The sequence below is a fragment of the Alnus glutinosa genome, chromosome 3 (genome assembly GCF_958979055.1).
Source record: "Alnus glutinosa chromosome 3, dhAlnGlut1.1, whole genome shotgun sequence".
Taxonomy (NCBI): domain Eukaryota; kingdom Viridiplantae; phylum Streptophyta; class Magnoliopsida; order Fagales; family Betulaceae; genus Alnus; species Alnus glutinosa.
The window spans coordinates 37,129,810-37,243,582 of NC_084888.1; the positions used below are offsets into that span (position 1 = coordinate 37,129,810).

A 113,773-nucleotide genomic window follows, 5' to 3' on the forward strand; every position below is an offset into this window, starting at 1 on the left:
TGTTTATGTAGTCCAGAATTCTCTCTTGACAGAATTGGGCACTTTATGGATGCTATTAAACAGAAAGTTTCTTGTTTTTCTGTTTGTAAATGAAGTCATTGTTGTAGAGAAGCAAATGAAGTGGCCCATATTCTAACTAGAAAGGCTTCCTTAAAATGCTTATCTCATGTTTGGGTTGAGGACTTGCCTTTTTTTATTTCTTCTACTTCTTGTAGAGACCTTTTGGCCTCTAGACTGTAATGATCATCTTTTTTAATGAGAAGATGTTTTTTGTTCCAAAAAAAAAAAAAAAATGAGTAATGCTGTGCATACATCATGTGTGTACGTACTTCAATAATAATAATTTTTTTTTTTTAAAAAAAAAAAAGAAAAAAAGAAAAGAAAAGAAAGTGTTATTCACGTAATTACGATTCGATCCTTTATGAATAATGTGCATCTATCAGGATCCTCTTGATTTCATTGAAAAATCCATGATCGATTTTATGGTCTACATTAAATTTCATAGACTTAATGTCATATATATTGCCAAATAGTGAATATATTGTTATGTTATTTTCAATTTTTAAATGATGTGGCTGTTTAAATGTGGCATAGGGACATATATGTAATTTTTTTTACAGTAATATCATACACACCATTAAATATAATAAAATAAAATTTAAACCATAAAATACATAATTTTCATTTCAAGTTAAATTGAGAAGGTCCTATTCCGCACATTAGTCATTAGGTATGTTAAGTTGAGCAAATTAATTTGAACAACATTTTCTCCCAAATTGAGTTTAAAGAATTTTTTCTAACCCAAATCTATTAAATTGACATTTGTTTGAAATGTATGTGAAAATCATAAATTTTAAATACATGTCGGTTGTTGATACAATGACTACACGCTAGGCACGAGAGTGAGGCTGCAGATAGAGTAAATTGTAAAAAAAGTCTACCGAAAGTCCGACAAAACCACATTTGATGATTAAGTCATAATGGGTAGATAGAAAGAAAGCAAACTGATAGAATGAGGGTGTAAGAAATAATTGTAGACATGATGAAGGGTCTTACCCTCTTTATATATGCAAGTCGTTCTGCCCTCCTTCGTTTAGGGTTTTTAGGACATCCAGCTGAAATTTCTTTATTGATTTTCTTTAATAAAGAAATTTTGTAGGGCATCCAGCTGAAATTCACTTTCACGAATATTGGGGAGGTTTCTAGCATGGGAGGCCGTTATTTGACCTTCCGGAAGAGGGGTTTAATTGCGGCGTGTTTTAGTGGGAAGTAAGCGCACCCTGGTGTTGGGCTCGGTCTGACTATTAGTCTAGGGTTATTTTGGTGGCCCATTGGTCCTTTAGCTGATAGGCTCCTCGATAAGTGAGTCCCATGATCTATTTGACTAACGAAAGGCCTTATAGGCAAGCTTAATAGGCTCGTCAGGATTGAATACATCAATAGCCAAGCTGACCCATGAAAATTATAAAAAGCGTTTAATGGTTTTTCGATACATTGGCTTTAAGGGCCCATCCCGCTGACATGTGACTCATTAGAGGTACCCAACGGGGATAGGTGGTACACCATCCATTTAATAAACCAAAGTGAAGGAACTTTCTTTAATCAAATTGAGAGGAAAACTTTGACCAATTAATTCATCCCTTCAGCAACATCTTGAATTGATCTTGAAGTCATGAAGATGACAACTATTTCCAACTGGACATACAAAGCACATTTGCTGACTACGTATAAAAGCATAATATTGTCTGTCGCGAAATGAGCTGTCCATTAATATTAGTTTAGATACAACAGTTAGCTCTCGTGATGTCTAATTTAACATAATTAACAGCCTTAACTTAAGCAACTCTCTGTTGCTTAAAAAGACCAAAAGAAACTTTTATTTATTTCTTGGGGTGCGCCGGAGCACCGAAGAACAAGAAGGACACCGGATCAGACCGTTCACATTGCAAACCGTGCAGCTCCTGAACCCGATTTTCTCTACGTACACCTTGTGGCTCCCATCACACCGTTCACATACAATGAATCTAAGCCCTCCACATAGATCACACGCATTCGGGTCCACCACCGGCAACCGCGCGATTAATTTTTTCAACTCCCCATTCTCATGCAGCTGTCTGATTTCCTCGGCCCCACCGATGTATCTCCCACCAATGAAAACTAAAGGTAGGCTAAACTTCTGATACCCTATGATCTCCTGCAGCTCGTCTAAGAACTGGGCGTCCATCGATACATCTCGCTCGTCGATCGGGAGGTGGAAGCCTTGGAGAATCGATCTAACGGTCCTGCAGTCCTCGAAGGTCTTGCGTACGACGCGGAGGCTCGTGAAGTAGAGCACGATGCGTTGATCAGCGCCGGGGAGTGTGATGGACGGTTGTGATGACTGGGCAGGGGATGGTGGTGGAGTTGCATTGCGGCGGGCCAAGGCGCGGAGGACTGAGGCGGAGACCCGGACCCGGTGGAAAATGGATGGCGACTTTGGGGATTTGGGTTCGGGATTGGATTTGGATTCTTCATCGCAGAGGGTTTGGATGTCTTTGAAGGATGAGCAAGAGAAATTTAGTGGGGATGGCTTTGATGTGGTACGGACCCTGCTTGGTGATCTTAACCATGGTGCCCACATGGGAGAGAGAGACAGAGAGAGAGAGAGGAGCCGGGGGAGATAGGGTTAGGAGAGAGACTAGAAGGGCAAGAAAAGAAGGGTGTGTTTATTAGTGGCTGGTTGGGGTTATAATAAATAGGGAGTGATTAAGGAAAGGATAAAGAGAGATCCTAATTAAGCAAGTGATGTCAAGTATTCTTCTAGGCGGGAACGAGATGTTTTAAATATGGTAAAAGACACGTGTATACAATAAATTTTCACATATATTTTGAAGAGCAATGTTGGGGTGTACACTCCTCTACATTCCTCTTCTTATTCTTACATGTGTTTATTTATTTTATTTGTTTGAAAAATAAAAATACATGTAAGGGTGAGATGATGAGTGTACCGGAGTGTATACCCCAACATTTTTCTCATTTTTGAATATATAAAAATTAAAAAATGTATCTAAGGCAGACACATATTTTTAAAATATACGTCAATTTAATATATTAAATTGATTTTTTTTTTTTTCTCTAATTCAATTTGGAGAAAAACTCTCCCATTTGCCATTGGCTTATAAAATTAGAGACATACTATATACATCATCCTCTTGTCATTCTCTCATATTCTCATTTTTCAAAATTACCATCGGTTAAAATTAGATCTACATGGACCCTACATATTCAATGTTTATTTCAAAAAATAGAAGAAAGAGAGAAGGGCTATGAAAGGAAACGAATTATTTCTCTCAAAATTATAACTTAATGCTACAACTTACCAAAGGTGGGCTGACTGGATCTAAATTCCTTATCAATCCGAGTAGCAAATGTGAGAGATGAGCTGTCTAAAATTTGATTGGACAAGTAAATTCCATATTAGCTCTACTATCCAAATTATTAACCATTGCAAAATTGATAGAGACGTGTATTAAGGCTGGAAAACTATTGTTCTGAATGTAGTGTTTATACTTACGGTCAAAGCACGTGCACGCACATAAGGTATGATAAATAAAATATCAGTTACATGTGGGATTGTGAGTTGTTCATCGACTCGCGAGTGCAAAACAAGGTGGCAAGCAGAACTTTTAATGTATCTCTAATGATTTCCACCACTTGTCCCCAGTTTTGCTCTTTTTTTTTTGTTCTTTTTTTTTTTCTTTATATATATATATATAAAACACCCTTTGGCTAAAAACAACATTCGTACAAAACTAAGAATCCTCAATTGAGTCAATGGGATCTTTCGTATCAGGTTTTCACTCAAGTGCCATGATCGGTCGTGTATTTGAATTAAAAAAAAAAAACCTGATTCAAAGTAGGAATAAGAAATCTCTGATTACCCAATAACATTCAGTACTACAAATAAACTGTTGGGAAGAACAGCGATCAGTGTCAAGGTTACAGTGCAAGAAAGATGATAGTACTAAAATTCAAACTGACCCATAAATCACGAAGGTGTATATATAAACCATATAGAAACAGGGGTGACCCCCCTTCCTTTAACCTACCTTTACTACTTCTTTGATCTACACAAAGTGCTTCAATTCCAGTGTTTGTTAGTGCTACATAATTAGCTGCAACAAGAAAAAAATGTCATAAACTTGTAAGGTAAAGGCAGAAATCAGAGAAGAAAACTCTGAATTTGGGGTGCTCACATATGTCACATCTTTGCTCCTCTTGAGATGAGAATGTCCCCATAAGGCACCGTTTGTTCAACTCTTAGCATATCGCGAGAAGCCAGAACTACATATATATCAAATACCCAGTTACCATTGTTTCTTGTTAGTTGAAGAATTTTGCAAGTTGTGATCTGATTTCGAACAGTCAAAATCACCACAGTCGGACTATAATATGCAGGGGAAGTAGCATGGATGGATGTGTACCACAAGTCTGATAAAAGAGCAGGGCTGATCCTTTTCTATTCATTCCAGCTGCTAGGTTGTTCAGGGATTCTATTTGAGGGGCTCCAGGTGTGTCAAAATGCGCTTTCATCTGCCTGTAGGCATTTTTAGTACAAGGAACATGCTTAAGTTAACCATAAACTCAAAAAGTGACTCTTGGATTGGGGAATTCAACAGATGTCAAAGAGAAATATACATTCGAATAGAATCAGTAATCTGGTCAACGGGATGGTTGATTTTTTCGTGTTGGGTTTGTGTGACTCCAGTTTCCACTAATAGTTCTGCAACAAAGTTCAACAAGGTCAGGTAAAATGTTCAAGTAGATGGAGAAACTACTCCGAAAGCTATAATTGATACAACAATTGAGAAGGTTGCTAGGTTATATACCTTGATCAGGTGTGAGGCCTTTTTCAGACAGCCTTGCTAACTTAAATTTTGGATCAGGGTGCTTCCATGTATGCTCCTCAGCTACTGGTTCAAGGCCACCACTGCTGTGTCTAGAGGAAGAATGGGGCCTTTTCCTATTGCCAATACTTCAACAATCAAAATCAATCACAAGGTTTTTGAATGTAGCAGAATACTCTTCTTGGCCCTTACATATGCAATATATGCACTACTTAAAAAGACTGAAGTAACAATTAATGAAACATTCTTTTTTCCTAACGGACTTGGTCAATATATATATATTTTGATAAGTAAATGAAGGATTTGGCCAAATATATTCTACTAACCTTCCGGAATTGACTTCTGAATTATGTGAGAACACACCTTGTCCAGATGCTGAGCTAGGGATGGATCTTACATCATCTACGATAATTTAAAGGACAAAAAATTGATGCAGAGTATCGTCATAATCATTTGATGACATCAAGATTTTTCCAGAAAAGTGAGAAATACTAACTGTTAAACAAAGATACATCATACCAGAATTTCCAGGTGTAACCAACAGATTCGCCTCAGCTACCCTCATACCATTGTTCATAAGGTTGGCTCTTAGTTCGTCCATTAGGATTTCAGTTGGAATGCCATTGTTGACAACATTTGTCCGTTGCTTCTCTATTGAAACTCCCAGTGACTGGGAGCCGACTCCGCTATGAAATTCTTCAAAAGGCTTCACATTATAATAAAATCTTCAGACATAGACGAGGCATTTTTCCTGGAAGATATTAGAGTAAACCAACAGATTGGTTGAGTGGCTTACAAATCCCATTGGGTCAGGGTAATGTACTCTCTCTGTCGGTGACGACAATGATGGTTCTGGGGGCAGGGGTGGAGAGGCCTTTTCTGCATTCAAAATTACTACTTATCTCTCTTTCCTATATTTCTTTCATGAGGAAATTCTCAAAAGAAAGATTGAGTAATACTGACCAGAAGGTGAGTCATGCGGAGGTTGGATGCTTTTCATCCATAGCTCCAAAAGAGGTGGTGGATAATAGACTACTCTACTTCCATTTACAAATAGATCACCTATTAGTACAATAGGTGGCAGGTCCATGAGGTTAACTATCTTCATGGTAGACATGATCTCTGTGTGCTGCAACAAAGAGCTTTAAAACTTGTATTCTATTGCTTGAACACTAAGATAATTGATATCTCTATATTATACACAATCTTTAATCTTTGTACACTATTCTTCAAAATATCCACGTTTCAGAATAACGTCCAAGATAATTCTTAAATACAAGACTAACTGTCTAAGATATGCTAAAACTCAAAACAATTAATTGGTAGTCAGTACATTCTAAAACCTACCCAATTCACATTGCATTTTAACTAGTAGCTAAGAAGTATGCTTTAAGCATGACATAACTTTAGCGGTCAAACTTGATCCATATCTGCACCATATGGAATGGAATAAATCTAAGGATTCAATTTAAAAATCAGGGACAAACCTTTCTCTTTCTTCCCCTTCTTGAGGCTATATCTGAAGCATTTTGAAGCCAAGACTGGTATACTTGACCAGGAATCATGGTTTGCTCATAATCCATGATAGAGGCTGCTGGTCTTCGTGTTTTCCTTTTTATTGGCCTCGACCTCTCTTGATCCTGCTTCATCAAACTTTCTTGGTTGGTTAAGTTTGTATTGTTTCTTTTGTTATATTTTTCACGCGATATTTCTGGGGTAACATAATTAATGTTAAATTATGTTACCTGTCTAGCTTCCTTGCATCCATCAGATTTTTGATTGACCTGGTGATATGGATGTTGGGATTGAAATTCATCAGCTGCAGAAGGGCTTGGAGGTTAGCAAGCACAGACAACTTTATAGATTTCTTTTTGGGGGGACAAATTAAGAGAAAACAGACCTACTTGTTCCAATAATAATCTAAGGCTTTTGCCAACATGCCTAGGTTCAATATTTCTCAGTTAATTTAAAAGTATAAGAAGAAAGAAGAACAAATTAAATGAGAGGCACTAATACACCCTGTCAATGGACCTGAGAAAAGCTTAGCAATTAGTTTAAAGTAAACATCCAAGGTAACATTCAAGAAAACTTGTCAGCTTTACCAAGTCAAAAGACCATCTCATGAAAACCTGGAATGCGCGCCTTTGTCTTTCTCTGCTATTGCATTCTAGAATGTCCGATACTTTTCACACGATCACATTCAAGAGAAGCATCTCAGGCTTCTCATTTCTGTGTGGGGTGGTAGTTATTGATGGGCTGCACGGAAAGCATTTTCACCATAACTTGTTTTTCTTACTTTCTTGTTTATGCTCTCAATGCTCGAAATGTTAACAGTTAAAAGTGAAAATTAATTAGTCTTATCCTAGCCAAGCATTTTATTTGATCAATTAATTCAACAAACAAAACCTGGAATAGATTGTAGCTATAGAGCAAGCAACACGAAAACATAACATATCTGGCTTAGCAATACGGACTCTAGTCACTCTATATGTGGATAATGGTTGAGACAAATTAATATCTGCAAATTATAGATTTAAGTTCACTTATGCCACCTCCCTCAACCAAAACCCAATGTTTTACTTCCATGACCTTAATTGTCACAAGTATAGGGAATATAGACGTGACTTGTGGAGCAAAAAAGTGAAGAGGAGTTGAAGTGAATGTTTATGTAGTGCTGGATTCCTATTTCTTAATCCTTGACATTCTACGAATGAAAACGAAAATTTTGCCTTATTTAAGCTGATTTGTAAGCATTAAAGGGGTCATGATGCCGACCTCTTTGAGGCTCATCTTGTAGAGGTGGGGAGGGTATAAGCGTAGTTGGGATTTGTGTATACTCTCCTGAAGTGAAGTTCAGCTGAGTCTCCTCATCCCCTTCAATATCAAATCTGCATATGATAAAAAATGGGTAGTGTATAAGAATATAATATAACACAGAGGATTATCAATATACATTGCAGATCTGATTAGAGCAATGAACGGGTATGGTTTTGTTTCATGCAAATTCTTTGAATGCTTATATAGAATAACAAAAAAAAATGTGCAACCTAAATTTATAATGCATCACAGTAATGGATTTAACCTTTCAAAGCGATTGTACTGATCTGCATTGGCTTGGTATGAATCAAAACGTTCAAATAAGGTGATATTGTCGGCAGTAGCTGAGCAAGAGAGTAACAGATATTAGCAGAAGGGAATATTAACATCCTTGATATAACATATATGGCCCAAATTAAAACTAGGAAGGAGGCAGATTAGAGGAATAAAACAAAACCTTGATGCAATTTGTGGTATTGATCTTCCACCCCAGCATTATCATTAACATAAGGTTCATCTACACTATCTAGTCGCTGCAAACATTGAAAGTCAACTCCATGAGTAATTTTGGAGGATATTTCATTAAGTCTGACTGTGAAGATGTCAGTACCATTACCACTTTACAGCCTATACATATGATTTGGTTCCTACTTGGTAACGTGTAGTGGCTTATGCAATCCTCTTCCTAATAGGAGACCTTTACTGTTACATGTGTACGTAACGTGGGATGAAATACTAACAAAAAGATAGATTTGTAGGAATTTCGAGGAATTCTAGACCTCGTATGCACAGTTAGAACTGCTTTCAACTCACAAACACAAAGTTTGATAATTTATTTTATTGATTACTTTTATTCAAAAACAAAACAGTATTTAAAATAACGGAATACAATAGAAAATAGAGTCACACATGAAATAGAACTTGCATTTGACTCATAACTCAACAACCTAACCTGCTGTCAACAAGACTCCTAAAAAAGATAAAAGAGATAAATTTAATCATACCTAAATAACAACATAAAAAGGTAAACATGAGACATACTTATACCCACCCAACAATAGTAACTAATAAAACAACTAATGAATTGACCAACTGGTAAAACAATAAAACACTAATGCACCGAACAACGGAACAACCCAATAGATAACACTTCCTAATAGACACATAACATTTACACTACGCCTTCAACAATTTTCATAAGAACATTTTTGCGTGAACATAACATAAAAAATACATCTCATGCACATGTTAATTGGAGGAAAGGGGTAGTAAATTGCTTGGCCAAGAAAGAGCGGAGATACTTCTCTCTACTGGGTGTTCTTCATATTGATTAGCATCTCAAGGTTTCCAAGTTATGGTTGATAAACAATGGTGAGAGATGACCTAAAAATTAAAATAATGTCCAAGTGACGCCAAACCATGCCACATCAATTTGAAGAGAAATTACCATATCACGTTATGACGACTAGCATAACTAGAAAAGCAGAGATTTTTTTATATTTTGTGAATTCTGCATTATTTTAATTACGACACCCTTTTTCTTCCCACGATTGTAGACCAGAAGAAGTCAGAAATTATAGGCAAGCTACCACAGCTCCAGGCAAAGCTGACCAGATACTCTTAATTACCACAACGGAGTAAGTCATATCACCAAGCTACAATGTTAGAGAAAAACATTGAGTTACAAACCTATAAAAGCATACTTGGTTGTTTGGTTTTGGGGCAACGATACATTAATCAACTTAGTGTGGAAGGAGGTGCAACTTCCACATCAATGCGTGCTCGGTGCCTGAATTACCTGAGGTCATTAGACCCATCTTCCAAATCGTAATCAAACAGTGGACATATGTTTATCTATTTGAAAATTGAAAAGACCTTCTATAGCTGCTGGGAGACTCGGTAAATTGGTCAAACATATCCCAGTCAGGGTGAAAATTCACAGTCGGATCCTTAACCTTAAGGCATGTAAAGGTGCAGAAGACACATTCATCCAAAAAAAAAAAAAGGCGCACAAGACACTATATAATTTCTCTCTTCTCATCACTCTAATTATTCGAAATGACATAACTAATAGCCCCTAATGGGGCTTCATAAAAGTTGATGATGATGAACGAATCAAAGATAAATAAAGGTGTTTTGTTACGTTTACCATGGCAAAATAGGCGGTTTGTTGGAAGCCCATGGTGGCAGTAGTGTTGGAAAAATGAAAGGAATTCTCAATGTCTCCAACATCTGTCTCTTGGTTCTCAGGCAGCGTCACAGCTTCTTTCCTGCCACACCAAACGACCATAATTAAATAAATCTACCTAAATTGACCTTCCTACCCTTCCCCCATGTCTCTCTCGTTTGCAAATACGGCGCCGTATTGAACTGCGCTAAAATCTAAAACAAATTCTTCCACTCTGCCCTGAGCTTGGAGGCACTGTCCCAGTGTACATATGCTTGTGAAGCTTCATCAAAGAGAGAAAAGAGTGAAAAAAAGAAAAGAAAAAGAGAAACACTATGACGGACTTGGCATGAGATTTTCCTTTGGGGAGGACAGTGGGATCTGGGGCAGCTTTCACCTTCCATGCTTCGTTTATTTCAACCTGAGAATACCATAATTTAAGCGAGAAAATAATTAAACAATTAAAGGAAGGGGGTGCATAGGAGACTTGGATGTCCATGTGAGTACCAGAAAACGGGAAACATCATCTGTGAAGCAAAACAGAGTACATGAAAACGCATTAGATATAATGGTTATTCAGGAATTGAGGTTTGAAATTGAAGTGAAATAAGAGTTTAAAGAAGAGTACCGTAGAGGAGCTTGACTTTTCGCTCGTAGACAATCACAACCCCACCTAAAAACCGCGTAGAGGAGAGGGTGTCTATGAGTGCACGGAAACAGGGACTGAAATTGAAGAAAAATCAGAGAGAGAGAGTGGACGATTACCCATGAGAATCCCGGAGAGCCTGAGAGCCATAGGAACTGATGGATTCAAAATCTCTTCACTGTAACAAAAGATTGAAGAATAATTGGCAAAATAAGCGTAGTAAATAGACGGACATTTAAAGTAGAAGAAAAAGTTACGAAAATAATACTAGTAAATAATAACCAGATCTTGATGATGTTGAGCTTATCGAGCTTTCTCCGGTTGATCTTGGCGTGCAAAGTTGCAGCCATCCTTCATAAGAGAGAGACACGCGCACACAACGTGAATACTATAGAAACTGTGCCACAATCACCTAAATCTAATTCATGTATTTGGATAAAAACGAAATTAATTCAGAGCTACAAGTTACAATCCATCTTCAAATTCAATTACCAGCTGAGAGCTTAAGTTTTCAGAAAGTAAAATCACAAAAACTACGAGCACTGAAAATCCACAACGCAGAGGCATAGTAAATTCGTCGAAATCACATCACGTTATCGAAGAGTGCTCATAGGAATTACAGTGAATACCAACACAAAGCGAAAATGAAACAGAGAGTGAATCAAAATGTTGAGTACCAAATCTGCCCCAGCGGGGCTTTGCGAGCCAGAAGCTGGTGTGAGTAGAACATTTTGTCAACGGCAAGTGTACAGAACTATAACCAGAGAGAGAGAAGAAGAAGTAGAAGAAGCAGAGTCGTCAATGTCGGTGATTGAAGAAGAAGAAGAAGAAGAAATCGCAGAGAGAGAGAGCTCAACAATGAGAGTGGTATGTTACTGCGTTTTTTATTCTCCGAAACCAACTAATTGCGCGCTATAACAGAGAGCGAGGTGTAGGGGATATAGTGACCTGAGGTGCTTGGAACTATTGGTGCTGCGAAAGGGAAGCGAGAGTTGGGGCCTGGGGGATGAAGCGGGTAATTGCTGGTAAGGGTAACGATAGCACACTCGTCGGCGTGACCGTTTGAGTCTTCGGGCCCCACAGAATCGCCGTTTATTACCTCCATTCTTGCTTTCATTCTATGACCATTAATTATAAAAGAATTATACTTTTTTGTCTTGGCTTTTGTTGTTTCAGGCAATGATTTGAACTTTCTTCTTCTTTTTGTTTAAAAAAAAAAAAAAATTGATTTGAACTTTGATTAATGTATAGTTAACGTATAATGCAACTTGTTCTGTGTTGAATAATCAATAATGAAGTCCGGTTGGATTTAATTTTAATATATACAATTTAAAAATATAGTTAATTGTTTGATAAAATTATAATTTAACCTTAAAATTGCAATTTAACTTTTAATGTCGTATATTTTTTAAAAACTTACCACTTATACCATTAAGATATCAACACTAAAATTATAGTAAAAACTATAATTATAGTAAAAATCATAGTAAAAACTATACTACTCACAACATTCAAAAGGAATTATAGGGACTTTTGTAACACGGATGAACCTCTATACGTACTTGGTCCAAAAGGACCACAATTAGGGGTTTCAGCCTTCCTCTTGTCAGACAGTAATTATTAACAAACAGTTCAATTGGCTCATTTGCCACATAACACAATCATACGTTTAATTTGTGGTAAAGCAAACGCTTGGTTTAATGTTCTAAAGTTTCTCTCATATGATTGTTTTATTTAAATTTTAATTGAGAGAGCAAGGGAGAAGAGCTAGAGGAATTTTTTATTTTTTTTCGTTATCAAATGATGAGGAAAAGAGAACTGAAAATGCGTTCTAAGAAACCACAAAAAGGAGAGAATTGAGTACTGATATGGATAATTACATTTTTATTATAAATTTCTTATAAAATAACATGATAGTTGATATAACACTTACCACATCAGCTTTTAAACTATTCAATTTAACAAATATGAGATAGCCTCTATATAGTTCAACTATACCCGAGTAGGGGACCTGTTCAGGCACATAGGCTCTATAAACTTTTTCATATTTACTACCAAAATTACTAATAATCTGGACAGTAAAATCACTTGTAAACTCTATCATGAGAAGGGTCATTACAAATTTGAGATTCATCATTCTATTGTGCTTTTCGTAAAGCATATTGTGTTTTTACGAAGCAAAAGTTGTTGAGAAATGTTATATATATTTTCAAGTGTTTACTTTTAAATATTATTTTTTGACGTGACAGTAAAAATTATCATGAAATATTATATGTATTTTAATTTATTATTTTATCTCATAATAATTTTTACTGTTATGTTAATAAAGAAATGAAAAATTAAGAGGGAATACTCATCGAGAGTATGTACACCATACTAAACTCACGGTCTACAAACGGCACACGACGATCGAAAAGGACGATCGTGATTAGTCGCAGTGACCCCACAGAATCACGTGCTTTCCTAAAAGCAAAAGGCAAAGCGTACGATAACCATCTCTGACACAAACTCCCCCTCTTCCCTCTTCTCTCTCTCTCTCTCTCTCTCGGCAATGGAGAGACTAGTGGAAGTGTCGGACCAAGAGGTGCGCATAGACTTCTCGCTTAACTGCAAATGCCGGGCTAAGGTGCGCCTGAGGTCACTTTGCACCACCACCCCCATAGCCTTCAAGGTCCAAACCTCTTCGCCCTACAAGTTCCTGGTTAACCCACCCACTGGACTCATTCCTCCCTTATCCTACGCCACGCTCCAAATCATCCTCAAACCCCAGACCCAACTCCCACCCACCTTCCCCCGCTCGCCGTCCGATCGTTTCCTCATCAAGACCGCCGAGTTCTTTCCTAACACTCCCGAATCAGCTCACCAGGACTCTATCAACACCTGGTTTTCGACCAGGCCCCACGGGTCAACTCAGGACCTCAAACTCAAGGTCGCCTTTGTGGGTCCCGTACTTCTCCTCCACGCCGTTAGCTGTGGAGACTTGGAAGCCGTCAGGAGCTTAATCAAGCGGCAGAGACCTATCCTCGCCGAGTTTTCACCCGGGGAAGCCCAGTCACTCCTACACGTCGCCGCTGGGCTGGACAACTCGGAGGAGATGGTGAACCTGCTTGTTGAAGCTGGGCTGAAGATAGACGCACGTGTGAAGTTGGATAGTGCGAGTCATCCGGTGGATTCATCGAAGGTGTGGCACCAACTGCACGTAGCGGTGGCGTTTGATCGGACGGACGAGATGTTGGATTTGATAAACACGAGGGGATATGGGTCGTTGGATTGGAGGGATAAAGAGGGTCGTACACTTTTGCATTTGGCTGCGAGTAAGGGAAGTGTCGGGTGTGCAAAGGTGTTGCTAGAATCGGGTGCGGATAAGAACGCGAAGAGTAAGGACGGCCGCACCGCGCTGTATAGGGCGTCGGCTAATGGAGACCGTCGGATGGTGGAGTCGTTGATCGAGTTCGGCGCGGACCCCACAATCACCAATGATCGAGGACGATCGCCGCTTGACGCTGCTCGTGACAAGGAACACGTAAGTATTGTAAATCTCACCCCACGTGTTAAATAGCTCAGGCCGGTTGGGCTTAATGGGCTAATTGGCTCTTGATGTTTCTCGTTGAAGAAAAAGCTAAACCTCAATTGTGTCATGGCCCATGGTGATTTAAATGTTAAGGATAATTGCACCACTAGTCTTTGGGATTGGCCTAAATTATGAATCACTCCTTATAATACAAAAATTCATAGAAGGTCTTTGTAGTAAACTATAATTACGAATCACTTTCTAAATCCGTTTTCCTTCCACTCAGTTAACAAAATTCGTTAGTTTGACACGTCATATAAATAGTGAGACAACCTCTCAATATCATTTATATTGTAATTCACTAACGGACTCTGTTAACTTGGTGAACGGAAAACGAATTTAGGGAGTAATTTGTAATTATAATTTATTACAAGGATCCTTCGTAAAGTATTTGTATCACAGAGAATGATTCGTAATTTAGGCCAATACCAAGGGGCAATGGTGTAATTATCCCAAAATCTTATATATAAAATTTGGCTAATGAATTCATAAATAAAAATGATTGAGATATTACAACTATATTCCCTTATAAATAGACATGACATGTCATGTGTTAGCGTCATATAAGTCATAATTAAATTTAATATTTTAGTAATTAATATTATAAATATATGTAGACAGTCACGTTGAGTTGCACAAAATTTATAATAAAAGTAGAAATAATGTTAAAAAATATATGGTCACCCTTTTCTTTCACCAACAAGCCAACACCAGAGTATATTTTTTGTATGCAATTACAAATATAGTTGTATCCATTACTTTTATTTTTGACTCAAATAATGCCAAGGGAAAGGCTTTTCATTACGCAGCCCTTCAATCGGCACTCCTCCAACATGGGTTGGAATTTCATTTTTTTTTCTTTCTTCGGTCTGTAAAACTGATATATGTTTAAAGTTAAAAATGCATATGAGAATAAGAATTACAACTCTATTAAAAGACGAATGCAGTTTAATAAATTGTGTTTAAAGAATTTTCTCAAACGTACTCAATTTAAAGAAAAATTATGTAATAAGTGAATATCTATTATATATATATATTGTACTACACCGATGACCAAAAGAGTGTATGACCATGCAGAAAGAGGTTGTGGAGATTTTGGAACAAGGAAAAGCAGTGCTAATGGCTGCAATTCGCGGAAAGTCGGAGCACCTTGAGTGGTTGTTGCAGAAAGGCGCGAGGACGGACTACCGCGACCAATACGGCTTGACAGCCCTCCATGCAGCGGCTATCAAGGGGCACAGCGATGCAGTGTTGATGCTTGTTGAATACGGGGGAGACTTGGAATGCCAGGACAATGAAGGCCACACACCACTACATTTAGCTGTGGAGGGTGGCAGCCTGGAGACAGTTGAGGCATTGGTCGAGAAGGGTGCCGATGTTGATGCCAAGAGCATGAAGGATGCTACCCCACTCTTCATGGCTAGAGTCATGGGTTATGATGATATCTCGCAGTTTCTCATAAGCAGGGGAGCCGACTCTGCTCTAATTACATCTCTTTCATCTCCTAGTTAGATCTGTATGCCGCCACTAACTTTGACGCTTGTACTTTTACAAACTTTATATACTTTATAATTGGGTGTCCGAATTAGATTGCAATATATTCGCTAGTCACGGAGAGGAAGCTGTAGTACCAACCTCTTCTTGGCAGGTAGATCTTATAAAAGCTATCACAATCTGAGCAACAAAATTGCTGTATATCTATCCATCACAAATATCTCAGCTAGCAAAGGTCCGACCTATTCTATTCACTCTTCAATTGTACAAATCACAAGCCCATCACCATCCAGTCCCATTTTTTGGGAAATTGCAGCACAATTATACGACAGCTGCAGAGACCGCAAGCACACGCTTCAAATCCTGGAAGCTTCCTAAAATGCTTTCGATGAGTTAAAAAAAAAAAACAGCGAATTGGAAAAAATGTTTGTCTTCCTCTTTTTCTTCCTCCTCTTCACCGTTCCGGTCTCACCCTCCTCCTCCCCAGACCGCTACACAAAATCCGTCCTCCAACCACTCCAAGTCAAACACCGAGAATACTTGGAGCTCGCCCATCCCCTGCCGTCCGATTACCTGGTCCCATCATGCACCCACCGGATCCTCCGCCACTCCTTCGCCAACACCATCAACTCTCCTCCCTTCTCTACCCGCTACTACCCGCCGTTAGATTGCCCCTCCCCCTGGTCCCACGTGGCCCTCGATTTCCGCGCCGAGTGCAGAGGCGAGCAGTACGACCGCATCGCCGGCTTGTGGCTCGGCGGGGCAGAGCTTCTCCGCACCAGCACAGCCGAGCCGACGAAGTGCGGAATCTTCTGGAAGGTTCGAAAGGACATCACCAGGTACTCCTCTCTCCTCTCACGCTACGACCTCAACCTCACCATGATGCTCGAGAACATCGTCAACAACATCTATACCGGCGTTTACCACATCACCGTCAGTTTCCTCTACTACAAGGATAACGCCGTCAGGGTTCCGTCACAGATCTCGGATCCAAATTTTGGGTTTCTTGGGGATAAACAACGCGGTGGTGGGGTTCGTATGTGGCAAGGCCTCGGGGGCTTGTATGAACCACCGGCCGATTTTATAATCCCGATATCGGATCGGGGCGATAAGGGCTTTTGGTTCAGAATCGAGAGCGAATTGGACTCCCGCTCCAAGGGAATTCGGATCCCGCGGAATACATACCGAGCCGTTTTGGAACTGTACGTGTCGTTTCACGGGAACGACGAGTTTTGGTACTCGAACCCGCCAAATTCGTACATCAAAACGAACAACTTAACGACCGAACGCGGCAACGGAGCTTACAGAGAGGTTTACGTGACGATAGACGGGAAGTTCGTCGGGTCGGAGGCTCCGTTCCCGGTGGTGTTCACGGGTGGGGTGAACCCGTTGTTCTGGGAACCGGTTGTGGGAATCGGAGCGTTTAACCTTCCAAGCTACGACTTCGATTTGACACCGTTTTTAGGTGTTCTTTTGGACGGGAAAATTCACAGGTTTGGATTTGGAGTGACCGAAGGCATTGCGTATTGGCTTGTGAACGCGAATTTGCACCTTTGGGTGGATCACAAATCGCCCAAGGTCCATGCAAGGTCTGTTGTTTACAACAGTCCTCGATTGAAGATCAAGCGTCGATCAGATTTCAAGCTTCTCGATGGGTCATTCAAGGTGGAGGCAGAGAGGAAAGCTCTGTTTGTGGGGTGGGTTAAGTCGAGCTTCGGCAACTTGACCACGGTTTTCTCGCAAGACTACAGGTTGAAGAACGTGGTGAGCTTCGAGAACAATGGAGCATATAAATTGGTGAAGCAGAAGGTGAAGGCAAAGCGAGAGGTGATCGTGGCGAATGATAGAGATCAGTCAGTCGCTCGTGTGAGCGTTAGGAGGAAATACCCTCTTAATCTCATCACTTCAACTCAGCCGGGACGGAAGAAGAAGAAGAAGAACACGTATTTGCTTGTCACGAACGTTTCTCATGCATTGAGCGAGAGGTATTCGCAGGGGGACTCTGCGAGCGTTGTTTACAATATGCAGGATTCTCGAGGGTGGATGGAGGTGGAGGATCATTCGGTTCTCTCTGGTGCGGCGATGACTCGACAAAGCTTTAGTTATAGGAATGCGTTTGGTTGCTACTCGCGGACTGTACAAGCAAGCAATGGCAGGCTAATCAGAGACAATACCACCTCTGGTTGCCTTTCTTCATTCTAGTTCTCCACCGCACGAATTCTCGTTTCAAGATATTTACCTATAATTAATGGTTTGCAATCTGCATGAAATTGGGTCAACTCTTTATCAGTGTGTACTTGTCTATATATGTGATTTTTAGAATAATTAATGTAAAGAATTTGAAACTACTGGTGTGTGTTGTGTGTGCATTTATTTTTTCGGTGCTTGAATTTTGCACCCTTTTGTGTCCACAAATAGGGTCGGAATAAAGATGTCTAATATCAGGTTAAATTATCAGTTATCATCGATAGAAATTTGTGAATTTAATTAATATTGAAAAAATCTTACTTAACCCTATGAACTGTCATAACTTTTGCAATGTCTCCCAAAGTTGAAAAGTTTACAATGTAAATGTTCGACTTTCAATCACCATTCTCCCATTAAGGTTTTTTACTAATTCAAACGGTAACAAGTAAATGTCCCTTATACCCATTGTAAAATTGATAAAACTACACATTTACTCTTATTTAGAAAAAAAAAAAAAAAAAAAATGACCCACCGAACCCATGTCATGACCGTGTGTCGGTCTGGGCTGAAATAAGCTGATGACCGTGTGTCGGTTTGGACTGAAATAAGCTGATACATCGACCATTCACGTTGCAAACTTTTGAACTTTAGCATGACAATTCGGAGGATAAATGAAGTTTTTCCATTAATATTTCAACACATATCTATAGAATTCACAGTTCGACAAAAATAGAGAACAAGAATTTGGATCTTGCGATTAAGAACCTTTGTAATAAGAGTAGGAAGGAATGCTTTCTTTCTTTCAATTTCTATCTATTTTTCTTTCTTATATTTGTCAATAGAACATATAAAACTAGGTAAATGATTGTAGAGTGGTAAATGATCAGCTCCAACCATGATTAAGTTTATCCAGCCGTTGGACGCCAGAAACCCTTCTTACCAACAAGAAACTGACCTTCAAAAAGGGCTACGGACCAATGAAGCGAACGCAAGATTGGAGTAAGCATGTTTATCATTTCCATGGTGTCCTGAATCACAACATATCCGCCTGGTCTCAATATGCGATCCATCTCAGCGATTACATCTACGGCATCACATCTGACAAAATCCAAAATTCTCAAAGTCACCATTGGTAAAGCCAAAATGAAAATATTAATTTAGGCTTGTTTTCAAATTTTTGGTAAAAAAAATTGTAGTAGGATGTAAGGGAAACTATGTTTATCCCCCTCTAACTACCACGCTAATTGCAATGTCCCTACCAATCTACCGAAGTTACAATGCCCCCTCCCCCCTCCTCTCCCTTCTGCGCCCAAAATGGGAAAAAAAAAAAAAAAAAAAAAAAAAATTATCCTTTTTAGCTTCTTTTTTCAAAAAAAATTCGGCTTTTTTTTATTTTTTTTTTTATTTTTTTTTATTTTTGTTTTTCTAAAAAATATAATAAAAAAAATCTCGTTTTTTCGATTTTTTTTTTTCTTATGAAAGTTATTTTTGTTATTTTGGATCCAGTAATGGGACATTGCAACTCCAATCCCAATGGTAGATTGGGAGAACATTGCAAAAATTGAAACATAGAGATAAACTTTGCAAATAGGGTGATAGTTAGAGGGAGTAAATGTAGTTTTTTCTCGTATATATGCAAGAATTACATTTACATATCCGTTCTTAAAAAATGTTCCAAATGAGTCAGCTGTTAGCAATATAAGAGGGTAGCGAGTAAAATAGTTGATGTACCTTTGTGTACGATCTCTGAAGAGAAAGCTAGAATGCAGTAGATCATATGTTCGAGGATAGGTATTAAGAGACTCGCACCAGTCATGATAGATTCCAATCAACCCTCTGTCAAATATAACGGACAGAGTATCTGGTGCATCAATGGGGATCACATTCATTACCCAGACAGGAAGATCACTAAGTGCTGCGGCAAATCTGAAATAAGCAGAAACTCAAATTCAGTTTAGAGAGTAGATGAAGGGTGATCCTGCAATATATGTGCTATTGATGGAACCAAAGACAACATTAGAAAAGAACCCATCAAGACAGAAGCATGGACTGCTGTCAACACAGAAGTGGCAAAGAGGAAAAGAAAGGGCGAGATCAAATAAAGCTAATGAGTAAATTATAGATATGAATCTCAGCCCTCTATTTGCATGTTCACCTTTAGAGAGAGAGAGAAAACCAAGAGCAATGGAGAACCAGAGATTAGTGGGTAACTACTAAAATAACAAAAATGAAGAAATGGTAGTAACATAGCGCTAGGTCGTTTAATTTACCCTCCATAATGAGCATTCATATCCATCACATTCCTCACACTCGACCAGTTTATGGTCAGGTTGTTCAAGTAAACATCGGATGCAAGTGCAGACCAATGTTTTGTGTCCTCATAAAACATTTCTTCAGCACCTGGTTCGGTTGATAGGCTTGCAGGTTTACTGCTCAGCCTCTTGGGCCAGGGCATGGGCCAGCTGAACAAGTTACTCATACGATCTAGTGGAGGCAGAGAAAGACAACTACTGAGAGGCACGTACCTACCACAGAAATATGGAAATGATTAGCATATTCAGAATAGTATTCTGACGAAAGTGGTATAAGCATGTCACATGTGCCACCACTAGCACTAATAAGTACTAACAGTAGCTGCAGCAGCAATATTTGTTTGATGGAGATCACAGCTACGTTTTAGGAGAATACCATGAGCTGTTTTTCGTATCTTTCTGTTCACATAAAGGTGGATTATTTTCTTTGCGTTTTCCATAGCAGGATGGTGAGACAGGCTTCTGGTATATTACGAGCCCAATTCCAGATGAATCAACAGTCTTAGCCACAACTTTCCAGCACATTGATTTTGTCAGAGCCACCATAGCTGCAAGAAATATTAAATGCAAATGTCCAACTTTGATTAACTACACACCTATTCAAGCTTGTCTGGATCTCATATTGCTAAATGTGATGAAATGATGAATTCAAAAAAAAAGAATTAACTACAACATGTAAGAAATCATGAGTGACTAGAGTGACACAATCAAGAGAATGAGATCAGAACACAAACCCTTCCATACACTCTTATCTCTTTCATCGTCCCGATAAACTGGCGTAGCAGACCATACAAAAAAACCACCAGGCCTAAGAATTCTGTTGAGTTCGATCAAGGGTTTCCCACCTAAGATTTACAACCAAAACGACAGAACACAGTGAAAATGATTTAAAGATAGATCTTCGGACTTAATAGTGAAAAGCGGTTACACAAAGTACCATCTGCATCCCAGTGAACCCTGCATCGTGCACAGTGAATCAAATCATATGCATTGTCTGGAAAGGTCAGCTTCTGTGTTCCAATGACTGAAAGGGTAGCCGGAATCCCTCGTTCAAGAGCAAACTGTATCTGAGCTTCGTGCTCATCCTTTGGAGCAAATGACATGGTAATCACATTTTTGTCCAGCAAATAGCCACCGAAGCTTGCAACTCCACAACCAACATCTAATATAACCCTGACATGCCTCCCCCACCCAATAGTTTGTAAAGTCTAAAAAGTAACACAAGAAAAACAAGGTTCATCACATGTTTATCAAGAACAATACTGTTAATCCCAAACACAACAGACATGGAGATGAAATAAATACACACAGTTTAATTACTAATTATCCCAAAAGCTTAAGTTGATAGAAAATGATGAATTTAATTATTACTTTAACACTTCTTCTCACGTGTATGCTCAAACAAGTAGACCCGGTACGTGAAATATTCAATTGAAATTGAAATAAACTATAGAGTCAAGGTTTGAACTCAATACCCACAAAAAACAAAAAAAAAAACAAAAACAAAAACAAAAAAACAAAAAAAGAAGAAGAAGGAAAAGAAGTTCGGACTCAATGACTGCTTATCCCAAACACTTAAACTGATAAAAAAATGTTGAATTTAATTATTTAATTAATACTTTTAACGCACTCTGCTTTAGCTGGTAAGATTCTAAGGCTGGTAAAGCCACCAAAAAAATGGTATACCTTTTCTATAAATTCAATGTAACTGGTAACTCCTTCCTTGAATTGGGTGCCACCTCCAGGAAAAACAAGATAATTTCCAGACTTACGCACCCAGTTTTGGTCCTTCTTATACTCAACAAGCTTTGGATGAGGAACATTATCATACCAAATCTGGAAAACAGATAAACATCTCGATTCAGAAAATACAAAAGAAGTACCCCATGAATCAAACTTCAGAGTTACCTAGAAAACCTGGAGGATAAAACAAACATAGTTTTCGTAAACGACAGAAACAAATCTTACCAAAGAAGCAATCTCACCATGTCCCTGCTCTTAGGCCAGGGAAGCGGGGCCTTGTATCCACTGGGAAGCGGGACCAAGCACCGTGGGCTCGGATCCGGGCAATGCCGCTCACGATGCTCCATATGCCTCCTGGACTTCAACGCCTTGATCGCCTTAAAGTTATCCAAACACGGTATGTAATCGACGGCCACGGAACCTTTACAGAGCTTCCAATCAAGGTCAAAATCCAAATTCCCATTGAGAACCGGAGCGGTGTCGTTTTGGGGGGGCGGGGGCGGGGGTGAGCGGGTGCTAGGGTTTGAGGGATGGATGGGGGTGTCGGAGGAGGAAGAGGAGTAGAGGAAGAGAGGATAGCGGGTGGTGTTGGTGAAGAGGAGGATTGTGAAGCAGATTAGTAGGACTGAGAGGGTTACGATGAATGGGAATTTTCTGTCTCTGATGAATGTGATGGCCATTTTTAGAGAGAGAGAGAGAGAGAATTGTAGAGCTAAAAAGGAGCTGATCAATCAAGATCTGACTGAAACTGGGGAGGGAGACAGAGAGACACGGTGATTGAACGAGTGGGGATTCGAAATGTCGTTACCTGGTGCGGGGAAAGTAGTAGTATAAAAAGAAGCGTGACTTTTGAATAACAGTTTAATAATTTACACCACTTTCCAATTCCCAGGCACTTTAGGCGGTTTTCAGCTAACTAAAACTGTACCTGTGTCGGCTGGACTTAATTTAGTTTGGGCTCGGGTCGGTAATTAATTTGAGCCCCGACTTGGCTCTAAGCCTCCAACTAGTAGAGTTTGCAACAAAGTTGTTTATTTTTTCTTTTTTTCTTTTTTCAAATCATATCGGACGAAATTTGTCTCTTAAATCTACTCTGTGTTTGCTATGAAACATTTTTTTTTTATCCTTTTAAAGCTTTTTTTTTCGAAAATTTATCATTTTAAAGTTGATGTGACTTTTAAAATTACTATTAATTTTGAAATGGATCATTATTAAATTTTGATCAAATTTTAATTTTAAAAAGTCACATTAACTTTAAAAGAATAAAAAAATGACATAAAAAATAGTTCTTAACATGTCTTTTTAGTATATGAATTCCATATATATTTAAAATAAAAAAACATAAGAATCATGCACTACTAAAAAATCATTCCCTCTATTATTTATATGATTTAAAAATATATGCCAATTTAATAGACTCCAAAAAAATTGTTTGTGGTGAAAGTTCGGGCTACGCAAACCTTAAGCCATGATCTCACTTTGTCTCGAGTTATTTAAGTGAAAAAGTATTTTACTAGTACATATTAGACATCTATTTCCTAACCATCTTCTACTAATTTTTTAAAAATACTAATAGAACCTTACTAATTAATATATAACTTATTCATTAAAGATGATTAAAACAATTAATAAAAAAAAAAAATACTACAAGTATCAATGAATAAGCTCAACATCATCTTAATAAGACTACATTTGTAAAAGCTTAAGTACATGCAGTATCTATCCAAATTTTTATACAACCAAATTTCAAATCTACCATAGACTTTGTGAGACCCAATGTAAGTCATACGAATCCAACGGCAATTTTGAAAATGAAATAAGTAAAAATTAGATTTCTATCCAAAAAAATGTCCCTGACACTCCAAATCAATTATTGATTTTTTTTTATTTAATAAGAATTAGTTGAAAGTGTCGAGTTAGTTTTGTTAGATAAATATTAAATATAATTATAGTATCTAGCCTTTCTAACTAAAAGTATCTCACTTGGCAAGCTAGAACGACGATCTCTTCTGGCCGCATTAACAAAGCTCAGTGAAGCTTGGGCCCCGTTGTGATCCCATTACAGGAGACGCTCTCGCTGTACTTGTAGCAGCCTGCTTGGTAGTGTCGCTCAAGCTGCAGTCCTTTATTTTGGAAAGAAACTCTCAGGCTGTTGTCCTTGCTATCAACAACCCGCACATCACCCTTGATTGGCAGGTCTATCCAATCTTCTCGGACCTCATCTCCTATCTTCTCTCCTCTTGTAGGAAAGAGCCTAGGAAAATTCACATAAATACAAACTTCTACACCCACTGTGTGTCCCGCGCACAAACACAAAAAGTTTACACTGAATTAGTGAGGTATAATGTTCCGTGCTTGGAAAACTGCCCAATCACTTGGTTGTATACAACCACAAAATAACTCGTTAAAAACAGAAAAAAAAAAAAAATTAGTCATTCTATGTGCTGCTTCAGTCTGCAATGACAACACCTGCATTTTCCACATCGACTTCTCCCATTCCCGTGTCTTCCTCTTCTTCACTATGCTCATCACCACTAATCTCTTCATTATCCTGACGTAGCTTAGCCATGTGCTCAGCAAGTAGTTTATCATCTCGTTCACTCACCTAAATGAACGCATCATATCAGACCCGAAAAGAAAAATAGCAAGTTGCTATGATAAGTAAAAACCTATTTAGACAAAAATATTGCTTTCTGAGGCTTTTCTATAAGACGATGTCAGCTGAATTCAAAGTCCACTGAATGTCAAACAAATCGCAAAATCAACATTAAAGTTAAAAGTGAGAGTGACACTCACTGCTCTGGCTGCCTCCTTCACAACGAGTTTCCCCTTCTGCTCTTCTATTGCTTCAGTGCAAGCTGTAATTGCTTTGCTAAGAACCGCTATTCCTTGCTCCTGGCCCATCCAAGAAAGAAGTCAGTTTCATTAAAAGAGAAAAAAAAAAGTTTCCGACCAGAGGACTACAATTCAACTGCCTCCAAAGAAGCTAAAAGGATTGACAGCATGTTGTAATTTATAGAATTTCCATTGGCGTATGGGGGAAAACTTCAACAAAACAAAATAACCAGGGAAAAGATAGTATCTTCCACTGTTAGGCTGATTATTCCCATCAGTCTCCCAAAGCATAATATTCGACCACAAAATTGAAACAGAAACATGAAGTGACATATAATTTTGTTCTTTTTTTGGTAGTATGAAGTGAGACATTTCATTGCCTCAAGTAAAGCTTACACATATTCACATTGCATTGAATTAGCTGACTAGTTTAAATACAACCATGTTTCGCTTATTTGTATAAAGGGTTAAAAGTAAATCATCAAATAAATATTATGGGAGGGTTTGCACAAACCTTGTCAAGAGTCTGAGTGGTGAGAACATAAAGTGGAGGAGCAACCAATTTAATTTTCACTGGACAGTCATCATTGCCAGCAGCTTCAGCTTTCCGCATGGCATCCTACAAGGTCAAAGATTAAAACGTGTGTAAACAGGATAGCCCTTTGCAACTTAAATAAGCACCCATCCAAGAAAGAAAGAAAAAAAATGAGACCTTGATGTGAAGAACACCATCAAACTGGAAGCATTTCATTTCAATGTCGGCCCGAATCTTCAAAGGTTGTGGAGTCATTCTTCTCCTAATATTTCTTACCAAAGATTCTTTCACATCTTCCGTGATAGCAGGAGCCACCTGGGTCACCTGGCAAACAAGATAGGAAGCGGCTTTAGCCGTCAATAGGAAGAATGTGCAACAAAACCTTACAGAGAGAAAACTTACCTCCTGTCCATCAGGGCCAATTTCTTTGACTTCGCGGGTAAGAGAATTAAAAACAGAATCAGGATCAGTCACGACTATTTTGAATGCCTGCAAATGAAACATTTTAGATCCCCAACTGCAAATTCAGAAGATAAAAATACCTCCAAAAAGTAGCAAGCGTTCTCACCTCAAAAGCATGACCATATTTCCTGTATAAAGGCCAGCCAACATGTATATACAGATCCTGAAACAAGTAACTTCCATTTAGAAATAACTGACGAAAAGAAAAGATAACAATATGTAAGCACAACCATCAGTCAATAGTTTGGTTATACGTGCAATGTTGAAAGGACTTACGAGTACCAAACCAGAAAAAGATCCAAGGCTTTGTGGAGCTGAAAGGAACTTGGCAACAACTAAGGATATTAAAAAAGAACCACAAGGTGTGGATGAAAGAATTGAAAAAAGAAAAGGACATAAAAAGATCTCATGCTTGTTAATAAAAATGCTATTTGTTAGGTAAAGGGTTCAAATATCACCTAGTAAATTAGTCCAAGGTTTGTTCTCTGATTTCTAACTGAGGGTTGGGGGTTCGAAATTTGCTCCTCTTCAATTGTGCTCTCTTGGAGAAGTGTTTGTGACGCTATATGCATGAGAGAGAGGCATTGTAGAGAATTGTAGTGAATTCTAAATATGGTAGCTCATTGGGTGGGTGGTGCTCTAATGAGATTCATGGGTTGTTTGGGGTGGGGTTATGGAAAAATATTAGGAGGGTCTGAGGGAAGTTTGCTAGTTATACCAGATTTGAGGTGGGAGATGGCTTAAGATTAGATTTTGGAATGACAAGTGGTGTGGAAATCAGGCCCTCAAGGAAGCTTTTCCTGTTTTGTATAGTATAGCTCACGTCAAGGATGCCTATGCGGTGGATCATTTGGAGATTTTTAGTGGCTCCTATCAGTAGAACGTAAGCTTTATCAGAGCGTCTCATGATTGAGAGATGGAAGTTTATGCTTCACTCTTCAATTTGTTTTATTCCTCTAGAACGGGCCGGGGAGGTGAGGATAAACTTTGTTGGGTCCCTTCCAAGAGAGAGTTGTTTGACGTTAGATTGTTCTATAACCTCCTTGTCCCCAATGATGGTGCTCCTTTCCCTTAGAAGTGTATATGGCAGAATAAGGTCCCCTTGAGAGCGGTGTTCTTTGCTTGGTCAGCTGCCCAAAAAAAAAATCCTTACCATAGATAACATTAGGCAGCGGCATGTCATTGTGGTGGACTGATGTTGTATGTGTAAGAGAAGCGGGGAGTCTATGGATCATCTTTTTCTACATTGAGATTGCTAGTGCCTTATGAAGTGCCATCTTTAGTCGTGCTAGTCTCACTTGGGTAATGCCTAGGAGAGTGGTTGACATATTAGCTTGTTGGGGAGAGTTGAGTGGCATTCCCTAGAGTGCAACAATGTGGAAGATGATTATGTCTTGTCTTTTGTAGTGTATTTGGAATAAAAGAAATTATACGAGTTCTGAATACCACAAAAGGACGATAGTGGATTTAAAGTCCTTTTTCAATACTCTTTTCCACTAGGCAGCTGTTTTAGACTTTCCTTATGTGCTTTATTTTCATGATTTTTTTAACTGTCTTTTCTTTCTAATTAGATGTTCCTCCTGCATATTTCTTGTGTACCTGAGTACACCTTTTGTACATTTTAATGATATTTCGATTACTTTATCAAAATAAAATAAAAATGCTATTTGTTATATCCCAAATAAACCTAGTCTTATTCACAAACACACATACAAATAGGAAATCCGAAAGCAAATTTACAACTTAAACCCAAACTGGAGAACTTATATACAAATAATGGCAGGTTGGCTCCAACAGGTCAACCAGAAATTAATTCAGTGCCATATGGCAATGCATCATCCAATGGAGAACTGCCTAAAATAACCACTAGAATGATTCGCCTGCTAAAATAATTCTAATTCCTACTAAGTGTCAACCTCCCAATGCACTATTGATGCCCTATCTTATTACATTAACAATTTTGTTGCCTCACTCTTAGTTAAACATCCCTCGAATGCCTGCACTCCCCAAAAATAAGTTATACCAATAGCACCCGTTCTCCCAATAATTGCTAATATCACATCCAGACCCAATACAAGTATTTTGCTTAGTTGATGGAAACTCATCATTTTTGAAAACTCAGGCAGCATAGGAAACATCATACACAAATTCTATTCTTTCTCAGCACTCAAACTGTTAAACAAGCGAAAATTCAAGCAGAAACAAAAAATTAACCCCAAATATTTGCAATATCCAGATCATTTAAATACAGGTCCTATTAGACATCTTTGTAGGGAGTTTTTCATTTCTTACTTATTTAAAAAGAAAAAAAAAAAAAAGAAAAAAAAAAGGAGTTTTTCATTTGTCTTAAAACCAAATCGGGCATAAGACTCAATGCTGGAGATTCTTTCTTTTCCCTCTTTTCTCACAGCAGCCAAAGAGTGTGTAGAGCTTTATTTCTAGAAACAAAACTCCGAGCTATAGCTATATGGTCACTTCATTGACATCACTCAGAAAAGTTTAAAAAATAAATTAATAAATAAGGACCATATTTAGAACTAGAAACATCAAAAATAAAATCAAATAAACAAATCCCAATCAATCAGATTGTTTATACTAATTTATCCAAATTTTGCAAACTGAAAGCAACAGCAAAACACTCGGAATTTTCAAATCAATAACTTCCCTCAATTTTAAAACAATACCTGATTCAACCCCCCCCCCCCCCCCCAAACACACACACACAACACAATCAGAAACCAAAACAACAGCAAAACGTAAAACCCTAGCAAGCAAAATTCAGGGCTAAACAACAAAACCAACAGAACAGGCAAAACGGACATCGAAAACAAATCAAACCATTAATCTCGCAATATAATTCTATCAAACAACGATTGTCTACACCTCCAAATCGCTACCCATTGTCTCGGCCACGTGGCGCATAATGGAGTGGACAAGCTTGCTCTTGTTGTACCTCTCCTCACAGGCTTGGATGTCCTCTTCGGAGACCCTCCGCTTACTGAGGTCGATGTACCCTTTCTCCTTGTCGACCCGGAGCACCATCACGGGCTCTATCCGACCTACTTTGATTAAGCTACTCACACTGCGAATCCGCCGGCGGGAGAGCTCCGAGAACAGGATCATCCCCTCAATGTTGTTGTACTCGAGCAAGGACACGTACGCGCCCATGTCGGCGATGTTCTTCACCTGTATCATCACCGCCATATCCACCTCTGGATACTTGGCCTCGTACATTCTGCACTCGAGGTTCGGAGTGTGCGTTGCCATGACGGGCGAACTCAATCAAAGAAAGCAAATCGAAAGACGAGGGTTTTTGGTGAGAGGACGAGGATTTCTCCTCTCGGAAATTAGTAGCAGAGAGTGTTACAGCGAGAGTGCTGTGGTTTTGTTCCTCTTGAAAAACGTTTCACGGACAACCCTACTCCGATTAATGATTCGGATTTCGGACTTCAAACCACCGTCCGATTCGAATCCGCGATTGAAACCGTTAAGCTACTGCTAGTTTTAGCTTGCAAACTACGCTTCGGATTCAGATTCAAGAGGGTGTAATAGATTTTAGGGTTAACTTTAAGGACAAAGATTTCCTTCGGATTAGGAGGATTTTTTCTAACCCAATTATAAAGATGGTATGTATTTATTTATTTATTTTAATGTATTTATTTGCATGTAATAAGAAGTACATACTTTTTTAAATAGTAAGGGTAAAGTTGTAAGATTTTTGATATGAACTCCACCAACAAATGTGATGAAACCCGATAGTAATGATGGTTTGAAACCCCAAGATCGTGTAGACAATAATTGTTGAGGCTTGACCCGTTCCCATTTGTATGATCAGCATGTCCAGCTCCTTGGTTTCCATCAATTTTTTTTTTTAACTTTGTCCTTACTATTTTAAAAACATGTGAGAATCATAGAAGCAAAACATTTTTATAGACCGGTTTGAAAAAACTTTCTTTGACATAATTTGGAGGAAAATTCTGTCCAAACTTTAGTTCTCTTAAGTATCAGCGGTTTTGTAATTATAATATCTAATTATTAATTTTTATAATATTGGTATTTTATGTTTTGGCCCGTTTTAATTTCACCCCTATCGTTAGGGTTTAGGGTCAAAATCAACTAGTAAATAAGTGAAATTTCTCTTATACCCTATCAAATATATAAAATACAAATTTGACCTTAATTTAAAAAAGTAAAATAGAACAAAAAAAAAAAAAAAAAAAAATCAATGAAGGGCTGAAATTTAAAGAGGCTAAATCTTGGGATACCAACATTACCAAAATTGATAATTTGACATTATAATCGTAAAACCATTGATACTTCAATGGGTAAGTAAGGTTAACCCTATATTTTTTTTTTATTTTTTTTATTTTAGAAGTTCATTTTAATTAAATGGTACAAATGGTGACAACACATAAGAAAAAGAACGGGTGGCTTACATTATAAGAGTGATTATTAGGATAGTCGAACTACTCTCAACCCAATCACATGCTATTGGAAGTGGCTACATCACCCATTTTTCGCTATAGGGACGATTGAACCACCTCCTATTTTATTCATGAAGGAAATTTGCCCATCCACTTTGGTTATTGGGGTTGCCGAACCAATCCCTTTGACTAATAGGATGGTTTGGACACTCCAAATTGACTTTTTGGAGGTAACCAAACCACCTTGTGATCATGGAGTGGTTTGGACACCTTTGTGGCGGTGCAAGCCACTTTTTTTTGCATATTTCCTAAATGATGTGATATGTGACATTAAATGAATGGTCTAAATTAAAGAGATTAGACCATGTGCAAAACCTTAAGTATTGCACGTGATTTCGATCCTTACACTTCCTTGCCTTTTAGTGTAAGTTTTTTCTTATTAATAGTTAACTATTTACAGGATGGAAATATCGTATCTCCACTAAAATAATATTCTGACTCTGTCCTTATAAACGATGTTATGATGCAGTAGTGACCTTGTTTTGTAACGGATTTCTTTTTCTTTTTTTTCTTTTTTTTTTAAAAAAAAAACACTTTTCTCTAAACCATTAACAAATAATTTACAACATAAAACATATTTCAAAAACACAAAAACAATTTTCAAATGTAGATTCCACCAAAAAAAAAACAAAAAACACTTCCCACTTCATATCACATCAAAATACTTTTTACAAACCAATAAAAAATACTTTTCAAAACTATTATGAAACATTACCCTTAAGAGGTTACACGTACCGTATGATTAAAGTTGAAAGAGCACATAACAAATTAATAAACAATGAAAATATAGGGTATGTTTGTTAGTGTAATTTAGGAGTTATTTTTTGTTTTTTATTTGAAAAAAGTGCAAAAATATGTCATTAATTAGATAGATGTGAAGATAATTTTGAGTATTTTGTATTATAGGTTGTTTGGTATTATTTTTGTTTTGGCAACAAAAAAAAAACACAAGGACATAGAACAAAAATTTTAACAAAAATAACAAATCCAAAAATGAGAATTTCTCTGCCACAACTTTAGAGAATTTTTTTTGTTATTTTAGTTACACTATTCTCATGGTAATTAACTTTCCTCCTTCGTTGCCCTTCCAAAGCAAAGCCAAAAAAAGAGAAAGCATTCAATTCATAACATAACAAATTAAAGCAAAAGGAAGAGGAAAAAGAACAAAAAGCAAAAAGCAACCAAAAACAAAAAAAAAAAAAACTGAAAATAAGACAATTAAGAAACCTCTTCAAGTCACTTCCTACACGAACATTTTCTCTGGAGCCATCGCTTGGAGTGCACCAGAGCGCGCGCGCGAGCAGCATGGCGAGCTATGCACAGGCGGCACCATCAGATTCAGGGGTGGACGCGTTAAGCCTAGCCAAAATGATCGTATCGTCAGCCGGAAACGCCACGACACACCGCAAGAACTGCGAGCAACTAGCGGAGCACGTGAGGCTGATAGGGAACCTGTTGGAGAAGCTGAGATCGACGGACCTGATGAACTTGCCGGACACGAAGGAGCCGTTGGATGGTTTAGAAGAGGCGCTGAGGGAAGCGCTTGAGCTGGTGGAGAGCTGCAAAGAGAAGAGCTGTCTGTACATGCTTGCCAAGGGGTGGAACGCGGTGTATCAGTTCCGCCAACTCCAGACTGAGATCGATCGTCATCTTCGTCTCGTGCCGTTGATTTCATTGGCACACAAGTTCCGGATGCAGGTACATCTAACTAAAATATTTTCCCACTGTAATCTGTTTCCTGTATTTTGCTTAGAAAAAAAAAAAAATAATAAATAAAAAAAAAAAAATATATATATATATATATATATATATATATATATATATATATATATATATATATATATATATATTTTTCAAAGCCTGCTTTCTCTCTTTCTTTTTCTTTTTTCTCTCTTTTTTTTTGTCTTTATTTTATGTCATTTTCTTTTATAGAAAAAGAAGAAAAAAATTGCCAATTTTAATAAATCCTAAATATTACTTTGAATTCTTATATATTCGTGTACAGTAATATTGATCTGTATATTAATGGCTTTTTTCTTGAATGAATCAGAATTTTAGGAGACCAAGGAGCCGTGCCTCCGTTTGTTAAATTATTGTTTTATCTTTTTAAAATAAAAATATTAATAAATAATCACAATACAAAAATGATTGAAAAAAAAACTTACAATTTTAAAGACTGAATTACGACTTTAAAATGGACATTTTGGAACTACTAAATCAAATGGACATTAAAATAGGGCATATTCTTTATCTAGCATTTGATACAATATTCTATGTGGATCAATTATCAGAGGCTAACCAACTGTAGTATTGTAACAAGAGTAATGCTACACATTCCAAAATTTTTTTTCCAAAATTTGGTTCTCAAATGATGTGTTACAATTTCATGTGATTTATTATTTTGAAAAATGTGTCACCATCTCGTGGAATTGTAACACATCATTTGGGAACCAAATTTTGGAGAAAAATTTTGGGAAGTGTAGCATTTCTCCTGTAACAATGAACCCATAATTTAAAGGAAGGATTAATATTACAGGAGATTGAAGAGGATGAAAGGGAATACACCCTTGAAGAAGAGGATATGGAGACTCAAGACGTTATACTCAAACCTGATCGGACGAATAAAGATTTGGAGATCTTGGAGAAATCGCTCTCTCGTGTGTATCCTAACTTGGAATTACATGAAGCCCTCCAAGAGGAGAAAGGCAAATTAAACTTTGAATTGCTCCGGTCACGAACAAATAATGACACCGATCAATGCCGGTTGATCGAACATCTTATCGATGTAACGGAAAATGTTGTAAATGTGCTTCCTGGTAAGAAGATTAGGAAACTTCTTGTCAATGAACCGACTTATGTGATATCTGGGTAAGTGAGTGAGTGGTAAGACTTGCTATGATAGTCTATTACCCAAATTATCAAGAGGATTCATGAAATTATGCCCACAGGTACATCTCCAATGTAAAAGCCAGTTATGAGGAGTACCCCGGGTTAAAGCCAGGAGATCAAAATCAATCACTATCACAATGGCAGGCTGACCTTTTTTATTGTTGCAAAGATCCTTGTTTGAGTGAGTACAAAAACTCTATTTTTTGCACTCATTATTTTAGATTTAAATATCATGCAATATGACTGCACTGCTATAAGGCAGTCCATGTAAGAGTCTGCAAAGACTTTATTAGAACTGTTAATTTTTTACACGAATCGTAAATCTAACATAAAATTTACGAGTTAGGGTTGAGGGGCTTGATTTGTTTATTTAAACGGGTCGAGTTAAAGTTGACTCATATAGTCTTATATATATAACTAGACATGACTCGAAACCAACATAAGGGTTGACAAATTTTGACCAAACTTACAAATTCGACACAAACCCAACACGAAATTAGCGAATTAAGATTGAAGGGTTTAAACCTGACATACGAACACGAATTGCTACCCCTTCACTTGCTCGGCAAGTGGTCGAGCAGTCTGAATCTTAAGATACGTCTGGGGTTGGTTTATTGCAGTGCAGTAATTAAGATTGTTGTATTGCACCAAATCCCATCTCCAATATTTTAGTGGGCATGGCCTAATTAGACGCATGAATATGTTATGTGAGGTCATTTCTGTCTATATATTCAACTGCTTAAAAATAAGAGTGAACTTATATAATCTGATCTTATTATGTGGGTTTGGATTTCTAGCAGATCGGATTGCTATGAAATGTTCAATCGCTAAAAAGGTTTTCTTATCTTACTACAGGCTTGAAGACCTGCGTGTATCCTTGCGGAACATTTTCACGAATAGCTAACCTGTTGTCAAAAAGACAAATATGTAAGCTTGTCAAACAGTGAACGAGATTCTAAAAACCATTTTATGGTTTAGATTATATTTTACAACATCTAACGGTGTCTATATTATCGATGTTGCTACGTCATTTAAAATTTGACAGTATATAGTATATGATGTGGCACTATTTACACCGTTAGATTCTATAAAACCTAATCTGAACTATAAAATGGTTGCTCTCCATTTCAAAGTCTTATTCTGTCAAACAGTGTGATGGGATTATCATTACTAACCTGCTAGTAGTTAACATAAATTGCACATGTTCCATTTCTGAGGTACAGCTCGTGAAAGCGCAATCAATGATCTAGTTGCATACTCCCTCTGCTGTGGTTGTTGCTGCTACACTGGTTGCGTGAGAACCAAACTGCGGGAACATTATAACATAGAGGTAGGTACCAGGTACTTCCCTTGGCCATGATCGAAGTACTTCTTCAGTGTGAAGATGACGGTTTACTTGGCTCATCTTATATTATTGTCTGGTCTTGTTTCGTAGGGAAGTTCAATAGATGACTTCTTAACTCATCTCATGTGTTGCTGCTGCGCGCTGGTTCAAGAGTGGCGTGAGCTCGAAATCAGGGGTTTTGATGGTAGGTGTACCACAGCAGTCGACTTCATCTTCTCAACTGTCTCATTCTCAGCTTATATATTACGGACATTTGTTCTTAAAGCACATAATTCTCACATGCATTTTCATGTGCTCTAAAGACAAATGTTACATGCTCTATTAAATCTATTAAAAATGCATGTGAAAATCATATGGTCTAAAGACAAATATCAAATAAAACTGTTGGAGAAAACTGTCCATATACCACTAATGCAAAATTTTGCCAAAAAATAGGTTTTCAGTCAACTCAAAAGATATTCCTATTTCCCATCGTCCTCGACCAAATCATTGGTTTAATCCATTCACTTTCCCATGAAAAATGGTAAATCAGGCTAAATCAGTTTCTTACTCCCAATAAACCGAGCTATTTGGCTCGTCACATAGCTTAAGCATCCTACTAAACTTGTTAGCCAAGTTATACTAAAGGTATCAGGATTCTCTCCAGTTCAAGAAAAACGGAGAATATCCAGTCTCTTATAATGCTGGGGCATTTTTGTTAAAAAAAAAATGTAAAAAGACAAAAATACCCCTGCATTATAAGGGCTCCAGTTCCCTTGAACTGGAGAGGATCCGTTTCCATGCTAAAGGGGGTTCCATACCTTTTTAACTGCAAATTCAACTCTGCAGGTTGCCAAGGAAGAAAGATGATTCCTCCACCATATCAATTCATGAAGCCTTGAATCCCATGTAAATTCAACTTGTGTACCAGATGCAGGAATGCAAATACAGCCATATGCATAGAGGGTGTAATATCTGTAAAGGATCTAGGAAAAGGTAGTTTAAAAGACATGCGTCGACTCATCGGGGCTATATGAAAATGGCAAGGCAAAATACAAATGTCATTGCTGGAGCTTATACCGTGACGGTACTCGTTACATGAATATGCTGATGTATAATCAAATGGAGATTGAAGATGATCGAGTGAGATGAACCCTTATTGGAGATGGGATATTAATAGTGTCTATGACACATCTTGGTTTTACTTGAAAGCAAACCCTCTCAAATTCTCTCTTAGGTGTCACAAGTGCTTCATAAAATTATATATATTATAGAGTTCAATGAAATTGAGAGATCGATATATATATATATATATATATATATATATATATATATATATATATATATATATATATATATATATATATTATTCTTTCTCCTCTGAAAACAAACACTCGAAGCTAAACTGCAAAATGACACCTACTTCCCAAAAGTACTTAAATCAGGCAAAACCTGGACCCAAGGAGTCGCTAATTTGTGTTCGGATTGCAACCTGGAAAAGAATTAAACAACATGACGCTCCTTACCTCCAATACTCCAGATTTAAAACTTCTGGATTAGGATTAGTGTTCGAACCAGAAAACTCAAGTCATGAGAAACATGTTTTTGTATTAACAGTGGAAGCCCCCCCCCCCCAAAATCGACCTCTGCTACTAGGAGGCTGTGGCTGAAATTCATGTTAACAAGGCAGCGCCAACAAGGAAAAAGAAACCAAGAATATTTCTTTCCTTTCTTGAAGAATTAACTACAAATCATCTTTGCGAGACTGTTTATCATCATTCCCCAGCAGGAAGGGCCAACGGAACAGCAGTGATAACTTACTGGTTATAGAAGGGTTCTGCTCTGGTTTTTCCAGCTTTACAGTGCAGACTGTATTATAATCGATCTTTAGATGAGGAGCAACTATTCTTTCCTGAAGGGGGAAAAAAAAAGAAAGAAGAAGAAGAAGAAGAGTTCTACAATCAGCATATAATAAATGATCCTCTCCTTGAGTATTAAAGTTGGAGTGTACTAGTACCTTAAAAACTTGGAGCGGACAGAAGTCAGAACCATCACAACCCTATTCAATGAAATACAAAACATTAATGTCTTAAAAATTAAATTAGCATACATCAAAGAGGCATACAAGGACTTGCGACAATATAGTGGGATGTGCTACAGCTTGACGACAGTGGACACCCGTAATTGGACAAACAGAGAGACGGCACAACAAGTTGGACATTAAGATTTACTTTAGAATACATATTTTAGCGTAGTTCTCATGTTAAATTTTAAAAAGTGAATCTAAGATCCCAAATATAGTAGTCATAACTAAAAATTAACGTGTGTGGGGTGGGGGGAGATGAAGCAAAAAATGCTCACCGGCATTGGAATGGGATATTCATTGTGCAGTACTTGCACAAAGTACTTGCTTGAAGAGTTAGCTGGACAGCTGTACAGAACCAGCATGTTATTCCCAGCAAAAGGTGCCACAGTGCTGCCCCTCCAATTTCTCTTTTGGGGTGGCTTTGGAGGAAGTTCCAAGGGCTGCTCCCTTTGTATTTGTTCATATCCTGTAATTATAAAGATAGAACCTGCTAAGAAGAGAGCCTATAGCAGAATCCACGTGCAAGCACATATAGTTATGCTTAAAATGCTGCACACACATATACTCATACACGTACAAACACATCATAGCCAAATACAGAACGTTAAGCACGCACCAGATCCTTCATGAAAAAGTCCAAGCAGACATGAGAACGGAACCACAGTTTCCGCATGTGCAAACCGAAGTCTTGCCTTTTCATAGCTTCCGCAAGCATGTTTTTCTACGAAGAAAGGAGTGGCAAAAGAATTTAGGCTGGAGAGATGCATGAAAGCTTTTGAAAACAAATTTAATAAGGTCAAGCAACCACTTTTAATTCAAATGAGGTTCTTTCTTTTTTCAAAAAATAATTGCAGTAAATATACACAATATTTCATCAGAAATTAAAAGACAAACCACGTCTAATTTAAAATATATAAAGATGCAAGGTGGATTTCAGTCCGACCTACATGACATATGTTTTTCAATTGGTGGACAAGTGACCCACAGATCTAATTGAGGCATGAATACAGAAAGAAACATCATTAACAGAGAGCGCAGCACTACGGGAAAATCAAATAGGTGTTGACAGTTGCCTGTCAGACCATATTATCGGTACCCATCCCAGGCCCAGCCTGCTAATCTAGAACTTCCCCACTTTGAGCTACCACAAAATAGCATACTTATAAAAAAAAAAAAAATCAACATAACAAAATAAACAACTGATAATACAAAAGTAAACTATCATGGATTGATAAAAGTGAAAAAGTATGCCATCACCGAATTTGAAGTCAGAAAAAAAGTTAACAGAATCAACAATTGATCAAAGTGAAAAAGTAACCAATCATCGAATTTGAAGTCAGAGAAGGACATGGCTGTTTATATGAACACTGTTAGAGTGAAAATCAGAAAATCTAAATACCTTCTTGGGCCTTGATAGCTTGTTCCATGGCTTGCAAAACATCTTGAAGTAATGGTACTCCCATTTGATAGTTCAAGGAATTACCATAACCCTTCAATATAAACAGCTCCAGGTCATCTGTCCACTCCAACAAAGCAATCTAAACACAAAAATAAGTTTCGCATATTAATAAGCATATAAAGAAGACACAAGACTTATTTCCTAACTTATATTACTGAAAAAACAATATAAAGTTAACCAGAAAATATGTCAATTATCAGGGCTGAAGAAAATATTCGTTTCTTACAATTGTCAAATCAACCACAACATACTTTCTTACTTTTTCAGCCCAAGAACAATGACATCAACAACCTAAAAATAAAAACTATTTATTAAAGATGAACTTTGACATAGTATTTACTCTTCTTTATACAGTTGGTGATGTTGCAGATCAAAATTTTATTTTCAAATATGACTAGGAGTAGACAAGAAGCTGCACAAGGCTTATCAGGGAATCAATCATGCAAACACAAGAACAGACGATTAAATCACATAATATTATATAAGTATAAATCTCATGTACCTCGAAAGGGCTGAAAAGACTACAACCTTGATCAGTAATGTCCAGCAAGGATGCTTCCTGCCAAATTGGAAACCAGTGGGACAATCGTGTCTCAATTGATCAGCAACAAATTAATTCTAGACTCATGTGATAACCATAATTAGGTTGGTCACAAAAATTTAAAATAAAAAATAAAAAAACTGAAAGAAAAGAAATTAATCACCTGTTTGCACAGAAACCATAGAGAAGAGGTATCCTGCCTCGTAAAATTCAACCCATAGCGACTCACTAATGCAGAGGTAATTTCACCAAAGATAGGTTCCTTAAGCTTATCAACAGCAGGCTCCTGCCTTTTCCTGAAATCCTGCATCGGATCATGTAAATTGACATGTGAAGCACTGTAACACAGCTACTCCATGCAAAAATCCATGAACCAGGCTTTTTTTTCTTTCTTTTTGTGATAGGTAAATACAATTCACACGTCTGTATATATTGAACCCAACCCTCCAAAGTTATGAGGAGAGGAAGAAGTGCCAATTGGCCCATATACTATAGGTAATCCACCACCTAATCATGCAAATATTATCTTCCCCCTTCGCTTGCTTTCAGTGATCTAAATGCTCTTTAAAGTTCCTTGAAGTTTTCAGTGTCTACATCATAAAGTACTAGGTTTTAATGAATTTTTGTTGACAGTGACAGTACCTATACCTTTTTTAATAAGTAAAAAACTTTATTAAGGAACAAAATCCTATAAAATTATTGATGACATGCTCATGATCACACACACACACAAAATAAAAAAATTAAAAAATATATAAAAAAAAAAATTAAAAAAAGAAGAAGAAGATATTTTAATTTTAATGTTCAAATCTATGGTGACCAGAATTTTACACATATAATATGTTCTAAAGCATAACATCAGGGTTAAGCCTATAAATTAATCTAACAATTTCCAGTTTTGACAAAAGCTAAAACTTTAGCCAACAAATTTTTATAATGAGATGGGTAAAAGGTCTATCTAATATGGGTTCAAGAAATATGACTTAAGGGTGAGTCAAGAACAGGCAGTGAAGGAAAATATTCTACCACCAACAAGGAGTATATTGTCAGTTAAATCAGATAAATGTGGCCTTTCTGTGCACTTACTCTACTTTTTCTTCACACTAAAATGGGTGGTTCACACAAGAATGCTCGTACTATAACACAAGCTAACATGGTTTTGAATTCAGAAAGAAATGAGAGCCTAAACCATCACGAATGACAAATTTAATGAATCCTGTGCATTTCTCTCTACATCACATTAAGTTTGAGCAGTCTTAATGTATTCTGCAATAGAAATTTTTAAAACTGAATATCACGCTATATTGTTGAACATGTATGGCTGTCTTTGAAATCCCCAAAAAAAAAAATGTCCTACATAAAATACCTTGTAGTTTTCACAAGAATCGAAAAACCTTAGCAATATATCACTTGCACGGCTTTCACTAGTGACAGCAAAAGCTCGATGACGTCCTGGTCCAAGACTTCCTTTCCCACTGAAGAGCCCCATTCCAAATGCCACAGCACTAGCTGACGCCCGAGGAACCTATCTCATTAGAAGACAAAGATACGTAAGTTTATAGGTTCTAGAGGGAGGAAAGCTGAAGTATCTTAGACCATAATCACAGACAAAATAATGCAATCAACCAAGACCAGTTTGGCACCTCAACCCAACAAAGTAATTAGTAGAGCACAGCTCCAAAATGAGAAATGACAACAAAGCATCAGATAGAATAACTTGCCACCAATTTCTGACATTGAGTCTCATAGGAAATGCCTGGGGAAACATTTCAATAGAAAGCAATTTTACAAGATTGAAAGAAAGAAAACTTAAAGTACAGCTCACCTGAGTTGCCCTTATTGCATGCACGTCAGGGTGGTATTCCTCATTAAACATATCTGGGAATTTTTCTCTAATCCTGATACCAAGATCATACAGTTCATCCTCCCCTTTGATAATTAGTTCTCCACCCCTTGACTTTCCTTTCCAAGGAGATTCCCATCCTCGTAACCAGGGAGGAACTTTTTCCAAAGACAATTTCTGTTCTGCAGCACCTCTTAGAAGTACTTTTAGACGAGCTTCCAAAGTGTCCAACTCTCTTATCCGTTTCTTTGTAGGAGCACGAGTTCCATGCCTTGCCTGACAATAAAAGTTGCATTAGGTGTTTTTTTGGTATATGAAAACAAAAATTAACTTCGACTGTGACCCTAACTCTTTGAGGCACTGAAAGAGTATCATGTCATTACAACATGATCAAAGCGAGTAACAGAATCATGTTAAACAGCACATACATCAAAAATTTTACGAGGTGCCTTGATATAAAAATGTGCAAGCAAATTATATTATACACTATAGTGGGCTAATCTGAACTGCAATACCTCGCTCATATGGAGTTTTCTTTGAAGAGCTCTCTCTTATTTATTTTTCAATATTTCATCCTACTCCGTCTTTTATTTTTATCTCTTCCCCTCTCCATCTTGTCCTCTGTTCAAAAGTCACCTTAGAGGTGCCTTCAAATTTGACATTATATCTAATGCCATAATCTATAAAACGAGTGTCTATTCAACATGAAAGATGCGCAAACTACTAAATAAATAACAAAATCAACTATTGAGAAGGTACAAAGGAAACTACCACGAGATTTAAGTGGATGGGATTACATCCATCAGGAACATTGGAAGGTACAAAGGAATTCTCAGCAACTTCTTTTACGACACCATATCTGCACGGAAAATAAAGAAACATAGTTATTAATTAGATGAAACCACCAAATCTTTTCCTCCGGTCGTCTACGAAACTACATGCACTGTACACGCATAGGGTCATAGGGATGCAAGCTGAATCTCCAAACACTAGATTACAAATTCTTCTATAAAGACTCGAAAAATTCTAGGATTATAGGAAAATAAGGGAAAACTATCTCAAGAGTTGTGTTAATTGTTAATTGTTATTCAGTTTTATCGATGAGAAACACTCTTGAGAGAGTTTTTTTCTTATTTTCCTATAATCCTAAAATTTTTCTAGGTTTTATAGAAGAGTTGGTAATCTAGTATTCGCAGATTCAGCTCCCCACATGCTACTCGGGACAAATACAGAACTTACTTCACTTGAGACTATTTCATTCCCGATTCTGATTTTCTTATACGTTTATTGCACAACAATACAGCATATTAAAAACAAGAACTCCACTTTCTATTCGTTTCCTCAAATCTCTCTGCGGCCAAACAGAATAGTAAGATCTTTTGATCTTTCTTCATGTACCACTACAAATCAAAATTCTACCACCGAACCAGTAGTTTTATGCGCATGATAAGATCAATTATGAACCAATGCGAAACAGAAAGCTAGAACATCAAAATCGATTAATTTATAATCTGTTTTCTTTGTGATTAGTATGTGATTTAGTGGAGGCGAGAGAAAGGGGGGACCTGGTCACGGTAGAAAGATGTTGCCGAACATCGAAAGCTTCATCGGCATTCGAGCAAGTTAAATGAGATAAAAACAGTAGCAGCAGAAAAGCCATAGCCTTCTCCATTCTCTCTCTGCAATTTCTGTGTCGCTTGCTCTTGAAAGAACGAATAAACGGTAAAGAAGCGTAGAGGTGAGAAATGAGAATGTCTCCGTTCGGTTTATAAAGGGAAAGCAAAATAACACGTGTTGCCAACTGATGCGTTTTCTTTCATTCTCGAAGTTGACGCCATTTGCCCCATCAAAGAACGCCACGTCGCCTTTTCGAAGGAGATGGAGAATCGATTATTCTACGTCTTTCGTATACCTTTTTTACTCATCCTACTTTGCATCATTTTTCATTTTAAATATATGACACTAAAATTTGGTGAGAAATAATATTTTTTCATTTTACATACATCTTATTTTTAAATTTATCTTAAAATTTATGAGATTAACATTAAACCTCACAAATTCAATAGTAAATTTAAAACTTAAATATATGTAAATATCAAAATATAAGTTGGTTGGTAAAAAAAAATAAATGAAAAAAAGACACCATGTAGGATGAGGTGTGTGAGAGGTGTATGAAAGATTTAAAATCATATCTTTTTGAACAATTCTGAATGGGCATACGGTGGATCAAGATCATTTATAATTATTTGCTTAAATTTCTTAAATTTAGACAGATAATTATGAGAGACCATTTATAAAATCCACCTGACTGGATAAGTAGTTGAGTAGCTCGAATTTTATTTGGTTAAGTAGATCCCATAATTAGTCTCTCACAATCACTAGTTTAAATTTTCTCAAATTCGAACAAATTATTATAGACGATCTTAATCTGCATATGATAACCTTTACCTGATGGGCCGACAACGCTCCACTGTCTGTATAGATTTCCATCCATTCAATAAAATTTCTCCTTTATTTTTAACTTAAAATTTATTTCTTTTAAAAGAAAATTAGTTATCTACCTTTTTAAACATTAAATCTTTTTCTTAGTTATTCATTTTTATTATTTCATTAATTTTTTTTTTCAAATTATCTATATTGCAAAGTCATTTGATATCTTATCATGACTAAAAAAATAATATATATATATATATAATTGATAATTCCTAAGATACATATGATGATATTAAATTATAACCGATAAAATTATTACTGACAGGAGTTATTTTTAGCACAAAATTATGTTAGATAAGAATCATTTTCAGTCGACGCTAGAAGAGAAATTGGCGTGCATTGGTCAACTGCAATTGTCTTTAGCCGATGCATCTCGACGAACTACTTTCGACAAGTATTATTGGTTACAAAATAATTTTTATATTTATATATTAACATTAAATGAGATACACTCCTCACCAAATTTGGTGAAAAGCATGTTAACAGCTCAACAATTTTTGAGGAAGAGTAGCTAATTGAATACAACTATATTTTTTAACCAAATTTGCATATGAATAGTTAGAATAACCTTTAGTCAGCTGGATGTAAATGCCGTAAATCTTATGATATTCTATGGAAACATAATTTCATTGTATTTTTTATTTATTTTTTTCATTTTCATTTTTGTCTGCAAGGATGTTGCCCTCATAGTCAAGCTTAAGGCTGTGATTGATTCAGTGTAAAATGTTTTTTTTTTTTTTTTTTCGTATTTTTCAATATTTAATGCCAGCAAAAACATAAAATAGGTGTCGAAACTACTAGAGACTCACTACCTGACCATAGAGCATCGACATGCATATGTTTGTTCTCTATTTTCACATCGAAGTTGTGTCAAACGAGGAGGAGACAAGACTAACGATTTCTCAAAAAAAAAAAAGGAAAAAGAAAAAGAGAAAAAGAAAAGAAAAAGAAAAAAAAAAAAGAAAAGAAAAAGAAGAAAGACTAACGAGTGTGCAGGACGGAAGAGGTGGGATTTAGCGGTAGAATAGAAATTCTTATATGAGAGCTTTTATACATCCTCCCCTCATCTCCCTTATCATTCTTTTATAATAAAAAAATTGATTTTTATTAAAAAGTTGTCTCTGATGTGACATCGAAGACAACTTTTTAATAAAAATCAATTTTTTTAAAGAAAAGAGGGTGATAAGGGAGGATGAGGGGAGGATCTTTAGCATTCCCTTCTTATATCACGTGAAATGTGGCTCACGTAACATATGACATGTATACAATAAATCCGTTTGAAAATAGAGTTGAATTTTGATTATTCTATATTTTTTAAAAAATTAAAATAAATTTTTTTAAAATTTTTTAAATTTTATCTCACAAAATTAAACTTCAAAATTCACATAAAAAATTAAAATTAAATTCTCATTTCAAAAAATACAATACCCAAGCGGACCATTCCGGTCTTGAATTTAGCCTCAAGAGACCCGCTTGTAAAAAATAGCTGTACGTTTTTTTTTTCCGGCCCAAAATTGTGTGCGTCTTCAGATCCGAAACATCATGGAGAAATGCAATTGGGCTCCTGTTGGCAGTGTAGGCCCACGCAAGGTCTATTTCCGCCCAGCCCAAGTGTAACCTCCAATATATACGATATTAGGGTTTAAGGCCACCCTCACTACTCGAGGCTCTCACTTCTCAGAGCGCTAGAGGAAGCAGCAGAGGAGGCGCAGCCCCTTCCCAAGAGATCTTCAAGCGCACAAAACCAAAATGGTTCGTCCCCATTTCTTTACCTTCTACGCTCCTTGACCGATCATCGTGAACTTTTTGAAGTTGATTCTTCTTCATTTCATTGCTGTATTCCTAGGAGAATATGTTTAACTTTGTACAAGATGTGAAGGCTGGCTTTGTTACCACCCAAAAGTTTTGGGTTTTCTTTTTTCTTTTGTTGAGTGGTGGTAATGGTAACACGCCCATCACATTCAAATGTGTTTTCTTTTTAACATCCAGATTTAGGTTCAAATCTGATATGGGTAGTCGCTTTAAAGCTCCTGTTTGATGGTAAACAGGAGATGGGGTTTCGCTTCTCTGTGTTTTAAAGCTTTTAAGGCTTGTTAGGCGTTGTCCCATTGATAGTTGAATTGCATGTTTCAATATTGTTTATAGCATCTAATGCGCGTATCTACCCGTCATGAGTGTGAGCGATAGAACAAGTAACAAAAGAATTTGGATCCATCACATAATGATATGATTGAGGGAGTCATTTTTACGACTTTATATGCGCTCAAAACAATTTTATTATTATTATTTTTTTATTTTTTTATTTTTTTTTTTTTTATGAATGGTTGCCATTCTTGAATTTTTTTCCACTCACAAGTACATATTAAACTTTTTAAAAAGAAGGAATGGCTAGAAACTCTCTTAGTTTTTATTTGTACTCATTTCTCTGTGGAATAGGGCAGCAGTGATTTTAGTAAGGTCTCAATAAATTGTGCGGAAATGATCTGATCAGATGGTATTCGTAGATACCACCATGCTATATTCCTAAATCAATGATACATTTAAAGTGTAAAACCTTGATTCAGAATTCTGCACCTGTGGAGGATTTAGTTTTCTTGATCATAATCTTGGGTATTTAGGGTGCTATTATCCTTTAGGAAGCAAAACAACGCAATTGCATGTTGATTAAATGTTTATTTGCATACTCGTTTGTGAAATAACCTACAAGAAACTTGTTAATTCTTACTTTGCTTAGTATGTTTAAAGATGCATGGAAAAATAAAAAGAGTTTGTGTGGTGTATTTTTTATAAATATGTGTGTGTTTTCATGTTCTTGTATTTTTACATTTGGACAAGAATCTAAATTTGTTGTCTTCAAGATGGATTCTTTGGTTTGTTAAACTTTTTTTATATGGCTATAACAGGCTAGAGGATTGAAGAAGCATTTGAAGAGGCTCAATGCCCCGAAGCATTGGATGCTAGACAAACTTGGTGGTGCATTTGTAAGTCAAATTTGAGTGTTTCTTGTCCCTACATAATGGCGTTTTCCACCTGTTTTGATGTACTCTGACTTTTTTATTGTTTTTTATTTTCTCTGTGTAGGCCCCCAAGCCTTCATCCGGACCTCACAAATCCAGGGAATGCCTGCCCTTGATCCTTATCTTACGAAACAGGTTGAAGTATGCTCTCACGTACCGTGAGGTCATTGCCATTTTGATGCAACGCCATGTTCTGGTTGATGGGAAGGTCAGGACTGATAAAACATATCCTGCAGGTTTCATGGGTACGAACATCAAACTCTTCTTGATTTTATATATTTTTAATAAAAAAAAAATTTCTGATATTTGGTTGTGTTTGTATTCTTGTGTTGCGTTGTATTTTCATGAAAAGCTGTCACGTGGAAGTGGGAATGCAATTGAGGACACTATAAAGAAAAGTTGGCAATTAATAGGTGTTAAAGGGGAATGCCAAGCAGAAGCTTGCTCAAATATATGATTTGGATAGTTGAACCCACATATATAGGATGTTACAACTACTGTAGGATAAAATAGTGCAGGGCAATTAGCCATACTCTTTCCTGAATTACATATTCTATGGCTTGATGCAGGCAATAGGATAGTTGGTTTGATCAATTTTTGACTCGTAGGATGATGCCTGCTTCATTTTAGCTGCTTTGTATTTATTGGTCCTAACATTTGTTTCTTTGATCTTATTGCTTATCCGAAAAAAAAAAAATTGTTTCTTTGATCTTATTGGTTGGGAATGTACTCTTCTATTAAATTATGGTTGGTTCTGACAGATGTTGTATCAATCCCTAAAACAAATGAGAACTTCCGTCTCCTTTATGACACCAAGGGTCGGTTCCGCCTCCACTCAATAAGGGATGAAGAAGCAAAGGTAATGATTTAAATCCTCTCAAGTATGTGTTTAGTTTCTTACTGTAGCAAGGATATGATTTAAATCTTAAGAGTGAACGTAGTTTTTACTATTTTTGAATGATTTGATATAAGTGAGTTTTCTGCATATGGAAGTGTGTGCCCCATATTGCCATATGTGAAGAGAGATAATTTCATTGCATATGCTAGGTTATGTAAAGTTTGACAAATTTTAGGATTTCTTCTACATTTCAATCTGTCAAGCTTTGCTTTTCTTTCTAACTATTTGTCTATGTAAAGTTTGTAAACACATTGGGTTCCGGATGTTTATTAGTGACTTGTCCTAAGTCCTAAAATTTTAGTAGATATTAATAAAATATATTACTCTGGTGTATTTAATGATTCATTTTTGTATCATGGATCCCTTAATCGTGTTATTCTGACATTTTAAGTGTGTGCTTTTGCAGTTTAAGCTCTGCAAAGTCCGCTCTGTGCAGTTTGGCCAAAAAGGTATACCATACCTGAACACCTATGATGGACGAACCATCCGCTACCCAGACCCTGTAATTAAGGCCAACGACACAATCAAGCTAGACCTGGAGAGCAACAAGATCACAGACTTCATCAAGTTTGATGTTGGGAATGTAGTCATGGTGACGGGTGGAAGGAACAGGGGACGTGTTGGAGTCATCAAAAGCAGGGAGAAGCATAAGGGGACCTTTGAGACCATCCATGTTCAGGATGCCAGTGGGCATGAATTTGCAACTCGATTAGGCAATGTGTTCATCATTGGCAAGGGGACAAAACCATGGGTATCCCTTCCTAAGGGTAAGGGTATTAAGCTGACAATCATTGAAGAGGCCAGGAAGAGGCATGGAGCAGAAGTAGCTGCAGCTACAGCATAAAGAATTTTGGTAAAAACATTCTTCAAAGTTGACAGTTATTTTGTAGTTTGTTCCCGGATTAATGCTCCATCTTTTGTCCTTTTCATTATGCTTCAAAGTTTGAAAAGCTTATCTTAAACTATTGTTATTTTGACTTGAAAATTTTGCTTGACTACTTTAACATTTGGTTCTCGTGGTATTTTTCTTTCTCTGGATGGATTTCTTCGTTTTCCTGGCCATAGCTTGGCAAGTTAGTTATTGTATACTTTGAGTCTTTGAGAACATCTGTAGGTTATGAGCTCATAATTCTACATGACGTCAGGAGACATGCAAGTTACTGGATTTTCATGGATTAGGATTCCCTACAATTGTGGTTCCTTTCTTTGTGGGCTTTCCGAATGGCGTTGCGATTGAAGCGCCCAATTGTAGGGAATCCTAGTTCCCGGGAATTTCATACAAGCATTGTCACTGTGTCGATGTTCCACTGACGTGGGGAGGGTTCAAAATAGTTGAAAGTTTTGAGGAGTTTTTGAAATAGTGAATTTTTTTCTCCTTAATAAACATTCAAGGGTAAAAAGAAAAAGAGTGGGGCTTTATAAGATTGTTGTAGCTGTTTCCTTAATTTGTTTATAAAAAAGGATCGAGTATATAAAGAATTAAATGGAAAAAAAGCTCTCCCAAAAAATCGTCCATCTTACTCAAGTGTTATAAGAACACTGGATACTAGCTAGTCATGTGCCATGAAAGAGTCGGAAGTGCCCAAAGTTTGAGCTTTCTAGTATTTGCTGCGTACTTTTTGAAGATCTGGAATGCGCCAATAGTTCAACCTGCCATGGGGGAATCTTGGTTTTGAACCAATAATAACTTTGAGCCTATTCTAATAAGAAATATTTGGTTTTCATCTCTTGTCCATCCCATACAAGAAATGAGCAGTTTTATTATTGAAATTGTGAGACTATATGAAACCATTTAATGATGGATTTACAAAAAAGATGAGTAAAAGATGGACAAGAGATGAATGAGGTATCATTTTTCGTTTGTAGTTGGATAGACATCTCAGCAATTTTGTTGCCAAGATTAAAAGAGGATTGTTACAAGCATAAATAGACGAGAGTTCTATCTTGTCGGTGCAACTCTTTCTCTCTTTGCAACTCCCTCCATTAAAACTGCCATGGGAGAGCAGCTCCAAGCTTTTGGAGCTTCTCTCCCCCCCTCTTTTCTTCCCCTCTCTTCTTCTTTCCATCCTGTTTAGCCTGCGCACGCCTCCTTTGAGGTCCTTATCTTCCTTTGTGATACTTTTCTTGCTAGATTTCTTGTTAGCCACTCCTAAGGCTTGTTGCTTTAGCATCGTTGGTGGGTTTTCCTCCACCAAATCGGACTAGTGTGCCTCCTCCCGTTCATGGCCGTGGATCCCCCGGTATTTTGAAGTTCTTAGATCTGAGGTTTTTCACCCTAGATCTACTAACTTCAGAAGGCCTCTCCGCCAAGCGACCCACTCCATTGGAAGCACGACTCTTCCCCCTTCAATCCACTGTCAGCCGTTTCATCGCCCTGCCCTCTGGCGTTGGAGCGTGCAGCCCACGTGCCAGATCTGGACACGGAGCGCGCTGATTCACATCGCTATCTGCTGCCAAGATCGACTTCCAGCAAGGTTTCTTCACCTCCGACGCTTTGTGATAAGTTCCTGCTTTATCTTTTTCTTTATCTGTACATTTCTTTGCTGGGTTATGTTCTCTTTTGGAGATCTGTTCACTGGAAGTTTTGTTCTGTTATTTGTGGTGTCAATACTCTTCTATATCCAGTTTAGTGGCCACCCAACCCTCTCAAAGGGGTTGTTTTGGACCGGGTTTAAGTCCTCTGCATGGGTCATGCCCATGTTCACCACTGATTTGGTCTTTAATCCGTCTTGTGCGGACCAAGCCTTGGCTTTGTTCAAGGTAAATAGGGTCGGAACATTTTCAATTCCTCTGGGAACTGAAAACTCACAATTTCCTCTTGGTTACTTTGTTACTTTTCACGTTGGTACTACTTTTTTCAGATTTAGGTTATTGTTGGGGAATCCACTTCTCTGTTTTAATGTTTGTATCATTTCTGGTTAAATGAGAATACGTACTTACATAAATAAATAAATTAAAAAAAAAAAAAAAAAAAAAAAAAAAAAAAAAAGTAGAGAGAATTGTAATGTGGGAGAAAGCGAGGCACAGAGATCAATGAAATTTGTATAGTTTTGATGCCAAAAACATGCTTCAAGAAAAGAAACAACCATTTGCTGCTTTTCTTTTCCTTTGATGTTCATTTTTATGGAGCTTTGAATGCAAATTTTATGGGACACCATTCAAAACATGGGCCCCCTTAAAACCCAAGAATCCAGCAGTGAATACGATTAATAAAACATCTTCAGCCCTTAAATTTCGAACTTTGAAAGGGCCAAACTACAAGACAATGTAAGGCAGGGAATGTCCATTCTGTCTCATCCTAATGCAATTCAAATGCCATTTCGGGACAGACGTATAATACGTCCAATTTGAAAGGCAACGGCTGATTGAGATTCGGTGTAATAACTTTGATTTGAATTGTTAATTTAAATAAGCCATCTAATTGGTTGCAGTGGCCGAATAACTTTATTTGGTTTAAATAAAACTGTTCAAATACATTCTCTGATTCACCTCTATTATTGAGAAAATGAGTATATAAATTTACAGCAAAATAAATTCTCTAATTCCCCTCTTTATTCCAAACGGCGAGATCTTGAAACAAATATTTTTTGTAAATTTAATGGAGTGAAATCTCTCTATCTCAGCATTGATCACGCCACAAAAGCAGCCTCACCCTATCGCTATTATATGAGGAATTTGATAGAGACATCTTCTAAGAAATCGGCAAATTCTTATCACAAAGGAATACGATGTAAACCATCTGTCCCATTTACAAACCAACGCACTATATCGGACACTCATTTATCATGGTCCTAAAAATGAGGAGCCAAGAGCCATGGACTAGATGTGACTAATACAACGTTTTCAGCCCCTCAACCCGTAGGCTTTCTTTTCCAAGGAGTCAAAATAACAAGTGCAGTTTTAGGATTGTACGAGCATTTATATCCCCCTTTTTTCTTTTTAAAAATACCTACATTCCAAAATAAGATGATCATCCCGTTCTCATCGTATTCTTATTGGTCACACTGGGACCAAGCCAGTGATATATTGAACTTTTCAAATCAATTCAAGCAAAGGAAATATTCATAAGTTTTCTTGTTGCATTAGAATCCCAACTGAGGAGATGAACATCAAGTCCATAAGCATTTTACCTTCTACATCAACCTCAAAATTCTAACCAGTAACCACAATCAGCATCTCTAAACAAAGAACTACCAAATGAAAGACTGCATAGAACCCTCTCCAGTTTCCACAGCACTAAACATGAAAGAGACAAAACAAAACATCATCAAGCAATTGCTTGCTGCTCACGGAGCAACATCTGATCGAAGTGCCAGACCCCTGAAAATCCACAACACCAACCAGTTTAGGGACCAGGAAAAAGGGCTTAAGCAACCAGTAAAGAGAAAAGGGTTAAAAAAGAAAATGCAATTCGATGAAGCACATGAGAATGCCTATGCAATAAGTTAGTGAAATATGTGACAAGGAAGTGGGCTTGGGGATCCCTACCATGTCCTGTCCCCAATCTTCTCAGCTGTGCAACATATTCTGACATTTTCTTGATGGCTTCCACCTAGAAAACAAACACCCATCAGGCCAAAATCATATTAATGCAACATCAATTCCCCTATATATTGAGATTCCCTACAATTCCCTACCAAAGAAGACGGGCAGGAGAAATCGAAATCACATGCCCTACGAGAGGGGGCTCCCTGCCTGATTACAGGGGCAGGGGGAATTTCGGGGATCCCAATTGTAGGGGATCCCGGTCTTCCGTAGAGTCTTTCTTATTCAAACATAGGAAAGCAGAGAGAACATTTTGATTACCTGATCAGTTAGAAACTCGCTTTCAATAAAATCTGACAACTGCACATCATGGTTTCGCTCGGCAACCTGTTGATCAATGTCAAGAGCACGAATCAAAAAATTGCACTTGCGTTGGCTTAAAACAAAATAAAGTGACGTACATAATAACTGAAACTAAGCAAACAACAAGGAGTAAGGAGAGATGCATTACGCCGTGCAAGATGAGGAGTTTTTCATTTGTTAGCTTCTCCAAAGACAGTCCCAGCTCCATGGCTGAATCAAAAAAATAGATAACATTATGTTAAAACATCATTCTCTATTAGTTTAAGTTTTTAAAATAAGTCGTGATTTGCTACGAATTACAAAATTACAAGTGTTGTCCCGTCCCACACGCGAGGGACAGCACTAAAGTATTAATTAATTCAGCACTCACTACCAACTACCAAGTTAACAATATCATGTAAAAACTATATCAGTCCATGGTGCTATAATCAAGTCATTTGTCCACCATACTTAAATAGACCATTAAAATACATCTTCCTAAAAACGATATCACAGGATCCACATCTGCATGCACATTGTTAAAGATGTAAGATACATTGAGAACATTCAGTAATTTTCAAATCCGTTAGTAATTGTAAAAACAAAAGAGTAATGTTAGAAACCACATTTCTATCTCACTGCTATTCCATTTTGCTAAAAAAAATCTAATAATTGATTGGCACTATTACATTAGTAAAGTGGCTGAAAGTATTAGGATAAAAGTGTAGTTTCTAGCATTACTCTTTTGTTTTTACAAGTATGTGAAAATTTAGAACATTATTGAAGGCTGGAAACCACACTTTTATCTCACTCACTACTACCATACTCTGCTAAAAAAATCTAAGGAATGATCGACATTATCCCCCTTAGCAGAGTGGGTAGTAGTAGGATAAAAGTGTTATTTCTAGTGTTACTCTTTTGTTTTTACAAGACAACACAAGAAGCCCCCAATGATTCACAACTTAAGCTAGGCTGATCAAACAAACAGCTGCTTAGATAGGCATACAATGCCTATTACGCCACAGTAATGCTACATACCACACAAACATCTCACAAATATTTCACAAAGCTAACGTGGCAAAGTTAATAGCCCTTGGATTAAATATATATATTTTTTAACAAGAGTTGATCCAAAGGCTACTAAATCTTACCACATCAACTTAAGGTGAGTCAACTTTGTAAAATATTTGTAGCATGATTATGTGGTATGTAGCATTCCTCTTCCTTCACGCCACATGTATACCTATCTATTACAGGCATATGGAAGCTTAGGGTAAAAAATTTCAATTATCAAAACAACATCCATTTTTCTAAACAAGCCATATACACTACCACGTATTGAATTGCATAATTAGAAGAATAGGGATCAATTTATAGGAGGGTCCAGTGAAAACTCACCATATAACGCATCTCCCTTCTCCGCATGATCGAATTCAGAGACAGGCATCAGAATAGATTGCAGCTTCACTCTTCCACCTCGTTTGTTCTGAGCATTTCCCAAAACAAACAAAACCACAAGTCATAGTTAACCCAAAAAACAAAAAAGAAGACAAAAGTATTAAACAATTAAGATGCAGATGCAAAATATCAAACACCTGATATTGCATCAAAAGCTCCGCATGATGCCTTTCTTCTTCACTCGATTCTTTAAAAAACCTATTTACAACAAAATCTCGTAACTCAGATTTAACAAAAAAAACTTCAAGAGAATACATAAATAAAAATGAGATGTCAAATTAAAAAGAAAAAAAGAAAAATTACTTGGCAAGACCCTTCATCGCAACGTTGTCTCTATCAAAGTAGGCAAACATGGCATGGTAAACGTACGAGACATTGTATTCGACACTGTCATTCCAACAAACAAAAGACCCAAAATCGTAATGAGCAAACAAACGAATCACAATAAACAAAACCACCCAATGAATTCACAAACATGTAAAATATTCAAAGCGATGAAAACCAAACAAAAATCCCACTTGATCTGCTCGTTAATCGCGGCCTCGGCCTCGTTACAGTACTTTTGGCGAGCGAGAGAGTCCTGAGGGACGGTGGGGACGAGATCGAGCTCCTTCTTGACCTCCTCGAAGGGCTCGAACACGACGCCGGTGAGCGGTCGGCTATTCGCACCCTTCGAAGCCGCGCAGATAACAGAGCCGCTATCTTTCTTGGCCGAAGAAAATCGGAGAGTCGAAGCCAAAGAAGCCGAAGAGTTCAGAGGAGAAACTGAACACGAAGACGGTGAAACAGAGAAACACAGAGGACCCAGAGTCTCTCCGCGAGGTGGGTTCAAAAGAGAGAAAGCTGGGGCGGCCTTAAGAAGCATGGTGTTAAAGAAACAGAGAAAAACAGAGCAAATTCAGAGAGTTCCAAGAACCAGAGGAAATGAGAAGTGTGTGGGCGTGTGGTGAGGAGGTGACGGAGGAAGATGGCGATATATATGGGCAGTTGAGCGTTGGTGTGGGCCATTTGGATGGGAGACACGTGGGCGGTGGAGATTGAAGGGTGGAGGTGGGCGCGTGGCGTACTCGTGCTTCGTCTAGCTGTATGTTCTGGAATCCAGGAAATATCTGGAAATTTGGGTCCAGATTCAGAGTGGCGGGATAAATTGATAATTGTTGGCCATAAATTTTTATAGGCTTTCTTTTTGGTGGCTTTTCGAAGTCGTGTGCCATTCATGCATCATGCATGCTCAAAGAAGACGAAAGGTTGAGAATCTTTAGGGTTTTTGATTAATGGTGGCCAAGATGCTGAGTGAAATTATATACCTAGTATTTTTAAGGTTGTTATTATTATTATTATTATTTTCTAAAATAAGAGATTAACCCAATTTGTTTTCTTTCTTTTTTTTAAAAAAAAATAAATAGAAACAACTTATTACTTAAAAAAAATTAAAAATTAAAAATGCATCCCGCATGGCGTGATCGCCCAACAAGGGAACACAAGCATTGCGTGGCCTCTCTAACGAAATACTATAGAGGCACCCACAATAGGAGAGAGAGAGAGGTTGTACGACCATATTTTATTTATTTATGTTATTTTTAGAATATACTTCTCATAATTTTATCAAATAATTTCTTTGGAATGATTATCCGATAATTTTATGTGCAAGTGGGATGGGATACTTGGTACAACTTTTTCAGTGGGACAAGAAGGATTGAAGATAAGACGGAAAAGATCAACGATGCTTCAATAATCAATAATGTTAAAATATTAAAATTTTAAATGATTGAAAACTGACCCAAATCCGTGACAAGATTTTGGTTGCTATCTTTTTTACAGGTGTCCTTTCATTACCATAAAACGCCAAACAGATCAAGGTAAGAATATAGAGGGGACACCCGGACACACTTATATATTATATATAATATGACCGACAAACCTCTCCTCTTCTTCTTCTTCAATTATTTTTTTTTTAAATAATATTATTGATCAAATTAAATTGAGGGGAAAGAAAATTTTCAAATTTAATTTATTAAATTGATATTTATTTTAGATATATGTGATTATTAATTTTATATGCATTTTTAATTAATAGAGAGTTTGATTCTAAATGATAGTCTTCCTTAAATTGGGTTAAGGAAAATTCTCTTAATCTATTCTATTAAATTAAGGACATAAATTTTCTCCAACCTGAGTTGGAGGTCTCCATCCCAGTTTGAAAAAAAATTTCTGTCTATTTAATATTTGTTCTTAAAGTATGTGAAATTCACAAGTTCTAAAGATAAATGTCGGTTTAATGAATAATGTTACTCTTCACTCATTATCACATCGACCAACATGACTTTTTTTTTTTTTTCAATTGTATAGAAATCTTTTTGTGTCAATACAGGCAGGGACACAAAGATTGAGTTGGAATGGGCTTGAGCTGATTCCAGGTTCCTTGGTTTGGTCTGCTCAGGATGGGTTCAATTCATTGGATTGTAGTGCGTCATCAAGGCAGGCTCAGCTCTCTGGCCCATGAGAACTACTGCACAAAAGGATAGAGGCTTTGCTTACTCTAACATTCTTCTTGGGCTCAGGCTCCCACAGAAAAAGGAAGTTTTATGGAACCTCGACCAGAATTTTGCAACTACTTGGGCAAAAGTTGCTGACACCAAACCTAGCCCACCAATTCCAATGCGTTGGCTCCCCTAAATTGATTAGTATCTAAAAAATTGTGCTAAATAAAAATGTGATTTGTTTGGTCAAAAACTACAAAAGTACTTCTTTTAACTTTTTTATTCTTAAAAAAAAAAAAAAAAAAAAAGAAGACTAAAATGTACTTTTGAGAAAAGGTTAAAAATGAGATTTTGTTTTTTCTCTTTTCTAAAAAGTTATTTTTGGCTTTAAAAACTCAATTTTTCAATGTAATTCCAAACAGACTCAGTCATAATCCATTTTATGATTCATACGTCATTCAAAATTTCAAATAGCATGACATCATATATACTCTTAAATGTAACAAAATAAAATATTAATTGTATTATTTTGCCTAGTTGGTTCTCCTAAATTTAAAAGGCCTTTTTCTTAACCTATATAGGTGTCTTTCTTGGGCTTTAGAAAGATCGCATCCCATATTGGGTCTAGTGGAATTTGATAAGCGGATTGGGCTTTTGAGCAAAAAACAGAGGAGGTAACTTTTAAGACTAAGAAAGAAACTTAAAATAAAAATAAAAGCCATTGATATTAGTTAAGTCATCAACATGCAATGGACCCGGGAGATAATTAAAAAGTTAAAAGGGAAATTAGGTCACAATTTTCTTTGTGCTTTTCGTCATTTTGATTTTAATACTTTGGTTTTTAATTTAATAAATTTAAAATTTGAGTTTAAGAGCGGATTGTGTTGAAAAAATATCGCTTTTAAAGTTAAAAAGAGTTTTTTCTTTTAGAAAAAGCTTTGTATTTTAAACAAAAAATAGGTGCGTTTTGACAATTTTTATGGTACGTTTGACATTGAGATTTCGTAAGCAAAAAATGTGATTTTAAATAAAATCGCATAAAATGAATAATTTGGAATTGTATTTTTTTTTTTTTTTTAATTATGATTTGAAAAATGCAGAAAATGTACATTTTCAAATCAAAAGCAAGATTTTTTTTTTTTTTTTTTTTTGAAAATGCACAATTTTAAATACTAAATTGTGATTTTAAAGGTCAAACCATAATTTTGCCAAATATTTAATTGTATTTTTGAAAATAAAAGGGTCAAAAAAAGACTTAGAATTTTTTTTTTACCAAACAGACAAACTTTTTTGATTGGCACAAACTTTTTAGGTACCACAAGTAATTTTTAAGCCTTCTAATACAATCTCAAACACGCTGTAAGTTCATTATAAATTCAAGATATTTGTTAGAATTTTTGGCAGAAAATACTGTAAAAATACAATTATGCATAATTTTTTTTTTTTTTTTTAAAAAAGAGAGAGAGAGAGAAAAGAAAGTCAGAATAATGATAGAAAACCATATGCTTCTCGAAAATGAATCTTCATCCCACGATGCACATTTAATGTCCGCGTTGGAGGGCCTCATGTTTTTTCCTTCCAAAGTGGTGAAGATGTCTGTTTTTTCCCCTTAATTTATTCACAGAAACCAAACAAAAAACATGGTTCTTACCCCTACTTTAATTACACCGTCTCACAATCCTAAGTTAGCTTTCAAAACGGAATATCTTGACAAAGCCCATTGCTCGGGCCACTCCAATACTAATCAGAGGCACTAATAATCTTACTATTAGCATTTTTTATTTTTAAATAAAATAAAAACCAAACTATTTTTTCTTCCTTTTTAAAATAAATTCTACAATAATTGTTAGTGCTCTAAACAAAGGCGAAAATCCAAATTGGATCCTCTCATTTTTAAGTGAAATAAAGATCATTTATTTTATAGTCAAAATTTTGTTTTATTATGTATAACGTTATTGTACGGGAATAGGATCTCTTTTATTAAATCATTTTATGGTTTAGATTTTGTTTTGTTATATTTAACGGTGTACATGGTGCCACGTCATTTAACATATACATCATTAAATCTGTAAAATTTAATATGAATCGTGAAATGATAAGACCAACGCCATTGTGGAATAGGACCTCTCAATTTCAAGTAAAATAGGTACAATAAACTAAAATGCTGACCACAATATAATTCATGTTGATCTCATTTGAAAATAGAAAAGATGGGGGATCAATTGATAGAAGAAATTAATTAAGGAGTGCCCAAATCACTCCTTAATAAACACCAATCATAGAACTTCGAATCGTGAGACCAACCTACAAGAAAAAGAGAGCTGTTCTATTTTGAAAGAAGGAAAAGAAGCTTGGAATCATGTGATGGGCAATTAATGCAGGAGAGACTCCTATAAATCTCAATACTAATCTCCCTCGAAATGGGTTTCATTTTTAACAACCTCTACATCTTATGGTGTGTTTGGTTCGAATATTTTGGTGTATTCGAACCGGGTTTTTATTCAAAAACCCGACACCCGCATCCATGTTGAATAAAACCCGAATGCTTTATTGAAATCGGTTTGTATTTCGAGGTATCAGATGATCAGAGGCGTGAATATTTTGGTGTGAAAGCATTTATTGCTACAATCCAATCCAGCTGCATTTGTTTAATGTTGTGGGACCCGCGTCTTCAGACTCATAATACAGAAGACAATTGGGTGTATTTCACTTTAACATTCAGCATTAATGTGAGCTTCTAAGGACCATTGACTAAATCATGAAGTCACTAGAATAAATCTTGTCCGTCAGATTTTTTGTACATATCCGAGTGCAGCCAACCACTCCCGCATTGTAACGTAATTCGACCTTGTTTCAGTTTTTTTTGTTTAAACAAAATATCAAGCTTTCATCTTGTTACGAGATCTGCTCAGGCGCAGTCAGACGCAGTGGAATTCGGCTGGGTGTAAAACGTTTACACCGTTTTCCAGAATTTATGTGATAACAACCGTTAGATTATAAGACCAGTAGAGTTCCTATTTTTTTCCAGAATTTATCTGTTTCTTTTTCCTTTCCATAGATTTTTTGTTTGCTTTTAGTTTCTTTATTTTATGTTAGATATATCTTGCTCAAATTAATTTGTGGTAAATGAATATGTCGATAATTACGGTTTATAATTTTGAATTAAAACAGATAAGTAATTTAATTTTAACGAGAATGAAATAGGCATTTTTCACGAGAAATGAGAAGGAAATAATTTATATTAAACTCGAAAAAATATTCGTTACTAAATAAAATTAACTAAAATTAATCATAAAATTAAAACAAAAAAACGTGTTTATCTTAGATTTAATAAAGCAAAATAAATTAAAATCATTAGTCCATAAAATTTAATACTCAATTTTTAATTAGTATACAATGAATATTTCAATTATTATCAAGATTAAAGAAAAATTACAGTTTAGTCCCCCAAATTACCACCCGTATTGTATCTAGCCCCAAAAATTGCTAACACTCCGACTTCGGTCTCTCAAAGGCTCAAACTACCAAAACCTTTGAAAAAATGCCACATTGGGCGAGATATGTCCATATTACTCATGCCGCATGTCATTATAGAATTTTTTAAAAAAAAAAATTGAAAAAAATAACTAAAATCCAAAAGCAAATATATATATATATATATATATATAAATTTCAAAGAAAAATAGGAAAATGGGGGTGGCTCGTAGGCCACCCCCCTCCCAAAGGGATGGCTGCCACCTATATTTTCTTCTTCTTTTTTTCTCTTTTTTTTATTTTTATTTTTTTTATTATTATTATTAAAAAAAAGAATAAAAATAAAAATAAAAATAAAAATATAATTTTACTTTTTTTAGTTTTTAGTTTTAATTTTTAATTTTTTTGTAATTTTTTTTTATTATTAGTTTTATTATTTTTTACCATACCAATCATTATGCACAATTTTTCATACAAACCAATCATCTTCAATCATTTCCTACTATTAAAAAATATTTTTTTTTCAATTTTTAAAAATTAACACTTATTTTCATAACACCAATCATTATACACAACTTTTCATACAATCCAATCATTTCCAACTACTTTCTACCATTATAAAACACTTTTTTTCAATCTTCCAAATTCAACACCCAAACACATATTCGAAAAGAATCTGAATTATATTCAACATCCAAACACATTTTAATTGCCTCAAAATTCGTGATCAGATTCAGAATATTATTCATATTCGAAATATTCGATACCCAAACGCACCATTAACATGTCAGGATCTCATTAATTTCTTGGTGGGGGTTGTTTTCTTTGTCTCTAATTAACATCATTTAATAAATTTTTGTTGAATTAGCATTTAACAATTTCTTATTGTCTATCCATCGATCCAAGGACACGGGTGAAATTGAGGAAACTCCCATCAATTTATAGTTTAAATTATTAGTAATTCGAGCACTAAATATAAGAATTTTTTTTATGTAATCAATATGGACCGCAAAAAAAATATGTGCTTCTCATGAGTACACAAGTTCCTATAGCATCATAAGAAGGATTTTGCTGTCACTATCCATTAAGATTTTGAAGCACTTCTATCTTTAAACATTATTGCGACAAATTGAGACAATGAACTATTTCTTAGCTGACCAGCACAAATTCTCTAGCTATCTGATAACAATATATTGGAACTCACGGGATCACTTTCCGTTCAACTGCTCACGACCATGCAATAGAACATAATACAGGAATAAAATCTAAAAATTGCTGATCCTTTATTAGCTTAGAATTTATTTGATATGGAAGATCTATAAGTGTTAGAATAGTAAATGAATAATTAATTAATTAATTATTATTATTGTTATTATTTTTAGCTTGATTTTTTTTAAAATGAGTGGTATTAGAGTTCAAATTTCTAATTGCAACCAATTCCGATCTCAAAGCATGGGTGGCCTCTAAAAGTTTAGAATAGATGAGAGATATTAAAGTCTGATCACATAATTTAGAGTCAATAAGAAATCAGCCAACTATTTTGAGGCCTCATGCCTGTGCCAGCACCACCGGATTAGACAATATCTAAGTTCCAATTCTATAATATTATTGTTTTATTATATATTAATGCATATATAATGACCCTTGCTTCATCTATTTAATGATTTGGGTCAACCGAGAGAAAGGAAGAGAGATTGTGTTTGTGTGTATTTCACGTGAATGTTTGTGGGTCTAATTCTAAACAAACCTCCAAGTTGAGCCCCCTTTTTTGGTACCCGCTAGGGCTTTGTCTTTTTTTATAGAAATTTTTAACAATTTTGATGTTCAAATTTTTAGCAAAGTCATTGCTTATTTGTCTGAACATATCGACAATCAACATAAGATTTATTTAGACAAATGAGTCTCACAAAAACTTGTTGCCATATTTATTGTCTGAATTGCTAACAATTCAAAATTCTCATTTCTCACGGCTTGAATACAACAAATTACCGAAAATACGAATTCTCCGCCTCCCTTTAGGACCATTAGCACACGGTTGTACCATGTTAACATGTAGAAGCCTAAAAGGGTCAAAGGAGAACGTGGAAGCCATAAAAAAAATAATGATGGCGCTTTGCGGCGTGTAAACCACAACAGTGGTTGTGGTCGTTGTTTTTGTTTTTTTCTCTAACATTGATCCGATCCTAAACTATTCAGAAATGGGTTTACTCGTAACAATAGAAAATATGATGCATCAGAAATTAAGAACATCATCGTCATATATAAGAGAACATCCTCAGTTGATCTCTAAATGTTAGAGGGAGATCGAAGACAACATTAACATTTATTTAGAACTCTAATTAATCCTAATTCTAATATAAACCAAAAATATTAGACGAGGAGCCCAATTTATATTTTCTGCATGCCAACACATATATAACATTATGTCCACATGTAACATTTTCTAGAATTATTAATAAATTTAGGGAGTGGCTGGGATCCATTTCTGGACCCACCCATATTTGGAGCGGACCCCAAGATACAAGAAAGAGTGGAAAAATGTCCAATTTTTATTTGAACACAGTTAGCAAAATAAATAAAAAATAATAATATAAACGTTAACAATAAGACAAAAAGCAAGTAAGCAACCATGATGCCTGGAGAATTACTTGGGTGCCCTAAAGAATCCTTTGGAATTACCTCCTGTCTCTCTGCTTATTTGGAGCTGTAGTGTGCCCATTTGTTTGATCTAGCTATAACGTTCTTGAGGAGTCGAGAAAAAACCCTTGTTCAAAAGAAAAACTCCATGATACTGGAGTGTACTAGTTTCTCATTTTTTTAATGCTTAGTTATTAATGTTCTTCAACAGTTAAGTGTGTTTGATCTAGAGCACACGTTCTCAGCGATTATAAATATACACACTCCAATCCCATTCTCTCCAAGCTCTGTTCGATCTACTCACCTTCCCAATCATATTTTCCTCTTTCCTCCTCGCTTTTCCCTTCTCCACATACCAGCTGTACTTCTTCTCACAGCTCATTCACAAACATTAATGGGTGGGAATTCCCCATGCGCTTCCTGCAAGTTGCTCAGGCGTCGATGCGCCAAAGACTGCATTTTCTCCCCTTACTTCCCTTCTGATGACCCCCACAAGTTTGCCATTGTTCACAAGGTCTTTGGCGCTAGCAACGTTAGCAAAATGTTGCAGGTCTGTCTCTCTCTTTCTCTCTCTCTCTCTCTCTCTCTTGCACACACACAGTCATTGATCTGAAACTTATGCCCACTTTTGCTTCTCCCGAAAGTACCATGAAACTTTTTTTTAGAAAGTTTTAATAATGGGGTATCCGGGGTGAACGGACCGGGATCCTAAGACACCGTCTAAAGCGCCTCTTTCACACGGGTCGTGTAAAACTTAAGCTTTTGCCTGTGGGCCACACCCGAGAAATGGTTTGCACTCAAAAGGGTTGAAGTGTCGAGCCTTAGACATAATGCTTTATGAGGCACAAGAGGCAAGTGACTTACTACTTGAGCCAACTCTTTTAAGATTTAAAGTACCGTGAAACTTTCCCATGGTTTAATATGGGAATTACCTCCTGTTCTTCTAAACCTTCTTGTCCTTAATTTCCCTTGTTCCTTCTCAAAAACCAAGCCAATTGTTTATGATTACTAATTTACTATGATGTGGTACAGGAGCTCCCGGTTCACCAGAGGGCAGACGCAGTGAGCAGTCTAGTTTACGAGGCAAACGCAAGAGTGAGAGACCCTGTTTATGGGTGTGTTGGAGCCATATCTTACCTACAAAACCAGGTCTCACAGCTACAAATGCAGCTAGCAGTGGCTCAAGCAGAGATACTGTGCATCCAGATGCAGCAGGAGCCAGCCATGCCAACCACACAGATGGACCCAGATGACAAATCATACTTTCACCACGATAGCCTCCCTCAGTACCTTAATTTTGCCTCCTCTAGCAATGTAATTCATGACTCTCTCAAGAGAGAGAGCATTTTTGGACAAGACATGGTTTCTTAATAAAATCGTTTCCACCTTTTGAGCCTTCAGCATATTCTTTTCTTACGCGCACAGATATAATGGAATGAAATTTTATAATGTGAAAGAGGTAGAGTTGTTTGTACTCTCTTTCTGGTTAAACAAATGATCGGAATTTTAATAATGAGAGACATCGGAGGGTAACTTGAAACAAGGGTAAGATGATGGAGTCAACTCTAGCATGTGAAAGTACTGAAGTAGAGATTTCTTAGTAACTAGCTTGTTAAACAAATCATGGTGCTCTTAGTTTATTTGTCTTGTGTCGGTGGATTTTCAGAAAAATATCAAACATAAATTCTTTTAGCTAATTATATAGTGATCATCAACTGTGTGTAGAAGGATAATAAGCCAAAACATGAGAAATTTTCCTAGACCTCAATCCCTATTCCTACAGGACAAGCGCACCCTCACCCAAAATAAAAGGCAGGCCGGCCGGCCTCCATGTTTGGGAACATGAGTTGGAATTGGACAACTCACTCTATGATTTTCTAATCTGGGTTTATATTCCTAGAAATGGCAGAACATACCGTTGTCTTAGGTAAGGTAGCAACATCTCCCATTTTCATTTCAGAGATCGAGCTAGGTCCTCAATTCATTCATGAAGGAAAGGAGCATCCTCCTCTTTGGACACGGTGTGTGAGAAGGGCCGGGGCTCGCCTGTACGAGGAAGAAAGTCTTGCCCAAGTAGGGCCCCCAATTGAGCAAGGTTCATTGAATTCGAATCTCCAATGAATTGCTACACGGGTTAGCGAGAAAGTTAGCGAGAAAATTCTTATGGGGCCTATCTGTTCAAACATCGGTAGGTTCTTTGAGACCTGTTTGGATAGATGAGTCATTACTACAAAAAAACATGCAATTAGTCATGTGATTGCAGTAGCCGTTACTGTAGCCACGTGGCCAATTAGCCATGTGTAATAAATAGACGTGGCTAGATGACAGTTAGCCATGTGTATTTATTACACGTGGCTAATTGGCCACGTGTAATTAATACGCGTGTCTAATTGGCCACTTGTAATAAATACGCGTGGCTAAAATATTTATATTTTTTTATAATTTTTTATATTTATATTTGTAATTGGCCACGTGTATTAATTACACGTGCCCAATTAGCCACGTGTATTAATATGCGTGGCCAAGTAGCCACGTGTAATAAATACGCGTGGCTAAAATATTTATATTTTTTTTTTAATAATTTTTTATGTTTATATTTGCAATTGGCCACATATATTAATTACACGTGGCCAATTAGCCACGTGTAATAAATACGCGTGGCTAAAATATTTATATTTTTTTATAATTATATTTGCAATTGGCCACGTATATTAAATACACGTGACCAACTGTTTTTGAAAATTTGTACACTATATATATATATATAAAATAAAAATATATTTAAAATATAAATCAAGAATTTGGCCACGTGGCCAAAATTGGTGCAGGTAGGCGCGCGGGACAATTCCCGCGCACCCACCTGCCATTACTTTGAAATATATAATATATATATGTATATAAATTATATTCTCTCAGGCTCTCAGTGTTCTCTCTCTCTCTTTCTCTCTCTCTCTCTCTCTCTCTCTCTCCCTCTCGCTCGCTCTCTCTCTCTCTCAGTGTTCTCTCTCTCTCCCTCTCGCTCGCTCTCTCTCTCTCTCTCTCTCTCTCTCTCTCTCCGTCAGACGCGCACCACCGGCCAGCTCTCCGTCAAGCGTGCACCACCGGCCAGCTCCCCGACCACCGCGTGGCCGGCCTTCCTGACGGCGATGTCTCTCTCTCTCTCTCCGTCAGTACCCTCTCACTCTCTTTCTCTAATACCTCTCTCTCTCTGTCTCTCTCACTCTCTGTATCTCTCTCGGTATTGCCGGCTAGTGACGAGACGAGAGTTGGACGGAGATCGTATAGATAAAACGTTTTATCTATACGTTAACGTATACGTGCACTCCAATATATTAGGAAGGAAAAAAACAAAAAAAAAAAAAAAAAAAGAAGAAGAAAAGATAATATAATTGTTGGCAACATGCATTAAGTATACCTGTCCAAAAAAAAAAAATTTAGCCACGTGTATTTTAATACATGTGGCCAAGTGGCCGCGTGTATTTTAGCCAAGTGTATTTTAATACACGCGGCCAACTGTGCAGTTAGTGCCACCCGGATCCACCACGTGTATTTACGTGGCCACTTGCATGTGACTAACAGTTCGCCACGTGTACAGTGACCGTACACGTGGCGAACTGCAAGTGGTAAAAAACAATTTTTTTTGTAGTGCCTATGCGAGTTCTCTCACTTTTGTTGTTCGGATACTTTTTTGAAAACACATAATTTCAAATGGTAAACTGCGATTTTAAATGTAAAAATGCGATTTTGCCAAATGTTTATTAGTTTATCTATGTTTTTAAATTGCAAATCCAAACAGACTATAAATGATTAAAGTTACTTATTCTTATTAGTTTAAGCTTTTGAGATATGCAAATGATGATTTAATATGATTTAAAAGCAAAACTCCTGACTTCAAACTATATCTCTGTCATTCACTTTTTATTTCAATTAAGAGATAATTGTATCACTGGTCCTTGGGATTGGCCTAAATTACAAATTACTCCCTATGGTATAAAAAGTTTATGGAGGATCCCTGTGGTAAATTATAATTACGAATCACTCCCTGAACCCGTGTTCCGTCCACTAAGTTAAAAGATTGCATTCGTTTGTCACGTCATACTTAATAGGAAATTGACATGTGGCCACCCCAGGCATAGGGGAGGCCGTGCGCCACCCCCAACAACCACCACCCCTTTGCTATTTTCTATTTTTTTTTAAAGAATAAAATAATTTTTAAGTTTTATTTATTTATATATTTTTTATTGTAATAGATACGTGTCGATTTCTTATTGGGTATAACATGACAAACTAATGGAATATGTTAATCTGGTGGATGAAAAACGGGTTCAATGAGTGATTCGTAATTATAGTTTACCATAGGGATCGCCCATGAACTTTTTGTATCACAGTGAGTGATTTGTAATTTAGGCTACCCTCAGGGACTAGTGATGTAAATAAACCAGTCCGTCGGACAACTTGCTCTATACTCGCACGGTTAAACTCGACCCGAACTTGAGCTCGACACTGTACAAACCCACTTGATTAGTAAGTGATACATACCCGACTCGCTCGACAAAACTCGATAAGGGCTCGCGAGCCTAACTCGTTTAAAGCTCGACCCAACCCGTTCAGCCGACTCGTTTAAGGGTTTGCGAGCTTAGCTAGCTCGTTTAATGTAAACCTCTCTCTCTCTCTCTCTCTCTCTCTCTATATATATATATATATATATATATATATATATATACTTAATCATACTATTCATAAAATATAATAGGATTATAGGACTATATGATTGTGTAATATATAACATTGTGCCATATGACATGTAATCATTTTATTATATGTTATAAAGTATTATTATTAGATATTTAATAATTATTACATCATTTATTTATTATTGTAAGTTATATAGTTTATTTAACATACAATATATATATAACGTAATATTAATTTTTAAATGAGCTCACCAATTTTTTTGTATGTTAAATAAACTATATAACTTACAACAAACTCAGTCGAACTGAACTTAATTTTTAAAATTCGTCATGAGCTCGAGTTCGACTCGAGTTCATTTAGCTAGCTTGAACTTAATTTTTAAAACTCGTCATGAGCTCGAACTCGACTCGAGCTCGTGTTGAATAAGCTCGAGATTTGCTCGGGTTCGTGATGAATGAGCTTGAGCTCGTGATGAATGAACTCGATTTGGCTCCAGCCCCTCCCCTGTGAGCATGATTTTCACCAGGAGGGGGTGGCCTCACGCCTCCCCCTCCTGGTGGTAATTTCCCTCTGGCTCCTCGTGAGTCAGGGTGTTTTTTGTTCCCCCAGGGTTGGACCAGTTGAGGTTAGTTTTTCTCCTAACCTCTAGGATTGTGGAGCTTTTGTTCCCCCGGCTAGATTCGGTGGTGGCTGACTTTCCCTTAGCCTTTTTGGACTATGGTGCCTTGTTATTTGCGTTTTTTTGTTTTGTCTTTTGTTTTGGCAGGACTATTCATCTCAAGATGTCTTCTTTGGAGAAGTGGTCGAGCCAACGTGTCGTCGGCGGGGTGATTTTTGGCCCTTTTTTTTTTTTTTTTTTTTTTTTTTTTTTTTTCCACTTTTTTCTTTGATTTTGGAAGCTAGATCTACACTTCTTCGCTGACTTCTGACTGACACGCACCCCCTAGCCACGTTCCCCGTCGTCTTCCGCCGCAAGCTCTGGTCGTGTCGGTCGTCGGTGATCGGGGCGTGGCTCCCACGCGCCTGGGAGCTCTCTGCTCTGTGTTTCAGACCATGCTCGGCGGCAACCGGTTATACGGCGTCGGATCTCCTTCTGGGTGGTCCCGGTGACGGCACGTGTTCTTCACGCGTCGCCGTCCGGCATCTTTGGCTTTTTCCCCCACTCCCGGCAGCTTGTTTGGATGTTTTTTTGCTTATGTGTATTTTTGTGTTTTTATCTTGTTTCTCTAGTCTCAGCTTGCTTGTGTTTGAATCAAATTTTATGGGAATATCTGTTGGCTAATTATTAGATCATCCCTCTTTCTTTAGAGAATGAGCGTTATTGTAAGAGAGGTTCAAGTGTCATTCTTGTAAAATTTGTATTTCTGCTTAGACAACTATTTTACTAAGCCAGATCTTTCTAGCTTAGAGAGTTGAGGGTTCTATCCCTTACTTTCAAATTGTAAGCCTATGGGCTGTTTACAGTATTAATGCTAACACATGTTATTTTGTTAAAATAAAATAAAATAAAATAAGTCTTCTAAAAATAAATAAATAAATAAACTCAAAGGTAAATGGAGTTCAAACGCAGCCGTCGTCCTCTATCAACTTATGCTTTATATGGAATGAAATTTTTTCACGCGGAAAAGACATGGATAATATCATTATGAGAATTTGATAAGACAAGACCCTTCTTTTCCAAAATGATTTGTGAAATGATCCGTTGCAATACTCTTATTGGGCTACAGTTACTGCTTTCACTTCCCACGTCCCACGTCCCACGTCCCACTCACTTAATTATATATAATTATTCTACTAACAATGCTCTACTCTTGAAAAAGAGGAAAATTACAAAATTCGTCTACAACACATTAATCATAAACGGATCTCGATGCCCAAACGTGTGGACGACAGTCTAAAATTTGTTTGGACTTATATTAATTCTTTTTTATTTGTTGTCTAATTATACGTTTGTTTTGAGTAAAATAATTTTTAAAAAATAATTTTAGTATTTTTTGATGTTTGGTGAGGGTAAAAATAGTAGCCAACGAAAAAATGATTTCTGTTTGATTAAAAGTGCTTAGTAAATTTTGAAAAATAATTTACGCGTTTTAAAAATATAACTTATTTTATTTTTATTTTATTTTATTTTATTTTATTATTATTATTTTTTTTTTCAGACGGTAGACACATTCGACCATCTTTTAAACGACGCAGTTGACCTTCACGTTCAAGCAGTCGACTACCACTGAAATCTGGTTGGTGCCAGAATCAGACAACTTTCGGTCACTGTCGCCAGAACCTGGTCAGCCCAGATTTTGGCGACCAGAATGGTCGGATTCCGGTCAGTTGGCGTAGATCCAACCCTTCTATGCCGAATTCCAGCCGTTTTGGAACGATTCCGGTCAAAGCGGTCGGCTTCCGGCCACTTTTTGCCGAAATCTGGCCAACCCTGATTTTGACAAAACTGTCCAAATTCCGGTCTTTATTCCGGATTCTGACAACAGTAGCCGAAATCTGGTGAAAGTGGCAGGAATCCTGCCGGTCAGTGACGGAATTTTGTCACCAACGATTTTTATATTATTTTACTTTAATATTTATATGTTGTAAATAAAAATTGATTTTTATAGGTTAATATGATTGAATGAAAATATAAAAATTATTTGTGATTTTTTGTAACGCACCAAACACCGACGAAAAATATTTTTTAAAAATTAATTTTCTTTAAATTATTTTATACCGAAATAAACGGAGTATAGATTACAAACGACCTGAACAATAAAATTATCAAATATCCGTGTCCATGACAGAATCAACTTGTTCTAGGTCGTTCACGTGGGGGTTGGTGCAAGAAACTGCTCAGCTCATGGGAAGTAATATTTTATTTTGAAGTATAATATGTACACCTTTTCCTCGATCCATTTCTCAATACAATTATATGTCGAATCAAAGTAATATTTTAGATGGTAAAGAAACAAAAACAAAAGGCAACAACTGATTTAAAGATTCCTAATTTGCTTTGTTTAACGTGGAAGCATTTCCCAAGTCAAACTTGAGAGCTTTTCTTCTTCTATCCCCATATCAAATCCTCTCTTTTTGTGTCTGTATCTACCATCTACCTGTATGGTCATCCAATCATTTCATCATCATAACCCAATGAATGCTAGCTTGTTAGATAATTTGATTGTCAAACTTTCATATTAGATGTTTATTTGAAGTACTTCCACTGAGATTTTGTTTTTTTTTTTCAATGGTATTATATATATATATATATATATATATATGAGAGTACCATGATATTCAGACGAGTAATGCTAAAACATTAAAACCTTCTTTTGATGAAAATTAATGATGTTTATTATTGGTGGTTATTGATGTAGTAGTTGCAGCCAATGCACGTCATTACAAATTAATGCAAAGTGCAAGTTGACATGTTGAGACATTATGTACCATCTACCCGATTCTTATGGACGAGAATTCTCTACAATTTTATGTCCAAAAAACAAAGAAAATTGTAAGAATTCATGTTCGAGCACAAGAAAGCCTCGCAAACACTTAACGCCTCACATCTCCTGTTTAAAAGTAGAGGCCGGGCAGAAGAAGTATTTTGAAATCTCCAATTATAGGGAATCCCGACCCGTTGCAGTGCTATAGTTAATTGTTGCAAATGAGATTTTCAGCTAGAAACTTGACCCATGTACACGAAAGTTGTATGTTGGTTGAAATTAGAGAGAGAAATTACTAGTCAAATGTTGAAAATACATACCAAGAGAGAAGATTAATATTAAGTTAACATAATATCTATCAACCTCGATTTTTGCCTCCTTTTGGAGACAAGAGTGAGAATCGTGAGATAGTGGGAGCCTTGTTTTTCTCTTTGAGGGCTCGAGGATAATGCTTCCAAACAAAGGTGGTTTGGATTTCAAATATCATTCCGTCCTTTTAGTTTTCTTCATCTTTCTTCTTTTGCCCAAGTGATTGGGGGATCTGATCTTCTGGGGCCAACCTAGCTTGCTTCAATGCCAAAAATTTCAAAGTGATTGATGGGGTTAATCATCGATCACTTGCTTAATCTCTTCATTCCATATCTAATTAGTCTCGTGTTTGTTAACGATTTTGCTTTCTGTCCGTTCGTATACAAAAAAATTCACATTTACGTCACCGCGTTAAAATATTTTCTCAAAATAAAAATAGAAAAGACTTCTCAAATCGTATTAGCAAACATTTAGCTATTCAATATTTATTTATTTTATTTTTCTAAGAACTATGATGTGGTGGAGTCATCAAGGAGCATCATTAGGTCTTAATCAACAGGATTAGATAATAATGCTCCTCTTAACCTTGAGTTCAAGTTTATGGAATCCCAGTTTCCTTCCATATGTCAGTTATAGATTATTAATTATTATATAAAAAGAATGGACCATTTTAAAATATTATGCACATATTTCCAACCAACCAACCGACCCACCCCACCTTCTTCTAAAAAATTATATTTAGTTTTCCTCACCATTTTTATATTCATCGCACCCTAGACAGGATGGTGGGGTAGAACTGAACCGTTTGACCCCAAAACCGGCTCACCTGTGAACAAAAATCTAGAATTAATAACTTTGTTTGACACTTCTACTAACATTCCAAATGTTTGACTATAATTTTTTTCTCCATTTTTTTTTCTTCCCTTTTTTAGATTATCCTCAAGGATAAGTAGTAGGACTTTAACCCTCAAAATAATGTCTTTGGTTGTGTTATCTGTGTGCGCACAAAATGCAAGTTGGGGTGTTAGGTGTTCATAATTACTGATGTGACACTTTTGCGACCGGTACATACTATAACACATAGTCTTGCATCCTGTACACACGAGTCTGACCTTGGCTTGCATTCTGTATGCACGGGATATCGGACGCAAAGCCTTACTCAAAATAATATAGTAAAATGAAAACGTGCAGGAGCAAAATCTTGGCTTGAACTAAATATTTGATAATTAGGTCAATTCGCGTTTCAATACAATGTATGAGGTGTGCCTAGGGATTGCGAATTTGGGTGCCAATCCTTAGGCACACGTCCAAACATGGTTCAGGGTGAAATTCATTTTTCAAATACTATTTTTAAAAATTCAAATTCTACTCAATTTTTTTTTTTTTTTATTTTTAATTTTGTCTAAGGTTTTTTAAATTATCTAACTATAATTTCAAAAAATAAATTTACTCGGTATTCACAATTCTAAATATTTTTTAAAAAAATCACACACACAAACGAGCTCTAAGAACCTCTATTCACTATGAAAATGCTAATGAACGGTACCCAAGAGAAATGTTATTTAACACATTAGTATTTCACAAATATTCTACGTGATAGAGTCTAGCACTTTTTTTTTTTCTTCTTAAAATAAAAGAAAAAAGAAAAAAGAAATCCAATAATTCAAGCATTTTCCAAGAACATCCGTGTTTTCCACGTGCCAAAAGAGAATCTGCATCATGTCAATTGTCCAATTGCGTTAACTTGTATTTACAGCATGTCTGAAAGTTAAAAGTTCAAAAAAGGCCATTAAAAGTACATAGGAAAAGGGTAAAATCTATGATTAGGTTAGGTAGGATGATTGATGATTCCCTTCTTTTCTTTTTCCTACCACGTACATGAAAAGAAAGCCAAAAATAATTGTTGAATAAATACAAATTACCAGCAGGCTAATCATGCATCCTCACTTTTCGAATTACTAATGTGACAGCAACCTACGTACAGTAAAGACAAGCTATTAATTTTAGAATATTTATTAAATTATTAAATCAACACTTTCTTATGGGCTTTAACTTTTTAGACAACTGATAAGTTAACATGATATCAGAATAAAGGTCTTAAGTTCAAACCTTGTCACTCTTTCTTATTATTAACTTAAGCTTTTGAGATGGTCAGTAAGTTTCCAAGCAAAACTCGATCACTACAATGTCACTTGAAGAAACGGACAACTCCTTTAAAAGTGAAAAAACTAGATACATATTGAGGAGCAACTCGTTCACCAAATTTGTTGGGTTGTTAGAATGAGAATCATGAATAGAGGTGGATTTTTGAGAAGCAAGGAGAATGAAGAACTCTACAGAAGATGAAATCTGCTTGTAAGTATCTTTTGGTGATTTGAGGAGAGTTTAGACTCTCTGTGTTGGGATTTATTCCACATCGGTTGTGGAAAGGGTTGGGTGGTCAGTTTATAAATGTGAGGAAAAACTCCACCTCATGAGCTAGTTTTTGGGGTTGAGAGATGCCCAATACCACCCAATACTAGTATCAAAGCCATGGTTAGTTTCCTGGGAGGAGTGTCTGGACGCGTCTATTTCTGTCCGGTACGTCTGACACTCTTGAAAATGTAAAAAGACTCACAAGCGATGGGGAGTTGAGTCAATGTGGAAGAGAATCACAAGCGAGGGGGAGATTGTTGAGTACACTTGTGAGGTGTTCTCACATTGCTAAGATATAAGGTAAGTGAGTGATTTATATAGGATTTAACAGAAAATTGTAACAGAAGACCGAGATTGAAACTTTCTAAAAAATAAATACTCTAAATTGAGACGTTTTAAAATTTAGATACCTTCTAAAATAAATATTCTTGATATGTTAGTTTCTCACCTTTGATGGTGAAGAAATGTTTGCGCCTGTTTGTTGGTAACAGCTGAAGCAGAGATTGTTAGAGTTTGGTTTATCTAGTGATGCTATGTTCTTTGCTTTTTGATGGAATTTGTTGCAGCTTGTTTATGCAACACAATCTGCAAAATTTGTTCCGATGCAGTTGCTTTCTGCTTAAACTTTGTTGATTTTAATGGTTAGTTGGGGAGTGAAGGGTTAGCTCTTTTAGGTTGAGCTGTAGTTTAGGTGAGAGCTAGCTAATAGCTAGAGTGTATTGCCCTTTGAATTTTCTTCTATGAAATGCTTATTCATCAAAACAAAAAAAAAAAATAAAAACAAAAAAACCAAATCATCTGGATGACAGACAATTTTTATTACAATCTACTTTTATTGTCACTTTATCGTCATGCTACCAACACTAGCCAGAGACGAGGCTTCACTTAATATTCTTGAAAAGGGGAAGGAAAAAAAAATAGTAATACACAAAAGGAAGGGTTAAAAAAAGAAGCAATAGACTTAAGGACCTTCAGCATCAATTGAGAAAGCTGGAGAATCATCCAATTTCTGGCAAGTCCCATCAGCAGTGCACACTTGAACAATGAATTTGAGACTAGAAGTTCCACAAGGAACTGCAAGATCAGAAACATAGAAAGCTTCCACATGAGCTGTTCCAAGATACTCCGGCGCCCCTTCTAGTATTCCATCTTGATTGCCAACCACCTGTTTTTCTAGTTTTTTGACATAGATAATGTAGTTTGGGAATGCAGCAGCATTAGTTCCAATTTTCAGTTTCCAAACAATTTTCAAACTAAGGGTCTTGGAACCTTTAGAACCAGAAGTCCATTTGATAAATTCACCGTCAACATGCCATGAGGAGGAGCGCGGAAAAACTGAGTTTTTTTCATAAGTTTTAATAGAGATATGACCAAGTACTGCAAAATATTCTACTGGGCGGCGAGCTGGTTTCGTTTCATTAAGTTCATGCTTTGACCGATAGCACACAGCATGGATTTCTGTTAATGTGCATTGGTTCATTGAGATGCTGGCCTCCTGTATGACCCATCCTGGGACAGTTCCTGCCTTTTCAAGCCGGCGTGTTGTAATTACCCTACTGAATTTGCTTGAGATTTGGTTCATTTCCCGTGGTGCAAGAAGTATTGAGATGCTTTCATTCAGTGGAGAAGAGAACCAAAGAGAAAGGCCCAGTTCAGAGTCCCCCTCTGATTTCACCTGCATCAACGTGGAGTTCACAGTTGAGCTATGTGCAAGTACAAAAGCATATGGAATATATAACTTATCCGGGATCAGTTGGGGTATAGTTTTTGGAATGCATGCAATATGTTGTAAAATTAAGGGCTTGTTTGCTAATGCTTCTTAGAATGTGCTTTTTGCTTTTTGATTGCGATATGATATAAAGGTGAAAGTAATTTTGAGTGTTTTGTAAGTAGTGTTTTATGTATTAAATTGTTTGTTAATGCTTTTACTTTTTAGCAAAAAGTGGTCTTAAAAAACATTAGCAAAGAAACCCTCAGTCTCTGCTGGCACAGTGCACGCACAGACAGTACAATTAAGAGTTGGATTAGTCTGTTGTTATCAAAAGCTCTTCCAACACTAAAGAAATATCAAAAGGGCATCAATCTGAATTATTAAGCTTCACGGTGAACTCCTTAGTAACTTTAAACACAAAAGAGATAGCTTACCGAGTATGTAAAGTGGATAGGTAAATCCCCCAAAGGAAGTTCTCCACGAAAAAGCCTTCTAGTGGAAAAGGCATCGACTTCAAGAGTTCCTTTAAATGTGACGTTTCCTCCTCCGCTATAAGATGCTTCCTTAAAACTACCATTCGCAAAAATATATGTTTAATTAAAGGTAGAAAAATGATACTTAATAAATGAATTAATATTAGATTTTAGAAAGGGGAAAAAAATAGACCTGGATAAACAGTTTGTGAGTAATGCGCTATAGAAGTAATGTTCATGGGCTAGATACTCAGAAACTAATGCATAGAACTTCCACAATTCTAGACATGAGTGAGTCATACAGGTATGTGACATATCACACTCTTCAGTGGAATCAACATGAATGGAAGACCAACAATTTTTTAAACAAATAAAAGACACATATGAGGATCAAAACTTACTCAACAAGTGTTTGGATAGTGTCTGGAGTAGGCTTATCAGCAAAATCGAGGAAAGGCTGCCACAAGAACAAGAGTCGGAATAAAAAAAACATGCTAATAAGGCCGACGTCAATAAAGTAATGACATGTTCAATTAATAGGACGACTTTGGCTCCATTGAATTGCATAAAAGATTAGCCAATCATTTCATCTAATTATATATCTCCATCGCATGCATAGTAATAGAGAGAAGTACCTGAAAGTAAACTGCAATAATTTGAGGAGCAGTCACGATGGATTATAATATTGAAATTGTTTTTGGGTATTTTGTATTCTTAATTAGTTTGATCCTCGTATGTTCTGAAATTCAAAAGTTTAATCTTATATATTTTCATCAGAGTCTAATGATAATTACTCTTCTATGATTACATCCCATCAGCATTCAATTCTCCTCTTAACTGGATTTACCATGAGTCAACAATATGAAGACTTTATTATAACTGCCATAATCATATAAATTTTTCATTCGGAAAAAAAAAAGAAAAAAAAAAAAGAAAGAAAGAAAGAAAGAAAGAAAGAAAGGAAACCTGAAGTGAGTTTGATTATACAAACCATACGTGGAAAAACTGGATAAATAAATAAAAGCCAAACCCTATCATACTAAAAGAAAGAAACATGTCCATGGAGAGCATACCTGGAAACCTTGGCATGAAATGTTACACCAAGGATCATCTGATATTTCTGCTCCATCAATTGAAAACTTATAACCATGCCCCTGAACAATAAAAAGGTATTCTACATGTCATTTTGACTGTTAAGAGTTTTACCAAAGCAATTTGCATATTCTGTTTTCTTTTTCTTTTTTGTATTTGTTAAACATCCTCATAGAATGTGTATAATTTATATTGTGTATAGCAGTATCATATTATTATGATCTATGATCTCATTATATGGATCATATATTATAATATCTAACAGTGTCAAGGAGAAAGGAACAATAGCAAAATTTTCTTTTAAGAGAATAACTTTTTTTATAGAATGCTTTATCTGAAGTTTGAGATGAATATATATAACATTGTCTTTTATTCTTTTTCTCTGCCATTTTTTTTTTTCAAAAGATTTTCAATTCTTAGGTCATACTAGGAACTTTCATATGCCCTAATGCTTAGAAAATCATACATAAAAATGAAAGAGAGAAATTAAAATAGTTGCAACCTGATCAAAATTTGTATAGAAGGGCAGTACTTTGGGATAATTTCGTACTATTCCCCATGATTTCTCCACACTAGCCCACCAACTGCAAAGTCAAAATTATATTTAATGAATCTTGTCGGACAATCAAGGATATAAACTCATCACGAAGTAGAAATATTAAACTGTGAACGCACATTCCACCATTATAAGAAGGATGGGCATTCAGGATGATCAGGTAACTATAGTAGTAAAAAAAGAAAGGTGATGCTTATAGTATTCGAGTACACCTTATCATAATAGGAGTAAAAGAGATTGTAGAACAATTTCAAGAAATTTAAAGAACTTTTAAGCTTAAATAAAATAGATTATGGAAGTCCATTTCGAAAGAATGCGAATGATTGGTTATAAGTGCATGAAAAACTCCTGAAAAGACCATGGATTTTCGAAAGTGCAATAAAATTAAAGGTGGTATACATATAAAAAGAAATCTCACGCAGGCCAATACTGGCTAATTTTCAAAGAAAACATTGATTTCATACATATGATGGGAGAAAAGCAACTATAAAATCTGGACATACCAAATCTATAATGTCACATCATAGCATCAAGATGGGGCCAAGTCATTCACGTTTTATCATCCAGGTTATAACCATGAGAGTTTACAAAAAATTCAAAAGGTGAATATTGAAAAATTGATGCCAGCTTTTGTGAATCATAACATAATTAGTTGAGGAAAACCTACTTAAAAACCTCATAAAGTCAGAAAAGTCTGTGTCTGAGACCAAAAAAATAAAAAATCTAATATAGGAAACTCTATAACAAGAGATAATGTATTTACCGATTTTGTGCTGTCTGAAAATCAGGTGGTTGATTAGTCTCATAAACCCATCCAGGAGCAAATATGGCAGCCGACACGTCATCCTTTTTTAGCACATTAAGAGCAACATCTGTCTGATGCACAGAGAGTGAATCAACAGGAATTCAGAAGACCAGCCTATAAAAAATATAGATTGAAGCATCTCACAAGATTAATATTAGTCATACATTCCATTGCCCGCCCCCATAAGTATTCCTTCCAAATACATCAATCCCCATGTAAACATCAAACTTTCTATCACCAGCAACAGCAGCTGAACGACTTGGATAGTCTTCCTGCGTGTTACAGAGCAGTTTTTTTTTTTTTCTTATTCTTTTTTATGGCAATGGAACATTGAAAGCAAATTTAGACATGGAAGAAAGAAGAGAAAGCCATACCTGCCATGTATAGTTTACAAATATTCCATCACAAATATCAAAGAAAGGTTTATTCATTTCATTCAGTTGATCTTGCCATAGGAGGTCACCATGAATTGTAACACTATCATACCTGCAAAACCAACAATAAACAATCAATTACAAGTTTAGACATGATTCGCTATATAGGGGAAATACAATTGACTGAGAACATGATATCTCCTAAAACTCACCATATCACTAAAGAACCAGGCACTGAGGAATGCATAGATTGGTTTAGATGGTTGACAAATTCCTTCAGATTCGGGATTTGCCCTGAATCCAATTTGACCTCCATATTAATCTGCAAGTTATTCTTATGTCATTTATAGGAAGGGAGTTCAATATATGGGAGTGCCAAAGTCCACCTAAAGATGTTAGCAACTTACATTCTTCCTTATTTGGCCATATCATTTAACGTGTAAGAAATGTAAGCAACTGTGTCAAATATCATAAAAAATGCCATTTTCTGTTGTGAACTTGTAGAAGTTTCTTAGCAAAGGGTTTTAGATATAAGATTTACACTGACAATATATTAACAACATTGGTCCTTCTAACATTGGCCCTTCATAATTTTTCTTTACTCTTTATTTTTTTTTATCTTACCCTCTCTTTCTTAGGACTGATTGGAAATTTGAAAAAAAAAAAAAAAAATTAAAAAAAAAATTCAGCTATCCGTACCAATTCAGCTTGAAAACAAAACTTCTTGGAGCATCTGAACTAAATCTGTTTGAGTTTCTAAGTATAATGTGTCTACATGTGTGATCATAGCAAGTTCAATAATTTATTGCGAAAATGTACTATTGTTATGACTCATATTGCATAACCACCCTAGGGCATTTAAAATCAAAAGATAGATGAAATAAATTAAGAAAGTAAATATATACCAGCCATCCATCAAAGCCCAGAGCAACAGCAAGCTCTGTCAAGCGCTCGGCATACATTTGAGCGGACTCCTTTGTTGAGAGAAATTTATTGCTAATAAGTCTCCCTTCATCCCATTCTGTGATGAAAGTCCCCAGTACCTTATATTCCATAGTCAAAACCAAGAATCATATATCACAAATCCTTTAGTGATTCGTTCAAGCCAGCACACGCCTCAAAGTAAAACAGATCAAGCCCTTGCCAATGTAAGCAGAAGTATTAAACAAAGGTGTACTTAGAATACCATAACCGACTTGCCAAATTCTTATATAGGTATTCAAATTTTGACAAATACTTGCTCAATTCCAAAATCAAACCAATTCTTTTACCTAAATTAACCCAGATTATAACTCATTCCAATCAAGAGTAACACTTTTCTACCTCAACTTCACATACTAATATCCAGCACACACACACACAACCAAAAATAAATAAGATTGTGTTTGATATGGCGATTTCGGTGACCAAAATTGCGATTTAAACTAAATCACAAAAAAGGTATGGTTTGGAAGTTCGTTTTTCAAATCTTATGATTTAAAAGTATAGAAAAATATGTGCTTTCAAATTGCAAGCAAAGAGGTGCATTTCTTTAAAACGCACAATCTGCGATTTAAAAGGCTAACTGCAATTTTACCAAGAACCTAACTCATTTTTAAAATTCAAGTTATCAAATCATACGTTTTGAAATTGCAAACCCAAATGCCTAAATAGAAAGCCAGAAACAATTTTAGCTACTAACGATGCCAACATACACATACACATACACACAAACCCAGAAACATTTAGCTACTTAACCATAAAAATTGATATACCTTAACGCCATGCCTGTGAGCCGTAATGGTCCAACACGGAGGGGGAAGCGTGACGAGACTATGCGAGAAGTAGACGAAAACATCGATCAAATTCCAATGCCATATAGCATAGGCATTGGGATTAGTCCCTCCCTGGACCCACTTATCATCCACATACCCTCCTTGCATGTCGTGGCACACAAGCAATCTACGCCTATTCGGCAACGAAGACGAAGAAGAAGACCCAGACCCAGATTGAAGAGCTACCGAAGCTCTGTTAAAAGGGTAGTGAAAGGACTTGAAGTAGGACCGGGCCTCGAGGTCTTCGAGGGTTTTGATTGGATAGGAGATCGGCACGGAAGGCTGCGTTGGATCAAAGGGTACTGGAGGAGGAGGTTCGAGTGCAGAGGATTGGAGCTCTGGTTCCGAGGTGGGTTTTGACATTGTGAGGAAGAGAAAGAGGTTTTGAAGCTTTCTGTGGATCTCTCTGAGGAGGTCTATCAGTGTTCGTGCAACAGGTATTACCCGACGAACAAAAGAATGTGTGGGCGTGAGTGTGTGAAGTAGAGTCTGTAGTACAGTGTTCTTTTTTGGCTGAGATTCAGTAGAGCAGTGTTCTGTTGAAGGTAGAAGACGTTGATGCGCAGACATGGAGATGTTGCCAAGGAAGCTTGTGGGAGATAGACGTTACAGACATGGAGTATTGGGGGATTCCGGGAAGATGGAAGCGTGAATGGGTGAGCACGGCAGACGAAGCTTGAGCGCAGAAGACTAGGCGTTGGAAGATTGGAATTTTTTTAGTTAGTGGGGGTCCAGGTCAGGAATATGTGACGTGGCTAGACCCAAACAAAGGAAAAGGAGAAGGAAAAGAAAAAACATGGGCTAAAATTAATGTAAAAAGTAATATTACTAAGCAATTAGCAATTGTTAAAAAAGAAATTCAAATGCCAATAAAAAGTTTTTAAGTCAATAAAATAAAATAAAAGCAAAGCGTAATTTACAGCATTTCTTTTTTCATAAATTCATAATCAGATTCATTTCATCGTCACATTCAATTAATCATTTCATTTCATAATTTTTCCATAATTGCTTATTATAATCGAACTCTAATCGCTCCTTTTCAAGTTGCTTTCTATTGGAGAAATAAGAGGGAGCATAAATAAAGAAAGACCACGTGACTTTGGAACTTGGGACGAAGGTGACTCCCAGACAGACTCGACGTACTTCACTTTCTTCTTGCGCAGGTGACCGAAGTTGTGGTTGTCTTTCGGTCTTGGTCGTTGGTGTCATTATTGCTTGGGCATAATTTTTCCAAAAAAAAGACTTTCGTCCTTTGACTTTTCAGGCTAGACATCCAATTACGCGGATCCTTCATAAAGAGTATAATTTCTTTATTTTTTTAAAAATTATTTTTTTCGCCTTTTTTGTCACATTAATCAATGAGCGAAAGGTTTCAATCTTTGTTTTGAGTTGTTTGTGATACTTTTCTCTCATTTCTAGAGTAAGATTGATAATTTTTAGCAAAACACACTAATTTAATACTAACTTAATATGCAATTAGCAAGTTAGAATCTAACCAGTTTTATTAAATAGAATTGGGTAACGGTTAATTTATATAGTCTTGTACTAATTTCTCGACATGATCTGAGCTCGACACGCGAAATAATATCTAACAATTTTTGATACGATCTACAAATTCAACACAAAATTAACAGATTTAGGTTGAAAACTAACCCATTTAATTGAATAAATTGAAATAAAATAGACATATACAATTTTATATACATATTTCGACACAACCCATATTCAATATGCGAATACAAATTACGGTCCCCTAATCTACTAGATACTCTGCGAAGCTCCCCAAGTCCCAAGACAAGAATCGAGTAAACACCACCAATCTAATTAAACCATGCCTTCTACCATTTTTTGCCTTGTAAACGACAACATATACACCAGTAGGCAAATCAAGACAGAACGAGTAATATACAAATGTTGCTCACGCCTATATATTATTTACCGATTAGGTAACTGTTGCCTGCCATATTGCATGAAACACTTTGTAATAGACTAAATTAGGACAGTTGCCTTTTACACAATAGCTCGAGAACAACCATTTCAAATATTCATGTTTATGGATCAGAATGCTGTATTGGCGTCACTACAATTAAAAGAAGGCTCATTCTACCAAAAAACACAAAAAAAATTGGCATTGTTTTAGCGAACTGCCATGTCAATTTTTTTAAAAACTTACAAAAATTGCGGCACCACTCTTTCCCAAAGGGCAGTCGGCAGATGGAGAAAATGTCTCCCCAAGTCCCCCCTATAAAGGTTGCTCATGGACGTTACAATATATTCAAAGATTTGAGCAACTACATAGAATACAAGACATCTTGGAATATATGGTATACTTATAACGAACAATCAACATAGGTATGACCCGTATAAGAATTGTATGAATGCATATAAGAAATTAAGCATAACAATTCTGTTTCACCGTGGCTTGCTTCTGGTACTATCTCCACAACATCTGACTAAACAGGACCAAAGAGAATCTCAAAGCATGAGATGTAAGCGGGGAAAAAAATACATCAAATTAGGACGGCTGTGCTTGTGTGTGAGAAAGGGCGCAAAAAGATTAGCATTGAAATCTCAGACTCCTAGACAGTCTTGAGCTCCGAAAGCCAGAAGTGACAAGAGTAGAAGCTTCTTCCATCATCAGCAGTTTAGCCACCACGTCCAAAACAAAGCTTTAGATGTCAGGGACACATTTAGCCTCATAAAACAACAGCTTTAGATATCAGGGACACATTTAGCCTCATAAAACAACTGCACTATCTGTGGGTTTAACTTCTCTTTCGACTCCGAAACATACAACTTGAGGCTAGCAGAATCCCGTCATGTCCGGATCTGACGAATCATGCGCTTCAAAGTAACTCATCAGTTCCTGTTAACCTAGCAAATTCACTTTCATCGATAGCCCCCCTCTTAAGCTTTTTCAGTAGACGATATTCTCGTGCCAACTCATCATCGTCTTCAATTGTCTGGGCAGCACGTCTCTGTTTAGCTGTTTTCTTCCTCATGATAGTAGCTGCAGGCTTTGAGGATTTGTTGGGCTTATCAGATTTTGGCTCTTGCCGCTGTGCTTCCTTCTTTGCTTGCAGATTCTTATTTCTTTGTTTCTGACGAGATTTATCTCTGATCACCAAAGATATAGGCCTTAAGCACAGGCTTAAATTGGCAAGAAATTGAAATTTATCATGCTACATGCACAAGGCATGGATAAACGAGGGTTTAATGATTATGATCCAGAAATTGATAAAAAAAGAAAGTAAGAAAGAAAAAGAAACAATCATATGAAAATTTATTGTTGGATGATTCTAATATGAGAACAGTAGTTTTTTCTTCTTCTTCTTTTTTTTTCTTTATTTTTTTTTCAATATTTACAAGACATTGAAAAAAAAATCTATTCAGATCAATTTTGGGTCGAGTATACCACTGTCAAGAGACCTTTTCTTTCTCTTTTTTACCCCTCCTTGTCCTTTTTTGATCCTAAGAGATGTTCCTAACTACAGATTTAGTTTGACATAAAGCTAATCCTCTTCTTGAAACTACAAAAACCAAGAGATTATGCTCTTAACAGAATCTATAGAAAGACAATCCAAATAGTCAAATAAGAGTTATCATCCTTTATGACTGCCACCATTGACTTGCCCATTAGGAACTCAAAATCATCTTAAAGCTATTTGTATAACAAGGTACATTAAAAGATGTGAAGAGTCCTTACTTAAACTTGATATCCTCCAAATTGATGTCTTCAACTGGAGTGAATCCCACCGTAGAAAGTGAGTGATGCTTTACCTCAGGCATGGAAGGGAGCTGCAATAGGCCATATCCCATGGCCGACTTCCCAATCTCAAGATCTTTCAACCTGGTAAGTAAATGATAACAACTGAATAAATAAAGAGAGAATTACAAGCAGCACTGAAGTAAACTAAAGTGCTGTTAGTCACCTTAAAATATAAGAACAGTGATGCTCTTTATATGCACGGATATAAGAAACAAATGCCCTGAGTCCTTTCTCCATTACATCACGGTCCTTCTTGGCAGCAGTCCGGATCTGAAACAAGTTTTAGTATGATATTGGATCAGTTATCCACCAAAACAAACTTTGGAAGTATGGGGTTAGGATATAATCACATAAAGATAGAAGTGTCTGTTGTCTCTGATTGTTGATTTTTGGGCAATGAAGTCAAATTTCACTAATATTACGAATGTGTACACCGCTGTCATAAATAGGTCTATAGGGTTAGTTGTGAAGCTTAATGGACTTGAGAGAGTTAGACATTCTACAAGCTTTGTGAACTTTTTCAAATTTCTAATCCTGCACCCATCCTCTCATTTGGGTGCGGAGCACCACTTAAACCGAAGAAACCTGATCACATTAGCTTGGTGGAGGGAGGAAGGGTGGGAGGGAGGGAGGGAGAGAGTGCACAAATTCATTAGAAATTCTAGCTTACCTGAGGAATGACATCAGGAGCATCATCAGAGCATTTCCTCTCTGCAAGAGCAACCCTTTTTAAACGCAGGAACTCTACATAAGCTTCTTCCTACAAGAATGCAACTAAAAATATTTTCACCTTAAATTAAAACCACCAAATGCAAAAAGCAAGGCAACTAGAGCTTAATTATCGCATGCATACGGATGTGAAAATTTCACCTTTGGCAATAGAAAAACAATAGCACTTCCTTCTCTACCCATCCGGGCAGTTCGGCCAACTCTGTGTACGAAAACATCTGGATTTTGAGGAGGATCATACTGTAAAAGCAACCGAAAGATAAACCATCACTTATCACTTAGCTCTCAAAGTGAAATTGTGAAATCATATCATTTTAAAGAGGAGAGAAACACACACACACACACCCACACACACACACACACAGATTACACCATCTAGGTATTTACTAAGCTACCTGCAGAATACAATCAACATCCGGAATGTCAAGTCCCCTTGCTGCAAGATCAGTACATAGAAGAATACCACTTGAAAGAGCTCTAAAAGAAGCTAATGCCTTTTCCCTTGCAATCTATTAGGCAGAAAATAGATTAAGATTTGGAATACCCAAAATTGGTCCATGAAATGATAATCCTTGACATTGACTCAGTATGCTAATGTTTTACCTGCTTCATCTGGCCATGCAGAGGGATCAAAGAGAAACCCTTCAAAACAGGAAGCCGTGGAAGAACAACTCCCCAGTAGTCAACACAAGCACAAGTCATGAAGTATCTACAGAAAGTAATAAAAATCATTTTTGCAACTAACTTGATGGCTTAAATATATTCAGGTCATGCTAACCATATTACGAGGGCATAACTTACATTATAATTTTTTTAGACCTGTTCTTCATAAGGAAATCAACAAGCTGAGATGATTTCTTATCTGCTTCACATTCCATGTACTGCAAAAATAAAAAAGAATTGAACTTATAATTTAGGGGACTGATGAAGAAAAGATAAATGTGTAATTCCTGAAGAGAGACTGTAGCCAATATTACACAATTTACATGGTTTCTGGTATGAGTGTTAAAGGCAGGAAAACATCTAGGTGATAATGTTTCTTAATGTTCTTAATCTTAGAAGATAACAGCACCACCAAATCGTCACCTTTTTGAATTTTTCTTCACCTCTACCTAAAGCGAGGTTCCAAGTAAACATAAATTTAAAAGGATGGGGTACATTTTTTCTCCTATTTGTGTAATAAATATAGAATAAGAAGCCATCCTAGAGAGTTCCGATGGACTAGATATGCATTCTTCAAAAGAGACCATATACACAAACATATACACGAGCCAGACAATTGCTGAGAATAACATGGTCAAAGGATCAGCCAGGTAATACATTAACTCGGAACACAGTATACCTCGTTGTGTAGGCCCGAAGGTGTTTTTGAACAGGCCAATTGTTCTGATGATGCCAGACCATTCAACCGTTTTGTTTCTGCCCGAACTTCAACCCTCACAGGATTCCTCAGCCCTGCTTTAGCAAGCTCTTCAACTGCCTCGGTTTGGGTAGCTGAAAAAAGACCAGTTCTACGAAGCTTTGGTAAGCGAGATATAATCGAATTTATCTGCTTCTGGAACCCCATATCCAATAGCCTGTCAGCCTCATCCAGAATCAAAATCTGTACCAACCAGGAAAATAACATATAAACCGTCTGCTCATTATTCTATAGCATTTCCAAGATTTTGCGGCCAATATTTCAAACTAATATAGTCGAGCCACTAGCAAATAGAACATTATTGCTACTTATTTGAAATATATGAATAAGATCCCAAATACAATTCTTTAGCTAGATATCTTACAATCTTTCAATTCATGCTAGATGGCACAAAGGTTCAATAATGTCAGTCTACATTTCAAGCCAAACCTAAATAACAAATAAATCAATGTTGTCCAAACTAACTATTTTCCATGCTTAATCAATACCTCGAGGTTCCTAAAATCCAAGCCATCGACGCGTTCCATGATGTCGTATAGCCTCCCCGGCGTGCCGACAAATAAATTAGCTCCTTCCTCATCTATTTTCTTCAAGTCAGCTTTCACTTCCGCTCCCCCAACAAGCAACATGGACTTGAAATTCGGTAGCGTCGATATGAAAGGCAGCGCAACGTTATATATCTGCGACGACAGCTCCCTTGTCGGAGAGATAATTACCCCCATCACCTGCCAAGCCCAAAAGTTTATTTTCCACTATTTTCATCCGTTTTCTCGGCAACAAAACAGGATTTAGTAAAAATATTTGATAAAAACGAACCTGGTGGGGTTTAGGAGGGGTTTTGGTTCGGCGGATGATTTCGACGAGTGGGACAACGAAGGCTAGGGTTTTGCCGGAGCCGGTGGCGGCGTCCACGGTCACGTCCTTGTAGCTGCATAGCAAGGGGATTGTGGCCGCTTGGACCGGCGTGCAGAACTCGAAGCCGGCTTGGGTAAGAGCTTCGAGGACCGGCTCAGAGAGCGGGGGGTTGAGATCGGAGAAGCGCGTGTTGGTTAAAGCGCTGCTGGGGTTGGGTGAGTCGGAGTCCATGGGGTTCGGGGGAACCGCCGTTTTCGCTTCACTGTTAGTGTTAGGGGTTTCGCTTCGCAATTTTGGGGTTTACGGTGACAAGTTGCTTTGATGGGAAAAAGAAAAAACTACGTGTCACTTATTTGCTGCACATGGCGAAGGACTGAAAACTGCACGTCGTTTGGTTGGGGTTTTTCTTGACCCTCTCACTCTCACGTGTCAAGAAGTTATTAAACTACAAGGCCATCAAAACCCGAGTTCTTCAATTCTCCTACGCTTTGAAGTCCATTGTGAGTAGAGTAAAAGCTAACATCTCGGCCTGGCAGAAATCTTCCATCCTCAGGGTTTTCTTAAGGCAATCATTGATGTAGTTGTTAGATCACACATTGCTACCGTTGCTGCTATGTTGAGTGACTGCAAAAGGAAACATTACGGCAGCAACTACTAAACGGCTTCCTCCCATGGAAACTAATATTGGGGAAGCTCATGCTCCTGAGCTTAGCAGTAAAACTAATTGTCTTTAATGGCTGCGCGTCTCTGCATCTTGAAGGTGATTTCTTTGCCCACCATCTTAGCCATCAACAAAGCTCTTCTGTCTTTTTATTCGTCTTGTACGTACTACCATCATCTATAATATTCACCACTCACCAGTAGCTGCAGCTTCTTCAGAATTGGACTGCATCGAAGATATCTAGATGTGCAGTCTATTGGGAGGCATTTCCAGCTCCTCTCCTTTTTTTTAAAAAATCATTCATTCACATTAAGAGCGGAATATAATCCCATTTATAGCTCTTTTCCTTGGATTGAGTAGAAAAGGAAAAAAATAAAAAAAAGCTCTAGGGGATTGTGGCCGCTTGGACCGGCGTGCAGAACTCGAAGCCGGCTTGGGTAAGAGCTTCGAGGACCGGCTCAGAGAGCGGGGGGTTGAGATCGGAGAAGCGCGTGTTGGTTAAAGCGCTGCTGGGGTTGGGTGAGTCGGAGTCCATGGGGTTCGGGGGAACCGCCGTTTTCGCTTCACTGTTAGTGTTAGGGGTTTCGCTTCGCAATTTTGGGGTTTACGGTGACAAGTTGCTTTGATGGGAAAAAGAAAAAACTACGTGTCACTTATTTGCTGCACATGGCGAAGGACTGAAAACTGCACGTCGTTTGGTTGGGGTTTTTCTTGACCCTCTCACTCTCACGTGTCAAGAAGTTATTAAACTACAAGGCCATCAAAACCCGAGTTCTTCAATTCTCCTACGCTTTGAAGTCCATTGTGAGTAGAGTAAAAGCTAACATCTCGGCCTGGCAGAAATCTTCCATCCTCAGGGTTTTCTTAAGGCAATCATTGATGTAGTTGTTAGATCACACATTGCTACCGTTGCTGCTATGTTGAGTGACTGCAAAAGGAAACATTACGGCAGCAACTACTAAACGGCTTCCTCCCATGGAAACTAATATTGGGGAAGCTCATGCTCCTGAGCTTAGCAGTAAAACTAATTGTCTTTAATGGCTGCGCGTCTCTGCATCTTGAAGGTGATTTCTTTGCCCACCATCTTAGCCATCAACAAAGCTCTTCTGTCTTTTTATTCGTCTTGTACGTACTACCATCATCTATAATATTCACCACTCACCAGTAGCTGCAGCTTCTTCAGAATTGGACTGCATCGAAGATATCTAGATGTGCAGTCTATTGGGAGGCATTTCCAGCTCCTCTCCTTTTTTTTAAAAAATCATTCATTCACATTAAGAGCGGAATATAATCCCATTTATAGCTCTTTTCCTTGGATTGAGTAGAAAAGGAAAAAAATAAAAAAAAGCTCTAGGGGGCCGAGCTTTTGACGGGGCCTGTGGCCCTGTGGGCAGGCCATGTCTGATCTTTGTTTCTGGTGCCGAGCTTGAGCTTGACCTTGAGCTTAAATCCAGGACAGACCCCCGGGCTGGGCTGGTCTCGGACCATAGGTTACATCTTAAGATTATATTGAAGCTCGGCCCGGCCCGACAGATGATCAGGACATTCCTTCCCTTGAGCCTTGCGTTCATACTACATCTGCAATCTTTGTCCAATTGTTCAATTTGTTCATCTCGAATCGCTTTCAAATATTAATAATAAAAAAAAGAAAGATAAAATACACAGAAAACTAAGCTGGGTTGATGAACAATGGTAATTGGATTGGTTTATCTGAGATGGCTTATTATTATTGCTATTGTTCTCTCAACGATTGCAGGCCGAGTTGTGTCCGTCTCTACTGTCTGCGAACTCGGTGTTATCGACAACAACAAGCTCTACAACTATAGCTTGGCCGCTCCTACTCCTGAATTCCCTCACGGGGTTCTCAGCGAAGATGGGTACGTACTCTCTCTCTCTCTCTCTCTCTGTGGTTTGTTCTTTTTTTCCTTGATCTGGGAATAGCTCGCTTTTCTTTTTCTTTTTTATGTGAATATGTTGTGAGTACCAATAGATTGGCATATTTGATTACTTTCTTGGAATGAAATTTCTGGGATTTTAGTTTTGGTTTGAAATATAGTTGGTATTTTACTATTTGGAGTTGTGGAGGACTTTTAGATTTTGAAATGTAAACATTGATGCATTTCTGTCCTGTTTATGCTCAAGAACTGCGTTTTATGGGACGCAAAGTTAGACTAATCAATGATAGAGAAGATTTTGTTGTCATTACGTGTTACTTAGTTTAAAATGGTAAGCTCAACGTTCGGAGAAATGAGGGCAACTATGGGGTTTCGAATGTTAATGGTGCAAGAAAGATTTTTTTTTTTAAACAACTTAACATTAGGCCTTTATGCATAAAAGTATACCCTGTTAGGGGTTATGTCAAATGTCAAGTTTGAATCGTATCGAAACATAGATATAAGACTTACTTCACATTTGGAATTGATACAGAACTATATAAGTCAACCTTAACACTACCCATTTAATTAAACGGGTTATACGACTCGGACCCCTCAATCATAACCCTTTAATTTTGTGTTGGATTTGTGGATCGTGTTAGAAATTGTCAGTTCCTAATGGAGAAAAAACACAATGTTTTTTCGTATTTGAATCTAGTTTGCAATTGAATTTGATGAATGGCTGTATTATAGTTTCTCTTTCCAAATGGTTTCATAATGACACAAGTAATTTACGCTTATAATGTTGTTTCATATAGGTTTTACAAAGTGGCAGTGAATGAGACTATGGTCTGGTTTCAGGTTGGCTCCATCAGGTTACACTTTGTTTCTTTGCCATTTCATCTCTTGGGTGTCACCCTTTTGAGTCCTAATTTCTTGAGTTGTTAACAGTATCCATGTCTCCAGCTTGTACACAATCGTGTAAATAGAAATTCATGGTGTGGGCCAACAAGAAATGACTTGCAAACAACAAGCTCACTGAATTGTGGGTTTAGATGCATAAACCCTGCATTGGACTTCAGTGGGACTGTTGGATGCAAATTCAATTCCACTCTGCAAAACTAGCATTATCATAATGATTTCTTACAAGCAGTTATAGGCTTGATATCTATCACTTAAGGTTGGCTCACTATTTAGTTTCTCTTTTGTGGTAATGTGGAGCAGCTCTGCGATGGAATGATTTTCAATCATGACCCACCTAAGTGCGTTGACTGCTGGGTAAATACTTCTCAATTCCTACGAAGTTATTTTCTTTGCAGTGATAGATCAGGCAAGAATGTAGTCTAATTTTTTTATTGACTTAGACTGACCCATTTACAATGTCTTTATTTCTTTGGTAAGGTTATATATTTCCTCTATATATTTTGAGGTTTAATTGGAGCTTTTCCTGCTAGGTTACTCACTACAAACTGATCACTTTTAAATAATGCAAACTAAAAGAAACTGAGGCAAAATTTTAGAATCTTAGATCGGAAACTAGAATAGCTTTGGAGTGGATTTCTGAGGCATAGTTTTAGATGTAATTTTTAGCACTTAGAGGGTTCTCAATGCTAGGAAGCTTTAATAAAGTATTTCTTGGAATAAATATGATGAATGCAAATTGCATTTTCTTGTTCTCGTTTGATGTTGTTTTTATTTTTATTTATTTATTTATTTATTTTGTATAAAGTCAAATTACTAGGGATTTTTACAACATTACCTCCTTATTTGTAGGATTGTGGGGGTCCATCACGTTGTGGCATGGATTGTAGTGCCCTCATGGCAAACAACATAGGAGGTAATTGTCCTCTGAGGCATCTCATTTTTCATGTCATGATATACTTAATTGATTAAATGGAGAGAGTTGTTCGTGTTATGGAAGTAGGTGTGAGAATGGGAGTCAATGGCTTAAGCAAGTATGGGGTATATCAGAAATGGTATTCTAGAACTTGTCGCAGATACTTAAGTTTAGCTCTTTGAATCTTTCAGTTCACCATAATTGGGTTTGGATTATATTAGAATAACCTTCTCCTAATCCTTTCCATCTTGATGGAAGATATCCATTGTTGATATAAAAAATGAATCGTAAGGAATAGTGTGCATGGTATGAATTTTAAAGTGGCCAGCTCAGTAAGATCCCTGCTTGGTGAAGCATTTAAGTAATCCTCTTCTGGAAGGTTGGTTTCTGTGTCTGAATGCTTGGCATGCTTCGGTTAGTCATTGGGAAAGTGTTTAGTCTTAATGGTTCTAGAAAAGATGTAGTGTAAGGAGTTATTAGTACTTATCACGATATCTCTACCCGAGTTGCAAAACACGTGCTTAAGGAATTATTACTTATTTTGGCGCCTTCACCTGAGCTGCTCTTATTTCATTTATTTTTTCTACAAAACCAATGAGCAATTAAGGGCCTTTCTCCTCTGTTGTTAGAAGATGAAGTTTTTTTTTTTTGGGTTGGATTGGGAGATAGTTCTTCTTCTAATGGAATCATGTCTTTAATGCAGGTTACCATGCGTGCACCACCATTGGTCGTGCCTCTAGCACAGACATTGAAATCATTGGTAAACTTATTTAATGGCATCTCTTCAGATTAAAAGTAGAAGAATAATCTCATCTTATTAGCTCATGTTGCTTGGTTAGCCTTTGCTTGCTCTAGTGTCCTCAACTCTGAGGTGTAAATTATTTCATAGCATGTTTTTGTTTGTGACTTAAACTTGGAATTGTAAACAGTTTAAACATTTGGCAGATAAAAAGAATCCCCATGTTGGTGTCATTGTCAAGATGTCCCATACTGGCCCAAAGCTCAACTGTTCACTCTCTGTGTCTGTTATTTGTGATTTAAATGGTGTTCAGGTGGGATCTTGTTCCTTTAGTCTTTCTGAAGTCAATGGATTGGATTTTCCTGGGGTTGTTACATATCATATTCATGTTGCTTTTCATCTTTCTGTTTTACAGGGACCACATTCACTTGAGAAATTAGGAACCTGTCATTATGTGAGTCCTTTGAACCTCTAGAAAATTGTTTTATTGCCTCCATTCTTATTGCTTTATGTTATTTCACAATATTGATTTTTAAAACCACATAACCTAATTCCTGGAACACACGCATTCTGTATATGTGTGTGCATGTGTAGAATCAATGTTGCACATTGAGATGGCCAATGAGTTCTGCGACTTCTGTCTCAAATGGCACCTACTCCTCCCATAAGAATGGGGTGAAGAGTGAGGTCACGGGTTCAACACCCATTTGGGGCGTGTATAAATTACATATAAAATAAAAATTGCACTTTGAGATGGTGATTCATTTCCAGTTATTTGATGATTTTCAATAGGACCCTTGACAAATGTAGCGTGATTGAAACCAATTAAAATAATTTGGAAGGTTGTTGGCTCTTCCTATATCCTAGTATACTCCATAATGAGATTTTGATATATTCATTTGGATATGGTGCTTTTTTTGTCCACAATCTTGGCTGTATCTGTAGCCCTTTGGCCTCCTGTTTTCTTCTTTTGCTGGATCCATATTTCTAGCAGTGATGGTACTGACTACTGACTTTTGAGCTTAATGTGGCTGTTAAATACTAGCAAAATTAACTTGATTCTAGGTCCGCAAGAATTTTCAATGGTAGTCGTGACATCTCCTTGCATTCACTATTTTATGCTACAAGGAGCCTTTAGCTTGAACAGCAATCAAACGGTTTAAATGGTGACTTACTGGCATAATTGATGCCAATTCTGGGAGATGAATAATAAATTCTTTGTGTGATTCATAAGGTTGTATTTCAGGTAGATTTCGGTGGCTGTTCCACCTGGTTTCTTCATGTTGAATAAACTGCTACCTGATTTTGTAAGTGCCTTTAGGCTTCAATGCTTCAGTGAGTCTGTTGCCAACCATATTTTCTGGACTGAACCAACCAATTCTTGACCAAAGACAATAAAAGAAAGAAAAACTATAAGATTAGTATGATATACGAACTTAGAACTGAAGATGTGCTCAACCCAATATTTGATGACTAATAAATTCATTAAAAGAAAAATTGATGACTAATAAATGTGTGCTTGTGTCTTGGCTGAATGATGATTGTGAAATGGAAGGAAAACAGTATTATAACTGGTGGTGCTGTTGGAGAGGGGAAAGGGGGGTGGCATTAGATAATCAAGTGATCTAGTTATTGTAGTATGTAGTTTATTGCAACCATGGATCTCAAAGTGATTGCTCTTTGACTGGTAAATGTTTCCTCGGCATCCAAAACTGGTTTACTCAAGTGTACTTGCATGATTCATAGTGATTCGGGTTCATAATTATATTTGTCTGACAGGCTACTGTGCTGAGGCATCCTTCTGGTTGTGCCAAGATTGTACAATTTCATGGTAAAGGGTGGGGTTGGGTTGGCACCTTCATAATCATGTACGTTTTTTAATATGCTCTCTCAAACATTTAAATGTTACAAAATGACACTTTGGTGAGCCCGAAACTTTTAAGGAATCATTTTGATTGCTCTGGTTTTCAGTATGTTGTGCCTTCTTGGAGGATATCTACTGGCTGGTTCAGTTTATCGGTCTTTCATCCTTGGAGTTCGTGGAATAGAAGTATGTTTTCTCACCTGACTGGGGCTTCTTTTTATCCACGTGAATTCATATTATGCATGAATTCGTCCATTGGCATTTGTATGATAAATAAGTGTTATTTATATGTTACTCTGTATTTTCTCATCATATACTTTCAATGACTGTTGTGGATTTGGGTTGACTTTATTCCTCATCTTTGTTTAGATTATCCCAAACTTGGACTTCTGGACCGGTTTACCTCACAGAACACAGGTATTCCTTCCACTTACTTTGCTTCAGTTTCTGTTTCTTTATATTGTGTTGTGTCACACGTATTAACAAGTTTGAATTAAATGTGATTTGTTCTTAAGCTCCATATATGTTTGCTAATTAATAACTCTGAATTCTCTTGTTTCCTCTTTGCAGAGTTCATTTACATCTTTGATGCAGAAATTCAGGGGACCTTCTCAAAGTCACCGGAGCTCCTATTCTCCTGTCAACTTCTGATCATATACATTTTCCATTTAGGATTCTACTGGAGAATTCATCTTGTATCATTTCAGCTCTGCCATGAACATTCAACACAGGTGCAAATAGTTCAGTTCTTGGATAGTTGCCTACAGGCTAAAGGCCACTGGCTTCGATGGAGTGTAGTTTTTTAGATCCTAGTATTGCTTGACATACCACCGTAGTACAGGTGATTTTGGTATCCTTTCCCCCCTGATGTTTCTCATCAATGACAGTCAATTATTTTGATCCCTAAAAGCTGAATATAATAAGTGGTGCTATTTGTTTTCTGTTTAACAGTTTGAATGTAGTGTTTTCTTTATGATGTTATACACGGCCTTTTTGTGGAAAGAAACTTCACATAAAAATCTTTTAGATGTCACATACTGAATCAAGCTCACACAACTGTTTAATTCTTACCGTTGAGGGGAGGAAAAAAAAACATAAAAAAAACCCTTAACCCAATATACGCCCTTTGGATGGATGCTGGAGGATAATCTGCATGGATTAGATGATCTTGTTGCCTCCTAAGTCCTAATAAAATGATCTAACACCTTCTAGGCCTATCAAGATAAACGGCTGAAGGACATTGCTTATCAAAAAGAGGTATTGAAACTGTATGAGGGAATACCTGATTGAAAATATTCTCTTACTGGAATCACCATGTGGGTGGCTTTCTTTCTGCTCTGTTTTGAGAGACACCAGCAGCCATGGCAATGGCAGGTTGTAGCAAAGAAAGTGTTGGTAAGGTAAAAGGCTTGTGAGGAACGAAGTTTGGGTGGAGATTGCAGCTTCCTCCAGATCTGATGAAATTGTAAAACAGATAAGTCAGTGGAATTGATTAGATAGCAGGGAAAGTGGCTTTTGCAACTGACAGGGAAGAACTTGAGTTAGCTGCAGTGATAAACACCCGTCAGATTCATATTGAAAGGCATCCACAATCAAATCCTTCTTTTCTGCATCAATGCGTCATATTTTAGTATTGCTGAAGCTATTCTCGTGCTACATGATTTTATTCCTGACCTTTTCTTATCCCATATAAGATGAGGGGTCTATAATCATGCATTTCTGAGAAATTTTTGTACCTGACTGATGTCATTACTTGTGTCATGCTTTTGTAACACACATTAGACACATCTAACATGGATGAGTGCCTCTCCCACCCCCTCTCATTCCAAAAGCCTACGATTATCCCCAACTTCCAAGATAAGGAAATCGAATTCCTTAAAATTCTCTGCCCGAATTGCAATGACGTGTATGACCACTCGTTCCGAAATTTTAAGAATAGCTTAATTGTACGTGTCGGCATCTCTTTAAGCAAAAACCTGAAGAGAAGAGACCCACTAATTTAATATTAGTTAGATAAACTAAAATTAATTTAATCGATTTAGTTGATCAATCGCTATTATACTACTGACTATCAGCTTTCTTACAGCTGCTATCTCAATTGTTTTTGGTAGGGATTGAGGGTAAGGGAGCAGGTGAGTGCCAACAAACTGAAACTGAAATGTTACCAAATGCCCAATCACACCTTACCTAAAACCCTCGTATATTTAAATCATACTTCTTGGCCTTTTATTCAAACCACTTAGCTACTGTACTTTAGTATTGAAAAGCTAATGGCTATGATTCGCTATTCCTCTAATTAAGACAATCTTGCCTTCGAGGCCAAGCGACATTATGACCTCCCAAAACCATCATGCACCCACTACCCTTCCTCATCACGCCCTTCTAATAAACGGTGGATCGTTGGGTGAAGGAGAAATGATTTTGGAGAGGGGATATGCAATTTTGTGAGGTAAAAACTCGCGCGACTTTGGCTTGATTAAGATTGTGATTCCGCATAAAACAAAAATTTTGCGTGACTTTCGCCCGACGTTGTCTTGAGCTACAATTTTGAGACACTCGTGTGACATTGGTTCGAGTGAAGTTGCACAATTTTGAATAAAAGATAATTTTGTAATTTTACTTTTAGGATTAAAACCCTATCTAGTACTATTTAAATACTATAAGAATAACTTGGCCGCCAGAATTGTTATACTGTTATTCAATTTTATCAATAAGAATACTCTAAAGAGAGTTTTTCTTATGTTTTTCTATATTCTTAAACAAAATTTAAGCTTTTATAGAAACGTTGTGTAATCTAACATTCGTAGATTTTACTTTCCAAACGGAAATACGCCACGTTAAATGTTATTTTAGTTAGAAAGAAGAGTCGTTTAATGATATTTAAGAGAATTTACTGTTGAAAATAATTCTCACATATAATGTAAGCTAGGATTTGTAAACAAAATGTCACACTATCAATTTTGCTTGATATAAAACTTAATCCAATGGATAGAATATTTATAGCAACCATAAGTCCATAATGCATTCCCACTTAGGGTTGAGATTGAATAAAATATACTTAGTGTTATAATCAACTTTTACATTTGTAAACTACCATATCATTATATTGATTTCTCCAACCTAAATACTTCCTATTTATTCAACACGCACAACATGTTGAATCTATCGCCTCATAAACTCCCAACAAAAGAGACTTTCAATTCATCCACGTCCATACAAACAAATGAAGCCACCTCTCTCTTCCTCCTCTCTTCTCCGGAAAACTCGTCTCTCTCCCTACCTTTTCACCTTACTGGCTTTCATACTTTTCGTCGCCATTCTCTACGGCGAGGACTTCATCTGCATGTTCAGCCAACCGCTCCAACTCGTCACCGAGCTGAGCCAACCCTTATCCAGAACCGGTGAGTAGTACTTGATTCAACCCCATCCAATACTTATATATATATATATATACCATGAAAGATAATTAATTATATTCTTTCTTTAGAAGGTTGTGGTTCACTGATCGAGTCGGGTTTTTCTGTGTTTTGGGGTTAGGGAAGAAGTGGGGGAAGTTGCCGTTCGCCATAGGGAAGACCGATGAAGGGTGTGATGTGTTCAGCGGGAGTTGGGTTCGGGACGAGACTCGGCCGCTTTACCAAGAATCAGACTGTCCGTACATTCAGCCGCAGTTGACCTGCCAGGAACATGGACGGCCGGAGAAGGATTATCAGTATTGGAGATGGCAGCCTTATGATTGCTCTCTTCCCAGGTACCCAGCTCAAAATACATATATTTCCAGCTCAAAATAGAAGAAAAAAAAAACACTTTAATTTGGACAAATTAAGTTTAAATTTTTAGAGAATTATTTCAATCCATCTATTTAACTAATATATGCTCTTATAATAATATTTCATTATTGTGGCCGTGTTAATTAATCTTGCTACATCAACTCAACAAGGTGTAATAAAACTTGGATAAAGCGTGTTAATTAACGCTAATCTTTACGTTTATTTCAGTTAACGTGACATGCCTTAGGGAAAAAAATATCTTAAAAAAAGGTTTATGTTAGTTGATATAAAAGGAGTGTGATGAGTGGGTTTGAAGAGTCGAATATATACCATGAAGACAAAAGATATGTCTGAAATGCGAATTGGTTGATGGCTGCTGCTCTTTGAACTTTGAAGGGAAATCAACAGGCAGATAGGCAATGATCCCCACTTTCTTCTGTAATGGCGTTTTTCTGTTTTTTCCTTTATTTTACACCGTTTGACTACTTCTTTGTGTACGAAAAGTCCGATGTTCTGAAATAGGGGAAATTCTACTCGATATTTAAGATAAATTTGCTAAAAATTATTTTTAAAAAAATATTCGAAGATTTTATTTTTCAGTAGAAAATAAATGTTTATTGATAAATAAAATACTTTCTATTTTTTTCAGTTTTATTTATAAATGAATCTATATATTGAATATATTGGATTCAAATTAATTTCCAACTCACCCGAGAGAGACCACGGATTCAAATTTATTGGATTCAATATCTACCGTCCGATGAATCAAATCGCCGGCCTGTCATGACCACGAAGACGTGTCAAGTGATGTTTGGTAATACAAGTCAACAAGCTGTAATAACTTTCACGGAAGCACGTCCCCATCTCCCACCTGTCCGTGTACGTGAGCTGCACTAATCATGTCCACGTGTCTGCCTGTGCAGGCGGGTGCACCAGAAGTGGGACCCAAATGCAATCGCGTAAATATGTTTGTCGGTTTGGGCGAAAATCCTTTTACGAAATAGTTTTAACGATTTTCTTTTTTCTTTTTTTTTCTTTTTTTTCCTTGGATGAATATGAGTAATATTTTTGCCTAAGTTTTCATTCAATTAGCCTGGTGGATATTCGATTTTACGACAATTAAATGGATTTTTTCATCAATTAGCTTCGTTAGATTTTTTTTTTTATTTTTTTTTTATGAGCAGTGATATTTTTTAAACTCATTTTATAGAGTAATGATACATAGCTTTCCTTTTTTTTTTTTTTTGTCCTTCTAAAATTGATGTGGTTCTTAAAATTACCATTAGATCAAAATTTAATAGTGATCTATTTTTTATCCAATGATAATTTTAAGAAACACATCAATTTTAAGGAGGAAAAAAGAATATTATATATCATTACTCAATTTTATAACGTAAGGTATTTGAAGTTTTTTTTTTTTTAAAAAAAAAAAAAACCCAATTAAAAATTTAAAATATGCATTCTCAGCCTGTACCAAAAGAATATGTTCAATAAATTCTTACGAATAAAAACAAACTTTTAGTTTGGGCCCTTAAAGCAGTTTGAGAGTTGAGCCGACAGTTTATGCTTGTCGGCACGGCCCACCATATATGCTCAATGATTATGTTTCTCATTCTATAGTTTTTGTAAGGACCCGAAATAAATAAATAAAATATATATAATTTTTTTTTTTAAAAAAAAAAAAAAAGAAAAAGTTCAACAGTTTTGTCACTTTGTGTGTGACAAAAAAAAAAAAAAAAAAAAAAAAAAAAAAAAAATCAATGAAGTATTGTGTGCAACATATTAGTCCTGATTGAGCTTGTCTTAGAAAATTGTTGTTCCTGAGTTAAAAGTTAAATATGGTAACAGTTGTAGGTTTGATATGAACTTGAAACTTGTTTTTAATTTTTTTTTTTTTTTTTTTTTTTTGTGTTATATTTGTAAATTATCACTTATTTCAAAAGTTTGAACTGATAAAAAATGATAATAAATTTAATCATTTAATTAATATTATAACATTCTCTCTTATGTGTGGTCTTAAACTATTCCTTAATAAGTAATACAAAATATATATATGAAATATTTAATTCAAATAAGAGATGAATTACGAAGACAGAATTTAAACTATGAACGTATACTCTTATACAATGCCTAACATCTCAAATTAATTAATAATGTACAGTTTTAATGCCACCTTGATGCTTGAGACACTCCGAGGGAAGAGGATGATGTTCGTCGGAGATTCCTTGAACCGGGGTCAATATGTTTCCATGGTGTGTCTCCTCAATTCAATTATACCTGAGGATGCCAAATCCATGGAAACTTTCGATTCACTCACCGTTTTCACAGTCAAGGTAATTAAACTTAAATTTACATATACTTCTGATCGAGTGTTCAAATTTTGCGTACGTTATTGTTTGTAACTTTTTCTTCTGTTTCCCCATGTTTAGGAATACAATGCCACAATCGAGTTCTACTGGGCGCCATTTCTTCTTGAATCAAACTCGGATAATGCTGTTGTTCATAGGATACCTGATAGGATTGTTCGGAAAGGTTCAATCAATAAGCATGGCCGAAGTTGGAAAGGTGTTGATATATTGGTATTCAATACCTATCTTTGGTGGATGACCGGCTTGAAGATGAAGATCTTGTATGAATTATGATCTTGCTCCAATAGAAATTATTCATTCACTTTTCAGGGACGAAACTGGCCAATGGCCAGAACTCATTTATCACATTAATTTTATATCGGCTAATATAACGTGTTTTAAATTATTATTCTTTTACGTCAATCGATATAAAATAAGTGTGATAAATGAGTGCAAAAAGTAGTATTTTTTTCTCGGCTTTGAAATTTTTCTTTTAGTCTTGTTCGGAAAGCCGTAACTACTTCGGGCTCTCGTCCTTGGTTCTGTCTCTATTTACTTTCTTATAATTCCTTCCGATTGCCCGGCAATTGTCTAATGGCTTAAGTTTTTCAGGCTAGGATCTTTTGACGATGAAGTGAAAGACATTGTGGAGCTGTCAACTGAGGATGCTTATCGAATGGCAATGAAAAGTATGTTGAGATGGGTGAGGAAGAACATGGACCCCAAGAAGACAAGGGTCTTCTTCACTAGCATGTCGCCTTCTCATGGAAAGTAAGAACTTCTCAAATCTTAACTCTCTCTCTCTCTCTCTCTCTCTCTTTTGCACCCATACTTAGTCCTTTAGGGGTAGGATGGGAGGATTTGAATATGACGTATGATGAAATAGTGCTTATTTCAAGATTAGAAATTTAATAATTTATTTACTATTTTAATATTTTGCTCATGTGTAGACTTAGATCAACATTTTGTTACCATGACAAGGTAAATAGGTGAAAAAATAATGAATTTAATTATTTAACTATTATTTTACTAACATACGATTCAAAATTAAGATTTTAAGTTGGTTGGCACCCAAAAGGATAAAGCATATGACAATATGGTATTGACAAAGTTTTCTCATGCTTACATTTGTCTTTTAAGCATGTACTTTTCGTTTGCATTTCCTCAAAACCAATTTAATTAAATGATTAACCATAGGGGTGGAACCATAATATCAGCAAGGGGGTAAATCTAAAACAAAAACTTTTTGGGGAGTAAAAACATAATTTTAAAGAGTTTATTCCATAAACCAAAAAAAAAAAATCTTTAATTTTGAAGGGGTTTTTAAAATTTTGGGGGCTACTCACCTTATGCATGCTGTAATTCCGCCCTTGAACATGAAAGATTGAGTGTTAAAATATTAATTAAATTATTAAATTTATTATTATTTTTATTTATTTAAACTTTTAGATTAACAGATGATTTGACAATAAGGTGACACTAACATTTGAACTTTGGCAGAAGCATAGATTGGGGTGGTGAACCGGGTCTCAACTGTTACAATGAGACAAGTTTGATCGACGATCCAAATTATTGGGGTTCAGATTGTCGAAAAAGTGTAATGCAAGTCATCGGAGACGTATTCAGTGAATCGAAGTTTCCCATTACATTTCTCAACATCACCCAACTCTCAGGTTATCGGAAAGACGCGCATACTTCGATATACAAGCAACAGTGGAGTCCATTAACTCCTGAACAGAAGGCAAACCCTGTTAGCTATGCGGATTGTGTGCATTGGTGTTTGCCTGGCCTTCAAGATACCTGGAATGAGCTTCTCTTTGCCAAGCTATTCTATCCTTAATGGCAGTCAGAATTTGAGAAATCCTCATTCTTTCGGATGGTGTTTTGAAGCTGATACTTAAGAGAAGGGTTAGAGAGAGCGAAAGAAAAGAACAGTACTGTGTAAAATAACAATGATTGTTGCAAAGGAAAAAACAAAGAAAACAACGAAAATACGATTGATTTTTTTGTAATTAGAAAGAAAAAAAAATCAAAATGACAAAATATGGTTTGAGGATTGAAATTACGATTAATTGTTTCAATTTAATCCTTAAAGTTTTTAAAATACCTCAATTCTAATTAAGAACAAAATTTCCTTGTTTCTAGTAAAAAAAAGAAAATGTATGATTTGAAAAATCTTGGATAAGAGAAAGCACCTTTTGGAAATGTTTGTAAGCAATAAATGCTTTTGTGATTCACAGTATTTCAACTAATCTAAACAAAGGCTTTTCTTAATTGGGTTAAGTGTTAAAGTTAAGGACCAATCCTAACTTAAACATAGGAATTAGGATGAAGTTACATAAAAAGTTAGAATGATGAATCGGGTCCATTGGGGGAGTGAAGTAGTAAGGTACCCCCCCCCCCCAAAAAAAAAGGCCAAAATAATTGTTTATTGAAAAACAAAAATCCAAAAAAGATTGCAGTGGTCAAGTTCATGACATGTTGGCATTATGGTTCTAATAATGCTAAGGGAAATTATCCCATACACGAGTTTTGATCTTGTGATAAATAATCCTTTGTGGGGGAGCTATTATTAGAATTATTAGAATTATCCCATAATAATTCTAATAATGCTAAGGGAAATTAAGCATCCATTGTGGGGGAGCTATGGACCTCACAAGGCTCTACCTAGCTATCCCCCTCCACCCCCACAAAAGGGCGATAGGGATTGATCTCCACCCACCGCCAACCTTTGCTCGGGTGGAGATTCATCCTAACCGTTCTTTATTTTTAGTTTTTGTTTTAATTTTATTTTTTTTGTGTGTATATATTTCTTGATATATGTGACTATTTTTTGTTGGACTTACATGAAAAAGACGACAGCGGACAGGACTTTTGTTAGAAGATTAATAGAAAATATTGCAAAGTAACACATTTGTTAAATGGTAAAAAATCAAATAATTTAATTATCAAAATTAAAAATTTAAGTTTTATCTGTTATTATATGGTCAAAAGTATAGGGAATTCCTCTATATCAAAACAAAGTAGACCTATTCATCTGGAAAGAAAGTCTTTTGGGCCCCTCAAAAGGTTGCTGCTTTATTGATCAGGAAGGCCCATGTCGTGTCGTAGGTTGGTGAACTCATTACACTTGGGGAAAAAACATTCATCAAAAGAAGCTCATTGGGGGCCCCATTGAAATGGTTGCTAACTTGTTAGCTTCCAAACAACATGAGATTCTTCGTTCTTCCACCCAAACGCAAGCATCCGTTCAATTACATCCTGCGTCTTCGATCTGCACTTGGCAGTATGCCTGGCAATTTTTCATGCCACCCGTAAATTCGACATGTTTGATACGGAATTAACAGGTTATGATTAATGGATTTGATTAGTTTTATCAAATGGATTGGGTTAGGGTTAATTTATATATAGTTTTATATTTATACTTCGACAAAACTTAAACTTGAAATACAATATAAAAGTGACAAATTTTGACACGACTCGTGAACTCGACATGAAATTAATGGGTTAGGATCGAGGGATTTGACCCGTGTTACCGTGTAATTATATGGACAGGGCTATAGTTAACCTTTATAGCTTTATATTCATGCCTTGACATGACCCGAACTTGGTATGCAAACATGAATTGCCATCCCTACTTAGCATCATTCCTTGCCTCCAAAATATTAATAGTAATGTTATTTAATAGATTGCTATATGACTGTTATACAATTAGTGATTCATCCTAAATTCAATAGTGATTTTAAAAGTTAAGAATTGCAAGAACATGCTCATGTGAAATATTATTTGGTGCGCAAATTTCAAGGGAAAAAAAGATGTTTGGATGTTTAGTAGAATTTAAATTGTTTTTGAAATCATGTTTATGTAAGAGTTGTATGAGATTATTTTTTCACGGAAAACTATGGTAGCAAATAATTGATGGTATGAAAAGTTGTGTAGAATATAATATAAGATATTATATTTTTCTAATTTTTTATTATAATATAATATAATATAATATATTCACACATGTTGTACGCCATTTATTGATAATTGCTTGCTTTTGTTGATTGTCCGTCACGTGGCATGTAATTCGGACCGTATGGTTATCTCATCAACATCATGCATCCGTTTTGCGTTGGAATTCGGATTTTATTCGAATTAGTTCAGGTGAATTCAAGTAGCATTGGGATTTAATTCAAGGATCCGATTTTTTTTTAAGAAAAACCTGATACTATAGCAAAAGTATCAAGATTATTCTTATTCCCAAACATCCCATAAAAGTATGCCTTAATGTTGTTTACAGGAAAGTTAACAATATGTATTTTTATATGTGCTTGGAGTTATATTATAATTTTTGAACATAATTAGTACTATATACATGCATAAAGCATAATTTTTTATAAGAACTTAAAGAGTTGAATAATTCTACATGTACATTAAATGTTTTTCAAGTATCCATCAAAAAATGAGATGACATTAATTTAAAATCACCATTAGACATGTGATTGATCAAATGATGATTTTAATCAAATTGTGATTTTAAAAGTTACCTCATTTTTTTATGGACACTTGATAAATACGTACATAATGTACTATTAGAATTACTCTAAAGAGTTAATCATAAATAAATTACTATATATTTTTATTTTATTTTATTTTAGAATTATTTCAAACCCTCTAGATATAAAAATCCTTACTTCGTCCTTGAGGTTTGAATTAAGCATTGTAAATAAGTTGATACATCCCAAACAAATGGGTCACTAAGTTTTCTAGACATTTAGGTCACTACCTAGAATAGGTGACACTCATGCATGTGAAGCTTAAATTGTTCCCTCGTTCTCACTCTTGGTTTCTTTTTTCAAAATAATAATAATAATAATAATTTTTTTAAATAAAAAAAAATAAAAAAGGAAAAAAGGAAAAGGGCAAGAGCTTTGCCACTAGTTTTCAAGTCGTGAAGCCATAAGAAATCTCTCACAGTTGCAAGAAATTTCTTGGTAATCTCTGCGTGAGATCCCGATCCGTGATTGACTTGGTTTTAGAGGGATTTGGATCTCTTTGTCATTGGGACCCAAATTCTAGCAATTTTCCAGTGAAAGTGAGAGATGAGACTTATTTGTTTGAACTTGGGGTCTGTCCAGAACTTGCCCGTATAGATGGGTTCTAGAGAGATTCCCCCACATTTAGTACTGTTCAAATTACTAGCATTAATTCAAATAATAAAATTACTGAAGATCTCTATGTTGTCATTCTCCGCCCAACAAAGAAAGATAAGGATAATAACAGAAAGCTTTGAGAGATGAACCCCTTGCTCTAACAGAGTTCTCCTACTTGGATGAGAAAGTCTCGTCTACCATGAGTAATGTTATGACTATCTTTTTATTTTCTTAAAGTTAATATGATTTTTAAAATCATCATTTGATTTGAGATGATAAATCATTATTAGATTTTAATCCAATGAAGATTTTAAAAGTCGCATCAATTTTGGGAGAATAAAAAGATGGTATTTGACATTTCCCTCTTTGATACCCTTGCTCTAAGAGATTAAGGGAGCATAAATAATAACAAGAATCCTTAATTACATGGAATTCATGTCCATTTTAGAGTACTAAAAGCAATTTCTCTAAATCTCATTATTTTCAATATATGTAGGAAAAACTCCTAAAAAATCTATTGAATCAGATTCCCTTGTTATTCCATAAACTAAGGAAACATCAAGAGAACCAAAAATTGTATTTTAAATATAGGGAAACAAAAGTGGTTCCCCTAACATAAATTTTTTTTTTTAAAAAAAAAAACTTTATCTTTCCTCTCTCATTTCTCTAACATTTATTTGAAAAACTATTTAAATAATTTCTCTATCCTCTCTATTTTTCTTAACATTTAATTTAAAGTATATTTAAATAGTATAAGAAAAATTATTGTGTAATGCATTTAGTATCCGTTTGGGTTTGCGAATATTTTGGAAAAAAAAAAATTAAAAAAGAAAAAAGAAAAAGTAGTGGCTTAAGAAAGTAGTGTGGAAGAAGGTGATGTCCAGTTAAATCAGTCGTGGGACACAAGGAAACATATGGGTGGGTTTTTGATTTCATTCTCATGCAAAAGACGGGAAGGAGGACATTAAAAGCCTCCTTGCCCACTTGCAAACCAACTTGCAACTCCAACACGTACATAAAATACAAAGAGATATATGGAATATAAAAGCCAAGTTGCATTTGTTTCCACACCAAGTTGAGTTATTAAAGCCAAGTTGAGTTGCAGTGCAGCTGTTGATTTTTTCAATGCAGAAAATTTGTATTTTTTAATATTTGCCAATTCAAACTTTAAAAAAATTCCCAGGCCTAGCTTTCTTTTTATTTATATATTATTATTAAATGAGGTTGAAGTGTTTTTTTTTTTTTTTTTTTTTTTTTTAACATAGATTAGAAGTTTCAAGGAAACTTACAAAAATTAATACAAATCGTCCCGACTGTCATGCACTAGTACCTAATAAAGCATCTGCGCAATAAAAAATTTAATTATTTGATGCACTGAAACGACAATAAAATGGAGATTTATCATAATCACCATAATTTTTATTTTTTTTTTACTGTGTGTTGAAAAAAGAAAAAAAAGCATTTGGTCAACTTTAACTCGTACGAGGTGACGAGGTCTTTCACCCGGCAATCACGTATAAGATTAATGGATTTAGATTATATTAACTCTCTCGATCACTTAAATTATCTAAGCATATATATGTAGCATTTTTTTTTATAATAAATTTCTGAAAATCTATATTCTTCAATAAATAACAGGATCGATCTCCTGATATTAATTATGGATGATGATATATAGGACATCATCAAATATTGTTAAATAGATTGTACCGAAAATAGTAGATCTTAATCTTACTGTCCGTATATATATATATATATATATATATATATATATATATATATCCAATTGTGTAAATTTAGAACTCATACTTTTATTTCATCTTTATTTTACAGGTCAATTAACTATTAAATCAGGTCCGATTAATAAAACAAAAAATTTGAAAGTTGATTAATTAGCACATCAACCTTAATAATAAGACGAGATAAAAGTAGAATAAATTAAAAGCCTCTATTTTTGAAGCTGACGTAATTTTAAAATTATAATTGAATTAAAATTTAATAATAATTCATTCTGATATTTAAATCTAACAATAATCTTAAAAGATAAGTAAGAAACTACTAATGTAGGACGATTTAGCCTATCAAATTAATTAGATAGGCGGATGTTAAACGCATCCCATATATATGGTCTAATTGCTGACAAATTAAAAGGGGGCCACATCTGATTTAAAATTACCGTTTTGCTGATTTTGTTCGATCTCTAAGAAATATTATCTTCTGCCATGCCAATTACTAGGGTTCACTGATCGGTACATGAAGACAAGAATGGGAAGACATGAAAGCAAACTGGGCGGGGAGAATTCACAATGAGTATATATATATATATATATATAGTACGTACCACTTTCAAAATTACATACACAAAAATGACCAAAACACACACACACAAAGAAATTAAGAGACGTGAATATACATAAAACATAAAAAAATACACCTGTGATATTCTATAAGCTAACGTTGGATCGAGCAAGCAAGTGTCTTCAGAACAGAAGGTTATTATCACCTCCAACCATTGCCATCGATCTGAGATTCTGAAAGAGCCTTCAGAAAAACCCAACACTCTACGAATTAATTTCCCATAATATGGATCGATCTCAATGATCCGGCCATGACAGCCGATCGGACCCATATCAGAAACGGAAAGAAGAAAAGAATCATTCACGACCAATATCGTTTCTTTGTTACTCTTTAGCCATGTTCTCGGCGATCTGAGCCAAAGACTGTAAATTGCAACGTACTATCGTGTCCACAAACACGCACGTCTCTTCCTTGGTGTTACCGGGAGGAACGTCGACCACGTAGGACTCTACCACGACCGTACCGGTTCCGCCGGACGAGGCGGCGTGGAGGGTGGTGACGGACCTGTAATTGCGGAGGCGGTGGTCCCCACCGACAACGCTGAAGCTGATTACGTGGCGATCGTCGTCGAGGATCTCGAGGCGCTCGGTGCTCGACTCGGCGGGGAGCCCGGACACCACGTGGACCTCCCGGAGCGTACCCACGTTCCCGTCGCCATCGATGACTTGGCAGCTCTTGAGGAAGTGCTTGTAGGCCTGCGGGTTGTCGAAGCGGCGCACCACGGACCAGACAGTCGAGACGGGCGCGTCGATGTTCTGCACGACGGCCGAGCAGCACTGCTTGGGCGCGACCGTGTGGGTGTGGTAGCGAGCCACCGCGTCGGGTACGGGGACGACCGGGTGGTTCGTAGTTTGGGAGTGTTTGGGGCGGTTGACGGTGGCGGGGTTGGTTCTTCGGAGTTGGAGCGATGAAGGCATTCTCGATCTTTGTTTTCTTGGGAAAGTTAGGGCCGTCTCCAATACATATTGACAGTATATATAATATGCTTTGTGAAAAGAAAGAGAGAGTTTGGGCTATTTCCTGTTGCCCACTTGCATTAGTTTTGCTCTTTCTGATCCTCTCAGAGAGAGAGAGAGAGAGAGAGAGAGAGAGAGGATCCTTTAGACTTGTTGCGAGAGAAAGGAAGAGGAGAGAAGGAGCTTTGATCACGCCGTAGTGGCAAGTGGATCGTCAAGTTGCAATTTGTTTGGACTTTGTTTTAGCCTTAATTATCCCTTTCCTTTTTTGTTTTTTTTTTTAAAAAAAAAAAAAAAAAATTAATTATAAATTCATTAATAATCAGAAAAATTAGAGCAACAAGTACCCTAGATACAACTAAGATTTTTTTAATCCAAACTTGATCTTTGGCTAGCCCATGTGCAATACTATTAGCTTCATTTTTCACATGACAATTAAATCTGTTAGTCTTGTGATCACCCGTTAAAATTAAATTCCTCTTATATTTCATCCACAAGTTGTTCAAATCTACTCTAATTTCTGTCATTTGCCTTCACAGCATTCACAATCCACGCCACATCGATCTCCCTCTAGTATGATTTTTTTGTAATCTCCAAATCACGACTAAAATTTGTGGCGTACAATGTTGCCATTGCTTTTGCCGCGCGCAATTGGCTCCAATATATATATTGTAGATTTTGTTGTAGTAGTACTCCTAATTAGTGTACGTAAGATAGAACATAACCTTCGTGATCCCGTATAATAATACCAATGCATGTCTATGCATGCGTTCATTTGGTTTGTCTACCACGACATTCAAATTGACTTGTAGTACACCGGTTGGAGGGCTTGTCCACCCCATTTGCGCTATATCTTGAGTGTCTCTCCTTTGCTCGCGTTCCAATGCTTGGACTCTTCGAAATTCATTAGGAGATGCTGCATGTATGTTTGGATGAGTAAAATCTCTTCCGTGCACTATTGTATTTTTCATAAACCAAATTTTACTTGCTATCACCACTAGGAATTGATGCTCCTCATTCTCACATTTGTCTAACATCTCCGTCACATGTAGAAACTCAGAACCTTAACAGAACTTTTCTGCATCTTTTTACTACAAGCTCCCCAAACATTTCGAGCTTAAGGACAACTCCATATATAGGATATATATGTTTGATATAGTCTTTACTTCCAGCCCAAAATTGGGTGATAAAGGATTTGACACTATGCGTCTCTTGAAAGAAATAGGATCCTCTCCATTTCAAATGAAATGGAGAAGAGCCGGTCCCTTATTTTACAAGAGGCAAAATTGTCATTTCAATGCTTTGGACAATTTTGCCCCTTGCAAAACAAGGAACCGGCTCTTTCCCTCTTGAAAAGGTTTTCTTTGGTCAGGAATTTATTATTACACGCTCGATCTCTATAACAACATCTTTACTGCCACTTAGTTAATTACTAAGTATTAATGCTCTTGTCTTTTATTATTATTTTTTTCAAACTTCTATATATATAAAGCTTGAAGATTGTCGATGATTTATGTATTTTTTTGGACGTCTTTTAGTTCAGTCTATTAAACTAACATAAATCTTTATAGCAGATGAATCTCACCTACATTTTTAATTTTTACATGTTTTTTTTTTTTTTTTTATGAAAAGAGTGAACTTCATTATTGAATAAACTCATCTTGCTCCGCGAGTACAATACTTTGGATAACGACGGGGCATTCCCCTATCCAAACCTTATCTAAAAATTGAGAAAGAGCACTTCTAGCCAATACATGGGCTGCCATATTAGATTTTCTAGTAACACGATGAATCTGGGCATAGAGAATTTTACATGTTTTTTTAACAGAGCATTTGATTTTCAAATATATTTTTTAAGATTCTCACATGCACACATGTTAATTTAATAGATTGTCAAAAAAAGAAAATGTTAATTTAATACACTGAATTAAAAAGAATTTCCTCTTACTAGCTTAAATTTTCGGGCATGACCAACTCCCATAGTGTGACGGGCGGTGTACGTGTACAAATTCCGAGAACAAGTTTACCAACCTATGACTGACCGGCGATTATTAATTAGCTATATATATATATATATATATATATATATATATATATATATATATATAATATTGTAAGAGAAAGTCCTCCAGGTCTCAAGCCGTAAGATATCAACCGAATGTGGAAAAGAGCATGAAGCAGTCCAGTTGCAGACATTGAGATTGTCAAAGTATGCTTTTAAAACGCACATGGTATTATGTATATACCAGCGGTCTTACAAAACAGGTGACTATCGAGATGATAAAAAAAAAATGGGGAAATTTGAGAGTGAACAAACCCTAATTAAGGTGAAAAATACTCAATTTGATGAATTCAAATTTCATCAACAAACCCATTTGAGTTAAAGTAATCAAATAATTATTCATCATTCACTTCAACTTTATCGAAATTGAATTTATATATATATATACGTATTTGTTCGGTTCGTTCTAGTCTTTGCAAGAAGAAAACAACATTAAAATTAATTAAATGGATTATCAAATTTTTAGCTTTTGGTCAGTGCTCGAAAGGTGATAATTAATGAAATTAAATTTTCATTATTCTTCAGACATTCACTAATTAAGATCGAACATGAGAGAATAAAATAATCTATTCTATTGAGCATTCTTAGTAGTCTCACCAAAATAGTTTTTTAGTTATTTTGGTGAGCCAATTTGATGAAAATCATGAAAAACCACTCCCAGTAGCCTCACCATTTTAACCAAAAAAATTTGATGATTGAAATTACTAACCAAATTAGATGAGGCATTTTCACTCAACAACCCACTCACCAAATTTTGTTTCACCTTTCTCTCTCACATGATTAACACACTTTTTTGCCTTTTTCTCTCATTTTCTTCTCTCATCTCCCATCTCTCACACGATAATGTCCTTATTTTATGGATATGAATGATTTTTTGTAAAAAGATTATATAGAAAAAAAATAAATAAATATGAAAAAATTATTATTTAAATGGAATAATAAATATTGACTAGTTAAAATGGTGAGGCTGCTGGATGAATTTTAATAAAGTGGCTCACGAATAGAAAAAAGTAATTTTTAGTTATTTTGGTGAGTAAAATTTGGTGAGGCTACTAGGAATGCTATGGAGTTTGGTTTGCCAAGCATTCCTAGTAGCCTCACCAAAATAGTTTTTTAGCTATTTTGGTGAGCCAATTTAATGAAAATCCTGAAAAATCACTCCCAGCAACCTCACCATTTTAACCAAAAAAAATTTGATGACTGAAATTACTAACCAAATTAGATGAGGCATTTTCACTTAACAACTCACTCACCAAATTTTGTTTCACCTTTCTCTTTCACATGATTAGCACACTTTTTTCCTTTTTTCTCTCATTTTCTTCTCCCATCTCCCATCTCTCACACGGTAATGTCCTTATTTCATGAATATGAATGATTTTTTGTAAAAAGATTATATAGAGAAAAAATAAATAAATATGAAAAAAATTATTATTTAAATGGAATAGTGAATATTGACTAGTTAAAATGGTGAGGCTGCTGGGAGAATTTTAATAAAGTGGCTCACCAGAATAGAAAAAAAATGATTTTTAGTTATTTTAGTGAGTAAAATTTGGTGAGGCTACTAGGAATGTTCTTAATCAGTCACTGAAAATTCTCCCTGTGCAAAAATAAACGATGAAAATGGGCTCGATCAAGTGAAAAACTAGTTTGAATTCTCCCGCATTAATCAATTATACCGTCTCATTTCAAAGTTTCCTATCAAATTTTGAATTAGTCATTGTTAAAAACAAATAAAAAATTAATTAAAATTATTATGTAATATATATAATTATATATTGTGAAATAATTCTGAGATAATTTTATTTTATTTTATTTTTTTATTTTTTTTTTTTTTTTGGGAGCAGTTTAGGGGACTGCTAATGGAAAGGTAAGCTATTTCTATCTGCCGCCGGAAATGAAGTTTTTTTTTTTCTCCCCCTCTCTATCTCTTTCTTCTATTGGGGGTTAGTTGGGTGGGGGGATATATCAGTAATAATCTACCCATCAACTTGGTTCTACTTTAATCATTTTTCTCTCTCTCTCTCTAAACGCGCGGATGCCGTTTTACCGACTATTTAATTACTCTTACCAACTTTGTTTTAGTGTTAATTAAGCATGATTCCATCTCCGTAAACTTTTATAATTTTTTCTTCTTCTTCTTTTGTCCAGTTCTGTATTTCTTACCAAGTTGATAGTTTTTAAGTTGGAACCGCTCCTGACGTGCATGATGCTCTTACTAGAAAAAACCCATTTGTTTGTCTCGGTAAGGTCAAACCCTAGCAATGACGCCTGAACTGACGTTCCACTTTATTTGATTATTGGTTTAATGGCTCCAAAATGGCCTCCCCATTTTTATTTCTTTTTCTTTCACTTCGTAAAAGATGAAATAATATAGATATTTAATTAATTTGTTGAAATAATTTTTTGGACTGCAGAACGGATCGATCACTTGCAAAACATAGAAAAATGATCATCATGAAATCATCGGTTCCAAGAGGCCGGTCGACCGAAGAATGCTTAAGCATTCGTTTGGATTTGTGATTTCAAAAAATGCGATTTAAAATGTACGATTTTAAAAAGTGATTTTTAAAAACGTAGTTTAGCGTTTGGTAAAATGACAAATTAGCCTTTAAAATTATGCATTTTCAAAAAAGCACCATCTTACTTACTATTTGAAAAAGCATAATTTTTACGTTTTCAATTGCAATTTTTAAAAATGCAATTCCCAAACGATTTATGTTATGCGATTTAGTTTAAAATTGCACTTATTGTCTACAAAATCGTAATCTCAAACGCACCATAAGCCAGTAAGGTATTTGAGAGAATAATTAAATAAAGATATTTTTTGAAAAAATAATTGCGATACCTCATTTTTCTTTTTCTTTTTTGGAGAGAACGATAAATGCAGGTAATTCCTGATTTTTGGAGAAATTACTCCCTTTTAACATGGGAGAAATGAATATGGTTACTGGATATATGCTTATCACGCGATGAGTTTATAATTGTCTAATATTGTTCAATTATTTTTCATGTAGTGGACTGCTCGAGTGGGATCCACTGCTAATTTATATCTACACCAATCTTCCTTCTGGGTAAATTGCAAGGTTATGAAGAATTTCTACCAAGGGTCGTTTGTCAATTACGACCATTTTCAGTCCAACCAAAAACTTTGCCGTCCCAAGCATCGTTAAACTTTACTTGAAAAAAGTTTATGTGCGTGTACAAATATATAGCCATGAATATATAACATAAGAAACCATAATCTGGAATGGTTTTGTGAGCTAAGTAGAATAGTTCAAATGGTATAGCCAAGTTGCCTCTTCTGCCCAATATTTTAAAGAGGAAGGAAAGAAAGAAAGAAAAAGTTGGTCGGTCAGAGAATTGAATCTGGTAGTCTACGAGAGAGAGAGAGAGAGATCAAAATTAAAGGTTTTCCGGTGCTACTTTCAACTTCCAAGTTGGCTTTAATACTAATTTTAGTACTCCAACTTGACGTCTTTTTGGTTTAAGCTTGGAAGTAGGAACCTTCTTTCAAGAGAAAAACAAAAAAATAATCTATTTAGAAGCACTTCATCCAAATCCCAAAAGTTAACCCCACCTTCTGTTTTTATCTGTCTTTTGTTCTTTGTTTGAGCCTATCTTTGGAATCTCTCTCTCCCTATATGTTTTCTTAATTTTCAACTAAATCAATTGTTTTAAAAACACAGAAAAATGCTTATTCAAATCGCAGGTAATTCGGTGCTTTTTTGAAAACGCAATATTTTAAAAGGCTAATCTACGATTTTAAAGGTCAAACTGTGATTTTACCAAACGCTTAATGCGTTTTTAAAAATTATTTTTTTAAATCGCAAACCCAAACAGACCCTCGATACAGGTTCTACACCGAAAAACTAACAAACAGGGGAATTCAGAATTCTTGCACCCACCCTCTTTGATTTTAGAAAAGGTCTGTAAATGGGCTTGAGATTTCGTTGCTCCACGGCTTCTCAGTAGCGAACCGAACGACAAAGGAGACGGAAAGAAGGGAGTTCATCCCACTCGTGTATTCAACAAATTTAAATAGCTTGTGTCCTGAAGAATTGGCTTTCCAGTGACCACACTACAATTAAGGACGATATTTCCCAATAAAAAAAGATACTTTATTCTCATTGGCCTAACCTTATAACAAAAATGGACAAAA

At 36.2% G+C, this 113,773-nt stretch overlaps 16 protein-coding genes and 1 long non-coding RNA gene across 20 annotated transcripts; 7 read left to right on the forward strand and 10 right to left on the reverse strand.

The window, feature by feature from the left end:
* Window positions 1-1,818: 1,818 nt before the first annotated feature.
* LOC133864402 (uncharacterized protein At5g39865-like) lies at window positions 1,819-2,719 on the reverse strand. Its single transcript, XM_062300728.1, has one exon. It carries the CDS (start codon window positions 2,618-2,620, stop codon window positions 1,877-1,879), a length of 744 nt encoding a protein of 247 aa, XP_062156712.1. The 5' UTR covers window positions 2,621-2,719; the 3' UTR covers window positions 1,819-1,876.
* Window positions 2,720-3,893: 1,174 nt separating this feature from the next.
* On the reverse strand, window positions 3,894-10,866 carry LOC133864745 (sister chromatid cohesion 1 protein 1). Its single transcript, XM_062301156.1, has 20 exons — window positions 10,799-10,866; window positions 10,636-10,694; window positions 10,499-10,543; window positions 10,378-10,397; window positions 10,215-10,291; window positions 9,853-9,973; window positions 8,161-8,236; window positions 7,969-8,047; window positions 7,662-7,774; window positions 6,632-6,705; window positions 6,374-6,526; window positions 5,850-6,015; window positions 5,683-5,765; window positions 5,406-5,592; window positions 5,213-5,288; window positions 4,869-5,002; window positions 4,678-4,762; window positions 4,464-4,576; window positions 4,236-4,323; window positions 3,894-4,154 (listed from the first exon to the last, which is right to left on the reverse strand). The coding sequence occupies exons 1-19, from the start codon at window positions 10,864-10,866 to the stop codon at window positions 4,241-4,243; spliced, it is 1,812 nt and encodes a 603-aa protein (XP_062157140.1). The 3' UTR covers window positions 3,894-4,154; window positions 4,236-4,240.
* Window positions 10,867-13,026: 2,160 nt separating this feature from the next.
* On the forward strand, window positions 13,027-15,774 carry LOC133863008 (protein VAPYRIN-like). Its single transcript, XM_062298972.1, has 2 exons — window positions 13,027-14,039; window positions 15,165-15,774. Exons 1-2 carry the CDS (start codon window positions 13,068-13,070, stop codon window positions 15,597-15,599), a joined length of 1,407 nt encoding a protein of 468 aa, XP_062154956.1. The 5' UTR covers window positions 13,027-13,067; the 3' UTR covers window positions 15,600-15,774.
* A 51-nt stretch (window positions 15,775-15,825) lies between these two features.
* Window positions 15,826-17,929, forward strand: LOC133863007 (peptide-N4-(N-acetyl-beta-glucosaminyl)asparagine amidase A). Its single transcript, XM_062298971.1, has one exon. It carries the CDS (start codon window positions 16,005-16,007, stop codon window positions 17,781-17,783), a length of 1,779 nt encoding a protein of 592 aa, XP_062154955.1. The 5' UTR covers window positions 15,826-16,004; the 3' UTR covers window positions 17,784-17,929.
* Window positions 17,930-18,433: 504 nt separating this feature from the next.
* LOC133865009 (probable methyltransferase PMT23) lies at window positions 18,434-22,664 on the reverse strand. The gene is made up of 8 exons (XM_062301471.1): window positions 22,066-22,664; window positions 21,767-21,916; window positions 21,018-21,288; window positions 20,815-20,925; window positions 20,457-20,628; window positions 20,039-20,293; window positions 19,500-19,694; window positions 18,434-18,866 (listed from the first exon to the last, which is right to left on the reverse strand). The coding sequence occupies exons 1-8, from the start codon at window positions 22,501-22,503 to the stop codon at window positions 18,674-18,676; spliced, it is 1,785 nt and encodes a 594-aa protein (XP_062157455.1). The 5' UTR covers window positions 22,504-22,664; the 3' UTR covers window positions 18,434-18,673.
* Window positions 22,665-24,119: 1,455 nt separating this feature from the next.
* On the reverse strand, window positions 24,120-29,260 carry LOC133864524 (eukaryotic translation initiation factor 2 subunit alpha homolog). Its single transcript, XM_062300885.1, has 7 exons — window positions 28,539-29,260; window positions 25,762-25,818; window positions 25,596-25,682; window positions 25,371-25,517; window positions 25,173-25,277; window positions 24,620-24,718; window positions 24,120-24,428 (listed from the first exon to the last, which is right to left on the reverse strand). The coding sequence occupies exons 1-7, from the start codon at window positions 28,920-28,922 to the stop codon at window positions 24,273-24,275; spliced, it is 1,035 nt and encodes a 344-aa protein (XP_062156869.1). The 5' UTR covers window positions 28,923-29,260; the 3' UTR covers window positions 24,120-24,272.
* A 2,133-nt stretch (window positions 29,261-31,393) lies between these two features.
* LOC133863575 (protein MID1-COMPLEMENTING ACTIVITY 1-like) lies at window positions 31,394-35,579 on the forward strand. The gene is made up of 7 exons (XM_062299578.1): window positions 31,394-31,837; window positions 32,658-33,007; window positions 33,088-33,209; window positions 33,884-33,955; window positions 34,252-34,358; window positions 34,464-34,557; window positions 35,202-35,579. Exons 1-7 carry the CDS (start codon window positions 31,445-31,447, stop codon window positions 35,252-35,254), a joined length of 1,191 nt encoding a protein of 396 aa, XP_062155562.1. The 5' UTR covers window positions 31,394-31,444; the 3' UTR covers window positions 35,255-35,579.
* A 174-nt stretch (window positions 35,580-35,753) lies between these two features.
* LOC133863576 (uncharacterized) lies at window positions 35,754-42,035 on the reverse strand. The gene is made up of 11 exons (XM_062299579.1): window positions 41,847-42,035; window positions 41,053-41,140; window positions 40,264-40,557; window positions 39,805-39,963; window positions 38,602-38,742; window positions 38,400-38,456; window positions 37,838-37,976; window positions 37,055-37,159; window positions 36,714-36,904; window positions 36,370-36,411; window positions 35,754-36,264 (listed from the first exon to the last, which is right to left on the reverse strand). The coding sequence occupies exons 1-11, from the start codon at window positions 41,951-41,953 to the stop codon at window positions 36,097-36,099; spliced, it is 1,491 nt and encodes a 496-aa protein (XP_062155563.1). The 5' UTR covers window positions 41,954-42,035; the 3' UTR covers window positions 35,754-36,096.
* A 2,357-nt stretch (window positions 42,036-44,392) lies between these two features.
* On the forward strand, window positions 44,393-47,695 carry LOC133864173 (small ribosomal subunit protein eS4z-like). The gene is made up of 5 exons (XM_062300426.1): window positions 44,393-44,526; window positions 45,678-45,755; window positions 45,856-46,036; window positions 46,553-46,650; window positions 47,096-47,695. The coding sequence occupies exons 1-5, from the start codon at window positions 44,524-44,526 to the stop codon at window positions 47,531-47,533; spliced, it is 798 nt and encodes a 265-aa protein (XP_062156410.1). The 5' UTR covers window positions 44,393-44,523; the 3' UTR covers window positions 47,534-47,695.
* A 3,053-nt stretch (window positions 47,696-50,748) lies between these two features.
* On the reverse strand, window positions 50,749-53,933 carry LOC133862824 (ferritin-2, chloroplastic-like). The gene is made up of 8 exons (XM_062298702.1): window positions 53,493-53,933; window positions 53,278-53,361; window positions 53,112-53,172; window positions 52,915-53,002; window positions 51,686-51,747; window positions 51,496-51,561; window positions 51,178-51,241; window positions 50,749-51,009 (listed from the first exon to the last, which is right to left on the reverse strand). The coding sequence occupies exons 1-8, from the start codon at window positions 53,837-53,839 to the stop codon at window positions 50,957-50,959; spliced, it is 825 nt and encodes a 274-aa protein (XP_062154686.1). The 5' UTR covers window positions 53,840-53,933; the 3' UTR covers window positions 50,749-50,956.
* A 7,731-nt stretch (window positions 53,934-61,664) lies between these two features.
* On the forward strand, window positions 61,665-62,965 carry LOC133862825 (LOB domain-containing protein 12-like). The gene is made up of 2 exons (XM_062298703.1): window positions 61,665-62,115; window positions 62,598-62,965. Exons 1-2 carry the CDS (start codon window positions 61,960-61,962, stop codon window positions 62,934-62,936), a joined length of 495 nt encoding a protein of 164 aa, XP_062154687.1. The 5' UTR covers window positions 61,665-61,959; the 3' UTR covers window positions 62,937-62,965.
* A 10,219-nt stretch (window positions 62,966-73,184) lies between these two features.
* Window positions 73,185-79,951, reverse strand: LOC133862823 (cytosolic endo-beta-N-acetylglucosaminidase 1). The gene is made up of 11 exons (XM_062298701.1): window positions 79,175-79,951; window positions 78,326-78,463; window positions 77,633-77,742; window positions 77,421-77,532; window positions 77,211-77,318; window positions 77,005-77,117; window positions 76,188-76,269; window positions 75,667-75,747; window positions 74,995-75,050; window positions 74,555-74,690; window positions 73,185-74,084 (listed from the first exon to the last, which is right to left on the reverse strand). Exons 1-11 carry the CDS (start codon window positions 79,802-79,804, stop codon window positions 73,371-73,373), a joined length of 2,280 nt encoding a protein of 759 aa, XP_062154685.1. The 5' UTR covers window positions 79,805-79,951; the 3' UTR covers window positions 73,185-73,370.
* Window positions 79,952-81,589: 1,638 nt separating this feature from the next.
* On the reverse strand, window positions 81,590-86,336 carry LOC133862826 (DEAD-box ATP-dependent RNA helicase 18). 2 transcript variants are annotated; one of them, XM_062298704.1, is made up of 11 exons: window positions 85,969-86,334; window positions 85,641-85,877; window positions 85,075-85,335; window positions 84,534-84,613; window positions 84,336-84,441; window positions 84,128-84,241; window positions 83,874-83,972; window positions 83,674-83,763; window positions 83,167-83,273; window positions 82,941-83,084; window positions 81,590-82,351 (listed from the first exon to the last, which is right to left on the reverse strand). In XM_062298704.1, exons 1-11 carry the CDS (start codon window positions 86,236-86,238, stop codon window positions 82,081-82,083), a joined length of 1,779 nt encoding a protein of 592 aa, XP_062154688.1. In that variant the 5' UTR covers window positions 86,239-86,334; the 3' UTR covers window positions 81,590-82,080. The 2 variants fall into 2 exon arrangements, 1 of the variants encoding a protein (XP_062154688.1); XR_009899316.1 differs by lacking the exons at window positions 81,590-82,351; window positions 82,941-83,084 and having other exon boundaries at window positions 83,674-83,777; window positions 85,969-86,336.
* A 1,909-nt stretch (window positions 86,337-88,245) lies between these two features.
* Window positions 88,246-93,930, forward strand: LOC133862827 (uncharacterized). 2 transcript variants are annotated; one of them, XM_062298705.1, is made up of 11 exons: window positions 88,264-88,545; window positions 89,361-89,403; window positions 89,767-89,820; window positions 90,316-90,379; window positions 91,083-91,139; window positions 91,325-91,431; window positions 91,534-91,572; window positions 92,898-92,986; window positions 93,090-93,168; window positions 93,352-93,399; window positions 93,553-93,930. In XM_062298705.1, exons 1-11 carry the CDS (start codon window positions 88,358-88,360, stop codon window positions 93,631-93,633), a joined length of 849 nt encoding a protein of 282 aa, XP_062154689.1. In that variant the 5' UTR covers window positions 88,264-88,357; the 3' UTR covers window positions 93,634-93,930. The 2 variants fall into 2 exon arrangements, with proteins under 2 accessions (XP_062154690.1, XP_062154689.1); XM_062298706.1 differs by lacking the exons at window positions 92,898-92,986; window positions 93,090-93,168; window positions 93,352-93,399; window positions 93,553-93,930 and adding an exon at window positions 91,713-91,988 and having other exon boundaries at window positions 88,246-88,545.
* Window positions 91,598-94,710, reverse strand: LOC133862829 (uncharacterized). Of its 2 annotated transcripts, none has more exons than XR_009899318.1 (2): window positions 94,265-94,710; window positions 91,598-92,498 (listed from the first exon to the last, which is right to left on the reverse strand). It is a non-coding gene; the product is annotated as an uncharacterized LOC133862829 (long non-coding RNA). The 2 variants fall into 2 exon arrangements; XR_009899317.1 differs by having other exon boundaries at window positions 91,598-94,131.
* A 1,418-nt stretch (window positions 94,711-96,128) lies between these two features.
* On the forward strand, window positions 96,129-101,172 carry LOC133864161 (protein trichome birefringence-like 33). The gene is made up of 6 exons (XM_062300412.1): window positions 96,129-96,383; window positions 96,520-96,733; window positions 98,914-99,085; window positions 99,182-99,381; window positions 99,713-99,871; window positions 100,601-101,172. The coding sequence occupies exons 1-6, from the start codon at window positions 96,206-96,208 to the stop codon at window positions 100,938-100,940; spliced, it is 1,263 nt and encodes a 420-aa protein (XP_062156396.1). The 5' UTR covers window positions 96,129-96,205; the 3' UTR covers window positions 100,941-101,172.
* A 5,366-nt stretch (window positions 101,173-106,538) lies between these two features.
* On the reverse strand, window positions 106,539-107,712 carry LOC133863757 (abscisic acid receptor PYL4-like). The gene has a single exon (XM_062299836.1). The coding sequence runs from the start codon at window positions 107,511-107,513 to the stop codon at window positions 106,920-106,922; it is 594 nt and encodes a 197-aa protein (XP_062155820.1). The 5' UTR covers window positions 107,514-107,712; the 3' UTR covers window positions 106,539-106,919.
* Between the last annotated feature and the right edge of the window lie 6,061 nt (window positions 107,713-113,773).

Bases quoted from the DNA above. Each gene is read 5' to 3' on its own strand.
- LOC133864402 (XM_062300728.1), bottom strand. From the start codon at position 2,620: ATGTGGGCACCATGGTTAAGATCACCAAGCAGGGTCCGTACCACATCA.
- LOC133864745 (XM_062301156.1), bottom strand. From the start codon at position 10,866: ATGGCTGCAACTTTGCACGCCAAGATCAACCGGAGAAAGCTCGATAAG. The intron at 7,775-7,968 runs GTTAAATCCATT...TATCATATGCAG, and splicing joins CAGTACAATCGCTTTGAAAG to ATTTGATATTGAAGGGGATG. The intron at 5,593-5,682 runs GTAAGCCACTCA...TATAATGTGAAG, and splicing joins ACCCTGACCCAATGGGATTT to CCTTTTGAAGAATTTCATAG.
- LOC133863008 (XM_062298972.1), top strand. From the start codon at position 13,068: ATGGAGAGACTAGTGGAAGTGTCGGACCAAGAGGTGCGCATAGACTTC. The intron at 14,040-15,164 runs GTAAGTATTGTA...ATGACCATGCAG, and splicing joins CTGCTCGTGACAAGGAACAC to AAAGAGGTTGTGGAGATTTT.
- LOC133863007 (XM_062298971.1), top strand. From the start codon at position 16,005: ATGTTTGTCTTCCTCTTTTTCTTCCTCCTCTTCACCGTTCCGGTCTCA.
- LOC133865009 (XM_062301471.1), bottom strand. From the start codon at position 22,503: ATGGCCATCACATTCATCAGAGACAGAAAATTCCCATTCATCGTAACC. The intron at 19,695-20,038 runs GTAAATTAAACG...TGCTTATTTCAG, and splicing joins ATGAATGCTCATTATGGAGG to ATTTGCCGCAGCACTTAGTG. The intron at 18,867-19,499 runs GTACATCAACTA...GGATTTTGTCAG, and splicing joins TTCAGAGATCGTACACAAAG to ATGTGATGCCGTAGATGTAA.
- LOC133864524 (XM_062300885.1), bottom strand. From the start codon at position 28,922: ATGGCAACGCACACTCCGAACCTCGAGTGCAGAATGTACGAGGCCAAG. The intron at 25,819-28,538 runs GTGTAGACAATC...TACTTGTTTCAG, and splicing joins CAATGGGTAGCGATTTGGAG to GATCTGTATATACATGTTGG. The intron at 24,429-24,619 runs GTGAGTGTCACT...GCGTTCATTTAG, and splicing joins TGAAGGAGGCAGCCAGAGCA to GTGAGTGAACGAGATGATAA.
- LOC133863575 (XM_062299578.1), top strand. From the start codon at position 31,445: ATGGCGAGCTATGCACAGGCGGCACCATCAGATTCAGGGGTGGACGCG. The intron at 33,008-33,087 runs GTAAGTGAGTGA...TTATGCCCACAG, and splicing joins CCGACTTATGTGATATCTGG to GTACATCTCCAATGTAAAAG. The intron at 33,210-33,883 runs GTGAGTACAAAA...ATCTTACTACAG, and splicing joins TTGCAAAGATCCTTGTTTGA to GCTTGAAGACCTGCGTGTAT.
- LOC133863576 (XM_062299579.1), bottom strand. From the start codon at position 41,953: ATGGAGAAGGCTATGGCTTTTCTGCTGCTACTGTTTTTATCTCATTTA. The intron at 40,558-41,052 runs GTAGTTTCCTTT...TTTTATTGTCAG, and splicing joins CCATCCACTTAAATCTCGTG to GCAAGGCATGGAACTCGTGC. The intron at 36,412-36,713 runs GTGAGCATTTTT...TTCATTGAATAG, and splicing joins AATATCCCATTCCAATGCCG to GGTTGTGATGGTTCTGACTT.
- LOC133864173 (XM_062300426.1), top strand. The intron at 46,037-46,552 runs GTACGAACATCA...TGGTTCTGACAG, and splicing joins ATATCCTGCAGGTTTCATGG to ATGTTGTATCAATCCCTAAA. The intron at 46,651-47,095 runs GTAATGATTTAA...GTGCTTTTGCAG, and splicing joins TAAGGGATGAAGAAGCAAAG to TTTAAGCTCTGCAAAGTCCG.
- LOC133862824 (XM_062298702.1), bottom strand. From the start codon at position 53,839: ATGCTTCTTAAGGCCGCCCCAGCTTTCTCTCTTTTGAACCCACCTCGC. The intron at 53,003-53,111 runs GTGTTTGATATT...GGAAATGCTCAG, and splicing joins AGCTTTTGATGCAATATCAG to AACAAACGAGGTGGAAGAGT. The intron at 51,562-51,685 runs GTAATGCATCTC...ATTGATCAACAG, and splicing joins AACTCCTCATCTTGCACGGC to GTTGCCGAGCGAAACCATGA.
- LOC133862825 (XM_062298703.1), top strand. From the start codon at position 61,960: ATGGGTGGGAATTCCCCATGCGCTTCCTGCAAGTTGCTCAGGCGTCGA. The intron at 62,116-62,597 runs GTCTGTCTCTCT...GATGTGGTACAG, and splicing joins ACGTTAGCAAAATGTTGCAG to GAGCTCCCGGTTCACCAGAG.
- LOC133862823 (XM_062298701.1), bottom strand. From the start codon at position 79,804: ATGTCTGCGCATCAACGTCTTCTACCTTCAACAGAACACTGCTCTACT. The intron at 75,051-75,666 runs GTATGCTCTCCA...TTCTTGTGGCAG, and splicing joins TTTCATGCCAAGGTTTCCAG to CCTTTCCTCGATTTTGCTGA. The intron at 74,691-74,994 runs GTAAGTTTTGAT...TGCGAATGGTAG, and splicing joins ACTATCCAAACACTTGTTGA to TTTTAAGGAAGCATCTTATA.
- LOC133862826 (XM_062298704.1), bottom strand. From the start codon at position 86,238: ATGGACTCCGACTCACCCAACCCCAGCAGCGCTTTAACCAACACGCGC. The intron at 83,274-83,673 runs GTAAGCTAGAAT...AACTTGTTTCAG, and splicing joins CTCCTGATGTCATTCCTCAG to ATCCGGACTGCTGCCAAGAA. The intron at 82,352-82,940 runs GTAAGGACTCTT...TTTGGTGATCAG, and splicing joins TTGGAGGATATCAAGTTTAA to AGATAAATCTCGTCAGAAAC.
- LOC133862827 (XM_062298705.1), top strand. From the start codon at position 88,358: ATGGTAATTGGATTGGTTTATCTGAGATGGCTTATTATTATTGCTATT. The intron at 91,140-91,324 runs GTAAACTTATTT...AACATTTGGCAG, and splicing joins CACAGACATTGAAATCATTG to ATAAAAAGAATCCCCATGTT. The intron at 93,400-93,552 runs GTATTCCTTCCA...TCCTCTTTGCAG, and splicing joins GTTTACCTCACAGAACACAG to AGTTCATTTACATCTTTGAT.
- LOC133864161 (XM_062300412.1), top strand. From the start codon at position 96,206: ATGAAGCCACCTCTCTCTTCCTCCTCTCTTCTCCGGAAAACTCGTCTC. The intron at 99,086-99,181 runs GTAATTAAACTT...CCCCATGTTTAG, and splicing joins TCACCGTTTTCACAGTCAAG to GAATACAATGCCACAATCGA. The intron at 99,872-100,600 runs GTAAGAACTTCT...GAACTTTGGCAG, and splicing joins ATGTCGCCTTCTCATGGAAA to AAGCATAGATTGGGGTGGTG.
- LOC133863757 (XM_062299836.1), bottom strand. From the start codon at position 107,513: ATGCCTTCATCGCTCCAACTCCGAAGAACCAACCCCGCCACCGTCAAC.